The sequence below is a fragment of the Antennarius striatus genome, chromosome 11 (assembly GCF_040054535.1).
Source record: "Antennarius striatus isolate MH-2024 chromosome 11, ASM4005453v1, whole genome shotgun sequence".
Classification (NCBI taxonomy): domain Eukaryota; kingdom Metazoa; phylum Chordata; class Actinopteri; order Lophiiformes; family Antennariidae; genus Antennarius; species Antennarius striatus.
Genome location: NC_090786.1, coordinates 7,370,089 through 7,473,275, shown reverse-complemented (window position 1 = coordinate 7,473,275; position 103,187 = coordinate 7,370,089). Strand labels below are relative to the sequence as shown.

Here is a 103,187-nt window from a genome sequence, read left to right as displayed (position 1 = left end):
ATCTGGTTCTGTTTTCTTCTCATCTAAAACATCAAAAAAGAACCACATAATTTATTGGCATTCTACTATTTCCTGTGCCATTGGGAGGAAACAGTAATAAAAGAGACATATGTTGGGCAGAGGGTTGCTGTGCTGGATGCCTGCAGACGGTGAGCCTTCATCTTCCTGGTCACACAGTTTAGATCACATCCTCATTCAAAGTCAGACAAATACAAGCAAATATGACAAAAATACCCTTTGTGTACATACATACATACACACACACACACACACACACACACATATGATGGGGTGTGATCCAACATTACATTCCAGAGAGAGAGTGAGAGAGAAAACCAACTAGCAGACACCTTCCTCCGCTCCTTCTTTCTCTCACTCAGCTCATTGAATAATTAGTGATGTGTGTCAATATTGCGGCCCATAGTAACCATATGGTGGGTGCAGGCAGACAGGCCATTGTTAGGAGCTGTGAAATATTGTGTATCCCTGCGAGGGCTGGAGCCAGCAGAGGCAGGAAGTGTTGTCGGGACTGACAGGGACATTGTGAGCCTGAATGGGAGAGTCTTCGGTGGCAGGGAGCACCGCGGACCCAGACAGAAAGTCTTGACCCTGTCGAGAAAGGCTGATTAGGCATGGTGCTGCAGGCCTCCCCTTCATCCACCCCCACCACTACCGCAACCCACCCTTCTCATCCACACCCCCCACTGGAAGCCGTTAGAACCTAAGCAGAATACAACAAGGCCACTTAACTCAGCGGCGCCTTTTCACCGCGCACATAAAAACACTCATATATTCATGTCAGGGGTGGAGAGAAGAAGAGAGGGACGGGGTCTCACGACTGCACAGTAGTGTGTGAACTGATTGGAGTGTGTTTGATTTGTGGGAATGACAGTGTACCATAGAGACTGTGAACCCAACAAGTGGTCTAATGCCTCTTAGGTGGAGTAGAGTGGTTATTCAGCAGTCCAGATTCACTGAAGGTACAAAATCATTCAGAAGATTTTGCACCTTCTTTCTCAAGTTAATAAATGTCAGCGCCTTAAATATGTGTTTTCATTGCATTCCATGCTTTGTTTTTTTCAGGAAATTAAGGATGTCCAATAAATACCCCATCCTGCAATGTTAAGAAAGGGAGTGAAAAATGTATTCTGGCCTTTATGTAATTCCACACCAATCCTCCCAAGTTTCATGGAAATCCATCCAGCAGTTTTTGTCCAATCCTGACTGTAACCAACAAATGTACTCGGGTGAAAACAACCTCCTTGGCGGAGGTAAAAGCTAAGTGATGTCATTAGCGTGTTGTGTAAAGGACAGATTGGAAATGATGCTAAGCTTTTGTTTTACAATCCTCATATCACCACAGAGTAATCAGACAAGCGCATTAGTTCAGATGTAATAGAAGGAGGCCAACATTATCCCGTCACATTAACAAGCTGTGGAGTGCAGGGAAAGTGAGCAGCCAGTGAATCCTCACACTACACAAATCCTCAAAATACCATAAAAGAAAACATAAAACCCCAACAAATATCCAACTCTTAACTCTGCAAACATTTAAATTCAGGGAATCCTTCAAAATGTCGAGGAGATACATTTCGCACTGAAACTTACTTGGCAAACATCTGAGCTTCATAACAAACATTTTATTTGATTGACATCCTATTAGACAAGTAAAGTATCTCAACTTTGCGTTGCAGAAAGAAGCTAGTGTTGTAATTAATGATGAATTTTAAATGATTACAGCCAGTGAATTCTGATAGGATTCTGCAACTTTTTATGCTTTTAAAGTTACGCCCTGAATGGTACAATATTTTGTTCACAAATTTGATAGTGTTTGGGATTTTTATGAAACAACCAGGGCTTTTTAGATTTTAAATATGGCAATGGGACCAATTTTCCTTTTTGCTTTCAACAGAGGAGCAATTTCATCTGGTTCTGTTTCCTCTGGGTCTCCTGCTCCTATCCGCCTGATCAAATGCACCTCCATCCACATCCCCTCTCTTCCTTGTCTCTCCTGCTTTCTCCTCTTTCATTCCATCTTCCTTTCCTCTCTCTGCCAATTATTTCTCTGTCAGTCTGTCACACTTTGTAGGTCTAATAAAGGAGTTCTAAATTGATGTCTGTCCCGTCTTTATTCCTCAGATAAAGCACAACAATTAAGGCTCATGTTTCTTTGCTCAGGGCCTTTGATGGGACACAAAGCTGCAACCAGAAAGAGGGAGAGATGTTGGATCTGCTCTCTTGCTCTCCCCCTCTCTCTCTCTCCCTCTCTCTCTCTCTCTCTCTCTCTCTCCTTCCCACTCTCTCTCTCTCTTTCTCTCTCTCTTAGCGTCTATGACAGATACAGGTAAATTCGGGAAGGGCTTTGTTGGTTTTCTGGTTTTTCTGTTACTTTCCTGTTCCTTTCTTTTTTCTGTTCTTTCTTTGAAACAAAGAGCCTCAGTCTCTCCTTGACCCTTAAACATTACCTGTTGTTAAAACTTGAACTACTGCTGCACTTTTGCACTATAATCTATGTACGGTCTGCTTAAAGTTTATTTTTATTACAAATTTATATAATTTTCGATTAAATTTTTAAAAAACCCAGCATGATAAAGACAAAAATCACAATATCAACTGTAAGGCCTTTACGTCATAATCTTTACATCCTACAATCCCTTACGTCATATTTACATTTCAGATATAGATCATTATAGAGAAGCCATTCATTGAAATAAATGTGATTGGTCATTGCGGAAGATCCATCAATCCATCCATTTTTTTGATGACTAATCGCCTCGTCTACTTTTCCGCTTTGCAAGTCACTGGCCTGCTGGAGCCTATTCCAGCTGGCTATGGGCAACAGGGGGGGATTGTGTAAATAAATACTGTATGTCAGATCTTTAGTGCTTAGACTCTTCAGGGAGTTTGTGTCGAAGTAGCATCTACCCTATACATGCCCCCAAGTAGTCTAGACACTGGTGGTGGTGGTGGCGAGTTACTCTGCTGAGTCAGCTGAGCAGGAATGGGGAGGTGGAGGGTGAGCGTAATATCAGCAGGAAGGACCTAGAGGTAACAGGAAAGCAGCAAAAAAATAATGATGAAACTAATAATTAAGGTGTGTCATTGTCCTATTGGACGGTTTTGAACAGCTAATATTTCAATAGTCGGCGCTAATAAATTTGTTCCTCTAAAAATCTTCAGGTAAAACTCCTTTAACTGGGATACATGCTAAAAAAAAACCTGTGAAAAAATATTTTTAAGACAATATGCGTAGATGGTGTTATATCTGTTTCTACTCTGCTGAAAACTTTATTCTGAGAGAAGTTTCTGTTTCTGGGGAAAAGATAAAATTGTTTGGAAGTAATTGATAAGAGCCTTGGAACAGTGAAATTCAGTAAACAATCATATTTCCTCAGGGTATTTTAAATTTGGATGATGAGCATTAAAGCATGGGTAATTACTAATACCAAAACATTTAGAATTAAAAAAAAAAGGCACATTTAAAAAACACAGCATGATTCCCACAAGAATGTTCAACATGTTATCTTTGTGTTTACTGATTTGGAGTTTTAGGTTGTTGTTTTTTTTGCTCTGTGCTGTGACACCAGGGGGTAAGGTGTAAATTTGAATAGTCAGTGGAAGTAAATGGAAACGGAAAGCAGAAGACACATCTTTGTTAAAATCCATTTATGTTCTGTGAAGGATTGTGATATGCAAGAGTAGTCCTGTTGTTATGGTCGACAACTGTTTCTCGAATATGCTCCCTGTTGACGTGACGCATGTTTTCACCACAGTTCTCAACCACAAAGTAATTCAAACAACAGTAATATTTTTCTGAAAGAATTTAAAATTTTACATCAAATTATGAGATTCTGGAAAGTTGATCATCTGTTTCTGCTGCCTATGTGGTATAGAATATGTACTGACAGTATAATGTTCTGATGTGAAGTCAAATTAGACAGAACACAACTAACTTCTGTCTGAGACTGAGGTTTTCCTCTGAAAAATGGAATTTAACCAACAAATTTAGCTGTTTTCACGTTTTTCTTTTTGAATTTAACATTTTCTCTGTGTATTGAGTCCACATATAGACTCTACCTTAATCATAAGGTTATATTTAAAATTGTAATACACTTTACCTAATTTACTGATTTATTTCTTGTTTTTTAACATTTTATTCAGATATTGAGCCAATCTTGAGAAAATATGGCCTCTGATGTTTACAGTGTTTGACAACACAGATGAATTTTCAGTCAGGAAAGAAAAACTGTGTGAGATGACAATAAAAAAAACCTCCTTCAAAATAAAATGTATTGGTTGATTTTATTCATTTACTTTTGAAATGTAAATAAAAAGTTTTGTGTTTTAAAAAATACAGAAAAGAAGTTATGTATCTTAACCACTTACTAACTTGACCTTATTGTCTATCAGTAACATTTGTCCATAACAAATACAATGAATGTGAATAAACTGTCAAATCTTTCAGAGAAATGAGACGTACATTTTCACAGAAGATGCTTTTATGATGCCATCTTCTTCCTGGCTCACTCTGGTTTTATCCACATTATGTGGGGGCTGTGCCGAGTCTGTTCGTCCCCCCAGCAGCAGCAGCTCAGCATTATAGTTACCTGGGAGGCAAGGCCTTGAGAGTGAGTAATGCTGCTGAAACAAAAGCTCTGACAGCAGAAGTGTGGAGAGAATGATGAGACCCCCCTCTGGCATGTTAGCCACCCTGGCCCCGGAGTCTCCTCCTTGGCTTTTCCCTTTCACACTCCTGCCCTGAGGCCTGGGAGCCCTCCAAACACCAGCACCTTTTAGAGACTCCGCCCAGGTTTACCACTTCCGACGCTAACAAACTTAGTTACGGTCAAATTTTAAAAATCCTATGTACTTAGTATTCTCCATATTGCTGATATACACAACGTTTTGAATATTTCACCAGACAATGTATTTATTAATAAAGATTTGTTGTGTGGAAAGAAGCTTCACAGTGATGATTATCATACATTCAGTTGACGGTGTCACCCCAAGAGGTCAATGGGAACAGATTTAACTAAGACATTGTGAGAGTCTGTTAACTGTAACTTCATTCAATGTTTGTTTCACATAGGAGAACTGGTTTCTAGGTTGCCATGGTTGCCTGAATTGATAGGACATGCCCAACTTTTCCTTGTTGCAAAGGCAAAGACACACATTCTGGGACCGTGGGATCCACTGCAGGCTTAATAAAAATAAATATTTAATAAGGAGTTATTTAATAAGGAGTTACACACAATAACCAACTATCATTTACAACTTGAAACACTGCGGTTGATCCAGAAATGGAACACTGTACGACTTTTAGAGAGAGTGCAATCCTATACCCTGAACACACTGAGAGGAGCAAGTAGTTTGTTGTCATGTGGTGAACAGCTTGTGTAGAATTAATATTCCATTAGATGTAATAACAAAGTAACTACAGAAAATACATAGAGAAACAGAGAAGAGAAACTAACAGCCAAACTCTGAGGAGCAATAAATAAATAAATAAATAAATCTTCTTTCGGCTTTTCCCTTCAGGGGTCGCCACAGCGAATCAGTTGCCTCCATTTAACCATGTCTTGTTCATCCTCTTCTCTCACACCAACTACCTTCATGTCCTCTTTCACTACATCCATAAACCTCCTCTTTGGTCTTCCTCTAGGCCTCCTGCCTGGCAGTTCAAAACTCAGCATCCTTCTACCAATATATTCACTATCTCTCCTCTGGACATGTCCAAACCATCTCAGTCTGGCCTCTCTGACTTTATCTCCAAAAATAAAGAAACAAATAATGATGATGATAAATAAAGTCACCTACTACTACTACTACTACTACTACTACTACTACTACTACTACTACTACTACTACTACTACTACTACTATTTATATGACTACTGCTCATAAAAAAAAGTCCATTCAAAGTGACAGGAGTCACCACAAACCTCAGTTAAGCCTATATTGCCACCATGTGGAGAGAAATGGAATTGTCATCAATTCTTTCTTTTTCTCCCAGAGTTACAGACGAGCTGGAGTCAGTTGGACAGGCTGCTGCAGGGTCAACACATCAATACACTGGAGTCAGACTTAATTTATAGTCACCAATTAATCAGTATTGATGAAGGGAGCTCACCCAAACATGGAGAGAACAAAAAAAACCCACACCATATTGTCTTATAAATGATTAACCTTCAAATTAAACAGTACTAATTATGTGAATGCTTAGAAAACACTGAAACAGGAAAGTCACATATTTATTTGGCTGCAATCAACAAATTCTTCTTGAGTATTCTTGAAAAAAATTGTCTCACTCATTACCAGCTGAAAAATCACTTATTTGAAGTATTTTTCCGTAGGTATCTTTTGAATTGTTTAGTCCATGTCAGTAATGGCAGCTGCTGCTTATTTGGCTGCTATATTCTGTAGTGTGAAACAAATCTTCTGCATCTGAGCTCCGTCTCATTACGTCGTTAATAGAACCGTTCTAAGATTCTATAGACGTTCAACCGACTGAATTAATCCACGATTCAGTGACATTCGCATATGGCACAGCACACCTCGGTGCATTTGATGAGATGCCGGAAATGCAAATCAGTATAGAGCACAGCTATGGAAATCCTTTTATATTGTATCATCAAAGGCCAGGACGCAGTTCCAGGGCCGTTTCCACAGCACAGTCTAATTTGGAACCATATATTTCTGTTTCCACTGCAGAAGAACCAGATCTCAGCCCTGAAAACTGGTAATAGTGAAAAGTGTTGGGCTGAGAGTCCAGAATCACAGGATACTGAAGGACACAACAACCCATCATAATTCCAGGATATAGTCAGGACCTGGAAGGCCCACAACAGAAAGAGAGAGGAAGACAAGAGATCCTTAAAGTTCTGTCCAAAGTCCCTTTGCTAAAGAGATCAATGGGAGATTTAAACCACCATAAATGGGCCTGATGGAATCAACCCTCTGGAAGGCATGCTTCTAATCCACATAAGCATGAGGTGAACATAAGAACCTGCACACCGAATAGAGGGATGTACAATTAAATGAGCTGAAATTTAAAAACAAAAACAAAAGAGCAACAATAAGGACCAGTGGCATCAAATATATGCTTTTCTTTTTGGATGGAAAGATGTACATCAAGTGCATTTGTTCTAATCATATTTTACATTCTGAAATTCAAACATGATAGTCTATTCTTAAATTTATATATATTTTTGCATTGACTTGTTCTGTAAAACGTTGCCTTCAAATCATCGATTTAATCTGTTATGCAAATCAAATAAATTATTTCAATAATCATTAGAGCAATTAAGGTATTTCTGATTAAAGCCTCTTTTGGAACTGATTAATGTGAGTAAATGTGTCATAAATATCAAGGCATTTAAAAACCTTTTTGGACAGATTCAAAACTACAAAAAATTTATTTTCAAATTCAATTTTTATTTTTATGTTATTGAAAAAACTAAAATATTATTTTGAAATTACCAGCAGTTGGAAACTGTGGCTGCAGGGATTGTTTCGTATATGATCTAATGTACTGTACTATTGCTGGCCCCTTCACTAGGACATATCTTTCCTGATACAGACACTAGAGGGAGCCCTGTAATCTCTCTATAAAAAAGGAGAGTTCTATGAGTTTTATGAATAGAAGTGACTGGTATTCGATCATGATGGGAGCTTTGATGGGAGATAGTAGAACACTGGTGGGTGGTGGGATGTGGGGGCGGAAGACAGGGCGGGACAGGTCTCTCAAGCCATCCTGACATCGTGTCTCAGTCCAGGACAACACACATTTGGGGTGTTGTCCTGGACTGGTCTTTCACTCCTCTGTGGTCCACTCTCTAAATTTATCAGGGCTCATCAGTACGGGTGTCTCTCATATTTCTGCTGGCGAACAGGACCAGCTAAGAATAGAAAGCCCTGACACACATTAACATCCCCCCCCCCTCTCTCTCTCTCTCTCTCTCTCTCTCTCTCTCTCTCTCTCTCTCTCTCTCTCTCTCTCTCTCTCTCTCTCTCTCTCTCTCTCTCTCTCTCTCTCTCTCTCTCTCTCTCTTTCTCTCTCTCTCTTTCTCTCTCTCTCTTTCTCTCTCTCTCTCTCTCTCTCTCTCTCTCTCTCTCTCCTCTCTCTCTCTCTCTTTCTCTCTCTCTCTCTCTCTCTCTCTCTCTCCTCTCTCTCTCTCTCTCTTTCTCTCTCTCTCTCTCTCTCTCTCTCTCTCTCTCTCTCTATCCACTCTCTCTCCTCACTTTTTCTAAAATGCAATTATTTTCTATCTGTCACCATCATAATTATAAAGCTCTTGACTTATGAACTTTTCTTCTGACCTTGAACAAGGGAGGAAGGAGAGGAGCTTACTGAGGAGCCTGGGGAGGCTGTCTACTAGGGAATCCTGGCAACCAAACAGTTAGGACCACAATAACCAGAGTGCAAGTGATGACCACATATGACCTTTACTAGAATACTACATTAAGGAGGTTGTTGTTGTTGTTGTTGTTGTTGTTGTTGTTGTTGTTGTTGTTGCAGATAACTATTTTTTGTGTTGTTCTCATTCTATGTAAAACTCTGCATGTATGTATACAAGACAACCTGAATGTCTCTTGTTGACCTCTTTAGGGTTTCAAGGTCCAGATGAAGATCTGGAGAATCACCAATATAAGATAATAAAAGATAATTTCCCCAAGAGGAACAATAAAGTGTGTTTCAATCTTTCTTTCTATATGTATTGGACTGTTTGGAGGGCCCTTGTTTTTGAGTTTTCCCTCACTAACAGACAAATAAATAAATGAACTAAAATCCTTGCTGTAGTGAAGGTGGGGTGGCGCACACAGTGCAGTGATACATTTACTGCTTCTGCTGCTGTAGGAACATGTATATACCTGCTAAACCTGAATGGAGAAATCACCATATGCACTAAAACCAAACCTGACAGATAGCTTTGAAAGTATTTGTGAAATCCTACAAAATCTATGAAGTGTTGTAAATGATTTTGATATATGCTGAGATATCTCATTCTAAAACTTTAGCAGATTCGGACAATTTTTAGAAATTCATTACATCAAGATTTCATCTCAACAATTAAAATAAACTTAATAATAATATATTTTTTATTCTGTTTTCATTTTTCCATAAAATGAAACAGAATATTTTATTTATGCTGTTAGCAAACTACAATTAACCTAATAGGTCAAAGGGAACCTGTAGGCTTTTTGTCTGAATAAGTACAGTATATAAATATACTTAATATAGCTGTAAGGCATCATGGGGTTTATTCTAAATATGCATATATATTATACAAACAGTAGCTTTTTTTCATTCTAAATATGCATATATATTATACATGCAGTAGCTTTTTTTCTCTATTTCTAAAAAGAAACATTATACAGTATGAAATACATATTCTCAACTCCTTTACTTAACGTTACATGTTCCCAAATGTTTTTTATACTGTGCAAAGCTTCATCTAGCAAAGGAACAGGAAAGACTGGAATAGCCTCTCTGACTCCTAACTTTCAAATCTAATCCCGGGATGGAGCAGGAGCAATACTCTTATTCCATGTATTTCCTTATATTTGTAGAGCAGTGTAATGAAAACACCACATGGAAATACAGTAAGTTATTATTACTGGACAGTTACTATGACCTCTAATGACATTAATGATCCCCTGGTTTTTCTTCAACCATTAAACTAGCATTGTCAGTTTTTGCCCCTTTAAAGATTGCAATAACTTTTCCATAACCTTTAAATGTTAATCCCATAAAAAAAAGATTATGGTGAAAATTAAATTCTATTGACCTTAGGCAAATCCTTGCACGCTGCCCTTTGCACAGTGAGACAAAGCAGTGCATGGAGGCTTAACTTTAAACACTCCTGTGTCTCAGGATTACAGACCCTCAGCGCAATTACCATGGCTTGCTTTCATCAAATAAGAATGACCACAAACATTGATGTAATTAGTCTACAAATAGTTTTAAACCCAAGTACACACCACCAGCAAACTCAATGCCTGACCCCTACAGATCAGTGGAGTCTGGAGTTGGATTACAAGGATTAAGGAAAAGCTACCTTCCTATTTTTGCATTTCTGTCAGCAGATAGTCTTCCCTCACAATGACAGTATGTATATTGTCAGACATGAACAGGTGGGTAAACATAAGAACCACGTTTATCCACTAAGATGACTTTCAGTACGTAAATCATCAATGAAAACAATTAAAACCGCATATTTTATTCCACTGTAGATATACGGAAACGGATTAAGGACACTTCTGACTTTATTCTGACTTTAATAACTGCGGCAAGTGTTCAGAAGCTTCTTACGTAAAAACGTGTCTGTGACAGGAAAAGTTGTTTGCGTAGCTGATTTACGTAAAAACCCGGACGGAGCTCGGCGGGTGACAAGGGGAAAAAAACAAACATGTGACGTCACGCACGCTTGACTTCAGTCGTCCAAGATGGCGGACGTGAGCGGGTCGAGGAGCAGAAACCACCTCGAACCGAACCACAAAAGACGAGTCGCTGACGGAGGTAAAACCCTTATTGGATTTGTGAGACGGGGTTGTGGTTTTGGAACCGGTTCGGACGGTGATTTTCACGCGTTTATCTCAGTCGTCTTTGTTAGAGGGAGAGTGGTTTTCCCGTTAGCCAGGCGGATCGCTCGTCAGTTGGAAGAACAACCTTCCCAAAGTACGGTTCGCGTCTTCCCCAACGCGGTCCCTCCTCACGTCCAGCTGTACAACCATTGTGTGGCTTTCATGTTTGTTTTTGTGTTTTCACTGTGCCTGGATATTTCCATTATAGTTTCAGCTCAAACGTTGTCGTTTCAAACTGGCTTTGACCCGGATACACAATTCAAATGCGACACCTGTCGTCTTGCTTTGTCCGGATCCGTCACTTGACCCGCGGAGACCCCCGAAGGCTGCCCGCCTCCCTCAGCCTCTGAGCCGGCCTGTAGCGGCCCAGTCCACCCGGATGTTAGCTCTGTCGAACCGGTACATCAGTTTCGTGTGTGGTTTAGCCGCAGGAGTCACGGGACATCAAGCTAATCATCTCATCCCGCTAACAAGGCGGCTATTTTTAAATACTCCAGGGCAGTTGAGTTTACCCCAACACCTATTCCTGTCATTACGGGGGTAATTATTTCACATGAGTCGTGTTAGATTTCAAATATCTACATTTTATTAAGAAATTATTAAACATCGTTATATATATTTTTTTTTTTTTACTGGCAATTTATAAACCATGAAATACAGGAATGAAAAACTATCAACCACCTAACAAATCATTTAAATGATTATTCATTTATTGTAGAATTTGTGGACTAGGAATAAACTAATGTAACATTTGTATTCCCCTTCAAGATGAGCAATAAACAATGTTTGAATTTAATAAATAGAAGTTTTACTCAAATACCAATCTGATATACATTTTTGGGATACTTGTAGTTTAATTGAGCCTCTCCATTTTCTTATTCTATTTTGAAGGATAATAATGTTCAATTTAGTCTAATTCATCTTTGGTTACAAGGCATTTACTAGATCCATTTAATTATAATGAGTAGTAATTGATGATAATCATTTTAAAGTTTTTTTAAAAAAATCCCCATATCACAATGTACTCCACTCTTAAAGATACACATATTCAAAGAAATGTTGAATTTATGACCCACTAATTTTATAGATCAATATTTGGTCCATCCATGAGAAACGTTTTACCGCCCCAAAAGAGACAAACATTCCTGTTCTTCATCTGCCCATATGTCAGTGGAACACAGCTCACAGATTTAATCGTACTTGTAGTGTGAATTTGTTTGTTATTGATAGGGCGGCAGTGGCTCAGTGGTAGAACCGGTTGTCCTATGATCCAAGATCGGCGGTTCGGTTCCCGCTCCCGCCCAAAAAACAACTGGAGCACTGCCGAGGCGCTCATGAGCAAGGTGCCATCCCCTTTACAAGTTGCTCATTTGGGGCGCACCATTTTGGAGCTGCCCTCCACCCTACCTCCCATTGCATACCTACAGGCCCGCCTGTGTGTGTGTGTGCGCGCGCGCGCATGCATGTGTGTCTGTTTGTGCACGCACGCGCATGTGTGCTAGCTACAGGGGCCTGTACTCACTAATATACTGTATATGCATGCGTGTGCTTTCTTAATTTCCCTTCGGGGATCAGATAAGTATATAAAATTTAAAAAACTAAAAATGTAAAGATTCCTCCAAGGCATGTGAAATGGACAGGAGACAGCATACTTTTATATTGATAGCAGTCATGCATATTTTTATACTTTTATATGATGCTATTATCTTCGTTGAAGTCTGCACTTTGTCCTCACAGGTTCCCTTTTGGTCTGTTTGCTGGACACTTGTGCCACCTGATTTTTGTTTGCAGATGTTGCACCAGGCCATTTTTAATGCTAATTTTAATGCTAATTAAAAGTCAATATCACCAATTCCTCAAAGGATGCAGTGAAGTTTTTTTGTGTATCCTCCATGAGCTGTTTGTACAGTCTATTGTATGAAACTTACATGATCAATTAAACAATAATATTCATCAAATTCAAATGAAAAGTCTGGATGAGACACTGCTAGCACAATTTGTGGAAACCATGGTAGAGAAGAACTGATCATTAGTAGTGCAACTTGGAGGAAATATTCTGCACTTTTCCCACAATTTAAATATGCCAGTTTTCTTGAATGTAATTTAAATGAAAATGTTAAAATGTCTTTATCAACAATATATCAGCAACAACTTTTTCAGAATGTTTTTTTCAGAATACTTGTAATTAATTTAAATTAGCGAGACCTTATTTTGCTCAACTTCTCTACCAACGAAACCCCAAAGGCTTTTTTTCTTACATTAATCTCCCTGAAGGCCAGAGTATGAAACGTTCCATTTTTAGACAGCTGGATAATTAACCAGACTACAGCGTTATCAAGGTCTGCCACAGATTTTACACGAGTCCATAAGGGAGAGCTGATTTTGGACACAGAGGCTAGATGTAGGTTAGCTTTTCTTGTCATACATATTTAAAAAAGAAGACCCTCAAAAGAACTGGAAAGATGCAAAACTAAATTTACTTGTGTGATTATTAGTACATGTGAAGTTTTATCATTTAGATGCATTATTTAGTGCATTATTTACCTCAGTGTGAGTGTCGCTTTCATACGAGATGACACACTGTAGCTATTTTTACTTCTGTCCTGATTTTCTGCAAAAGACAGTTTTTAAAAAAAAAACTTTATCAGCTTGTATTTTTAACTCGCACACATTTTGCGAAAACCATTTTCTCAGTTGTTTTTTTCAGTTGTTGCAGAAGCGTATCTTTGTGCCACCTCATCCTGCCGCGCTAAACTTGAGAATTTGTCCTGAACAGATTACTGCTGTTGCTTTGTGCATACAGAAACTCTGCAAACACCAGTACACCATTGCTGCCCTGAATTTTCAACATGTCTAGGTTGATCTTTGAATGCCCCGTGTACAGTTGTCCCCTTGAGCAAGAATGTTGCTAAACATTGTCAAACCTGGCCTACTGCTGCCTTAACTGAGTTTTAACCCATCCGGTGCCATCCAATGCTGGGCCGGGGGGTAAAATTCAAAATCAGTATCTCTGGTTGTCTTGTTGTCAAAACTTTTGTCATCTAAAGTTTGTTTTGTGTGTTCAGTGCTTGACTCTGCTTTGTGTGGAGGTCAAGTTTGTGATATATTTGTTTGTACAGCATAAGCGGCCGTCTCCCTGCTAAGCGTATAGGTGATGTATGTATTTTGTTTGAGAGGTTTTCTCATGTTCAGCGCTGCCGTCACCCTTTGAAACTCACCGCTTTAATTTGTGGCTCCGTACTGGATAATTATTACCATTGGAGCAGAAATTGATCATTTAAAAGGCCAAAAATTCCTTGTGGTGGAGGAGAATTTTAACTATTAGAACAAAACACAAAAATAGTCGAAGTTATCTGTGAGCTATAAGAATGTAATCAAGAAAATAATCAGTGAGTGATTTACTCATTAAAATGAATATAAGATGCTCCTATGGTCACCATTTTTGTGGTTTATTAGTGAGAAGTACATTATTGGTGTCCACTGGCACATACTCATATTGGCCATGTCTGGAGGGTGGTGCAGGGCGAAGATGACACTCCCTGAAGTACCTTGACATAGAGTCCACTGAACAGGTAGAACAGCAAGTACAACGTATTTGTCATTCAATGTTTTGATGGAATCCCTATTTAACTGTACTAAACTGTTTCCTAAAAAAATTGCATCATAGACATACTTTGGATTCAGTACATGTATCCTGTACGTAAAATTGAATAAACTATCAGCAGCAGTGTTGTGTCAGTTAACTTAAACATGCAGATATTTTATGATAGCACACCGAGAGTTTTTAACTGCTACAAATAATAACAAAACAATTCCTCAAGTAATCAATAAATGTGAAAATGATAAAGCCAGAAGGAGATTTGTGTACACTATAATGCTTATTTGTTCTTTGAAAACTGCTTTTGATGTTGTTTTACAAGATTAGTTTTAGCTTTATCTCAAATCCAAACCTTGGAATTTAAATTTCATGAAATTATTAGCGGTCCAATGATTAGCCGATCAATTGATTCAGGAACTAAAAAACAATTATTAAATGCTGAGACTCTTCAGTTCCAGTTTCTCAAATGTTTCTGGTTTACCTGGTTTTTCGTAATAATAACGTGAATGCCTTTGGGTGTTGAATGTGGAAGTTTTTCCAAGTGCCAGTTGTGGAACTGATGCAGGAAGGAAGGCCTCTTGAAATGTTTACGTTATCTGTGTGGGAAAACCTTTGGCAGAAACAACAAAATGACAGCAAAAATGTGAGAATGTTGTCCTCATAAATTCCTTTTCTTGTTTCCTTTTATTCCCCCAGTGTGGGGCTATTTCCAAACTTGACCTAGATTCATATGATAGAGTGGATGGCTGCGTTCAGCTTCAAGAACACTTCCAGTTTAAACAAATTTAAAGACTCCTGTGTGTCATTTTTCAGAGGAATATGCAGCATCTTTTCTGAAAAAGTTTTCAAAGGCTGAGCTTCAGAAAATGTTTTTTGGTTCTCACGACATAACCCTACTCCAACATGTTTGTCCATATTCTCATATTACACCCATTGTCTCCAAGATAACACGCAGCTTGCTGTTATCTAACAGTGTGTTTTCATCTTTTTCTCCATTTGTTTGTTATCTGAAGGTTTGCAAGGTGTGGAAGATGTTCCCATGTTTCAGCATAAGCAGAGTCCTCCATTAGTAAGGCCTGATGATCTTGATAATGATTTACTTCCCACTGCCTCAGCCTCCACCTCATGCAAATATACCAGCCTCACCCCCTCGTCGGAAGAAGAGTTTCGGGAAGAAGAGGTAAAAGTTCTGCTCAAATCTTTTTTTTTTGTCAAGTTTGTTGCCTCCAGGTGACTGTAACGACTTCAGCCCCTTTACAAAGCCCTGACTGCAAACTCCTGTGTTCAGGCTGCAGCTGCGGATGAGGTTGAAAAGGCCAAACCCATCCAGATCGTCATAGCCAACGAAAATGAGCATAGCTTTGAATTAGATGCTGCGGCTCTGGAGAAGATCTTGCTTCAAGATCACGTGAAGGACCTGAACGTGGTGGTTGTGTCTGTGGCCGGGGCCTTCCGCAAGGGCAAGTCCTTCCTGCTGGACTTCATGCTGCGCTACATGCACAATTCGGTGAGATGAAAGGGTGATTTTAATGCTGTTTCTGGGCACAAAAGGCAGATCAGATTACTCTGTGTCTTTACATCTACTGGACTGGGATGAGCATGGACAAGTCTTTTCTGTTCATGTACTCAGTCAGTCTGTTGAAGCTCAGCAAGGTGTGTGAATAAGACAAGGTGTTGGTTCTAGGTCCAAAACCTCACACACGACTGCTCATATTTGAGCACATCCAACAGCTGGGGGTCTCCCACTGGCAGATGTCAACAAGCAGCCTGGCAGCAGCTGGACACAGCAATGACCAGGATCATATTACATTCATTTGCACATGCTAGTGCACAAGACTATATGCACAGAACAAGCACGTTCTAATAATGTCTCAGCTGTTGAGCTGCATAAACATGGGCATTCACGCGCATCTGTAAAGAGCTGCACATGTTCACATTTTTCAAACTGATGCTACTGGTTTAGGCTGTAATAATCAGATGCATACTGAATGTCATGTTATATAATAATGAACAGCAGGTATTTTTTGAATGGCATGCTAGAGCAGCCAGGTGTTCACACATGCTTTGTCTTGCAAATCATTAAGCGCTGGTGAAGATCATACATGTCATGCCTATGGTGGCTTGTCAGCCTGATAGATAAGGTGTCTTAGTGTTGCTTGTGCTGTAGACTGTTTATGTTTGAAATGATAACGGAACACTTTGTGATGAGTGGCTTGTAATAATCAGAGAGAACTTGGGTTTTTAAGTTAATCATTAAACACAAGGCTCTGGCCTGCCTCCCCTCTCCTCGTTTTTTTTTTCTCAAGCTGAAGTCTTGAGTTGCAGCGTAACTAAACTCTCTTTTGTAGGATTGTTTCTACCCGTTTGAGTACACTAAAAGTCTAAAAATTTAAGCACGATAGTCTGAATTTCTGTTGTGCAACACTTGCTGGCAAACAAAACCGAACGTAAGAGTTCAATCATATTGGTTATTGTTTAGCATTCCAGTAAATGTTGTACCGGTAGATGAGAAGTTAGTTAAATGAGACTCTTGTCTCTGGTGAAGAGGAACTGAATACAGTATATCTCTATATCTCATCCTGCAAAAACAAATGATCTTGTAAAACGAATTCCCAAATGTTGGCTCACCTGTAAGCTCTCTTTCTGTTATATCTCCACCTCTGCTACTTCTCACACTTGTCCTTTCTGTTAACCCAGTTCAGGTGGATTCACTTTTTTTTCTTTCATTCTTTATTCTCTACCAAAGAGAGAGTCATGGATGGGCAGCGATGATGATCCCCTGACAGGATTCACCTGGAGAGGAGGCTGTGAGAGGGAGACTACGGGTATTCAGATTTGGAGTGAAGTCTTTGTGGTCGACAAACCTGATGGCAGCAAGGTAGAAATTTGTCAGATGAATAAAACCACAATTTAAAATCTTCAATAGTGTTTAAATTGGTATACCCAGAAAAGGTTTAAGGCAGTTATATATATTTCATCTAATCCCAACAGGTTGCTGTTCTCCTTGTTGACACACAGGGAGCATTTGACAGCCAGTCCACCATAAAAGACTGTGCAACTGTGTTTGCCCTTAGCACAATGACCAGCTCCGTACAGGTGAGAATTGTGAAGAAAAATTTTTTTTTTAAATGTACATAAAGTGTCAGCTTTTGTGTGAGACATGTTTTGTTTTCAGGTGTATAATATTTCCCAGAACATCCAAGAAGACGACCTGCAGCATCTGCAGGTTGGTTCCATACCTTCACCTTGTAGGAAAACAAACAGTCGTGTACACTAATATCTGTTTTCCCATCCATTTTTTCCCCTTTACACATAGCTGTTCACAGAATATGGCCGACTGGCAATGGAGGAGATCTACCTCAAACCTTTCCAGGTACTGCCTGCTGCTGTTTAGTCATCTTTAAATTGTCCTCCCATAGTGTGTCTTTGTGTGTTTAATGTTGGTGGTGTGTTTCAGTCCCTGATGTTCCTGATTCGGGACTGGTGTTATCCTTATGAACACAGCTATGGGTTGGAAGGAGGGAACAACTTCCTGGAGAAAAGACTGCAGGTGATTAAAGTAGTTCTTCACATTTTTCATTACACTCAAGATACTTGTATATTGTGTGCCCATAATGTCATTGTTTATTCACCTGTGTGCACAGGTCTGTCTAAACATGTTTTCACTGTGAGCCCATGTTGTTGTCTTCTGACTCAGGTGAAGCAAAACCAACACGAGGAGCTGCAGAATGTGAGGAAGCACATTCACTCCTGCTTTTCCAACATCAGCTGCTTCCTGTTGCCACACCCTGGCCTCAAGGTGGCCACCAACCCGAACTTTGACGGTCGGCTGAGAGGTGAGAAAGCAGTGAACACACACACACACGTACGCATAATGACGAGTGGTGGCTAAAGCGAGCTGGGCTGAACTTCTTGTGACTTTCAGACATCGATGAGGATTTCAAGAAGGAGTTGGTCCGGCTGGTGCCTCTCCTCCTGGCCCCAGAGCGACTTGTAGAGAAAGAGATCGGAGGCAACAAAGTCACCTGCAGGGATCTCCTGGAGTACTTCAAGGTCCTGCATTTTATTTTAGAAAGACTCGTGGTTTTCACAGTGATAAGTCCCTGTCAATAAACGCAGCATGACGGAATTAATAAAACAATATTGGCAGACTGATGGTGAAGAAAACCTCAGTTCTATACAAACAATAACACAAATTTCCTTCAGTTGGGATTTATAAAAATTTCACCTTTCAGAAACTCTGTTTGAAGTTAGACACATTACACTGTTTCAGAGGCTGGTACTATTTAATGCATGTAAATCCGTCTGCATGTTCTTAAAGTCTTAATATCCCTTGTTGTCAGAAAGTTAACATTGCATTGGACACTGATTTGATAATATGTAATATATTCCTGCAGGCTTACATAAAGATCTACCAAGGTGAGGAACTGCCTCACCCAAAGTCCATGCTGCAGGTGGGTTACATCTGTAGATTTCAGTGTCTCTGCCCATTCCATCCAGCGTGGCTTCAATTCCATCATCTCCTCCTGTTCATTAGGCAACGGCAGAAGCCAACAACCTGACTGCTGTGGCCGGAGCCAAAGACCTGTACAGTAAAAACATGGAGCTGGTAAGGATTTTTTTAACCTTTTTTTTTTTTGCACGTCATCATGAATCGTAATCAGTTTCTAAGCTCAAAGGCTTCCAAAATGTCAAATGCTTTTTGTTGTTTTGTCATTTTGTTTTGAAAAATCTGTCAAGTGAAGTAAACTCAGGGTTCCTTTCATTTCAGATCTGCGGTGGGGACAAGCCATACATCGCTCCGGGCGACTTGGAGCGCTGTCATAAAGAGTTTCGCGAGCACTCGGTGCACTTCTTCTGCTCTATCAAGAAAATGGGCGGCGACGAGTTCTGTCAGCGCTACCAGAACCAGCTGGAGGCGGAGCTAGAAGACGCCTACAGCAAGTTCTCCAAGCACAATGATGGCAAAAACATCTTCTACGCGGCGCGCACGCCCGCCACACTCTTCGCGCTCATGTTTGTCACCTACTTGGTGTCTGGGGTGACTGGCTTCATCGGGCTCAGCACCTTAGCATCGCTGGCTAACTTGGTCATGGGCGTGGCACTGCTGTCCCTCTGCGCCTGGGCGTATGTGAAGTACTCTGGAGAGTTTCGGGAGGTTGGGCTGGTGATAGATCTGGTGGCTGAGACACTCTGGGAACAGGTGGGTAGTTGTGTGAGTGTGTGTGTGTGTTAGAAATGCGTACGTTCAACAAAACAGTGGAGCCCTGAACGTCTCACTGAAGACGTTCTGGGGTGCTGAGGCATTATTTCTCATTTTTGTCTTCAGACATTGTGCAATTTTCATTTAACGTGGGAACCCACTGATGATAACATTTGTTTGCTTTGAGGTTTCAGATTATTTGTTTGCCTTTTTATTTCTATGCTTTCAAAAAGTAAGAACCAAGAATTTTCCCATCGGTTTTTGTTTCTGTTTTCTACATGTTCTTGATGCCTTTTGTTTCCTCACATCCCTTCACTCATCACACTTCCTGAAGAGCTGATTGTTTCACTACTTCCTGATCAGTGATTATTGAAACTCTTTTATCAGCTCACAGTATTTATGAGTCACCAGCCTGCAGACTCACCTCAGTACAAATTTGAATCCGGTTTGTGGTTATCTTTTAATTTCTGTGAATGTTTGGGATTCACTCCAAACACAACCCTCATGCTTCCTCTTCCTCTACCTCTCTTGTCTTCTCTTTCCTCCCTTGCTTCTCAGAAGATAATCAGGAAGGTGAGAGGTGTCTTGTCCCGCTTCTCTGATCTGCTCGCTTCCTTTTCTCGTCATCCTGCCTCATTTGTGGCTTTTGTTTTCTTTCTGTCCCCACCTCCTGATCTGTTACCCATACTCTTTTTGTGTCAGTATCTTCAGTGCTGTTTTCATCTCTCCTCTTTTTTTTTTAACCATTATTTTTCTTTCATTTCCCTCTCCAACTGTTTAAACCATTCTTATTCTTTTTTACCTCCTCCCTCTGTATCTTACCGGTCTTTCAGCTTTGTTCCCTGTTTAACTTCCATTCCTCCCTGCTGTCCTCTCAGGTGTTTTCCAAACTTTTGGAGCCTGTCAGGAGCCGCCTGGCTTGGCCCGTCTCTCTCCTCCCGTCATTCCCATCAGGAACGATGCAAGGACTAAGAGCTCTGTCTCCTCTCAACAACAACTACAAGAAGACTAAATAGCAGCAGAGCGACTTGTGGATTTATAGACTGTTGAATCACTTCTCACTTTGAAACTTCTGGAGTTTGCTGGCTTCTTTGTTAATTTTCAGTCTGGATCCTTACACGGCAGCACGAACGCCACCTGAATTTCACTAAATGAATCTGACCAATGAAGGGCCAGAAACATCTCCCAAACTACTGAAGCCCAATCAAACGGTTGTTAAAAGTCTTACCTGACTTATTTCTTTCTAAATCTTTTTTTCTTTTATGTTGATGAGGTCTGGTTTGGTTGTGTCGTGATCATATTTATCGTATATTATTTGACATTATGTGCTGATTTTGTTCCTTTTTTTTAATTTCCAGTAATCATTTTTCTTCCCTAACCTTTCAGTTTCTTTGTCCCTTCCATAGATCGTCAGACAAGTTAACTTTATCTGTTGTCATGTGACTCATTGTCTCTTTCCTCCTCGCCTGCAGGTTTTGAAGCCATTAAGTGAACACTACATGGAAGACAACGTCCGACAGACGGTGGTTAACTCCATCAGAGCCAGCTTGACAGAACAGGCCTCGCAACACACCAAGTTAAAGACTCACTGACGGTATCCTTCCTCCTCTAGTCCCCACCTCATCATGTTTATGACTCTCCTGCCCACTCTTTCAGCGTGTTCATCCTAGAACTACGGAATTAGTTCAACGCCAAAGCTCTTATCCCCCCTCCAAAATGCCCACCATTACACTGCTGCTCCAGCTATATGCTGTTGTGGACCCACATGTTTGCAATCCGCCTTGATCTTCATCGCCACCCAGTGCCTCAGAGCCAATACTGCGCATTCATGAGCGGACCCAGAAGAGCAGCCAGTGATGTCCAGACCAGGCCAGGTTCTGCTGTGTGCCATATTGTAATCGTGTTATAACACCGACTGTGGGCTCACACGGTGGGGACGTCATCTATTTGCGGACCGCACTTCAGGATAAAGCTGTAATTCAGGGAAACTGACGCTGCTGTTGACAGCTGTTGTCTAAAATAATGCAAACTAAAATTATCTTCTGTGTATTTGCATGTTTGGTATAACAAGGCAGACAAACTCAGAACTCTGTGGACCTTCTCCCCAGACCTTCTCCTCAGACCTTCTCCTCAGCCTGGCTATAAATGTTTCTACTCGCAAACAATTGACAATCTCAAACTAATGTACTTGAATGGGTTACTTTGTTGTCTCAGAAACAGAACGTATTATTCTGCTGACTTTATAGTGTAAAGAGCTGGAGAGGTTATTAGAGCTGTCAAATGTCCAGCTTGTACTGGCTGTACTAAAAATCTGAACTGAAAATAGATGACTATATTCGTCCACATGCTTCATTTTGATTTTTAATGTTTCCCTTTAATATTTTTTACGAGTGTGACCTTGAAGAGAGTTACAGGAAGTCCAGAGTTTGTCAGCTGATGCCAGATCTGTTTTTAATGTAGAACTGATTTATTTGAGCATCTTGTAGCAAACCTGAGAGCGTTTGGCCCTCTACGTGACGCTGAGGGGTATCATGTTGTAGCATTCAGATGGGAAATCGACCTGCTAGCAATCAGAGCCCAGGGCTGTCTGGTAGGGCGAACATCCAGGACTGTTATAGTGAACAGTTTTCCCTACCGCTGCCTTTCATGAAGCTGCATTAACCTGATCCCTTCACCGTTTACACCTAGCATTTTGGTTGTTCCTGGAGAGTTCATCATTTACAATTTTTTAACTTCAGTTCAAACTCAAATCAACATGTCGGATATAAATTATTTACATTCTCTAGTGTTGGATGTGGAAGTTTGTACTACTTATATCTGCAAGATGAACATAAGGCTCCTGCCAGCAGCTTAGCTTGGCTTAGTTTAGCTTAGCTTAGCGTCACATTAAGTGAACACGGGGGAAATGGCTGTTGGCTTTAGAGTTAGCTGGCAGTTTTATCAGTGTTGTCATCTAACGTAAGTGAGAATGTCTCCCAATATCTTTGTAATATTCCTTTAACTGTCAAAAAGTGATTGAACAGCTTTGTCTAGAGTTTGCTGTATCTAAATCACTGGATTCTCCTCCATCTCTGGAATCAGCTCAGTAATCAGCCCCCTGATTTAATATCAATAATAGGACTGAACGTTTTACGTTGTTCCTTCACGTCTGAACTGGTTTAATTGACTCCATCCACATAATTTCTCACCTCATGCACCAACCTTTACTGTGTACACGTAGTACAAACCGGGCATGTACATTATATTGAATATTTAAATAAACTTTATACATTTTATAGTGAATTAGCTGAGAATGGTTGTTTGTTCTGTTGATCTACATTAGTGTCTTGTTTTACGTATATGTTGCTGCTGTAGGAGTTACACTAGTTGTCTTCTCATGAGGTTGAGCGTTAGTAGAATGTGGTGTGAATACTTTAATTCTGAAAATTTGTGAGGAGTGGGTTGGAGACGATGTCAGCCTTTTTAAGATATCTCTGGTAATTTATTTTTGAATAAAATGTTTACCTTAAGAATAAATCAAATCAATAAAAATCTTTTGGCTCCTTTTGTTTTTTCTTCCTGGAGATTTTCTTTTTATCTTATTTCACTCTTTAATCTCAGGCAAAGCAAACTTTTCTTTCCACCATGCTATTTCAAACCTTAACTAGAACCAAGGCAGTCAACATACCGCGACACCCCTGAATTCAAAATTTTACACTGGCCTTCTCCCTCTTCTTTGTCTTACCCAGTTCCTGAATGTACAAAAGTTGAAATTTGATCTTGACCTAGTTTTCTCAAGTCATCTCATTTTCATCCCCTTTGCCGCCCCAGTAATGTGCTTTTTGTTTCGTCTTTCTAACTGCAACGGTTGCGAAGATATATGGATTAACGGATGGACAGACGAACACACAAGCACTGACAATTACATCACCGCTTTGAAGCGGGATGTAATTTTGAAGACGTGTAAGGTATTATAAGGGTAATATTAAATTTTATCTTAGATTTATACAAACCTAAAGTTGAGGACATAGGATTTTTCTTAAAATTGCATTAAGTTCCCCCTTATTACACAAAAGCTAATATTTTAATCGAATAAAAAACATGTTTTGTATGTACATCAAAACGATTTGACACCATGATGTTCCAGAAAACATTCGACAATGGAATGACTGAACATTAGTAAATTACTCTCTATCTGCAGTCAGATCGTGCATCGACACACACATACACATATATATATATGACGTGATATATATATTATATATAATTGATATAATATTTGGGTCTTATCAGCTTAAAGGCAGATGGTCAGGAGGCTCGGTTAATCAATATTACATTTAATAAAGTAAGGCGAGACATTCCCCTTAAGTTTTGAACCTGATGATGTAACAACAGTATTGCATCATCCTTGATTACTTATTATGTACAATAATTATACTTATTATAAATAATACATATAGAGTACTGGTAATAATAAATCTTTTCAAGGTCACAATCTACTCAATCTGCGGGGTGACATTCCAATAATGACCACTAGGGGGAATCCGCTTCTTAAAAATAGTTTTAATGTTCAAACTGCAATATAAGTAACACTGTCAGACTCCGGTACCAGCCAACACCCACAGTATGGACAAACGGGCCACCGTGGTGCCTTTAAACAAGTCTACTACTAAATAGTAATTCTAATGTAAAACATATGTTCAAGACATTTAATAATGGGGTGTGTCTAATCGCCGTGAAGTCTCCTGATGTCACACAGCACATTTCATGTCATCCTCGTCATTTCTTCTTGTAGCACATACAAATACATTATAAAGCAAACCTTTGTGCGTTTTTCAAGGTACAAACTGAAGAAAGCAAAGCGTCACAAAATTGACTAAAAATGTATAAACAATCGGTTTCTTTGGTGAATCATACAAACTAACGTCAAACAAAATAGATAAAACAGATACACAAAATAAATCCAGACTGCTTCCGTCATCTAGAATATCTACGTTGGACTGATGAAAGTTAAAAGCTGCATCAATCCAGAGATCAGCATTTTAAAGAATCATATTAAACTGATGGGTATTCAGAGCTTTTCTTATATATATACAAAAAAGTATTAAGACTTTACTTACAAACCATCATGGCTTGACATTATTTCTAACGAATGTAATTCAGTAACATGTCTCAGTTCATATTGGGATGTTTGGTGAAGACGAGTCTCTGTTATGCTTCAGATCAGTGAGGTTCTCTGGTCTCCAGTCAGCTGTGCCGTCCATCCGCAGCATCAAGGGGGAGGTTACTAGGGGGACTAAATCATAGCCCGAAAGGCAAAAGACACTGCAGCTCCCAGCGCCAAACCGACGGACAGGAAGAAGGCCATGATGGCTCCAGCCGTCTCTGCTTCATGCTGCGGCACCTTCCTGTACGACAACACCAGAGGGACAAAACTCGGTCAGGAACGGAAAGAAAACATCGATACATGTCGGAGGAAGTCCACCGAAGGTGATCAAATGCATGTGTGTGTGTGTGTGTGTGTGTGTGTTGGCAAAACGACGCAACAACTACAGGAGGATTTACAAGCTCATCACTTTATCTGCTGGTTTCCTGGAAACCTCACAGCTAAGTTAAAAAAAAAGGAAGTCAGAGCAGCCAGCTGTTGTCACAAAGATCAATGAACTCACAAGTCCAATACAAGTATGTTGTGTGTCCGTGTGTCCGTGTGTGTGTGTGTGCTGCTTACTTGGGTCCATAGCACATGGTCAGACTGGCCAGGTATCCGTTGGAGAAGGAGAACAAGATCATGATGAAGATGTACCAGGCGTCGTGGGCGAACCAGACGGGCAGGTAGTAGCGCGGCTGAACGTTACACAGCATGAACAGAGGGGCGAAGATGAGCCGCATGGCCACCAGGACGGGAACCCAGAAACTGTCTTTACTGGGCTGGAGGGAAACACACAGACATCATCACATCAATTAAAAAACACTCACAGGCCTGACAGGAGGAAGTGGGTTCACGGGGAACTAAAGTGGAAGCCATTAGGATCCTAAGCGGCTCCGTTTTGTGAAGACAAATGGACTCACATGCTGCAGGAGCAGCTGACTGCAGTTATCTGCACTCCAGTGAGACGCTGCTGAAGGTTTACAAGTTTAGCTTGTAACGAACTCGACAGAATGGAATGCGATTCTACAGAGACAAAGATGCGCTGTGTTTAAAACAACTTCTCTCCGAAAGCAAACCTCTGACCTCAACAGCAGAAAGACTCCCGTTGATTTTCAGGCCGACGTTTTTCCAACGCTCCGCCGATGACCTGTCAGTTTATTCCTCTGTGAACGTTTCCATTAAAGTGCAACGAATGCATCTGTTATAAACGCCTCCATGCGCCTGCTGGACAACACATCGGCGAACACTAAATATTTTGACGGGGCCATTTTAAACATAAACGCACAATCGATTCAATCGCAGCAAAGTCGACCTATTTCACCAAGAGACGCACAGACAGGCATACAGTACAGTATTTTCTGCACTATAAGGCGCACCTTCAATGAAGGGCCTATTTTAAAACTGTTTTCATATATAAGGCGCACTGGATTATGAGGCGCACTGTCAATTTTTGAGAATATTAAAGGGTTTTAGGTGCGTCTTATAGTGCGGAAAGCACTGCAATCCCTCGCTTATTCGCACTTCAAGATGCACGGCTTCACTACAACATGGATTTTTAGTAGGAAGTCACATGACACTGTACGCGCATGCTATTGGCTGACAGCATCCGTGTGTGCGCTGCGTCCCATGACTCACGGAACGCAACAAACTTCCGTGCATTAAAGAAACACTTTTCTTTAAAACAGAAGTGCTTTAAACAGTTGATAAGAATGTGGGAAAAGATACAGTATTTTCCGCACTATAAGGCGCACATAAAAGCCATTAATTTTCTCAAAAACCGACATTGCGCCTTTAATAAATAGTTTGTCGCTATATCGCAAGTGGTCCTGGAACGCATTAACCGCGAGTAACGAGGGATTACTGTATTTTGAAATGAGCAGTTGAAGTCAAACTGTTACTGACCCACAAACAGACGGCGGTCAGACTCCTGCCCACCCAGTCCATCACGTTGAAGAGGAGGAAACAAGCCACCGGGATGAAGTAGACATCTGACGATGAAGCAGAACAGACAAGACGTCTTTAGAGGAGACACGTCACACAGCAAGTCTACAAATAAGCCTTCTGTGAAGGTGATGCTGCAGGTGCTTCGGAGATTGAAATGGATTTTATAACTTTTATGGGCCACTCAGAAATTGAGCTTCATCTGTGGAATTCAAATTTATTTCATTCAATTTTTAAAAAAAATTTTTTTTTAAAGAAAAACCGGTGTGTGTGACTTTGGGAGAATATTCTCAATCTGGACTGGGAATAAATCCAGGTGCTGATGGTGGGAATGAAGACTCACCCCAAGAGCCTCCGTTAGCTATCGTGGACTTGACGTCGACGGTTACGGCTGGGAAGACCCCGATGGTGACGGTGAAGATGAAGCAGACTGACAGAGCCATCACCCAGATCTGATGCAGAGACCACAGGACACACATCTTCAATGCTCACTTTCTGTTACAGCAGCAGTGAAGGAAAAATATGGAGGAAAAAGATTTTACCTTTTTGAAGATTTGAAACACAGACACAGTGGGCGGGGCTTCATCCTCCAGCAGGTTCACTGGAGGCTTCTCCACTTGACTTTCAACTGCAAAAGCAAAAGCTCCGTATCAACAGACTTCATTCATCTGCACGGAATTAAGGATGGAAGCTTATCTGGCAAATGTTGTCATTTCAAGTTACACACAATCAAGTTGTTCACAGATTCCACTTCCATGCTTTTATTTTTTAATTTTTTTTTTTGGAAAACTGGAAAACCTGAACATTCCAGCATCCGTTTGAGCACCGATTGTACCTTTTGTCAGCGCGTCCATCTTGCTTTCATTGGCAGAAGGCCCGGATGCGATGCTCTCCATGTAGTACTGGAAAAACTCCTGTTGACAAAAACTAAACATGAGACGAGGATACGGGGCCAGCGCAAAAAAACTCAAAGGATGCAGGAAAGACACTGAGTTTTCTGACAGTTCTTACAGGTTAGATGTGTTCAAATGAAAACTGAACACTTTGCAACAAGCAGGCTCCTATCAAGCTGATGACAATCTGTCACTAGATCTGTGTAAACCTGTTAACAGATGCTGGCTTTAACCACAACAGGACATTTAACTGGATTCAGCTACTCAATAAGGCGCTTCATGTCATTTATTTGTGACCTTTCACAGTTTGTTATTACCAATACGATTATTATCGTTCCTGGATTGCATTCATTTGTGTTTCTGTGTCACACGATGGGGCCAGGATGAAGAAACAACTAGAAAACCTCTGGAGTCCTTCCAAAACGAACGTCATACATAGTTGGTGTTTTTTGTCCTCTTATATTTAACTTCCTGCGTTTTCTTTATTTCCTGTTGGCTGTGATCGCTAACACGTTGGAATCGTTTCGGCAAATGTTTCATCGGTGGATGCTTTTTGGTCACATTGCGATTTTGTCTGATTTACCTCTGCCTGGTTGTGAGACGTTTGTGTGGATTTTTTTTTGTCAAAATCAAATAAAAAAACTACAAATGTAAATTTATAGCCTCAAGATGTAATCTGGTTCTTACCAGCCTGGGCAGAGCGAGGTAGGACACGATTGCCAAAAGGATTACAACACAGGCTGTGATGAAGTAACCAAAGGCACTGTCCTGCAGGGCTGAGCCACCTGTAGACGACGACACGATAGTTATTATAATAAAAATAAAAATTATTATTATATCACTATTATTATTATTATTATTTAAGTGTTATTGTGAACCACAGCTTCTTCTTTAAGACTAAACCATCACAGCAACCACAGAATTTCAGATCCAACAGAAGAAACCCCATCGGCCTAAAAAAAAAAAGCCTAAACTGATGTAGAAACAATGTCTGAGAAACCATGTGAGTTTCAGACTTTGACTCTGACTCCAGGGATGGATGGGGGGGGGGGGTGTGTCACACATACTGGCCAGGGCACAGATCAAGGAGAATGCAGCGAAGGTGCCAGCCAGTCCCTGTCCACTCATGATGGGGGTGGTGTAGGAGGTGGGTAGAATCCCAGCCAGCCCGAACAGACTGCCCTGAAGAATCGCCCCGAACGCTGGGGAGAGATAAACAGCACGTGTTACCCATAGTTCAACGCTTTTAAGGAGGCACTGAGGTTTTAATCGCCCCTCGGTTTTTGGACTCGCTCCAAAAACAGGGTTAGGAAGGGGAGTGGTGGAAATTATTTATCTAGAAAATGGGACGTCACTCATCTCGTGTAAGTTATGTTAAGGCTGAGGTCAGGTCACTGCCTCTCGGAGCAGTCAGATTACAAGCTTGGTTTCTTGGCCTGTTACAATTCAGTTCAATGTTCACTTGAATCTGCATTAATCAGATAATCCAATAACTTTTTAACATTTATTTCCTGGTCAAGCTTAAATCACACCAAATGATTTTAATTAAAATGTCATTTAACGTCTGTCCTTTATGAGAAATGTGTCAGCGTCAATAGCGAAGCTGTAAGGTCACAGCGACATCTGGTCTGGATCAAACATGAAGGGCTGCCCCTCATGAAAACCTGGGGGGTGGGGGAGTGGCCCAAAGGGGGTGAAGAGCTCATCCCTGCTGGTCAGTGGGACGCTGAGATTAAAGGAAGTGTTCTTAGAACTTTTCCCAGAAGACGTCGAACCAAGAAGAAGACGTCGGGCCTTGAATTTGTGTCAAACTCAAGGCCCGGGGGGCCAAATGTGGCCCGCCACATCATTTTATGTGGCCCATTTCGATTTCACAACCTGACACATTAAAAGGATTCATGTTATAACAGAGCAACTAGCAAACTTTTTCTTTCTCTGCAATTGTAATTCTGTAACTTACATTACATTGAGTTACATTGAGTTACATTTATTAGTTACATCTGGTCTTTTGAGGACAAAAGGAGTTTGACACCCCTGAAGTAGAAGAAGAAGGGGACACAAGAATGAGGTTCACATGGAGCTGACCTGAAGTTGTGTAGTCCTACAAAAGCCCTACGATAAATACTTCAACAAATACCGAGGTTATGACTCACAATTATAGTTGCTGTAAGTCAACTTTCAGACACATTATTGCCCCACGTCTTCTTGGGTAAAATCCTTAACGGGACCCAGTTTGACTGGCGTAAAAATGTAATTGAACACAAGTTGTAATTTATTTAAAGCAGACCTTCCTGGGGTTGAGAGTAAACGGTAAACGACCTCACAACCAATCAGAGACTCTTAGTAACGTCTGTGTTTGTCGAGAAACATCTGACGCGTGACAACTCACAGTTGATGAAGATGATTTTGATCATTGTGAGGGTGAAGAAGGGCATCGGGGCCATGTCCACCTTTACGAAGATGGCTGTCAACAGGAAAACCACCAGGATGGCCACCAGGCTGCCGAAGACCCGCAGCTTCTGAGATATCCTGAGTGGAAACGGCAAAGAACAAATAACTGCCAGTATTCATCTTTATCTTTATTCAGACAATTCTAAAAAGTAAACTCATTTGCGAGTGAAAAACAGGAAGGAAAGTGGCCGACGGGGACGAAGTGAGAATATTGAGGGAGATGAAAAAAGAAGCGAGGGAAGCAGGAAATATAAGCAGCATTCCTGGGAGTGTTTGTGGAGGGGTCGGGGGGTCGAGCCCAGATGTTTCTCAGTCCAATTCTAATTAAAGCAAACACACCGGAGGCATTACAGATAGACATTCACGTAACAGGATGCCGTTGCTATAGTGACAGGGGTGACCAGCGGGCACCAATATCTAGGGTGTGGGACAGGAATGTAAATACATTTTAACTGAATCTGTTGTTTGATTAAATGCATTTCTGTAATGATTAAATCCTCCCAATCCACCTGAGGAGGAGACGATGTGGGCGCATTAAAGACCAGACGGTCGCTACGGTTACCTCTGGTACAGGAAGGAGTTGAGGCAGGTGAAGATGAGCAGAGGCACCATGGAGCACAACGTCATCACGTTGTTGAACTTTGACTCCAGCATGTTGCGACTGTCCCCGCCCTCCAAAGTCAGGTTTGCCGTCTGATTGGCTGAAATATCGACGGATGGGTCCTTCAGCCGATCTGTAAAGTACTGCAGACGAAGACGAAGAAATCAGCAACTGTCCCAAAATACTGACCAACTGGATGTGTGTATATGTATATGTGTCAAAATATATATATATAGGGAATGACAAAAAGTATTTTCCCTTGTGGTTTTAAAAAAGGAAATTTTTTTTATCTACAGTATTTCTTCAAGGAAGTGAAAGTTAAAAAAAAAAAAAATCAAAAAACCACACACTTAACCTCAACTGAACTGCATTTCAAGCTCGTCTCTAAAGTTTTAATATTATCAACTTTTTCCTCTGTGTAGCCGTATATTTCTGGATCATCCCTGTAAAGAGAGGTTAAAGGAGCATTCCAAACTTTCTTTGTCAAATGTACACAGTATATGAGCTGCCCCACAAAAGAAGTTTAAAAATCCCTTCAGGGGTGAATCCGAAACGAACCAAAAACTCCACATTTTGAGAAGTTAGCCCCCTTAAGCTCAAAACAACTGAGGATTAGAGGCTACTACGGAATCCCACCTGGCCGGAGTCGGATCAGCCATCCAGAGTCAAACCAGGTGGTTTCAGGAGGGAAGGTAAACAAACAGCCTCTCCATGGAGGCCAGTGTGTTTATCAGGCCACAGGCCTGACGACCAACACAGCCGCTGTTCTATGGATTAACCACATCTGGATGCTATTCAGACGGTCGCAATCAACCTTAAAACACATCGCTTAACTCACCACTGTTGCTGTCATGAAGAAATTCCATGGCAGGAGGGTTCCCAAGCCCAAGATGAAGAAAATGATCCATACTGCGTGGTATCTGGAAAGAGTTCAGTGAAGACTTTCAGCTTCAAATCCACAATTTATGTACCTGATCTCACGTTCTGAGACTAACAGGGGGGTGTGAGGTCTTACTTGTCCTGGGGTGCGTTCATGACCGTCATGGTTCTTGTCTGAGGCTTCCAAGCACGTGATCAGTCGGGGGGTTAATCAGGAGGCACCAGGTCTGGGAGGCACAGATAAGAATCGAATGTCAGGCACAGCAAACATTCATCAGCAGCCACATGTCTCCATTCTGTGTTTGCATGTCATCACACAGAATATACAGTACATCAGCCAATATAGCAGTTTAAAGAGAAAAACAAAAAATAAGACAACAAATGTCAGTAAAAAGTGTGAAGATCCACTCATGATCATTTCCAAATTCAGCAAGAAGTGGGGGGAAAAAAACACAAGTCACAAGCACTTTTAAAGTACTTAAAACTCACAAAAGGACACCAAAACAAAACATGAGTGAAAGATATATTGATGGAATAATTGATAAAAATGAACAAAACCTGCTTCCCACTGGACAGGAAAACACAAATCACTTCAATTTTAGTAAATTTGCCAAATAAAAGCATCAAATAAGTTACAGCCCGTCGCTCTCCTCTTCCTGTGTGAACAGAAAACGGCTGTGAATAAACTTACAGACGACCGATCAGGGGGACAAAAGGCTCCTCTGTCCTCTGGTGAGACGTAAGCGAGTCAAAGCACACCAGCACCTCATGCTTCACTTTATACCAGCCTTGGGTTCAGTGGGTCGACACCCATTCCAGAGAACCTGCCCTCGAACGCATCTCGCTGTCAATCCCTCCCACTCTTCCTCCCCTCCCCTTCCTTCATTTGTGAACGTCGATCATCATCATCATCATCATCTGCAGCTTCTCCCTGCTCTTTGTGACACCGCTCAGATTTCCTTCCTGCAGCGCTTATCTCCACTCTTTACTCCTCCTTAATCCCTGGACGTGATGTGAGGTGTGAGGACAATCTGACCTCAACATCGACTGAAATTAATGAGGCAAAGGTAGTTAAGAGTAGCTCTACTAACATGAATAACTCCATTAAAAAAATATTATAAACTTCTATTTACTTCAGGTTCAAATAAAGATCTTTTAACGTCAGACACGAGGTTAAAAACAGGTCCGCCTTTATTCCCAGGCCGACCAGCTGAACAGGTTCATGTGACACCGTTCAACGTTCAGTTTTTACATAATGGATCATCCTGACGGACCGTAACTCACCAAAGGCTTTAGACAAGAGTTCCTCAAAAGTTTTTGGATTTTTTTAAAAATTGGATTCAAAACTCATCTTCAATTCTGATGATAGAGAAAGTGAGCCTTTCTCCTGCCAGGACCTAATGGATATGTTTCCAACACGTACACTTACAGTCATCCCTGTGCCTTTATCGGGCTATTATTGCTTTGGTGTCCTTATCAAAGCTTCAAAGCAACAAAGGCCTCAGTTCACAAACATGCAGCCTGTAAATAACAGAGAAAGGAAGCAGGAATAAATGGCAACTGCTAAGACAATGGCTTTTTCTCTGTGTGGGAAGCAATCAATGACATGTGAACTAGTAATTGAGTAACTTGAACGTCACACACATTAAAAAGCCTCCACCTCCTCCATACTCAATTCTTAACAATTCATTCGATGATTCATCCGCCACCCATGTCCTTACCCTGCAGCCAAGTTTCCAGTTAAAGACTATTCTTAGAGTCACTAATAGACACAAAGACACGCAAAATAAAGCTTCCTAAAAAACTAAAATTGAAGCCGTTCAAGGACACGATGTGTATCAGTTCCTGTTTCATTTTTACATTGCTTTCCCTTTGCTCATCTTTCAAAGAAACTAATACGGCCCAGCTCGATTGGTTTTATTTGAAATGTATGATGCATGAATGGTTATCTGCTTTTATTCTGCAAATGTTGATCTTCCGGCAAAAATCTTTGCAGATCAAGTCGTGTTTTGAAGAAGCAGAAATGACTCAGTGGAAACAAACCACAGCTTCATTCTCTACTCTTTTTTACTGTTTGACCACATGTGAAATCTCTCTCTTCGTGCCTTCTGCTTCCAAAAAAAATTTTAAAAAATCAACATGATAGTATAAAACGGCCTCTTATTCTATCGCCTCCCTTTTGGCCCATCCCCTTTAGTGCCCCAATTATTTCCCGCCCCCCGGTGAGGGCAGGAACAAAGCTGTTCTGCAGATGCTTATCCTTTCATTTAGCATGAACAGCCGACTGCGTGAGCATCTCCAGGCCTCCGTTGATTTTACTGATGGGTTTAAATAAGTAACACAATCATGGATCTCAGGCTCCCTTTGATAGGTCTGTTTGGCCTGATCTCATCATCACATGAAGAGTTTCCCCCTTGGGCACACACCATAATTCTTTCTTAATTGCAGGGAAGGAAAACGATAAATAAATCTGTTTCCTTGAGTGTCGACCCCCACAGATGGAGGGGGACAAAAGTTAACTGCTTAACTCCTATAAATCAGATGCTCCCTTTCAGTCAATGGTGAGTCCATGCTGCTGTCAATCAGCCGTTCAGTGGGAAACAAAGTCGCCATTCTAGTGTGCTCCTCTTCCTTCTTCAGGGTCAGCAGAGTCTCAAATAGCACAGACACGTGTGGTATGAACCAGCCCCATGACAAATCTCACGCAAGGGAATTAAAAGAACTCCACAATATCATGTATGTATGCTTTAAAAAAAATGACATCATGTTGTGCCGTTTGCCTCTGTCCTGTCCTAATGTTACACCCCTGTTACTCAAAACGAAAGTGGATGCAAAGACAACTATTTATAAGACTACCAACTATAAATACATCATGTGTGTGTGCTTCTTTAAATGCATTTAAAACAAAACAAAAAAGTTCCAAAAATATTTATTTAATCATATTTAAATAATTCCAAAAGGGATAAATAAAGTGTGTTTCTTCTTCTTCTCTTCTACAGTTTACAGTCAGATCCACAGAGGAATTTAGATCATTTTTCATAGATTGAAAGTTATGATTAATCCTTTTGATTTTAAATCACATTTTAAATCATATCATTTATATCATACAGTAATAGCTTCCCTTTGTCTTTAACATGCGGCATTCATCTCCAAAACTGCACCTCAGAGGTGAGACATCACGATCACACTGCCATCAACGTCCCCGTGACGCAGCGTTTCACCACGTGCCACCGCTGTCCTTTAATCAATGATGCCGGATGCCCGCTTCCCGGTTACCCGCGTGGAATTCACCCACGTGGCGTTCAAAATCGATCTCGAGTGAAGGGCGACCGGGTTAAATTCACGTCGTCCATCATTTGTGGCGAGAATCGATTAAAAACAAAACCCCGTGAGGGTGACAGGAGGGGCCGCGGAATAAAGTTTATAAACGATGCGTTCAGGGTCCGTGTGTTCCTCCGCGGGGCTTTTGGGTCATCGTGTGTCCCGCGCTGCGGTAGGAAGCGCTCGGCTTCACTCAACAAACCGGCGGAACGGCTGACTTGGCGCTAAAATTCAACTCGCGTCAATGGTGAAGTATTTTGCGCGCCCAAGACTTCGCAAACACTGGTGTCATCATCTTTGTCTGCCGAGAGCAGTAAAAACATCAAAACGACTTACAGAATAAAGGAATAAAATTTAAAAAAAAAACTCTCCAGACACAAGGCAGAGGCGCTCATGACAGAGAAGTCGAGCGGTCACGTTATTTTACCAGCAAATACGATTTTCACAATTAGTTTAAAAGCAAAAACTCAAAAACGTTCGCCAACATCTCTCAGACGTAACAGTGATAAAAGTTATCGCCGAAGTGATCTGGGATGTTCGTGTGGTTAGTTCTTACCTTGTCATTACAGTCTGTGAACGCCTCTTATGTCTGATTCGTACTGTTTCCTCTGGCCGCTGGAGAAGCGCTCCAGCTCCAGTTGCCTTCAGGTGCAGCTCGTAAATGTTAAACTCTAGCAACGATGTGAACAGGCATCTCACTTTGCATTAAATTTAGTACACTTTTTGTGGCATTAAATTTAAAAAAAAATTTTTTTTACAAAAAATAACGATAGTTTCTAAAATGTAAAAAAATTCCAGCGATATTTTAAAATGTTGAATTTTAAAACAAATCGGTCTCTGCGCACAAATGTTATTTTTCCCTTCAAAGACGGGAAAGCAACAAATGAAATGCAAACCAATTTCAAATTTAAGTATTTGGCTCATGTATAAATAAAATAAGGTTAAACACAAGTCTCCACGCTCATGTGATGCATTTGTTGAGCTCTTAGTGATTCAGATTCTCTGATGTGTCTGATTGTCCCTGAAGCTATCAAAAAGAGAGGATGGGTCTTGTAGTGTTTTGTGTGGGGCAACATTCAGATGTCACATGGAACTTTTAACTTTTTTTGGCTTTTTTTTTTAGACCGTTTGTACTTATAACTTTTCTTGACACTGTTTGAGTGATCTTGTTAATAAACTTTGGAATCACTCAATATAAAGAGTTTCTGTTTGGTGTTGTGAAAAAGAATTATTATACAAATAGAACCGAGGCATTAAAAACAAGATAATATACATTAACACCATAGCACACAATTTCTCAAGTATTTCACTATATAACAGTGAAGTACAATGAAGAACTTTCCTGTTAATCTGTGACAAGATAAAGGTTAAAAAACACAACAGCCACAAATATTTGTTTAACTGTGTGGAATTCAGACAAGGATAATCAGTGCAAGATAAGAAAAGGCAGTTTGTTTCAGGGGACTTGCAAGATTAGGGTAAATATATGACAGCAATTTTTTCATCAAAAATGCTTTGTTTTATAACGAAACATCTGACTGATTTCACCAGTTAATTGATTCTGCAATGTAACACATTGTCCAGCTGTAAATCTGAGAAGCAACAACGCTGCTTTTAAAACGCAGTCTGTTTTCTAAGGCATCTGTATCTAATTTCATCACAACACTTGACTGTCTGAACTACCATGTCGAGACTTTGTTTACCGCCTGTTTTTGTCCTGCGTGGGACTGATTCCACTGGTTTCTGCTGTTTGCCCATATAGTCATGGTAAGTACACAGTCATCCACACCCTGTCTCCCCTCATTCCAAAAAAAGCTTGCTGTGGTTAAGGACCGGAACCATGTGTGACGGAGTTCTAGTCTGGACGCTTCCTCACCAACACAAACCCATGCAGGAGCGGAGGACTGAGACAGTATTGTCTGTGTCTACTGGTGTGAAGACGCAAATCTAACCTTTAATTCCTTTCTGACTCTGACTCTCATCTCTATGTACTGCTAAAGCTTTTTATAGCCAAAGGAGAAAGCCGGAGAGGAGCTTTCTAGGCATATCCATGGCTGAGTTTTTCCATGGAAAGTGAAAATGGAAGACAAAGAGGCAAAAAGTAAAATAGAGAAAAGTAAAGAGAGACACAATAGTTTCTATGATGTATGTCCTTCATCAGACAAATACTAAATAGGCGCAAAATGTTTTATTTTTTTATTCCTTGCACAGCTGTAGGCATTTCTATCATGAGACGATGATCTTGCGACATACAGTTCCTTCATTTCCCATTAGAGGCTGTTCCTTTTCATGCCACTTTTAGAAAATACACACACAAGCAAACAGCATATATGTCTAATTTAAGACGATCCTGCAAAGTCTAGCATGAAGGCAACCTCGGGGAGGCATGACTTGAACGGACTGGAAGTGGTTTTCTGACTCCATACTGACATTTAAGGGGCAGAGTTAGGAAAAGGAATTTCAGTAGATGGCCTCTTCAGTCCCAAATGGCTCAGGAGACACAAAGGCAGTGAAGTTAATCTCATTTGGAATTAAGAAGTTTGTGACCTGGCCCCATTTTGAAGGATTAAAGTTTGGAATGAAACAGAAAAGACCTGCAAACAAAGAAGAGGTCAGTAAGAGTGAACTCCCTCCCCATCTTTGGATTCATAGCCCACTCCAAATTCCCATTAGTGTGAGTGTTCTGCACTGGTGTGAAATTCCTGTCACCATGGGTGAGCCACAAATCAGCTGCTGCAGTGATCCATTTAAAGACAGGAGCTTGAGACAATGTTTTAAGGGATTTGGGTTTTGAAGACTAACAACCTGAAAGTTGGCCTAAAATTCTGCAGTTTGGAGTTCTAAAAATAGATTGTTTTTGATGACTTCAGTTTCATTAATCAACACTTTGGTAGGTGCTGTATAGAGAAAGGAATAATTTTGGCCACATAGGTATGTTGTTAAGTTTCAGTCGTAAAAGGACATCGCCCATTCTTTTGTCTGTTCACTGACCTACGCCATCAAAGGAGTTGTGCAGACCTGAGACTATGAGTTATAGGACAGTCTTGAGATGATCGTTCAGATGCAAATGTGAAAATCTTGTCTTCATTGTGCAGCATTTTACACATCGTACACATTTCTATGTGTGAATGCAGGAATTTTTCCCAAAACGTGGTTGTTATGAGGGAGTTATCTTTTGAGAATTTTTTTTTATTGAATTAAAGAAATTCAGAAAATGAAATTTTAAAATTAAAACAGCTCTCTTCCAACCTGGAATATCCCATCTCTGCTCAAACATGTTGTCTCTGAACAGCTTTGAATGACAACATGTTCATTACTGATGTACAAACATCAACCCTCATTCTGCTCCTGAGGGTCCCTGTTTATTTTATATTTAAAATATAATTCCAGAAGCTGTGACCGCATCCTTCAGCTGCATACAGATCACATGGTAATGCGACATTCACTTGGTTGAGTGCGATGCAAATGCATGTCCCATAAGCTATGTGTGAAATGGGCCAGGGACCACAAGCCTACGTCAGAGTCACTGGTTTGGAGTGAAAGTCCAACATGCAATATCATTCAACAGTTATAGAGAACAATATTACTAGTAGGGATGTTTAATTATTAAATTCGTTTGAATTTGATGCAAGAAATGTCAGAAGCTGACTTATTTAATGGATTTAATGGTTAATTATTTAATGGTACAAGTACTGTTTTTATGCTGTCCTGCTTCCTGGTTATTATAAAAAACAGAAATATGAAACCTAATTTTTTTAACAAGGAAGTTTGGTTGTAGCTGACCTAAATCATATTGATGATCTAGACCAAGCTGATCAGTTATATGTTTATCTCATATGCAGAAAAACAAGTGCATGCCATGTTTAAAAGGCTTCTCACGAAAGAGAAAATGAATTTAAAATGTATTTAAGGTTGTAAAATTACATAGAGTGAAGTTCAGAACAAACTTTTATTTTAAATTATATTAATCTTCAGAATTTACATTATCACTAAATCAGCCCATCCATCATCCATTCATCCATCTTCTTGTAGACAAGACAATTATAATTTCTTTGTCTACTAGTCACATAATACACAGAAATGTAAACTAAGAGGAAGTGATGAGTAAGAAAACCTCTGCCTCCCCCAGTGGGACCGACAGTCTAGTCCATTCGAATAAAAGCAGAGTCATCAAAACCTCGAACCACAGAAAGTTGAGGGTGCAGCTGTCGTGGGTTTTTTTACAATGCACTGAAAATACAGTTTTAACACTTTAAAAATTGCCTCTGTTATTTACACCACTCAGCCATTACATTATGACTACCAAGACGTAGTAGATCCTTTAAGTCCAGAAGTTGCGCGGTACCAGCACATCCCACAGATGTTAGATTGTATTGAGATCAGGAGACCTAGAAGTTAAGTCAACACTTCAGACTCTCTTTTGTGTTCCTCAAACTGTTCCATTTGTCCTTTGTGGTAGAGTACAATATCCCGCAGAAAGCAGTCACTGCCATTATGAAGTACCATGAAGTACCATTTCCATACCATTACCATTTCATTTCGCATGTGCATCAATGAGCCTCGGTCACCCTTGACCCTAGTTGGTTTTCCTTCCTTCATTTGTCATAATCTTGTGGCAAAGTGTTGTTTCCTCAATGCCAGAGCAACCCACTGTTTTGCATTTATAGATGAGATTAAAAGAACACTAGGATTCTGCTCAGCACTGTAGCCTGGCTAACAGAGTCTGGAGCACTGAGTCCAGTATTTCAATGGATGGGGACACCAAGACCAATCACTTACAGAGGGTGAAAGAAATTTTACCAAATCTTGTGACTTGACTTTTGCCAAAATTGTGTCACTGGTTCAACTCTGGTTAACTTCAGTGATTCATGCCCTCACTGATGGCTGGGGTTCGTTTAGGAAATAGTGTGGACTTTGTGGGAAGGAGCAGTGTAAGGGTGGATGTCTGGGATGGTCGTCGCAAAGCCATCCAGCCTGAATGCTGACTGCAGGATGGAACTGCTATAGAATAATAATTAGATGCACTTCCTCTGCCACCGAGCATCAAAAACAGAAGTGATTGTTTTCTTTCCTGACTGGGAAACAGTACAGGGATACTTGAAAACAGAGTTTGTTTTCAAGTATCTAGGCACCTAACACTGACTCTGAAAGAAACTTAAACCAACATTTTGCAGAATAGTCTGCCAGTATTGCAATCTCCCAATAGGATTAACAAACACATACTCCCACTTGACAGATAGCAGAAACACCCTTGTAGGCCTCCTACTAGATGCAAACAGAATTGAGAGACCTCATTGTGGGGAATTTAAAACAATTCCTCATGAAATGCATGTTCAACTATCAGTGAGAAACACATCAGCATTATGTCACTCATGAATGGCGCTGCCAAGCCACAAGCAAAGACGACAATTTTCCAATACAATTTGAAAGTTAAAAATTCCAAACGCGTTTGAGAACGATCCAAGAAATTAGTTGGAACCAACGCTTGGATGTTACGTAATTGTATGTCGAATGAATAGCATCCAATGAATAACATTCAATGAATAACATCTTTATGACACTTTCAGCGTTCATGCAGACTTGTTAAGTCATAATCACATTTGTGTATTGTGAAACCAGTGGAATGAATATTAGAATCTGCTGTTTGCCTCCTTTACATGCAATTTCATACTGTGTGTGTGTGTGTGTGTGTGTGTGTGTGTGTGTGTGTGTGTGTGTGTGTGTGTGTGTGTGTGTGTGTGTGTGTGTGTGTGTGTCAACATCAGAGGGATTGAAAAAACAAAGGCTATGATTATTTACGCATGGGAAGTTATTGAGACCACATTCCAGCGTGTTTACACTAGACTGGCCTGCAGGAGGAACTATTTTCTAAAAAAAAATGCTTTACTGTAGGAATTTTTTTTTTTTTTTTATTCTACCGTCTCTCTCTTTTCCTCACAATCACACATCTGGATATCTGACACAGTCTTGCAAGAAATACAAATTACAGTATGAGATTTAATAATAGTTTATCAAATTTGCTACTTGTGGACAGCAGTGCTTTGAGTGAAATGATTAAATCCATGCTAACTGGTGATCATCTACATCTTCTGTGCCAAACGGAATGTATTTATTAATATTACCTTGTACATCCTTATGCTCTATTATCCTTTGTGGTTCATAGATAGACATTTCAAATTATATTCCTTTAGGTGCCATGTAGTTGCACAAGGCCCTTATTGACTGTGTAAAAGGGGACAGTGCAACTCTTGAAGAGAGAGCTAATTACAAGGCTAGTAATGGATTTTGTCACATTCTGTGATGTCACCAAAGTTCTATATGTGCTGTCCTCTTGTAACCCGACTTTATTTTGTTAGAACACTAAAACAGTGATTCTGCCACAGAAGGTTCTACTTAACACTTGACAAAATATCCCCTAAAGGTGTGACTTTATCATGCCTATACCTTGAAATGTAACAATCGTCACCAAGGAGAGGCAGTCTAAATAAGAGATGCTCTTATGAAATGCACGATGGGAAATACAGGCCATTCATTACATACAGTTAGTTTATGTACATGTCCAACAATTGTGACAGATATACATCAGCTCCACTTGGATTCATTTCATGATGACACAAGACAAGCTGCAAATCAACACACTTCAGACAATGGCATGCAATTGTTTTGACATTCTCATGATTATCCAGCAATGATTGTCATTGATTAATGGTTTGCACACGTTCCACCTAAAGCTGCTCACATTGTGTGAAAACTGGTTTCTACAGCATATCACTGTGGGAATAGCAGCTTTCTCAGGACTTACTACTGTTAAACATGGACTTTCAGATGTTATGAATCCTTCCAACAACATTGTGTGAAGCACACTGAGGAGAAAGGCTTTAAAACGTGCGTCTGTGAAAACATAGCAGTGCAAAGAGTTTAAATGATACAAACAGAGTGGTTTGTGGCCCAGTGGGACCTATTCTCAGGGCTCTTTCCTGCTGTTCCCTGCTGCGTGAGTGTGTGCGTGCGTGCGTGTGTGTGTGTGTGTGTGTGTGTGTGTGTGTGTGTGTGTGAGGAGGATTTGTATTCTCACACTGTCACCTGCTGTGATGCTTCAACTAAGACTGTGTACAAGTCTCAACCTCTGGCCCATCAACTCCAGTCCAGAACGCTTTCAACTTCTGCTGCAGCTATAACAACATGCACGAGGAATTATTAACAGAAATAGATATTCCAAGTCTTAATATAGACCAAAGGAGCAGCAGCATGCATACATATCTGATATCACAAGCACAGCCATAAGCCCTAAGTCACACGGTGACACTGTCAACGCTATGAGACACACTCTGACATTGTGACCATTTGACCTTGTCACCGTCCACCAGGTCTACCAACATCAGCTTTAAAATAAACATTTGCATTGGTTTATACCCACTCATCCATTTATTCGTTGACTGATTTTTCTGTTTCCAATTATTCCTGAACTTTTGCCTTTTTAAATTATGTAGAGAGGGGTTACATATGGCTTGTATCTCCTTTTTGCCCTTCATTGTAATATTACCTAAACTTGACACAAATGTACTGATGGCACATCCACACACTTAAACATCTGCAGAACAATTGCATTTGTTTACCAATTAAAGCAAGATAGCATACAATACACTAGGAGGCATGTGTTGATCCCCTGTGCATGCACCACATAAGCTTAAGGCATGCTGAACAAAAGCAGCACAGATCATGATGAGGAAATGGGAATGTAATTTTAGACAGCAATGCCTTTCACCTTCAATCACCAACATGGGGGAGAAGCACAGACTTACCCTCCTGCGATGCCATCACATCTGAGCAGTGTGTCGGCTGGTTCACACACTCACCAGTCTGTTTTCCTCCTATCACTGAGCAGCACCGCTCCGCTCCGCATTCATGCAGCTGCCACAGAGAGATGGACTGCATGGGGGGGAGGCAGGGGGGTCTGCGACTGACCCAGCTCCAGACAAATAGCAGGCTGTGGGCTTTTATACTTAAACCACCGGATTCCTTTCCTTTCAAAACACGTGGCAGAGTCCCAGAGAGAGAAGGTACGGAGGGACTTCATATAATGGACCACTCACTGGCTCTGGATCAGCACTGCTGCAACACACCAGATGTAACACACCAGGAGCGTATCCTGATGCAGCAGAGGGGACTCTGGGGACCATGCACCACCTCCTTCTACAAGCACCCATTTTACACAGAGGTTTCACTGACATCACACATTTGAATAAACGCTACAGAGCTGTAACTTGGAGTCTACATATATGGAACTAATAAAGGAATATCTTATTTTATCTTGTTTTATCCTGATATTGTTGTTCCACCTCTGACCTGGAGGCAGTAGTCATTTCACTGTAGATGTAGCCTCTTTGTAACTGGAGTGAGTGGCAAGGGACAGGACAAGGATGATGATTCAACCAGATGTCATTTATGCAACCCACACATAAGGTCTTAATAGCAGCTACTAGCAATTAATAGCAAACAGAGGTCTGGTATCAGTGTTACACTTCATGTCTCCTGTTTGCAGAGCATTATGCTAACTATATCCCACACTGGAGCAGTGTTCACAGCCACTGGTCTGTTCAGCATGAAGAATCAAAAGCACCGTTGTCTGTTGACATTTGAATTGATGACAGATGGACTTTTGGCTCCATTTTGGCATCTGGGCCGAAGCGTTGTGTTATCTTTTGCATTGGAAAGAGTTCAGGGTTGATCAAGAGTGTACAGAGCTCAGCACTTAAAAATAGGAAAGCAAACACTTGGGTCTTATGTGCAGTGAAGTTAATGGGAAAACATACTTTTATGTAGTTTATCTAGTTATTTTATTTAGTTACAGATTTACAGATTTTAATGAAGGCAATTTTTAGTGTATTTCATGGCTGATAACTGTATCAGTGCAAATCCAGTAATGTAATATTTCCCTTAATTTACCCGACTGCTGACTCAATACTGTATAGCCAAAAAAAGAAAAAAAGCTGGATTATTTCCTAAATGAAAATGTTGTAAATAAAAAAATTGTGACATGATAGATAAATTAACTACAAGCATTCCTTGACATCAAGGTATCCCCTCATCAATGTCCAGTGTCCATGTTGTCCACCTTTCCAGTGGGTTTACTGTGATTCTTTGGACTTTTCTCCACAGAGCGTAAAAGAATCCATGAATCCCATCAACATGTCTCTTTTTTTCACTCCTTGTTTCATTTCCTGTGCTTTTGATTTTAATTTGAGGGAAATGAATGGTTTATTTCTAAACTCCAATACAATCCAGGGATTTTTAAAAATGTGCAGGATATATTTCAGCATATTTACTTGTGAAAATAATATTTTTTATAATAATTGAGTTCCTCAGTAATTATAAGTACGTTTCAAGTTTGTCTCCTTTGTGTTTTTACCTCATGTTTGTCTAATGTTGTAAAACCGATAATTGTTTTTGTCAATATTTTTCTACTTTTTATTTTGTCTCATTAAGAACTTTGCAGCTCTATCTTGAATTACTGCATAATAAAGTTCATTACTATTTATCTGTGTGTTCACAATGCAGTGACAGGTAAACAAAACCTGAAAATCTGTTGAGGTCAAAAGGGAAATGAATGCCTGATAAGTGATCACATTAGTGCAGCGGGGCCGAAAATGTTAGCACTAACATCCAATTGATCAGTCTAGTGTGATCGCTGTGGATGTTTTAGCTTCTCTTTATAATGTGGGGCTGGATGCAATTAAAAGTTGAAGACAATTCAATGAAAGCAGTCTAACCAGGGTCTGTGTTGGTAAGATCACCACGGCAACAACAACTGCTGCATCATTCTTTCTCTTTGCTTCCAATAACAGTCCCCTAAACTCATGAAGGCCACCGTGTGATTAATACATAGAGGGATTAGCGAAATAAACCTAACAATGAGGCAACTGTATCATCTGGACTTCATCAAGATTTTTCCACAAAACAAATTGTGTTTGAGCTTTCACTGCAGGAATGTGGTTAAATGAACAGCTATCTGCATCAGTATCTGTGCATCCAGCCAATAAACCCCATAAATCTGAGGGGTTTCGGCACTTTCTCTGCAAGAGAGGCGCTGACCGATGTTTCCCCACTCCCCCACTTTGTGCCAGAAACTCCCTTGTACCACCTCCATTTACATCTGGCTGCATATCTGGATTCTCCCTAAATACTTTAGGCTCATTCGGTACCACACAGAGGCTTCTCTTAAAGCATTGGAGAGTAGTTCATTGACCCAGTTATGCAACTGGGAGTCGATGGAATTCCTGACAATTGTTTGGGGCTGGTAAAACATAACAGTAACAGCTTAAACCACTAACCCCCTCTACTCTGGTCACGTATTAGAGAAAGCATGTTCCACATTAAGAAAATCCCACCCTGTTCCCTGGAGCAATTCTCACATAATTTAACTTCACAGAAGATTAACCTCTTACCCCCGCTTTTTGCTTATAGAAAAGTACTGGGTCATTCTCTGAAGCAGCCGTAGTCTAGGACAAATACTGCCACATGCATATCCTCGACAATCCATCGAAAAGTCTAACAGCTGGTTTGGGCTATGAACAGACCAGGCCAGTTGATGTTGGATGCTTGTGGGAAACTGTTCCCAAGGATCCAGGAGCTATTTGTTGGTGATGGAGCATCTTTGGGGGCTTGCATAACCAGATTAAGCTTGTCATTTTCAGTGTAGAGGGTCGCTGAGTAATGATAATGATTTGGATTTGTCATCCAAGATCTCAATGGCCTGAAGCGGCCTCCCAAAGACAAAGATTCCTAAATGAGCTCTTAATCTGTGTGAGATTTTCAGGCCACCTGGGAGCAATCTAAGACGACCTTTCTAGACCTTTATTGAACTTTATTTAGAGTAAAGTCAAGGACATATAGCTCACAAACTGGTGAATGCAATAGGAGAATTTTGCATTGATTATTGATAAAATTGGGAAATAAATGTCATGTGAAATGAAATGTTTGGACAACAAAGTAAAATCAGGGATGGTATAAATGCTTCTTCCAAATTCACTGAGATTAATGAAATTATTTTGACGTGAAACAATCTTCATTTGCATGTCTTTGGGCTGAATGTGCCAAACAACGTAACAGCGTTGGGCAGTCATGAATGTTTTAAAATGTAATGTAAGAGAGAGAAAGGACATGAAGCAAAGATTGTGTTCAATTCAAAAACTTAAGCCTGAGTAAGAGAATCTACGGTATATATTTATTTCTGCTTAATTGACGGTAAACTAATAAAGAAATCTGTGCTGCCACCTAGTGGTGTACAATGTTCATCTCAGCTGCAATTGAACAATTCCTCCTGAGGGAGCTCACAAGAAAAAACCACTCCATAAACATGTGATGAGCAGAGTGAAACAGTCCTAAAGATGTCCAGTCACTGAATGTGAGGAAAGATCCCCTCAGATTGTAGGGGACTTAATGAGATGTGTTTGGATGCATTTCCTTTATAATGAGCCAACATATCAGGTTATGGGTTTGTCATCTGTATAAATGTAACTTTAATAATAATCTTTAAGCTGAAATACAATTCAGCTGATGACTAAAAAAATAATTCTAATAGAGTCTTCAAGTCACAACAGAGCAGCTCACCTGAAAAAGCAAAAATGTCACATTTCCATCAATCTATTTTCTTGTAGACACGATCGTAATCTTCTCTACAGTCCCTTACCCGCCTTGCAGCTCACGGGTCTATCCCAGCAGGTAGGGTACACCCCAGATAAGACGCCAGCTCATTGCAAGGACACAAAAAGACAAACACACGTTCAACAACTGTGTGAACAACTGTTTTTACTTAGTGACTATGTACTGGAAGAAAGCCCTTTCTTTACCAACCATAAGGGTGAACCTCACAATCAACATTCATCAGACTGTTAAGGAAAGTAATTATTTTATGATTCTTTTTTAAGTGATGAGAATCCAGTTTGGTTCAGACATTCGATGGGTTTATTTTAAATTTCAACAATAAACAAATCAACTTCACTGAAGGAAATACATGTTGTTGGTCTGTCGCCGATCAGTTGTTCCTGCTCTGAAAATACGTATGATACGTCACAAAACCACTTAGTTAAGTTCATGGATCGTCTCGTCTTCAGCCGCATAGGCAGGTACATAGCCAGGTTTCAATTCCAGGTGGGGTACACTTTGGACAAAACTCTAGCTCATCACAAGCAAAAAAAACCCCTTAACACTCACATTCACACCCAAGTACAATTTAGCTTGTCCAATCCACCTAAATTGCATGTTTTTGCAGGTAGGAGGAAGCCAAAAACACAGATAGAACCCACACAGATATGGGGAGAACATACAAAGTCCACACAGAAAGGCCTAAAGTGGAATCAACGCTACCCACTGCACCAATGTGCTGCCCTGAGAGTTAAATTAGTCCTTAAAAACACGTTCTCAGAGGTTGAATGGAAACAGTCAGTATTTCTGAGTGTGAGTCCCGAGGTGGTATTTGAGGTGTGTGCTCTGCAGGAACCCTCTGCCGCAGACACCACACTGGTGCGGTCGCTCTCCGGTGTGGCTCCTCATGTGCTTCTTTAAATGTCCACTGTGGGTGAAGCGTTTACAACAAAAAGAGCAAGAAAACGGTTTCTCTCCCGTGTGAATCCTCATGTGGATCTTTAAATCTCCTTTCCGGCTACACTCTTTCCCACAAACTTGACAGCGATGAAGTTTCACTCCAGCGTGGCTGGCCATGTGTTCGGTCAGGGAGGTCTTACTGTTGTAGCGTTTACCACACACGTGACAACAATTGGAGCCCTTGTGCGACTGAAGATGCACACAGAGACTCTCCTTGGACTCTAAAGTCTTTCCACATACGGCACAGAGGATATCTGCATCCTTTGAATGCATTCGAAAAGCATGATTTATCAAGTGTTGATTGGAGGAAAAATATTTATCGCACAAATGGCAACGATACTCGGTACGGGAACTCAACCTAAATAACTCAACGGATTCTCCAGATGTGATGAACGAGCTCTGATTGTCCTCCGACTGTGTCTGATTTGCAGGACGACTGCCAGATCTTTCACTTTCGGTTCCATTTTGGATTAGAATTTGAGAGGCTGAGGTCAGAGGCAGAATGAACTGTAAAGTTTTAGTTTCCTGGTGACTCTGGAAATCCTTCTCACTTTCACCGTTTTGTGCAGGAGGCTGTAAATGTGGTTTTATGTCGTCCTGATCATCATTATCCCAGCAGACAGATGACCGAGGCAGACACGATTCATCAAACTCCTCCACTTGCTGCGTCTCTTCTTCATTTTGCTGACTGGCCCAGACTTCATGATCTTCCTCTTTAATGTGTTTCGGCTGTGGGTCCATCTGACAGTCAGTAACATCCCCAGACTCCTGCTCAACCAAAGAGTCGTCTTTGCATATCGCCTGAGAGAAATCTGGAAATAAAAAGAGTAAAGAATTTACACCACACTGACTTTAAATATAATATTATGCATGTGCATAATATAAATAATTTATGCATATATAAAAAATATTACCCCATTCTGTAAATCAACAAATGATGTACTTCCTTTGTGATTTTTTTTTTTTTGCCAACAATTGATAAACTGTTTATTTTACAAAAAAAACTCCACTATGTAATTGGTTGACGTGTTCATAGAGGCATGTTTGCGGACGACAAATTGATCTTCACAGACCTGTTTTGTGGTTAGACTCTAGAAGACTTCGGAGCCGATCAATCTCCTGTTTGGAGCTAAAAGCCTCTTCCTCGTATTTGGAAATTGTTCTTTCAAACACCAGAAATATTTCCTCCGCGGCAGCTTGAAGGCGCTCATTCACGGCAGCTCTAAGGAGAAGCCGAGCAGACATTTTAACACGACTCTTTTTAAGGGGAATGCCCCAAAACAGAGGGTTTTATGGGGTCGCTTCGGCGTGTTGTTGCTAGCTTAGAGGCTACGGAAGTAGCGAAGTGATGACGTAGAGCTGTCGTTGGATTCTCTAAAATACATTAGTCCTTTTGAAAAATGTTTTTTTTAAAAATGTAAACGACTATTAAAAAAATTATATTCTCAAATTTTTTAAAGTTTTACTTAAATTTTCTTTAAAAAAAATCATCACTTTTGCTTTTTTTTAAAAACAATATAGAACGATTCATCAACTCTCATTATTTTGCTAAAAACGAAAAAAGCTTTTGAAACAGTGGATTCATGCACCCATCTCAATGTCTTTATTTTAAATGTCTTCCTTTCAATTCCATGATTCCCTGGTTTAAACAGATCTTCTCTTTTATTAAATTTTCCTTCGTTCATGTAGTTGATTCGTGTATCTACTGAGTCCACTGATTATTTATTTTTCCAACTTGTATTTGTCTTGTCTTTTTCCTATGATAATATTTCAATTTTGTTGATCAATGTGACATGTACCAAATATTGTCCAAAGAATAAATAAAAACTAGAACCAAGGCAGTCAGAGACTGCAACGTCCAACGACTTAACCTGACCTACATTCAGGGTAGGTCAGCGTACCCTGAAAGTAGTACTGTACTTGTCAAGTACTACTCAAGTACTTGACAAGTACTACTTTCAGGTGTTACATACCTACAGTCCATTTGGGAGCGGCCAAGTAACCTGAAGCACGTGTTTTTGGAGGTGGGAGGAAGGCAGAGAACCCACAGAGAACCCACAGAGAACCCACAGAGAACCCACAGAGAACCCACAGAGAACCCACAGAGAACCCACAGAGAACCCACAGAGAACCCACAGAGAACCCACAGAGAACCCACGCAGTCATGGAGAGAACATGCAAACTCCTGTGACGACTAGCGTCGCGTGTGTTGGGTTTGTTCCCTTGTTCCCTGTTTTCTGTATGCTCATTTCTTATGCAGATATGCAGATTAGCTTTTGCCATCGCCCGACGATGATTGGGGGAGCACACCTGTTCGCTCTTTTGATTGGCTGCGCCAAGGCCTTCCCGTGTTTATGCCGATCGAAGACGACACTCGTTCGCTGGCAGCAGGGTGTCAAAGCAGCGGATTCTCAACCTCTCCATGTTCCAAACTGTCACATGTTGTTTTGTATGAACTACTTAGTCATACAAAACGGCAGTAGGGTTGGACTGCCGGTTTATTTGCTGATTCTTTTCTCCTCCTTAATTTAGTTAGGAAGGTTAGAGCCATTTAAAAGTAAAACATTCCAGATTTTTATCTGAGTGGGAGTAGGCAAGGTGGTTAAACCCCGATAAATCATTAAAAACCTGCCATGTCGGTTTCACCGCTTGGCTGGAGGCTCCCACCCCCGCACTGCCGCGGCGACGCAGCCACCGGTGGTTGAGTCGTTCGCTTACCACAGGTGTGTTTACTTCCTGGTGTCAAAACGTTGCCCTGGAGCGAATTTACTGCTACTACTACGGCGACGCCACAACCCGCCTTGGTTAGCCTCTGATTGGCGTAGCCTGATCATGTGATGTCTTTTGTAGATGAAAGGATTCATAGTTATTGCTCAGTTAGCATTACCTCCAGCCAATCAGAGGTAGAGTAAGGCGGGTACTTGGTGTCGCCATAGTAGGATTAATATATTCGCTTCCGTGGAAGGAAGTCTGTTCCTCAGCTATCTTTGGTGCAGCGGCGCAACACGGCGCGAAAGAGCGCGTAAGCGTACCGTAGTTAAACAGACTCACCAGAAATGTCGGAAAGTGGGAGCCAGGAAGCAGCAAATGAAAGCGGTAGCTCCACGAAGCAGGCATCCATTCCACCCGTGGGTAACAAAGTGACCGTGGTGTTGGGCTCTCAATGGGGCGACGAGGGGAAAGGAAAAGTTGTGGATCTTCTGGCTCAAGACGCGGATATGGTGTGCAGATGTCAGGTTGGTTAGCCCCCTTCTGCTTTCACTACTTACTATAATCTCGCAGTTATCTGACGCCAACAGGTGAAGTTATAAAATGTACGGTCGGTCCAACAAGCCTCGTAACGTGTGCGAGCTAACAAACGTCCCTATCAGTATGTACGGTAGTCTGTGTTTTGCTAATGTCACCTTGAATTCCTGCTAGCTGCTTAGCAGTATGATGCGTTCATGGACCATCTCCCGTCCGGCGCACATGACAAGATGGTAACTTTGTGTAATGTATAGGATCAGGAGTATCAAACCAGACCAGGTATTGATCACCATTGTTGAGTTAAGGCTACACAGGTTAGCACACCTATCTTCATGGATCTGAGCAAGGTGTTGTTGAAACTTTGATTATAGAGCCGAGGTGTTTATTTCTCTTCTCATCTGTTCTCGGAAGATGCATTCAAGTTACAAAATTAATGTAGCCGAATATAAAATGGTTTAATAAGATCAAGTTTCAAAACACAGTCACACCACAATATTCTTTAAAATGTCTGGGGGAGCACTGCAAGTTTATCAGTTAGTTAGGACGATTTTTTTGTGAATAAATCTCTTGTTGGCTGCACTTGAAATGAAAACGCTCCATATGAACACCTCACATGGGGGTGGGGGGGGCTGTTATTAGGCTTAGGGTGGACAGTAAGTACTTGTTCCTTTGCATCATGGAGCCTTGCTTTTAGAGATGTCTATATGTCTATGATCCATAGTCATGTCTGACTATGACTTTATAGCCTTGATGACATCCAGTAGGTTAAATGTATGGAACGCCCCCCACCACCCACCCATTCAGAATTGAAGAAGCCTCTTGAATGAGAGTCGAAACATCTTTTCCTGCAAGTCCAGTTGACTTTGTTCAACACAGAGATCTTTCTTTCAGAGGCGCTGGAGAAAAAAAACCAACCTGAACTCAAAAGCATTAAAAAAAAAATAGTTTGGTGTAAATTCCAGTCCAGCAGCTACATAGCTCACAGTCTTTACAAAGTTTGTCACACATGTTTACTAGCACAGCTACTTATTTAAATAAAAAACAAGCAGGAGCTTTAAATGAAGAGATGTGTCTATTTATAGGGGAATCAACATTGAACCTGTTTTCACCCACATAGACCGATTAATGAAGATAAAGGAAATTGATCGATTAAAAAAAATGATTAGTTGCAGGTTCACAAATCTTCTGACTGCTTGTATTATGTCTGTTGCATTCAGAGGACGGTTAGTTGGAAGTGTTGATAACAAGTTGACATAACAAGGATTCTTGAGCTTCTCTGTACCTGCCATCCTGTCAGGGCAAAGGACACGTAAAAATAAACCAGTTTCTGGCCGTAGTCCTGCACGCCGTCTCCTCTATACATTGTTGTGCGTCTGAATCTTTCCCCTGGGACTTAATAGCACGAGTTAAGTGTTGATCTTTTTTTAAAATCAGCTTCGCCAGCAGTCTTGCTCGGTATTCCTTACAGTCCAGACGTCCAGCATCCTAGAAATCTTATTTGGGATTTCAAGGAAAGGCGGGTGTGTATCTGGAAGGGCATGCCACAAGCCAAACACATGTTAGCAGACTGTTGTAGGATAGTCAATATGTTGAATTATCATATTTCAGTATTAAGCATCACTAATAAATAGTGCGAATGCTTCCTTGTTAGCCTCCATTGTATTCAGTTCATGTTAGTGTTTAGCTGCAGTCATGAAATAAACCGAAGTCTTTCGACTTCCAGTTGACCAGCAGGGAAGCTAATTTCAGAGACACGTGTTGTGAACGTTCGACGTCTCTGCAGAGACGGATCGTTTTACATGTAGTTTGGATGGATTTTGCCACCACACACACACACACCACACACACTCCACACCTGTGTCAATAAGTTAGAATTCTGCAAGTCAAAGAAGTCATCGTTCATCAGACGTTTTGATGCGACAAAGTCTTGATAATAACAGCTGTTTCCCACAAGAGAGAACGCTTATCACTGATGCATCAGGATTATTTTAATGATCACTTGCTGCATGCCCATTCATGGGTTCAATGAGAGCAGTTGCTGTTTTGAGTGTGACAAGTGTAAAACCTGGTATGCCATTTTAGTCAGGCGCTTTGCAGGTGAGTCATAAACCAAACGGAATAATTCACTTCTGTGTTTTTCCAGTTTGAATGTCAAATCCTTTTAAGTTATGAACTTGGAATATTTTAAGTTTCATTCAAGAGTAGAAATACATTCTGTACCCTCTGGATTCAGAGAAATATCATCACCCCACCCAAAAGAGGAAATTATCCCAGTAAAGATCTCTAGACGTGATTAACACATGTGCTCACAGGACAGACCTACAAAGTAAAAAAATAATTACAGTACAAACAGATTGCAAACATATGTGAGGAGCCCAGTGCATCATGGGAAGTCCTCCATTTTTAATGTGTTTCAATTCACTGAGATCAATGCGTGCCAGATGAGCACCATCAAATAAACTTTCCAAAAAGGGGCTGGGGAGGAGGAGGAGGAAAATTCCATAACGGCTACAAGGTTTTTAGCCTGTGTAGCCACAGTGGCGTTCTTATTTTTAGGTAGACTCACACTAACCCAGCTCTACGTCTTAAATTCAGGGCTCTTTTTGACATAAGTGGCGTCTTTCAAGCTCTGAAGATGAGACTGCTTCTATCAAATGATTTAATGCTCAGTATCGTTAGTTTAGACACAGACTTAATGTTGTCCTTCTTTATTTAAATCAGGTCTGTGGGGTTGGTGTTTCCCCAGGTTGAGTTATTTCTGTGACATTCTTACTAGAGTGACTTGTATGAACAGGTTTGGAGCATTTTTGAAAAAAAATTTGTGAGCCTGAACTATTTGCCCTTGGTTCAAAGTGAAATTCAGAAGGAGTTCTGATCTGTTGGACGGGACATTTTCAGATAGGCTGACTTTCTTAGAGAACACTTAAATCCTGAAGCGTGAATATAATTATAAATATCATGATGAAATAAAATAATACATAAAAAAGAGATAAATGTTTCACATTGGTACCCTCTATCTTGGATGTTCACCTGTTGAGTGTCTGCTGATTGCCTTTGCAGATTGTGTTTGCATATCCTCTACAAATGGTCAATGAATACTTCCTTTAAATGCTTTTCTTCACTCTGAGTCTGGACACACATTGACGTGTGTGTATGTAGGAGTACGACCTGACCGGAGGTTTTAGTTTAATCCATGAACCAACCACCCACAGCGTATTTTTGTTAGATTGCTTACACTGGAGTGAGACCTGTTACTTGACGACAAACACACACGCCTCTATGCATCAGCACAGTGTCCAATACGCAAACACACAGCGGCTTGTAGTTTATGTGTAACGCTTGTCGCCACTCGCCAAACCGTTGCTTTCTGACTCATCTCTGCAGGGGGGAAACAACGCAGGACACACGGTCGTGGTTGACTCGGTGGAGTACGACTTTCACCTCCTCCCCAGCGGCATCATCAACCCCAAGGCCACCGCTTTTATTGGTGCGTAACGCAGACACACACGCCATTTAAACCAACACAATGGGATCATAACTTTGAGTAATATGGGTGTACTTTGCACACAAGTTTTTATAAAAACTGTAAATGTCAATGTCTACCTCCTTCTTCAGGGAATGGTGTAGTGATCCACCTTCCAGGCCTGTTTGAAGAGGCAGAAAAGAACGCACATAAAGGAAAAGGTGTGTGTCGCATGTACCAGAAAAAAAAAACGAGAGCGCTGTGTGTTTAATGTGTGGAATTATAAAGTGTGTTTGTGTGCGAAGGTCTGACAGACTGGGAGAAAAGGTTGATCATCTCGGACAGAGCGCACATCGGTAAGTCCTGCCGGGTCCACCCCAGACCTTTTTGTGTATGTGAGAATGAACGCATGCAAAACGTGTTGGTGGGGGTGTGTGTGTGCGTGTGTGTGTGTGTGTGTGAGCCCTGCTTTCTCTGAGGTGTGTGAGAGTGTGTGTTTCCCCTCTCTCCCTCCTCCGCAGTGTTTGACTTCCACCAAGCGGTCGATGGTGTTCAGGAACAGCAGAGACAAGAGCAAGCAGGCAAGAAGTAAGAAACCTGTTGCTTCAACAACAACAAAAAAAGGCTGCTGCACACACAAGCACACGTAGGTCAGGGCGTGGGATTCCACACCAGTGAAGCAACCGGGAACATTCACACACTACTTATTCTGAACAACTCTGGCCTTTGTGTGTGAGAGTACCTAGAAATGACAGGGTTTCAGAAGGTGAAAACCCTTGACTTACAGTGGTCTGTGCGTGTGTGTGTGTTTGTCCATGTGCGTGTGCATGCGTGAGTATGTTGGCCAGAGTACCTTAATGGAACAACCATTATAAGCTTCCAGGATGTTGCATGAGAGCTGGTGAATTCCCAGCATCTCCAGGAAGCCTGCGAGCTCTGCGACTGGAAATGGAACAGATCCCGGACATGGGGTCGGATTCCAAACGCTTCGCTTTGGGTTTCTCAAAGCTGAAGACGGGGAGAAGAAACTTTCTGTCCCGCTAATCTTCTAAAAGCCCAACAACAAATGTGAAAAAAGAACCAGACAGTGTGGGTACTGAAGCCACATTGCAGTCATTTGATCTTTACAAGTCTTCCAAGAGTAGCCATGACAACGTACACACAAACAAGATCTGGTCGTTTCCAGTGATTAGTTATCCTAACCCTGTGCTCAGCGCCGTATCTCGTAGAACCTGCTTGTGTGTTTGTGGAATTTTGCACGCATGTTGACCTTTTCTGGACAAGGTGTCATTTTATCTGTTGTTTGGAATTTGTAATGCATCACACGTACTTTACCTTTGAAACTTTTATTGTATTTGAATGATCCACGTCTGCTCAAGTAAACTCTGGAACACAGGGCTTTACGTCTAATTTTATCCAGTACTTCTTGTTCTCGTCACTCTTGTACTAAATGTAGTTGTTGGTTAAATTTGGGTTGTTTCACATTGGTCTGTGCTTAGAATGGAACTCCTTGGATCTTTGGCTGTTCAGTAGTTTATTTTGACAAGCCCTCCTTTTGATTGACTTTTAATGGGCAGATTGAATGTTTCATTCTGTCTTCTGTCTGCTGTAACCATCTATTGAGTTTCCATCAGTCTGATCAATTCTACATAGGTACAACATTGTTTAGGCTGAGGTCATACTTTAATGGTGTGTCTACCTCAATCCTCTACTCCACTTCCTCTACATCCAGCCTCGGGACAACAAAGAAGGGGATCGGGCCAGTCTACTCCGCCAAAGCAGCACGAAGCGGTCTGAGGATATGTGACCTGCTGGCTGATTTCACTCAATTCTCTGAAAGGTGTGTGTCAGTCCTGCAGGAGTAACTGTCCAAGACCGTTTTTAATTTTAAGAATCAACACTTCTGACAACATTAAATAGTGTTGTAGCAGCCGAGTGATCACCTTTGGTTGTTCTAGGTATAAAGCACTGGCCAATCAGTACAAATCTATGTACCCGACGCTAGAAATCGACATCGAAGGAGAGCTGGCCAAGTTAAAGGTAAAAGGATTATTTTTGAAACATCTAATCCTCCCGGTTTTTTTTTCATGGAATACACACTGAGGACCACTGTGAGCAACATCAGATGTGTGCTGTGACCACACACACACACACACCAGTATTACACCTATTCACAATCTGGGATTTGATTCTTATTAAAAGAATCAAATTACAGCAGCAATAATATGACTTTTTATTTGTCACACACACGAATGTGCATCAGCAGTGAAATGTGATTGCAACAACTGGGCAAGCAAAAACAGACATAAACCAAATAGACCAGAATAAAAATAGAATGTGAAAAAAAAAAAAAGAATGTAAGGATATACACTCCTAAATTGTAGAATATACATTCTGTTCACGATCTATACATGTTATGTTGGATTTTATGTGCTGTGTAGGTTTTCTTGTGAGCTGAGCAGTGAGTGATTTCTCAAGCGTGCAGCTTAGACGGATCATTGGTTTGCAGTAAAACAAATTTTTTGGATTTTAGGAGTGTATGGAGAAGATCAAACCCATGGTGCGAGACGGGGTGCACTTCATGTACGAGGCTCTTCACGGCCCCCCTAAGAAGATCCTGGTGGAAGGAGCCAACGCAGCACTACTGGACATTGACTTTGGTTGGTATTTCACTGCGTGTGTGTCAGCATGCATTTCCAGGCCGTACATTGAACTCGTTGTGATTCTTTATATTTTCTATTCATGCCTGCGCTCTTAAAGTAAACACCTATTCTATGTACCAAGAACGTCTGAGTGACTTTACAGCAGCTTTGTTGTTGTGTTGTTGTTGATTACTTTTGTCATACCGCAAATCAATTTTCACTCATGTATTTAAAAAGTTCTTAGTGACACAATGCATGCCTCCTGACATCGGACCTGTTCACTGTTTACACGACAGTCAAACCCAATCAATCGACCTGTCTTATCACTTTTGATATCGTTTACTTTTCGCGAGTGCCATAATCGCATGATAATCTGGTCATAAAAAACATTTATGCAATACGTCCAGTAGCTCCAGACATGAATTAATTACCCACTAAACTTTGGGAATTCAGAATAAATACTATGGGTCATCCGAAAATGATCTTCAAATCTCTTTCAAGATCATCCGGGGTGAAGTGCTCATGGCAGATTCTTCTTTCCAGAAGGTATTTTGAAGAAAGTTAGGTTCTCATCTTTGTGTCTAACTCCTGTGTTGTTGGAACATCCGTTCACCTCACAGGTAACCATGATTTTATCAGATGTATCGCTTCATTGATCGTATTGTGCTGTAACGACCCCATGTGATGGATCTGCTGCAGCGCAGATTTTAAGGTGTCCTGACACCAGGGATGATGTCAGACATCTGGAAAAACTTCTTTTTTTTTTCATGACGAAAAACAAAATATATATATTACTTTACAATGAGCTTCCTGTTCCTTTAAGTTCATTTTATTTACATTTGATACTATGGAATCAGAAGGAAGACAAACCTGCGACGCCCTCCGAGCAGTCTAGAGTATATTTACAAACCTGTGATCAGTGTTTGATCCTCCTGTGATTCCAGGTACGTACCCGTTTGTGACCTCCTCCAACTGCACCGTGGGCGGGGTCTGCACGGGGCTGGGCATGCCGCCTCAGAACGTGGGTGACGTCTACGGCGTGGTCAAGGCGTACACCACCAGAGTCGGCATCGGAGCGTTCCCATCAGAGCAGAACAACGTAAGTCGTTGCAGTCAGCTTCATCTGAGGTCAATACATCTGTCAGAGACACCTGCTCTACAGAACAGTCTAGACCTGCTGTTTGGGAAAGGACCTCGGATTAATTCTGTTGTGATTCGGTGCTGTGTGAATAAATGAATCCCAGGCGCAGGGCCTTACTTATTTCTGGTGTCAAACATCTTTCAAGGCAAACTTTTAGAAAGGAACGTTCTGTGTTGGTTGCTAAAGGCTTCAGAGTCGTCACATGTCTGTCTCCACATCTCATCAGGACATCGGAGAGCTGCTTCAGTCTCGGGGGAAGGAAGTAGGGGTGACGACGGGCAGGAAGAGGCGATGTGGTTGGCTGGATCTGGTGCTCATCAAATACGCACATATGATTAACGGCTTCACTGCGTGAGTTCACAGAGCACTAAGGACTGACCACCAGCTGTCCTGTCTTTGTCGACAGACTTTTAACTCTCCTATCTTTCTCGTCCTTCTAGTGTAGCCCTCACCAAACTGGATATACTTGACGTATTGCCAGAAATCAAAGTGGGCGTCGCTTACAAAGTCAACAAACAAGAGATACCTCACTTTCCAGGTGAGCTGGCGCATCCTGTGCTGGACTCTGTTAATCTGATTGAAGAATCGCATCTATCTGTGTGATTTCAGCATCCCATAAAGACATAGGTGTGATATCATTTCCCTCAACGCTTCTCTCGTTGATTCTCCTCCAGCAAATCAGGAGGTGCTGCAGCTGGTGGAGGTCCAGTATGTGACGCTGCCGGGCTGGGAGAGCGACACCTCGGCTGCAAGGAGCTTCGACGAGCTGCCGGAGAACGCTCAGAAATACGTTCGCTTCATCGAAGAACATTTGGGAGTGCCTGGTATGACCCCCCCCCACCCCACCCCCACCCCACCGCTGTTACCAGCAGGACAGACGCAGAGACATTAACGCCGTCCTTTTGCTTCTGTTTCTTTCAGTCAAGTGGATCGGAGTGGGACAGTCGCGGGAGTCGATGATCCAGCTGTTCTAGATGTAAGGGAGGGGTGGGGAGAGCAAAGAGGATGCACAGCAGCGAACCAGCTGCACCCTTTTCTTCCCCTCCCCCTCCCCACACACACAGAGAGAACCTACCTGTCTTAACATTCTGGGAGAGATGCGACCATCACGTCTGTTCTTAATCACCACTGTATCGTCACACTGTCCTGAGTTGCAGACCGACCCTCTCTGGACCAGACTTCCATCAGGCAGACCCCCCCCCAAAAAAAAAAAAATCAACAGTCCTTCTGTCTCCCTCTGGACTTGAACCGGTTCATATTGTAGCTATTGACACAAAACACTGAGCAGCACCAGCAGGTCTAAGAGACGAGGACGACGGGACGCAGACACGGGATCGCCGTCCGGAGGAGCTGTCCACAGACGTCGGTCGAACTTTGTTCAGATGCGTTTTTGTTATTTTATGCTGTGTTTTAAATGCGCTGTACCCCTCTGGTTCAAATCACTTTAAAAAGTTTTAACCTCAGCACTTGCTCTGGACTCATTGTGACATGATAAAAGGGATCCTTTTAATATCTGTACCCTGTCTTTTTTTGTATTTATTCCTAATCTGCCTTATCCTTCAACCAAAGGCTTTTGCTGTTGTGTAGGGTTTCAGGTGTGTGTGTGTGAGATGGAATAATCCACACAATCAAAAACTAATTACAGGAGAGAATTCCACAAAATGTCACGCTTCCTGAGCATGTGCCGTTGCTTCATTTTTTGGGGTAACTTTTCTAATGTGTTTTTGAACAGAACCACAAAAAAAACAAACTTAAATGAGGTTTACCTTGAGTGACATTTTGCCCACTGGAAGTCTCATTAATGCCACCATCCAAAAATGGTCAGTCGGAGCTCATTGCTCCTGAACAAATGCTGCAGTCGAAACAAAAAAAAAACAGTCCCACTTCACTTTTATTCCAACTTTTTTCATGATAGCAGGCCTCACTGCTTGTCTCATGTCAATGGCCTCAGGTTTATCAACTCCCTGCATCAAATTAGTAATGCATGCGGCTACTTTTCTACGTTCACTCTCAGTATTTTCTGGAGCTGGGATCTGCTGCTCCAGCCATCAACTCTAGCAACACCGTAGATTCGACTTTCCACATCTGTTACTCCAGGCCCGCTTTCTTCACACTCACTGCAGGTCCCGCTTGTGACTGAGGAAAATTATATTACAAATCTAGATTTCCTTTCTGTGTCCATCCTGTCACCACATTTCAGTTTGTTTTAAATAATCCTGCTTAAAAACCAAATCAGCCAAACATTGAACACTGATAGAAACGCATCCTCTGGGTCAGACGAGCTGATCAATCATCAATGGGGGGTGCATTTCTCCCTGTGGACACTAGAGGGAAGTATTTCTCTGTCAATGAATGCTTAACACCACAAACACTTTCAAAAAGTCACATCTACAGATTCTTCCAAATGTTCTAATCCACAGAAAACAAGCAGACTGAACTATACTCACTTTCACCTTCGCTCAAGCTCAGTATTTAAATGTGGAGTTTAATTTTCTGCTCCTTTGTGTAAACACGTTCCATGGCAAATAGCAATGTATGCTTTCTACATTTATTTAACAACTTAAATTACAGTTCAGAGTAATTAAATTAAACAAGACGTAAACTATTGTTTTAAAGGTTTGTCAATGGTATGTCTACTTTTACAAAAGAAAAACATGTAAATCCTTGACTTTCGCTGAAGCATCCATCGCTCTCCTCTGTCAGCGTTTCCTGTTGATCGTCTCTGTAACCCCAGCATCTCACCTGCAGCTCATTTCCCTGCCTCCTCCAAGCTTCCTGTCCCTTTTTGCCTACATCTGAATAAACCAACCACCTCTAAACAAAAACCCCCACAAACGCAGCATCCACCTAAATACGTCCAGCTTTCAAAATCAGTTTCAAACTTCACCGTCTTCCCTGATTTTTGGTATGCTGGACATTTGCTGCCTGCTGCACCAAACTGCATACCTGAACCACAGTGAGGTCATCCTATTGAAGCAGGTGTGTCACCTTCAGGTATGCACAAAAACACACAGTGGTGTTTGGCATGAAGCCTGGTCTGCGTAGTTTCTGTATGACTACGTTGATGAGAGGCTGGACGGCATCGCGGCGGGCTGAAGGGCACCGCCGCCCCTCCACTTAGGCCGCGTTAATTTAGCAAACGTCCGCCCTCCTTCTCCTCCTCACCCCTCGTCATCCGTCACCTCCTACCCCATTTCTCCTACGACTCATTCACTCCTCTCTAACCTCCTAACTCAACCTGTGTGACCGACCACCAGCCCCATCGTCCTTTCTGTTCACCGTTCCCCTCCTCCCTCTTGTATTTGAATCCCACAGCGAGGCCTCATTGTCCACAGGCCATTGTGCTGCCAAAGGGAAGTTCAGTAAATCAACAAGCAAATGAGTTTTCTCCTTCATCCAACTGTGGTGTGAGGAGACACACACACACACACACACACATTCTCATCCAATCGCCTTCAGATACTCATTCAGAAAGGGATCCTCTTCATTATCCTTTATTTTTATTTATTTATTTTTTGCATCCTTGACCTTTGAACTGGAATCAATGGTCTCTTTTTTAATGCTGAATGCCAAAACCTACATCTTGATTCCGTTAACAGACATCCATTTATCAGTTTATTCAAAGTCATGTTTGTGACCATCTGTAGAATGACGGCCTGCTGGTGTCTTCAAGGTGAGAGCTTAGGTAGAAATACGGGCTAAAACAAATCAGGTGCTGTTATCTCAAACTATGGGCAGCTTTCATAGCAGTATCTGCACCAGTTATTTATATTCACAGACTCATTCCTGACATTTCCAATCCAGTTGCTTCATTATCAGCTGTGGAAATAAATCATTCACTTTCTTTCTGGCTCTTGAAGATAGAGAAGCATCGGAATCCTTACCCAGCCCGAATGAAAACCAAAACTGCTCCTTTTAGCGGCTGTATTTCATGCCGCCTATGGGGCAAAGGTCTTCCCATAACGTAACGTTTGATGAGTCGACACCCAGCTCCTGCTATCTTCTCCCGGAATCTCCGGTCAGTTTATCTGACTTATTGTGAGCAAAGGTCAACAAGCTGGTAGCTTTCAGGTCACAAAGTGTTGTTTTTTTTTGTGTATCTACGTATTCATGAGGATCATTTAAGGATGTTTGACTCCACAAGACCTCTACGGGGATGTTAGGAACCTTACCTGATCTGCTTCACCGCTGACCTTGGACCCTAAGCTCCCTGTGGAATGCACGGTCATAAAGCACCTATAAAGCTGTTTTTACTCGCTCTCTCTCTTGAAGCTCCTTCACCTGCTGCAGTTCTTCTCTCCACCTCCACTGCACCCGTCCCCACCCACATCAACCCCCACCCCCCCCATCTGAACTGGGGTCGCCCTGTAAGGGATCCCAAACACAACAGATGTGTGACAGCCGACACTGAACAGCTGTCAGCTCCTATATCAGCTCCTGCTAAGGCTGGAGCCTCACACCAACCTACCACATACGGGGTAGGTTGATGATGATGATGATGATGATGATGATGATCAGCATCATCATCATAATAAGTAATAAGTAATTGTACTTTAAAGGAGAAGAAAAATAAAATATGATTTTAGTCCAGCTTTGAAAAAAAAGAAAGAACAATAATCAATCTTTATTTTTTTTATAATCAGTTCTTGCGATTTGTACTATGGCAGTGATGTCCTGTAGGTCCAAATCAACAAACACAAAATGTCAATAAATACTTCAACGATTAAATGTGAAACTCACATTAATGCCATTACCTATTGCAAAACATAATTCTACCCGGCGCTTTAAAGCAGTGTGCATATAAGTTAATTAATCCATTATCATTTAGAAATGAGTTCAATGAATGAACACAACGCTGGACCATGGGAATTCCAAATATGAACTTTTCCATGTTCATACCTTCCTTATTATTATTATTATTATTATTATTATCGATAATAATAATTATAATTATAATTATAATGAACTTAGCCTCTGCATGGCTACACCCTGCTCCCATCTTGTAGTGTGCTTATTAACACCTATGACTTTGGGCTTGTCCAGCTAACCAGCTGATTGCACCCCGGTTTGTCCTCTTCTTCACCCAACCTCATTGTCTCTTCCTGGCATCCTTCCCTGTTCAGCATCTGGCTTCTGTCCAGGGCCTCCGTGCCCGTCTCTGGCAGCTTCCTCCTCAGCCTGTTGCTCCTACAGCTTCCTTTCCAGTACCTGAGATCTCACTCATGTCAGGGAGCCAATCTGAAGCTGACACCCCCGACCTCAGCTCCGACCACAGGTCCAGCCTCTGGCCCCCGAGTTCCTACCTTCTCGGCGGCCCAGCTGCTGCGGCCCTCCCAGCCGTCCGGCTCAGCATGAGAAGCCCAGCAGCTGTTGATCAATGGGCAGCCGGGGCCAACGCCTGCCCCATCCCCTCCCGTGACCTCCCACCCTCACACACACTCACACACACACACGCACACACACACACACACACACACAGATGCACGCACACTCCCAGGGGAGGCAACAGATGGGGGTCAGCCAGAGGAAAGGCGTGTGCAGGGCTACAAAGAGCTGGGTTAGGTGTGTGTTTGCATGAGTGTGTGTGTCTGTCGTTATTTGTCGTTATTTGTCCCTCTTTCTGTCCGATAGATTCCGGCATGTTCTTCGCCGCCGCGTGACGTTTGACGGCTGCAGCTTGACACTTGTCCAGGATGGACAGGTGTCGGCGTCAGCAGTGTCCAGACTCGTTTCGGCAGCTGCTGTCACCCCTGTTCCCCCCCAGTTCTTCTCTCATCTCTCCCTGTCTCCCTCCCTGACAGATGCAGCCCACACACCCCCACACACACTATTACCACCGCCACCTCTCAGCTTTTTATGGCCCAGCCTGTTTTGACTTTAAATATTTGCCCAGGAGGCCATTGATCAGTTTGGGGTTGGGGTTTGTGGGGGTGGTGGGGTGTAAAGAATAGTAGTTTTAGCTTGAAACACACACACACACACACACACACACACACACACACACACACACACACACACACACACACACACACACACACACACACACACACACACACACACACACACACCTATACAGGGTGAGTTTGAATGCCAGTTTGACCTGATTTTATCTCGCTGTATGAAAGGAAACACTTTACCGACTGATCTGTGGCCCTGAAGGTGAAGATCAATTTTTTTGGTGGGGGGGTGGGGCATTAGAATTGACACCTGTAGACATGAACCAGCACAATGTTTCTTCTGCGTGTTTGTTTTTCTTTAAATTCTCATTTTATGTCAGCTTTATGCTGGTCTCTGGCACCATTGAAATTTAACTGAATTAGACGTATCCTTCAATCACCTGATAGCTAGAAGGGGGGTGGGGGGGTCTTACCTGGAGGGGGAGGCTTTGGCAGTACACTGTGGGAGATTTAAAGTTGATTAAGGCTACTTTAGAGAATTTTCTTCAAACTAGACAAACATTAAATTTCACCTTATTTCAAGAGAGAAGGTTTTTCTGTGTTGACTCAATTAAATGAACTTCAGATGGTGAAAAGTTCCTGGGACAGTCTGTGTGCTGAGTAACTTCTTATTTCTTTATTGGACCGAGAAAAAAAAAGAAAAGTGTGAGAATACTTGGCGGTATCTCATCCTATGTGCACATAATGAAAAGGAATTTATGATTTCCTTTGATTCTACGCGGTAATTCACTTTAAGTAGTTCCACAGAGTTCCTGCACAGCAGGTGGAGCAAACCGTTAAACAAAAGAAGAAACACTTAATGGCTATAGCTTTAAAATATTTTCATATTTAGAACAACAACAACAACAATGCACCAAAAGGCTAAAAACCATATCAACAAACACTAATCTCAAGGTGACTCTTTCCCTATGAAGTGTCTGTTTATCCAAAAAAAAAACCCTCCAAGGAGCGACTGAAGCTTGTGATCCGACAGAGTGAGGAAGAGAGAGAGAGAGAGAGAGAGAGGGAGAATGTACATATAAAAGAATGATGTACAGTTGGGGTTTGGACTTGAAAGATAATTAGAGGAGCAGTGAAGGATTCTGCTGCTGATCCCAGAAAACCACCCCCCAAAAAAACACCTCTGCCAGCTGGGTTCAAAGTCCATGAGGAAGAACAGAGAAGAAGAAAAGACCGAGAGGTAGAGAGAAAGGGGGAGAGAAGGGGTGAGGGAGAGATCTAGCAGAAGAGTGGTGGAGTGCACCTTGTTGTGCCATCTGGGCCACTTAGGATGGGGGTGTAGGTGGAGGGGGGGGGGGTGAAGGTGATGGAAGTTAGGTAACACAGCCGACAGGAGGGTACCTGGAAATGTATTTAACCATCCAGAGGAGAGAGGAGGGAAAGAGGGAGGGAGGAAATGTGGAGATAGAGGGGAGGATAAAAAAAGAGGGAGACGTATGGGTGAGACAGATGATTAAAAAAAAAAAACCCCCACACATCAGGATTGTTGTGACAGCAGCAAAAAAAGAAAGTTTCTTCATCGCCAGTTCAGCCGACTCATCTTCAAAAATGGCCGAGTGTGCAAGTCAGTGCCAAACAGATGCTGGCACAATCACTGCTCTCACCCCAACACCACCAACCCCTACCCCTCACCCCCTCCACCCCACCCACCCGACCAGCCGAGGGATGTGGGGGGGGGGTGGGGGGTGGGGGGGGCAACAGCTATGGATGGCGCCCATATGGCCGCAGCTGATGGGGGTGATTGTCGGTATTGTTCACTTTGTCAGCGATCCTGGGGATGTGGGAGAGAGCTAATGATAATGTAGAGTGCAGATGTGCTCCGGAGCAGCCCAGTCGTTAAGAAACAACAGCTTGTGTTGTGAGTGTGTGGCTGAGAGAAAGTGTGTGTGTGTGTGTGTGTGTGTGTGTGTGTGTGTGTGTGAGAGAGAGAGAAAGAAAGAGAGAGAAAGAGAGAAACGGAGTTACAGCCACAGCTGCTTGCCAGTCTGTCTGCCTTCTTGAGGAGACCTTCTGGAAGACCTACAACATCCACACACACACACGGTCACAACCATATATGTCTCTGCCACACATGAACACTCACACACGCACACACACAGACACACACACATTGATCTGTGTGTTTATACATCAGCTATGCCAAAAATCTCTGCACACAGAGTAGTGATTCTGATCTTTAGCCCGCGATCTATCAGCATACGAAGTTGTGACTCATCCTTGATTTTGGTAAAGATGTTCTTATTCTCACTTTCATGCCAGCGACACAACTCAGATGTTGGGACAGGGGCGACAAAGACTACTGGAAAAGTTGTTAAATGTTCAGAAATGTCTGATTGGATCATTCCACAGGTAAAGAATCCACAGGTGAGGTCAACACAGAGGCGTCTGTGAAAGACCCATTCACTCACAGGCTAAGATGAGTTAGGGTTTGGGTTAGGGTATGGGTTTAGTTTTGGGTTTGGGTTAGGGTTAGGGTTAGAGCAAGGATTAAGGTTATGTTCAAGGTTAAGGTTTAAATTTGAGTTAGTTTTAGGATTTGGGGTAGATTTAGGGTAAGGGTTAGAGTTGGGGTTTGGGTTAACATTAGAGTTTGAGTTAGGGTTAAGGTTAGGGTTAGAGTTAGGCTTAGGGTTAGGGTATGACATAGGGATGGGGTTAGAGTTAGGCTTAGGGTTAGGGCTGAGGCTAGGTTTAAAGGCTTAAAGTTATGGTTTGGGTATGGGTTAGAGTTATAGTTTGGCTTAGGGTTATAGTTAGGATTTGGGTTAGGCTTAGGGTTAGGGTTTGGGTTAGGTTTATGGTATGACATAGAGATGGGGTTAGGGTTACAGTTAGGCTTAGGGTTAGGGTTGAAGCTAGGTTTAGGGCATGTCTTAGAGTTATGGTTTGGGTTAGGGTTAGAGTTAGAGCTACGGTTAGGTTTGTAGTTTGGGTTCGGGTTATAGTTAGGATTTGGGTTAGAGTTAGGGTTAGGATTAGGTTTATAGTTTGGCTTAGGTTATAGTTAGGGTTTGGGTTTGGGTTAGGGTTAGGTTAGGCTTAAGGTATGGCTTGGAGTTAGGGTTTGGGTTAGGGTTAGAGTTAGGGTTAGGGTTAGAGTTAGGGTTAGGGTTAGAGTTAGGGTTAGGGTTAGAGTTAGGGTTAGGGTATGCAAATAGCATTATAGGAATCAGAGGATCTGGAGTAATATCTGTAGGTGAAATGTGAGGATAAACCACCACTGAATGCTTTTCGTCTGATGAGATGTCGTTGAGTTTCCGTCAGTTCCACCAAACTCAGATTCCCCTCAAGAGGGCAAAGTATCCAATGATCACAAGAGATGAGGCGATCTTTAGCACCAGCTTTCACCAATTAGCACCAAGCAGAAGGTACAGCTGCGACTCACTGGAAAGATGTTGGTTTCACAAATAATCATTCATCAGCTGAAGTTTGAAACATGTGAAGTTTGATCTTATGATCTCGTCATGTAACCCATCAACACTTCAATGTGTGACATGTAGGGAATGAAATTCAATAAATTATCCATAGTTGTCCCACAAAAAATTCCACAAGCAGTTCCTTTATAGAGTTAGCAGATTACAATACATCCTGTGAAGGTCGTGAGAAAGATGTTTGTTGTAAAACTGTGTGTGATCAAACTCACTGACATGTAGCATCTGTCACAAACAATGCACCCATCCATCATGTAAATCAAGTGGAGATTTTTCACCAGACAGGTGAAGGTTTTTCCTGATGGTGGAGGAACACAGGCTCACCAGAGTCAGGAGGATTTATCTTAGATATCGGTGCACAATGTCACGGCAATCCATCTGATAGCTGTTCGGCTATCTGTGCCTGGATCAAAGCGCTGGACAGGTCTGAGGTGTCAGCACTGCCTTCCCGAGAGTCACACGAGCGGAAAGACAAAAAAGAGGACTGTCCAATGGAAAAGAAAGTTTATTTGCAGCAGAACAATCTTTTCCTCTGCATCATTAGAAAAGAAATCCCTCCCTCCTCTTTGGGGACCACTGTTCTCCATGACATACAGTATATTCGTGGTGATGGGATTGTGGTTATTAAATGTAATTGTTAAAAATTTGGTTGCAGAGACTCAAAGAAAAAAGAACTTCTTTTTTATTTATCCTTCTCTCCTTCGTTACATTCTCCCCACCAACATACAGATGGTCCTAAGCTGCCTTCAATAATCCAAAGCACAGCCATGCCAGTACACCCCAGGCTACACCGCTGATGCTGCACTACATATACTGGGAGACAGTGCCAGTTCCCTAGGCAGGACCCCTGTCTCTCTGGCCCAGATTGGATCAGTTTGGTTCAGCATGGAGCAGGAACAGCGAGCCTCAGGGCTCTACATGGGTCTGCAGGGTCCCACATTGGCCTCGAGTCGCTCGGGGTACAAGAGAAAAAGCTTTTGGGCTTGATTTTGTTATCGTTTGATGATGTCTGTTGTCATTAGTGCACAAGCTGGAGTGACCACATGATTTCAGTTCCGTAAGTGCGATTGTTAGAGGCACAAACACCAACACACAAGATGAAAACCGGGAGAAATGCAGAGAACAACTTCTTTAGAGGAAAAAAAAGATGGATAACAGGAAAAAAAAGAGAAGTTACAGGAGGATGAGGGGAGAGAAGAAGGAGCAGAGGGAGTATGACTGAGGGCTGATGGTGGGTGTTAGAAGATGGAGGGATGGGGCAGATAGACAAACAGGAGGAAAAGAAGGATGGGTACACAGGGGGAGGGATGGACACCACGGATGGGGGAGGGATGGATGGATGGAAGGAGGAATCTGACAGATGGGTCGTGCCTGGCCAGAGCTGGGAGGGAGCAGAGAGGTTGGCATCACAGGGTGAGAGAATACACACACACACACACACACACAATAACTACATGCATAGGTCCAGTGCGCCAGTTAACTCCCCTCATGCACATTTTCTGCTGCCGGGAGTGTTTTCGATGTCTTTCCTCGTGTCAAGAAAACGTCGACCATATGATAAATAGACAAATGGATGGTGGAGCAGAAATATTCAGACATACTGTTTGCACAAATGTATTTTCTGCACTTGCAATCAATCTCTGTGTTGGCGGGATGAGGCAACTGTTGGAGTTACTGAGTCCAATTCATGCTTTCACATCAGAATTCTCTCAAAACTTGTGTCGGAACTCCTGAAGATCATGTCTGCATGATCTTCAGTCAGTGGGAGGAAACGATCAGAGGTGTGAGAGTTCACACTGTGGAAAAGTAAACCTGCATAAAGCATATGCTGATTTATACAACATTACTGACTTTATAGAATACGGTACGCAACTCTGAGGTCTATTACCGCCACCGCTGAGGTTGTGTTTTCACCGACGTCTGTTGGATAGTTTGTCTGTTGGTAGTAAACAACATGGATCATTTTCATGGAACTTGGTAGGAGGGTGGAATAATAATAAGTGGTGAATAAGAATCCATCATATTTTGGAATGGATATGCATGAAGGGGCGGATCTGTATTCGATTTTAATTTCATTACAGGGGCTTTTGGGCCTTGGTGGAGGTTTACGCTCGACTGAGTCACCTTGCTTCACATTGGTTGGTATTAGACAAAATTTACAGTCAGTTTCATATTTGTCATTCTCAGTATCAGGAAAGGCTTTCATCATCCGATATGTTAAAATCTTCTGAAACCACTCAGAGTTGAGATGAAATGATGACTGCTGGTCCCCAACTGCTGAGAAACACAAGATGATAATGTGGAGAAAAATAATGTTTCATATTTTAAATATTTTCTACATTTAAATGCATGTTAGACATGAATGGCTGCTTTCCACTGACTTAAAGACCTATTGCATATTGGCAGGTATTAAGAATTACCCAGAATGCTCTGTTTTGTGTGTGTGTGTGTGTGTGTGTGTGTGTGTGTGTGTGTGTGTGTGTGTGTGTGTGTGTGTGTGTGTGTGTGTGTGTGTGTGTTTGACTTGTCCCTACTGTGTTGCAGTGAGAGGAGAGATATGAGAGGAAGAGCGAACTTGAATCTTTCACAACACCACAGCTGGCTGGCTGTTCACATGTCCTGTGTGTGTGTGTGTGTGTGTGTGTGTGTGTGTGTGTGTGTGTGTGTGTGTGTGTGTGTGTGTGTGTGTGTGTGTGTGTGTGTGTGTGCGTGTAAATTAGCAGGCAGGTGCAGCAGATGTCTGGTGCACACACACACACACACACACACACACACACACACACACACACACACACACACACACACACACACACACACACACACACACACACACACACACACACACACACACACACACAGGTACACAATACAATTCTAGTAAAGTCTGCACAGCAGCAAGCTAGCAGGTTTGGTTAGCAACACTAGAGAACCCATCCCTGCGTGACCCCACCATTAGGTCACCACGGCGACGATAAAGTGCTGAGTTGTACACATTTGTCGGGATGCCAGCAGTTTCCAACAACACCCCAAACACACCCTGGTCATCGCACTTATCGGGCAGACACACACAGCTGGGAGAGGATGCAGGAGTTGGTCAGAATAAAGAGAGGAGGTTTCATCTAGTTTTATTTAAACCCAGCTCTAATGAATGGGTGTGTTTATCCCAGATGTGGCCTCGTCAGGTTAGTCATCTGGTTTGAAAGACGACGTGTCGCCTTTCTTTCTCCTCCATGTCTGCTCTCCTTCCCTACAAGAACCACACAAAGGACATGAACTGTTTAATCCCATCCTAGACCAGCCCTAAAGACAGGCCAGCTGGAGGCCTTTGTGTGTGTGTGTGTGTGTGTGTGTGTGTGTGTGTGTGTGTGTGTGTGTGTGTGTGCGCACGCGTGTGTGTTCACTTCTTGACAGGTTCTATGAATATAAACATACATATTTTCTGTATGCGTGTGCATGAGTCTTATATTTCCACATATACCAATGTGTGTGTGTGTGTGTGTGTGTGCGTGTGTGTGCGTGTGTGTGTGTGTGTGTGTGTGTGTGTGTGTGTGTGTGCATGTTAAAGGGTGTGTAAGAGATTGGTGGGATGTGTTTTGGGGGGGGGGTCAGAGGGAAGTAGTGTATGGGGGCCCTCCTCTCACAAAGACAGACAGATATTCAAGTTCGAGTTGCGTCCCCTTTTGTTTGCAGGAAAAGGGGAGGGGGCGTGGATGGATGGAGGTTTGCTGGGGCACTGTGCCCCCTGATTTCCCCCAAAAATAACCCCCCTTTTGCCACCCCCCTCCCTCCCTATCCAACACCCCCTTCTGCAGCGCTCCCCCCCTCCTCAGCCAGTGTAGTGCCACTGTATTGTCTGCTTCCAGGCGGGCCGCTTGTTGCTTGCCTTCTGTCCTGCTGTGCTGAGTGCCTGACAAAGAGGCTCTTTTAAATATGCAGACAATCCCCAATCTCACACACACACGCACACACACTCACACACACACACCCACACACACACACACACACGTTTGTCCCTCCTTTCCTTGTTCTCTATCGGTTCTCCCACCGTTCGGTCTCCGAGTGTTTTTTCTTTTGCATAAAGAATCAACAAGTCTCAGAAAATGTCTCCTAAAACGGTTTAAGGATGCTGTCAATGAATGATCCTGGTCATCGTCTGAAATCTAAATATGGATCTAAATCTCAATTTCTATTTTTTATTGTTGTTTCTTTTGCAGCAGCAGCTCTTTCTACTTACTGTATATTCAACCAGATTCATTTTCAAGCGGTGGGGAATCAGAATAAAAGTGTTTGTTCAGGAAGTTTTGGTAATTTTTTCCCCCTGTACATCATACACAAACACACGCCGTATTCATAGATGCACGTCTGGCGTTCTTCCCCTCACATGCAAACAGCTGTCTTGAGCCGATTTTTGGAAGTTTCAACAAAGTTATAGCGGCTGTGTTCTCTGCCAAACCTGCAGATGTCAGTTTAGAGACAAGCTGGAAAACTGGACTGAAAAACAGTCAAACATCAGGACGCTTTGAATACACAAAACTCTCTTTCCTTTATCTCCTCATCCTACCCTCTTCCCTCTCTTCCCTCCCTCTGTTTCCTGGTATGGGAGCCCTTCCTTGGCAGCTTGGCAGAGGCCGTTCCCTCACGCAAAGCAGCAGAGTGCAGGGGCCCGGGCCCCAGATAGGAGCCCAAGCTGGTCTCAGCCTCCCAACATGTTGAGCTGGCCTGCCTTGGGCACAGCCAAATGGTTCTGCAGCTGCCCCTTTGTCCCCCTTCCTTAAGTAAACAAAGGACAGAAACAAATTAATGACCTACATTCACAGCAAACCTCGCGTAGCCTCCTCGCACAGAGACGGAGCAGTTGTCTATAAGCAGATGTTCACTCACAACGCTGCAGATTGCAATTAATGATCAGCGAACAGCGCACGTCCAAAGGATGAGGTTGTTGTATTTTCTACAGCAGTTATCATCAAGTCTGCTGTCTGTCGGGAGCCAAAGCTGAGATCATCTCAAAAAAACACCTCCTTTATGAAAATTATTTCAGTTTCGCAAACTAAAATTCTAAACAAGAAGCATTTTCACATTTAAGATGTTCTATAAATTTTATCCCCCCCATGCATACAGTTTGCAGATTATTATTATGTTTTGCTAATTAACGCTTCTAACTTCCTCGACCAATATTCTTCGGGACAATGTCGTCGGAGATTAAGAGTGAGCTTATGGCGTGTGTTGGGGGCTTACTGAGGAGACCATCTGTGGCCAATGAACGCTGATCCTTGGCCTTGGAGTGGAGGGGCTTTTAATGCAGCTGTAAGAGGAGGTTTACTGAGCAGCAATACATTAGCTAAAGCTGATTTCTTTACTGAAAAACTGTACTTGAGGAGCTTTGGATCGAGGGTGTGTGTGTGTGTGTGTGTGTGTGTGTGTGTGTGTGTGTGTGTGTGTGTGTGTGTGTGTGTGTGTTGCAGGGGGTTGGATCTCAACAAGCTGCTGCACATTTTCTTCTCAGCCTACACTTTAACCAGTGCAGCAGATATAACAGGAGAGGTACACACACACACACACACACACACATGTACACGCAAAGCAAGGCACTCATGCCGTGTCCAACCACAACCCACTGTAGAGCATCACACACACAAACACACACACACACACACATGCACACACACAAAACCTTCACCCATATGGCATGTCAGTGAGGAACAGGATGCCAAAAACTCCTGCAACCTGTAACTGTGTGCGAGCTTTAAACATGTTTCTAATTTTTAAAAATGTATGTAGTTTGATTTGAATATTTTTAATCATTTTAAACAAATATATATATTGTAATAAATATGCATATTAATAATAAACAAAACAAAGCATGATTATTTAAAAAAATTTCAAGAGAAGAGAAAAACAAACCAGATCTCCAAACGTTGGCTGAATTTCAAGATTCTTATAATTTATTGCAGTTTGCACACAATTTAAAAATGTCAACAACGGCACACCAAAATATTACAAAACTAAACACAATTAGAATTTACTCCCTTTGAGAAACAAAATTAACCCAACTATGATTGTCAAAGCTAAAAATGACTAAATCTGAAAAGAGAACATAAAAGAAAAGCAAACAAAAAAAAAAAATCTCAAAAGGGAGCAAATACATCTGAATCAAAATCTTCTTGTTTTTCCCAGACAGTGATTGTCCTCTTTAAAAAACCAGACTAATTTCACACACCCCAGCCTCCATCTGCCTTTTCATAAACTGTCTATGACATTTGAACATTTTTATACCTTGCTTTAAAAAACAAAACAAATTTCACCCCTTAGTTTTCAAGTAAGTACAGCAAAAAGATGGAGATGTCTCATCGTAGTGGTTGTTTCACAGCGTCTAGAGTGGCTAACATTGCACCCACAACTCCACCACATACTCATGATTTAAAAAAAATAGTAATAAAAATCAAAAACAGCCCAGACTACAGCAGTTTAAGGCGGTCAAGTACAACCAGAGGAACAGAAGAAAAGAAACAGCAGTGATCCATACGTAGACATTGTCAAAGAAATACTGTTTTCTAGGAGAAAACAAGACGATGTGGTGCAAACTGCCGACGCCATCTACACTGACGCGCTAGCAACGCCTGTAGGTGCCACCAGATGACAGGGCGGCACATACAAACACCCCACCCACCCACTACATGCACGTATACATATCCACACACAGATATATCTGAATGTGTGTGTGTGTGTGTGTGTGTGTGGGGAGAAATGTGGAGCGGTATCTCTATTACGACAAATGTTTTTGGATTGTATAAACGCTCGACCGTTATTTTGAAATTACAGCAAAAAATTTTGAGAAATTGTGATGCGGAGGTCAAAGAAAGTAAAAAATCTAACTGATATAGCCCCAGCCCAAACACAACATTCACTTACAAAAAAAAAAAAAAATCCAATCACATGTTCAAAATATAAGACATCATTTTCTGATAAATTCAATAAATTCCATGAATTTATACATGATTTTAAACAATTTCCCAATGCTCTCCAGTATCAAATACTTCGACAGCATCAAAAATGTTTTGTTTTTTTAAATAAAGGCATCTTTTCAGCAAAAAAAAATCCTGATTTTATGTCTTTAAGCTTAAAAGGTGCTTTCAGGCAGGCCAATTCTCCTCCATCTAACTCAAAGCGAGGACTGTGTTTTGAGAGGGAAACACAAATAGAGATACGCTCTTGCGTTCACGCCACTGCGTCTGATGCGAAATGCACTGCGCCGAGTTAGGTGGGCTATTATAATGAATCAGCATGGCCCCATTCAGCTCAGAGCAGCACAGCTCAACATGACGCAACAACGTGACAGAGATATCTGACCCTTCAACTTCAGCAGGGGCAGCTCAGTTTCAGCCCCTCTGCTTTGTCCTTGTCTGTTATTCTTTAGCAGAGTCAGGGCCATAAAACGGCGCTCCAAAGAGCAGACGTCACCAAGAAATGACTCGACCACATCTAGAGCGGCGGGAAAGAACGGCCAGACGAGGATGAGGGATGGAACACAAACATACAGCAGTGGAGAATTGAACGCCTGAGGAGCAGGAGCAGGAAGTGCTGGGTTGGACAGAGATCTTCAGTAGGTTAAGTTCTGACTGGTAACAACCAAGCCACACGCTCATAAACACACAAACACACACACAGCAGAGAAATCAGTGCATATAGACACAGGCTTAAAATGCTTCATCGTATCGCTTCAACATCTGACGGAAACACATTCAAGAACATTCTTCTAGGAGCCCAGCGACAGACTTCTGTTAAGAAGGAAAACAAAAAACCCAACTTTTCACTGTCAAAAGTCTTAATTCACACATTTACCCCCTGATGCAAAAACTAAAACCAAAAGGTTTAAGACAAAATCAAATTTTCATGCATTTTTTTCCATAGTTGTGAGAATAGTATTCAGTTTTTCAACAGACCGCACCCTGGAGTAGTATTCACAAATAAAAGGAAAGGAAAGCCCATTATCAAATATTTGATCAATTACAATGTGTACAGTAATACAGCAAATTCACATTTTTATTTTAAAATGTACAGGTTTAGACCTCATGCAACAACAGCAGGTCCCATTACAAAAAAAGTAACAAAATAATAATTAAAATAATAATAATAATAATAATAATAATAATAAATTTAAAAAAGTAGCAGATTAAAATTCTAAAACTATAGCAGAACAATATACAACCATCTTAAATTAAATACCTTTTCAACAAGAGATGTTTAAAGAATGACAGCTACATTTAAGAAATAATTCTATTAATGACAATAATAATTATTATAATTTGTAAAGGTCTTTTCTGTTTGTTTTTTTTCTTTTTCCTCTTTTTTTTTTTTTAGAAAATACTTCAAATTGATTGGAAGTGAAAAAAGGAGGCTGTGCATTGCATGAGTGCCATCAGTTTGTCTGTCAGTCAGTCAGCTTTACCCTGAACACACAAAACCCAAGAGCTCGACAAGAAGCAGGGAGCGCTTTATAAACGACACCTCTGTGCCAGTACAAAACAAAATTAATACACACAAAGCACACCCACACACACATACACACACACACACATCAGGTGAAATTTTTGCCGGAGTAGTGCAGCATCGCACACACACACACACACACACACACGTCTTCAATCTGTGTGTGTGTGCGTGTGGTATCAACTTGTGGTGATCACAGTACCCGTTTAGTGTAATACTATTTTCACTTCAGTGGGTTCGACCTGAACTCCTGCAGTGGCGTCTGCTGTTCTGTGGAACCGGGACCGACACGCCGGCCAGCATCGGAGTAGTTGTGTCTGAGATGATACGGAGTGACAACTCTTCAAAACAAAAAAAACAAAAAAAAATAATTAAATAAAATAAAAGGCAAGTCGTTCTCACTGGGATCCACGTCTTCAGACGCAACCAAATCCACCATAACAAGAACTTAAGTCAAATAAAATTAGACTTCAGAGTAAAATAAAATAAAACAACAAAAAAACTCAGTAGTAACATTTTCATGTGCTATTAAAGTGCAATTGAATGAGATCTTGCGACACACAAAAACTTGACTCACTTAAACCCCAAACATCAAGCTTTCCTCACCCCCCCCCCCTCGTTCTTCTCCACCCTCCTCTCCCTTTCTGCTCTCTCTCCCTTTATCCACCCCCAGCAGTCTGTGTTTACTTCCACAGTTCCTGGGAACTGTCCTCAATGGCCCAATCCCTGACATTGGGCAGCGCCAGCGGTTCGCTCTTCACTGACAGAGAGTTGACCAGTTCGCAGTGGAACTTACGAATGTGTCGGTAGAGGTCCCCGGACTGCGTGAAGCGCCGCTCGCACCACTTGCACGCGTGCGGCTTCTCGCGCGTGTGCACCACCGCGTGGCGGCTGAGGTTGTGTGAGTACTGGAAGCTCTTGCCGCAGGTGGTGCAGGTGTAGGGTTTCTCGCCGGAGTGTGTCCGCTCGTGGCGCTTCAGCGTGTACATGCAGGAGAAGGTCTTGCTGCAGATGGTGCACGTGGGGACGTTGACGTCCCCGGCGGGCTTGGAGCGGATGCCCTCCTGCTCCCTGAAGTGGGAGCTGAGGTGGAGCTGGAGAATGTGCGGGGAGGGGAACACTTTGTTACACAGCGGGCACATGAAGATCTGGGTGTGTGGCGCCGACAGCATGTTGGAGACGTAGGGCAGCAGGGAGCTGTCGATGCTGGCCGCCTCCACCTGGGCGCGCTCGTTCTCGCCCCCCAGGATGTCCTCGTCGTCCGCTGTGGCCGAAGGCTTCTCCTCCCGCTCCAGCTCCGAGGCCAGGGAGGCCTCTCGCAGAGCGGACAGATGCGCTTCCAGGCCCAGCCTCCTCTGGGCCGACAGCGGCCCTCCGACCCCGTGGTGGAGGCCCCCGTTGGCGCTGGGAACCACCGTCGTCTTGGCGATGCCGCTGTGTTCCATGTTGTACTCCCCGCCTCCTAGCTCCTCTTCCTCGTCCGAAGCCACGCCCTTCTCCACCTTCACCCTCACAGCCAGAGGGCTCTGGAGGCTGTCGGGCGTCGCCGCCCCGCTGAAGTAGGACTGGTGGTGGTTGGCGTGGCTGTTCCCGGCAACCGGCTTCACCGACAGATCCAGGACGCAGTCGGCCGCGTCGTTGGACACCCTCCTGCCTCGGTGTCCTCCGCGAGAATTCATGGAGCACTGGGACCTTTGGGAGAGGGATCCAGTGGAGCTGGTGGGGCTGCCGGCTGGGGAAGGCAGCTTCCCTCGTTCGCCCAAGCCATCCCCGGCCTGCATCTCCACCTCGCCGTGCCTGGGGCTGGTTCTCGCGATGGCTGGCGTCCCTGGTCTGTCAGCGGAGGGCAACCTGAGCCACAGCGGTCCTCCCTCGGCCTTCCCCTCCTCCTCATCGTCACTGTGTAGCAGGTCAGCGGTAGCAGGCCGGCCTGTGGAACCATCTGACATGCTATCAGCCTTATCGGAGCAGCTGGAGCCTCCGTCTTCTTCCCTGCGAGTGCTGTCCGCCTCCGCCGTGGCCTTCTGCTTCAAACGTTTCTTACACACCTTGACAATGTCATACATGTGCAAGTAGCTGGCTGCTGCCAGCACGTCCTCCACGGGAAGGTCCTGGAACTGCAGCTTGCCCTCGTACATGAATTCTAGGAGCAGGGAAAATGCCGGCGCCGTGACGATGTCGCTGTTGAGGTGCACCACGTCTCTCTTGTCCAGCTGGTCCTTGTAGAAGAGGTGGAAGTACATGCTGCAGGACGCCAACACAGCACGGTGGGCCCGGAACTGGGCATCGCCCACCAGCACCGTGGAGTCACACAGGAAGCCCTGGTGCCGCTGCTCACTCAGACACTGGAGTAAATGTCTGCTGTGGTCTGGGAACTCCATCCTGCCGTCCTCATAACCTGGAGCCACGGAGACACAGAGGAAAAAAAAATCTAAGTCACAATTATCTGATAAAAAGGAATTCAATTTGTTTATCACCATGTGTTTCTAATTAGGTTTGGTTTTAATGAAGCGTTTGCATTTTAAATACCGTGTTTGTTTCAGGTTAATTAAATTAACAAAACTGAAGGAAATAAATAACAGGAGGGAAACAGCAAAACCAAACAAAAACATTCATGTTAAAAAGAAAACAGAAGAAGAGAGATTCTACAAAAAGGTGGATTTAGTTTTTTAAATTAAATACGTAACACAGTCTTAATAAAGTTAAAATACAGTTCAAATTAGAGTGTTGTTCACATCATCACGAAAGGTTTTGAAATGATCTGCGGCTAAGACACACGAGACAAATAATGAGAAGAGAAGTAAAAAATACATAGTATTTAAAATTATACATACATATATATTTAACATCCGATTTTTGAAAATTTAAATGTGTTCTATGTTATGTTTTTTTGCACGGCCAAGACAAAATTTTTTTAAGATTAAATTCGGGTCACATTTAAGTCACGCATTCGTTGCTTCAATCAACGATTCAAGTTGCGGAATTATTTCCTTCATTATCTTTCAATTTAAAATAGAAGCAAAAAACAAAGAAACCTTAAAGTAATTTCAATTAAACTGAATACCACTGATTCGACTTTGAACCGATTGATAAATGAGCGGTTCTGATCTCAGGTGAGGCACCAGCGACAGATTCTCTCCGTTCTCACTCTTCATCTCTCACTCCTCTGCCTGCACTCCTGGATTGTCGCTGCTCCTACGCTGGTTATTTTTATTAACCCACTTTGGCCTGGCCTGGCACAGCCCTTTTAGGTAACCGGCTTTCAGCTGCACACACTGTCCTTACGTACACAACGCATGCACTCAGCAGCAGCCTACCTACCAAACACCTCCACAGGCTAAAGCGAGCAGCAAAACCGGCCAATTGAAATAGCAGCGTTGAAAACAAAACAGCTTCTCTCTTGTTGAGGCGTAAAAGATCAAACAAGAAGGAGAGAAGAACAAGAAAGCTCACACAATACTCTTCAAGTCCTTAAAAACGGAATTATTGAATTGATAAATACCTATAAAAAAAAAAGAAAAGAAAAGAAAAATGAACTAATCTGGCAAAATATCAGTGGACAGAAGGAGATAATGAGGATAAAATCTTTAAAATCATTAAGTCCCACCTGTTAACCAAGTAGATTTGTCCTGCCTGAGAAAATACATGGGTCCCGCTCTGCACTGCGTTAACCACAGCAGTTAAATCGCCTCATTTGAATGACGCTAAACCAAGAATGTCAGTGTGTGTGTCTGTGTGTGCATGTTGTGTGTGTGTGAGTGTTTGTGTGCTCGCTCCCTGGCTCGTTCAGACTGCTTTTAATGAGGGGGCTTACGGGGACAAGGGTGTACCACCTCCTAGCCCCCCCACCCACCCACCCATCCACCACCCCCTCCTCTGTCCAGCCAAACCCCCACCACCACCACCATCTCCTCCTTCCACACACACCAACACGCCATCCATCGCTCACACACACTTCTTTCCATCTGAATCTTAGAAGACACAACACACACACACACATCCGCCCCATAGTAGAAACTGCCCTCTGTCTCAACCCCCCCAAACCCTCCGCCCACAACCCAGAAGAGAAGATTTACAGTACAATCACTGTAAGTGCCCTGCTCGTCACAGCATCAATCCTAATCCTTAAAGATGGCTAAAAATAAAGACGACGTCGGCGGCTGTGGGGAGGGAGCCGTCAGCGGGGGCTCAGGAGTGCAGCAGCCCGTCACCCGGCCCGGCCAGTCAGCCCAGGAAGGGGTCTGAGGGAGACACAGAGGGGGGAGAGAGACAGAGAGAGAGAGAGAGAGAGGGAGGCTGGGACGGCCGGGGAGGGAGGCTTACCCACATCTGATCCAGCTGACGGGGGCCATATGGCAGCTGCTAGCCAGATAAAGAGATTAAGACTAGGAGGGAGTGCGATTACAGCTGTCTAGCCAATTCAGGCAGCTCAAATCTGCAACTTCTAAATTAGTCTCCTCCACTCCAGCCGACAGGAGGAGGAAAACGAGGCTCGATCGGACCGCACCGGCTTTCCAGTCATTTCACACTAAATTCCATTCAAACGAAAAGAGAGAACCTGATTGGATGATTTTAAATTTCACTTCCCAGTTTGACTTGTCTCAACATATAGAAAAAAACAACAAGTTTTTCTTTGTAATTAACATCAGTCAAAAGAAGCTTGACTTCGAATTGTTAATTCTCGTATTCTGACAGGGAAAAACGGAAAGAACGACTCATCTTAACTTAAAAAAAACAAAAACAAAAACAACACTTTTTAATCTGTGAGCATCTGATTATGATGCCTAAGAATACATTTAAAAATAAAGGGATTAGCTCAGTGTTAAATGCAAGTCTCCAAACTATAACTGTAAACACAGCGGAGAGGTCCCGGACTACTATCAGCCCCCCAACACAAGTTTAGCACCGACGCTCTCAGCAGCAGTTTGAACAGCGCTCAGCCCGGTTTGACACACCTGAGATCCCCACAACAAAACAAAATAACTACCCCACTCCCCCACTCACTCAGACACACACACATGTACACACACAAATACGCACACAAGACAATACCTGCAGCGGTACGCATCAACTTGATTAACTCCACTGTAGCAGAATATCTGGGCTCTCTGGCTGGTAATGGCCGTGAATGTCTCTCTCTCTCTCTCTCTCTCTCTCTTGCTCTTTCCCTTCCTCGCTCTCTCTGAATCAATGAGTGGGTAGAAGAAGCAGAGAGAAGAAGAAGAAGAAGCAGGCAGGCAAAAAAAAAAAAAAGCCACGCTGTTCAAACTGCGAGGGACAGATGCAAAGTGAAGGAGATGTTGGAGGGGGAACGAGATACCACCTCCCTCCTCATCCTCCTCCTCCTCCTTCTAACTGGCGCTGATCGGCAGCCACACACACACACACACGCACACACACACACATACAGAGAGCACTAACTCTCCAAGGCTGCCGCTGAGACTCACAATAAAGGACTGGGGAGGGGTGGAGGCGGCGGAGGAGGAGGTGGGGTGGATGGCAGCCTGTCAGCTGCTCTGACATCATCCTCAGATGGAGATGCTACCTCCAGCTGTGCTCTTTCTACAGCCATATGCTGCCTCCTCTACACTCCTGCCACCAGACTCCTCTTTCATTCTACCAACACCACGCAACTTTGTCTATCTGTCTCTCTTTCTATCCCCTTTTCTCTTCTCTCTCTCTCTCTCTGGGAAAAGAAACCCTGCTTCTGCTAAATGGGATGCTGAGTTGGTTTTTGGAACAGTTTGTTAAAGCAGACAATTTAACTAAAACCGACCTGCTACTTTCAAAACTAATAAGAAAACAGAACGTGTACAGTATGTGTGTTGGATTTAAACTTTACTCTAACCTTTTTGAGGTGTTACAAATTTTTTAAACGCTGGACCGTCTTTCTCTTTCTCTCTACATCGCTGTAATGAACAAAGGCCAGCACAGCAAATTTGCAACTAACAGACGCATGCAGATGATATTGTTTCCCACTTCTTTACGGTTCAGCGCTGCTGCCTTGTCTTGCATTCATTCATTCATTCATTCATTCATTCATCTATCTGTCCATCCATCCCCAGCCCCCTCCTCTGCAGAGACACCCGACAACTGACAGGAATGAAAATGAAATGAGGAAACAATGGGAACAAGTCATAAAGAAAGAGCCTAATGAGAGCACCTCCTAAACAAAAGGCATACAAGCCTTTAATAAACCAGAGACAAACTTATTACAACAGCCTAGATTCACTTTCCCTTTAGTGCGAGAAGAAACTTTCAATTTTACTTACATTTAATTTACCTGAATCCCGTATATCACACACACACACACACACACACACACACACACACACACACACACACACACACACACACACACATTACATCATGACAATAATGATTCCTATTTATGTCCTGAGGTAAAAAATAAATATCACAGATATGCTAAAATGTGGTGGTTGGTTATAAAATTATTACTTATTTTTCCTTTCTTACAATCTGTCTTTTTTTTTTTTTTTTTTTTTACAAATTCATAATATTCCTCTCATGATGGAAGTAACTTTTAATCAAACTTTAGCGGGAGTGCAAATCACCTGAAATAGGTTGAGAAATTCCAATTCCAACTTTCACAATCATTTATAAGCTTAAGTAAAATAAATAAATAAATAAATCAGCCACGGTCTTAGATTAGTCCCACTTAAACTTTAATTAACTTCTGCTTTACTTTAACGCATTTTAATATCGTGGCAACACTCCCAGAGCTGTGATCGATAAGTTTGTAATGAATTAAAATGAACACACTTCCAACTCGGATCAGCCATAAGTGACTGCACGCCTTTTGTGGGGCGAAAAGGAAAATTTGCACAAAAAGTCCAAATGTTTTAGTTGTGTGATTGTCGACAGGAGAAGATTTTAAAAATTTTTTTTTAAATTCCTCAGTAAATATCTAAAGAGAATAAAGAGAGAGGGGACAGGCTGACCCCCGCAGCTAGCTATAGCCCGACCACGGCTAACAAAAGTAAAGACGGAGAGCCGACAATATTAAGCTATTTACAGTTGTGGTAAGGCCCGGGTGCTATGACAACAGCTGCTAAAACACCACGGAGCTAACATAGCAACTATTAGTGCGTGGAGACAACACAGTCATGCTAAGGAAGGTTTAGCTACTTTTTCCTCTCCATAACCCACCCTCCGCTCTCCTCCTCCAGTCGGACTCCGGTAATAGAAGCAGCACTTACAGACAACACGGTCCAGCGTTCTCCCTGCGTCCACCGTCAAACCCCCTGTTTTTTCCCCCTGAAAACTAGATTGACTTTGGACTAATTTCCATAACAGGCTGCCGAGGCGAGCAGGCGGAGGGGACGGGGAGTCTTAGCACTCTGCGGCGGCCAGATGTTTCCGAAGCTGTTGCTGCTCAACTCGGGCTGGGGGAAAAAGGAGACGACTTGACTGGCACGGCGCACAAGCCAATGGTTCCGACGAGAGGGAAGTGAAGGCAAATTGGAAGCGGTCCTCTGACTGAACAGAGGGAGGGATATGTCTTCTTCTCTTGTCGGCGTAGGTTGACACCAGGCAACAAAAACAGCAGCACGCACAGTGAGAAGGCAGGAAAGAAGGAGCTGGGCCAAACCAACTGGTTCTGTGGCGGAGCGAGGCGGACGAGCGCAGCGGAGAGCGAGAGCGGAGCGCGCGGTGCGGCCTGGGAAGTGTAGTCAAGCTGGGGTACGGAGGGGGGCGGAGCCGATATGAGCAGGTGCACCACCTTGACAGGAAAATACCTTGTTGGTTTCCAGCGGTTTTGGTTGCCAAACATTTCACTGGAAACAAGCACGAAATTATCGCCTGCCACAATAAAATAATAAAATTAGCCTTTCAAATTGACTGTTTTATTTGTCATAACTTTTAAAAATACTAATTCTTAACGATACGGAAATGATGGACTACTTCCAGGAGTGAAAGAAAAATAAAGACATTGTCCCCAAAGAGCTGCTGGGTAATCTACAGTCATTTTTGACTGACCTAATTGTTTTATAATTTATTTGTTTATTTGCAGGATAAACATAACTCCTGACCCCGTTTTTCCACTTGATTCAACAAGAAGTAATAATGTAATAGTAACCGTCTGTAACCAGCCAGAAATAGATGCAACCAATCTGTGGCATTTAACTGCATTAAAAAGCATCGCAGTCCTAATGAGACGAATCTCTATTTCTGTTCCTTTATCCAGTCCCATGAGTGTCTGTCCAGCGCTTTTGGTGTTGATTACATTTGCATACATGGATTCCTTACGTTTGTGATGTCATAGGCATAAGTGAAGAGAACAAATCGTCAGCATCAATTTCTTTTTGTCAAAATCCCATGTGAGTGTTGGTTTTGTTGAGTGTTGGGGTGGCAGTGGCTCAGCGGTAGAGCGGACGTCTTGGGACCAGACAGCGCCCAGCCATCGGGAGTTCGATTCCCGCTCCAGTCAGACATCTTCGGAGTGTGAGCTGACAGTGGGAGGCGTCAGCTCACCCAGCCACTGCCCTTGAGCAAGGCGCCGTCCCCCCACAAGCTGCTCATTGGGGCGCACCCCCAAAGTCGTGACCCTTCCTTCAACCCCTCTTGTACTGGTTGTCATTAACTGCATGCCTACAGGCTCTTGTGTGTGTTGTGTTCAGGGGCCTGTATACAATGTTTGTGTATGTCTAGTCTGACTAACACATACAGTATATATATATATGCATGTACAAAAAAAAACTGGAGTGGAAAACATAATTTCCCCATTGTGTGGACAAATAAAAGTGGATTTGATTTTGATTTGATTTGATGCATGCTAATGCTGATAATAGTCAGAATTTAATAAAGAATAAACAAAACATATTAAATTTCCTCTCCCTATTGGAACATTTAGAAGAACAAATGAACAAAAGAAGAAACACTGAAAGTAACAGAAGTCTTCCATATGTGAATATTGTAGACTGAGCATTCTCACTATCTCCATGAACATTTCTGGCATGCTTAAAGAAAAATAAGAATAGATTTCTTTCTTGAAGAAATAGACAGTTTTCATTAGCTAAGGACTCTGTTAACAATAACAAGTTCTTTCATTTGCACAAAGGACTGCTCTGAGAGTTTTCAATGTGTATTTTTTAAACATGAGATTGTCTGATTTGCATATACCTGTATCAGGTTGATTTTACACCATTTAAGAAGAATGTCATTGGTGCAGTGTGATGTGCTGCAAATCAGGAGACGTTTTAGCTGATCATCCATATCATCCAAGAGTAGAGAAGAACAAATCTAGGGCACAGAGTAACGCCAAACTCCTTCTCCTTGTCCAGAAAAAAGACAAACTGTAAGTTTGTAATAAATGGATAATGAAATACTCAAACCAGAGCACCACACAAACACGCTTCAATGAGAAATGAATCAGAGAATAGATTGGAATATTAAATTATTTCACTAAAAAAAACTCTGCTGATCACTTTGTTGCTGTAAAATCACATCTAACAAATTACAAAAATCCTCCGTCATGGATCACTGGGACAAAATCTTCTATCTTTTAAGCAAAGTCTACATAAAAAACTTTGAGCATCTTTGGTTGCTTGTGTTTGTCTGCCTATTTGCATCGTCTAAACCTGTCCCAGTAAACTAATTGGCGTTACTAATAGATGGCAGGATGAACTGTAGCCCTGCGTGGTAATGAATTCACACGATCCGGTGTCATCGCAGAAAGAATTGTTAAAATGCTAATGAATGATGACCCTGTTGTGTGTCCATCAATCTGGGGAGCCACGATACCAGGGCATGACAATGAACCCCTTGTTCTTGCACAAAAATACATCTAGGACCACAGGCAAGAACTGTTCAGCATGAGGCCTGAATAGAAAACTTGTCTCTAACAGCTATTAGTGAAGTTGAACAAAAATAGTCTGACCCTTTTCTGGGTATAATTTTGGATTTCCCTGCCTTTTCTTTTTTTTTTGCATAATTTTCTCTCAATGTAAAGGTGCGACTTTCCCAACTGTCAGACAGTGTCTTTTAACTCTGTGTAAATTATATTGGAGACAGAAAGGTACTTAGATAGCCTTGTGCACATTGAAATCTGCTCTGCATGCATCTGTATCTGGATGCCTCAAGAGATTCCTGCACAATTTTATAACGTTCCACGTTCCCCTCTTTGATCCGCGTATTGTTTTGCCACTGACAGATGCCAGAATAGCCCAATGCGCGTGTGAGCCGGGAAAAGCAGAGCCAGCCTGATGTTAGAAATTATCTGTACGACTATTCTATCCTCCCTCCAGCTGAAATCTATAAACGAAGCAGATGAAGGCAGAAAAAAAAAAACCTTAGAAAGATCAATATTCAAAGCAGAGTTTGTGTTCACATGTGCAGCGCAGAAGTTTATGGGTTTCTTTATCTACTAAAAAAAAAAAAAAAAGGAAAGGAAATTAAAATGCACTCATCCGCAAAAAGTCTCGTATATTTTGATGGAAAAAGTAACAGTTTTAACAAATCTTGTTCTCCACGTGATTTGTTTAGCAGTTCACAGTAAAGGAGAGCTTTTATTCGTATCCCGATGTAAACACTGAACTGCTTTCATATGATTTTCCACTTCCTACCTCTGGAGGTCGCTGTAGATCCCATGTTTTACACTCATTCTCTGTAATCAATTTTGCCATGAGCTTTTTCAAATTAAATACGTTGTCCAAACATGAACATAGAAGAAATTAAATAATATATATATACGATGATCATATTAAAAAGTAGTTAGCTATGCATGTAGTGAAACAAGAAGTAACAGAGTGCCAACAGAGTGGCTCCATATAAATGTGAAAACATCATGAAATTTTAAAAAATCCTCTTAACCGAGCATAAAATGATGCCTTTTGTGTTTTCTGTGTCTATTTACAGTGTTTGTTGTGTCTATTTCACATAAAAAGTGTATTGATATTCGGCTTTTAATTTGAGTCCCCCTGAAGAAAACAGCCCTGAATGCAGGTTGAGGCTCAAGTAAAGCAAAGAAAGTCTGAAGCAAAGAAAAAACCTTTTATGAATCTGGCAGAGGAAGCAATTCAGTGAAAACCTCTGGCCATCCCTGAGACATTATGACTGTATGCTTCACAGATTCTGCCTTTCTTTGCCAGCATTAATTATATTTTGCGTGTCGACGGGTTTTTAATATTCAAAGGTTTTCAACACAGACAGCTGTTTGAAAGCAACTCTGAAAAGGGATTCTGATGATGATGCTTATTTTTCTCACCAAAATGCAGCTGGTGTCTCAGAATGTTTTATAGGACTCCATTGAAAACACATGTAGTGAAACATTCTTTCACAAATACTATACATGGAATACACAGATATAATATTATATACAAATCTATACCACACAATTATGGGGATAGAAATATTGTGTGTTGTATAAAAATATTAGATATTAGAAAATATTAGATTAATAGTAAATTTACAGGTCAGGATCAGGATATTTTCATTCCTTTTCAATTGTTTAGCATCTTAAAAGTAAGGGACTGAAGATTTTACAAACTTATAAAGAGCAACATAGAAAAAGCATATCATTATTGTGACATCTGATTTTGATTTGAGCATGAAATTCAACTTACTTTGATTTATGATTAGTTGGAGTTGTTAGATTTAATGATATTATTAAAAGTATTGATATTAAGCTTTTATCTATCCAAAATAGTAGAAAAACAGGGACAACTGAAAGCAGATTAGGAGTTAGACATTAAAACATTAAACCAAATGAGCTGAAATTAGATGTATAACAAAACTATAGTAAAAACCATGTAATATGATTAATACACTGAGTTCTAGAGGAATATTTTATATTAAATAAGGGACATACAGAAACATGTTTTCTCAGACTAGAAACATTTTATAAACACAGTCATGGAAACTTTTCAGAGGGATTAAAAGAGATTGAGAAATCCTCCAGAGAATGAGGGATTGACAGAAAAGGTTTGGTCGCCTCGGATTTTTAAGACTGAAGAATGACTAGCAAAGCCTTGAGGACCTAATATTGGATCCGGAGACCTATAGCGTCAAAACATCTTTGGAATTTTGACTCCATTATACAAAATTCTTTATATAAACTGTGCTTCATCTAAAACTCCCAGCACAACACCAAGTCAACCCAACTCTGCAGGACTTCCACGAAACATGAATTTTTTTCATCTGACGGTGGGCGGACGTCTGTCCACACAGTTTAATGATCTGATCATTTGGTCCGGCGTGGCTGCTGTTTGGGGTCTGGAATGCAGCCATTTTGACTTAGTGTAAAATATTCATGAACTATCAATGATACCCCATCTGACTGACTGGGGAACAGCTGTTGGGTCTCTGTGCCTCTAGAGGTGCAGCATCTGTCCATTTGAGGAAAGTGAATATGTGTTTGTAAGTGCGTGGTGAAGTTCATGCATCTGAGGGTGCATACATGTCTGTCTAGACATGCCTTTTGTGTTTGAGACAACAAACGCCGATGGATGTATGTATGTGTGTTTGTATCTTATGGGGAATAGACATCAAGAGGAACAACTGTGTGTTTCAATGATTTTCTCCAGATGGTCGATGATCATTTTAGAAATGATCAGAAAAGCGAGTCTCATCTATCAGGCTATGTGCTTGTCAATCAAATATCACCTCACTGTGCTCAGATACACAAATACACACACACACACACACATACACACACGCAAAAGGAGAGCAGTGCTAGTGTAGTTGTTGTCGCTGTGATGTGTTAAAGTGAACCTTGTAGTATCTCTACCATTGTACGTATATGTATCTGTTTCTCAACATCAGCTCATCACAGCTTAGCAGTGTGTGTGTGTGTGTGTGTGTGTGTGTGTGTGGGCTGTTCACACCCATGTGTGTGAAGCTCACAGAGGATGTGTGGCTTTGGCTATGGTTGTATGATGGACATCTGGAAGCTAAATTGGTTAATGGCGCCTCCAAGCCAACAGCCAGCCGGCCATCCCCTCGCTGTGCTGAGAGACGGCTTGTAATGTGGGTGTATGTGTGTTTGAGTGCAGCGGGGGTTGTGCATCTGGTCATTCATCCTACTACAATAGACAAACACCCCTGCTGGACATTAAGGGGCTTTCCCCATTCCAAATCATTTATTTCGTGTGTTACATTCCAAACAAAATCGAATTTGTTGCGCTCACACGGACAAAGTGATGAATTTCAGACCATAAAAAGAAGCAACAGATTTGGCGTTGGTTGCATGACTGACTTCTAGTAATAGTTTTAGTGCATCTTGATGTTAAATGTCTTGTTTGGAGGAACATCAAACCTGATTTGACTTCAGAGAAGACTTTTATGTATTAATTGTCTTATTTTGTACACATATAAGCAAACACAATCAAATATCATAACTCTAAAACAAATGAAGAAATGAACAAAACTTATGGAGTAAGGACATGTCCGATGTCCTGTGATGATGCACCTTTGACCTAAAGGTGGACATCACAGTGGTAACTTGGTCAAATTGAAAAAGGTCAGGTTTTTATTCATCAAGTTAGCTCATCATCATATGCTAGAAAGCACCGTGTAAAAAAGCTCAACTAATGCAGTTGTGAACATTAAATTATAAAGTTAAGATGTTGGCTGACAATGAGAGTTCAATGACATCAGAGTCGTCCTTGTGATTTAAATTTATACAGAGCAAAACATGAACTATAGCAAATGTAATGCTAATCCGTTAGGGACATGTTGAGGTTATTCAATGGAAAAGTGTGATGTTTGAGCATGTTAAATCGCTACTACAGTATCAGATAACAAATAGAACTGCTGGGAAATGGGTTTTTGATGGATGTGAACCCTGTCGCCCAAACACACTGACAGAGAGTGTGTTGTGTGTTATTGTTGTATCTCCATACTTATGATAGGAAATGTTTGGTAGTAATCATAAAAAATATAAAGCATCACAGAAGAAAAGCTCTGTAGGTATCTGAATACCACATGAGTTGTCATAGCAACCGGTGAAACATGACTAGCAGTGCTTTATGGGAGCAGGAAATTACCTTCAAACTGAATTGCTCCACAGCCCAATGAGGAGGACCTTGATGATTGCAGAACCAAACTGCTGCTGTTCCGTCTTATAATAACGTCCATGTCTCAGAAGGAATAAAATAAGATCTGTTGTTTATTTGTTTTTTGAAAAATGCATGACATGCTGATTTTTCTTGCATTGCTTCTAAAAGTCAGAGATGAAAATCCTTGGGCTTGTTGCAGCTGTTAGATCTGTCCAGGCTGAGGACACACAAACAATAAGCCAGCCAGACAGTAGGAAACACCACGATGGACAAATCTTTAAATAAATACAGCCACTGCAATGCTTAATTACAGATTCCTGGCCAAGAATTCCCAAACAGTGCTGTGATCTCCTCAGATTTTTTTTTATTGTGAGATCCTGGAGATCAGTTTGAAAGTACCACTGTTCTGTCTGCCTGCCTGTCTGTCTCTGCTCAGTCCAGATGTCAGAGGAACTAGCCAACAGCTGCGGCAGGAAACGAGCCCCAAGGCACTGAAAAGGCTAATACCCCTCCACACATACAAGAGAGACCAAAACAAAACACACAGGCAACACACACACACATACACACACACACACACACACACACACACACACACACATGCACACAGTAGAAAAGAAGCAGATGATGGGGAGGCTAAATCAAATTCTTTTCTTTTTGTAACTGAGCATCTCCATGACCATGTCGCTCCGTCATGCTGTGTTTGCGCGTGCGGACTTGGAACTATAAACTTACCCCTGTAATTTAATATTTCTGAATATCTGTGACATTATAAAACATGTTTTTTTTCCCTCTGAATTAATCCGTTTTGTACAAAGCGAACCAGCAGCAGTCTACCATCCTGCCAGACACAGCGCCAGCCTTTGAGCCAGCAGGAACATTTGCCTCGTGGCTCCAATTCCCTGGAATGCCTAACCTGCGCCAGCTGTTGGGAACATGTTACCTGTGCCAACAATGCGCCAGCTCTGACCACTACATCAGCTGCCGCTCTGTCTCCATCTGGGCGCTAGATAGGACGTGTGTGTGTGTTTGTTTGTCTGGAGCTTACTGCAACTCTTACCACATCTGTATTTGTGCTCGCATCAGTATGCATGAAAACACAGCCATTTGTCAAATATGTTGTGTACACAGTGCTGATTCATGTATGGATGTTCCTGATGTTGTGTGTGCTATATATGTGTGGGTGTATGTGTGTGTATTAGTTCCATCTGTGTGTGCCGGGCCTTCCTTGCCTGCATCTGGAGCAGCACTGACGCGGCTCTCCACCAAGCCTGCCAAACAGCCCAGATGTTAGATCTGTGAGCCTCAGGCTAAATGGAGGGAGGTGCACTCGAATTTTTCAGGAGCAGAAAATTGCGTTTCGTTTTTTTAGTGGAAGTTATGAAGGTGAAAGAAAGTAAGATAAGGAAAGAGAGACAACAATAATATGTTAAAGTCTCATATCATTCACAGAAAAAGGAGACTTTTCAAAATTAATCAAAAATTAATCTGAAATTTTATGACTTGCTTTGGACTTTCAGTCATTGTAATATGCACGTTCATTGTGATGTAAATCTTACGAATGTATTTACCAATGTATAAAAAATTGCAAAAGCAAACAATAAAAACCTGATAATCCTGTTCAACTTGATTTTATATACTAAACTTATATAAATGTTTCATTATCGACATTTCAGGAGCGCTCCCTTGTGTTTCTTCTTTGGTTGAAGTGGTTCACACAGGGGCTTGAGCTAGAAATCAAGAGTCAAATTTTTGACAGAGGTGGAAAGTATAAGTCCAACATACAGCACATAAAAGAGTGGTTTTTTTATGTTGTTGTTTTTTTCAAATGTTTTTAATAAGGTTCAGGCCTGAAAAGATTTGCTCACCCTAAGCACTCCTGACAGGTATTCCAATAGCAATCCAAGCTAGCCTAATAGCTCATAAAATATTGTAATACTGTAGTTGAAAAGCGAATCATGATCTTCCTTCTGAAAATTTTTGCCTTCATCAGCAATTATGTATTAAAAATAGTATGTTGAAATTCATTCCTCCATGATAGAGTGATTTGCATTAGTATGTCATTATCATAATAGTTCATAGGGTGTTTCAAAATGAAAATAGCATCTGGGTATTTTTCTGGGGCAATATATCATTCCGCTGGAGTAGTTATTAAGACAAGTCCCTTCATACATAAATATAAGTGAAACTATGCAACATTTATTAACTTTCCATGAACACAACTGGAAACATAGAGATGTTTGGGGAAAGTGAATGGAACGCTTATTGAAATGTAAATACCTGTCTCAACTGAAACATGAGTCAACAGTGTTTGTAAGAACACTACTCTATATTCAGAGGGAGGAGGAACCAAACTTTTTTTTCACATGTTAACATAAACTAATGGTTGGGATCATAGCTCAACATGAAGCTCATGTGATGAATGGAAACACTGCAATTTCATGCCACGTTCAAGTCATATCAGATTTAACAGCATCCCACCTCTGCTGTGTTCCTGTGACAATGATATTACTATTTCATATATACGTAGTATGTACATCAGATCCTCATTGGCATCCAAATCACAAAGATGGAAATACTTGGGTAGCCCAATGGGTTTGCAGGGCTGAAAACAGTCACTGATGGGTTTAGGGTTAGGGTCATTACATTACACCAATATGGCCCAACCAAAATAATGAGCTGAAGGGTGCTAAAACAGTTTACAGAGACAGCGGGAGCTCTCTCTCTCTCTCTCTTTCTCTTTCTCTTTCCGTGTGTGTGTGTGTGTGTGTGTGTGTGTGTGTGTGTGCGTGTATACTATGGCAACCATGGAGGTGGCATCTGCCATGGCGCTTTAGCTCTGTTTGTGAGGTCCATGTGTGTGGACCTCCACAGGGCTTAAAGAATGCGTGCTCCCCCATATGCTGAGCTGTCATTGGGGCAATGTGACGCAGCCCTCCCCTGTGTGGGACCTCCAGCCGGCCATCAGATTGACTAAGTAAACAACAACTGGACATGGGGTGATAGTACTGAGCTTTTATCTCCTAAACCTGTGAAAACAAATCACAGATGACATAAGAATAATCTACATATGATCTGTTTCTCACGAGAATTATTAGTCATATGTTGGTATTTATGCCTCAGAAATATACTAATATCTGTTGATCTCATTTTGGGAAACACCATGAATACAAATTTCACTACTTAATGATTTTCCTGAGGTTAGAAGTTCCAAATATGACTGAACTGGTTAAAATCTGATTATAAAGACAATGATTATGTTCTATTTTGAATTTGGCAGAAAAGAAATCAAAGAACAAACATCATTCTAATCAGGTGTGAACGAGTATTAGATGCTCGACGTAAGTCTGCACTGACAGCTTTCTATCAAGTGTGGCATATTGCAGAGGGAAACACATGACAGAGACACGTCTCCCCCGATGACAGCCATCTTACATCGTCCCTTCTCTCTTCCTGCACACAGATGTTACACAGCAGCTTATTTGAAGATGACAAGAACTCCTCTTGCGCCTCCCAAGGGATGGAGTTGCCTTGGGAAAATGACATTTACACATAAAGTGCTAATGTGTCTCTCTGAGCAAGTTTGTGTGAAGACAAAGGAGAAAGAGAACAGAGAGAGGAGATGTGTGTTCCAGAGAAGTGAAGAAGGCACAGACCAGAAATAGGAAATGATAGAACTGGAAACTGGGGACCCTCGGGGGGCATCAGAGTCTTTAGAAGTATTTGTGATAATGTGTGTGTGTGTGTGTGTGTGTGTGTGTGTGTGTGTGTGTGTGTGTGTGTGTGTGTGTGTGTGTGTGTGTGTGTGTGTGTGTGTGTGTGTGTGTGGTTGCTGCTGCTATTTCCTCTAAACTGTGTGTGTTTTTGTTGTTGATCTCACCCAGTTGTTGGAAAATCAAACACAGGCTGTACGCCCAGATGTTGACAGATGTGATTTGTACAACACAACTTCCTCTGGAAGTCAAATACACAATAGCACAAATGCACAAGCAGGATAGAAGCACATGTTGTCCCCCTACCCCTCCAGAGACAGTCTTCTTGGCTTGCACCAACACTCCTCTGTTCCCTCAAACCAATCTCATCTTTTGCTTGGAGTTGCTACGCAGCGGTTCACTGTTCTGTTCCAGCTGTTCCATGTATAACTAAAACACACTGAAATCATGGCTCGTTTGCTTCAGAAGATGTAATCACAGGTAGATGGAGAATAACAGACAGACAAACAGCTGGAGCCCTCAGTAGAAGGAGAAAAAAATGCAGCTCTCCCTTGTGGCCTGGCATGGTTGTTACACAAATGCAGCTGGGCGCCGGAAGCTGGAGGCGGTGGGATTTTTAGTTGGGAAAGACAAGCTGAATTTATTTTAAAGTTATATCCTGTTAATTATCTTGATCAGTCTCTTCCCATTCCATCCTTTCTGATCAATTCATGTTTTCCTATCCTGTCCTATTGATTCATATTCCTCACACATTCTATCCTAGCTGTCATTCTGTCCTATCCTCTATCATTTATCTCTTCCCACCTTCTCTTTCTTTCTTATCATCTCCTCTAGCATCCCATCAAATGGTTTTTCCATCCTCTCCTATGGTACCACATCAAATCCTTTCCAATCATCTTCCCGTTCAATCCTATTCCTATTAAATCCCCATCCCAGTTGATCCTTTTCACCTGAAACCCATCTTTTTCTTTTGTTTAGGTTTCTATCTTATCCTATTAACTTGTTCCTGTTATTATATGTGTCTTAGCAATGGCAGACCTCTGCTGGAATAAAAATGGATCACAGTCCTCCCCTCTGTGTCATCCTCCCACGGCTTCATTGATTCTACCACTGAACAGAATTTACACTGATGGCATTCGACGTAACATCAGTACCTGGAAGAGCAGCGGCGGAGGAATTAAAGCTGTGGTTTATATTCAGAAAATGTACATTCATGTTAAAATCACACAGTCCAGAGTTTCTGTTGGGGTCTCTGTTCCCCTCTGCCTCATACAGGTAACAAGGGCCCACATACCCGATAAAACATCTCCCACAACATGAGTCAATAATGTAACACAAGTGGATTTAAAATATGTAAACAATGTAGGAAAGAGGACAAATCACCTAAACAGACTCCTCTCACTTCATCCATCCACCTTGTAGACAAATACTACCTCAGCCTACAAACTGCAGTCTCATTCTTACAGTCACTGCCAAGAGCAGCAATGTTAGAACTCAACAGAACAAATCCGAGCAGTAAATCAAGAGCCTTTGCTTTGTGGCTCAGCTCTCTTTATCACCACAGTACAAAATGACTCTTACATTACTGCAGCAGCTGCTGCTAAGCAGCGGTCAATCACATAATTGCTTTTACCCTCACTCGTAAATAATCCTGCAGCCTCATGTCATCACAGATATTGGAAATAGTACTTGCCATTGGAGACAAAGGATATGAACATCTGTTTGGGCCGCTACTGCAAGTCAGGGCTTCAAATATAATTTTGATGAACATATATTGAAGCTGAGATGGTTGATTGCACACGGTGGACTTTATCATCAACATATAATGTGAAGAAAAGCTGTAGTTAACTCTATTACTTATGGGACGTGCTTAATTTTCTCTGATTTTTTTGTCTTTGAGTTTATGTTGCAATTGCTGTTAATGGGAAGAATTATAAATGATGAATTAAATTGTAAATCAGTAGAAAAGAAGGTTTAAAACGTGATGATGAAACTTTTAGCCATATTTACAAACTGGAACCTACATATTGAACACGGACTTATATAAAGCTGAAACATCATTAAGTGTGTGTGTGTGTGTGTGTGTGTGTGTGTGTGTGTGTGTGTGTGTGTGTGTGTGTGTGTGTGTGTGTGTGTGTGTGTGCGTGCGTGCGTGCGTGCGTGCGTGTGTTTGTGTGTGTGTGTGTGAGACTTATGGAGGGTCAGGGGACAGGGTTATTTTTGGGGCAGTACAACCTGGATACACATGAGCAGAAGGTATCCATGTACACGCAGGTGCAGGCACACACATAACATATGTGAATATATGAACATATGCATGAATACAAGCAAATAAACAGGCTGGCAAACAGACACATGTAGACATGTATCCACAGATAAACACACACATTTTCTCTAAAACTACAGCTTAGAAAATAACCCTCATCCTCCCACTTCACCATCATGTGCACACACAGCACACAAAAAGTGTTTTATTGAAATGATATAATGTGAAAGGACAACACAGCTCAAATACTTTACAGTGTGGTGCAATTGATTACAAAAGCCCTATAAATAATAGACACTTTGGAAGCCACTGATGAAGTGTGGAGTAGCTGTAATATTCAGTTTGTTGAAATGGGTCTAAGAGGCATCAATGAATCACAGAGAGGTTTTTTCTGACTTCTTTTACTCTTAATATATAAAATTGAAGGCAATACATAAACGTATTAAAAAAGGGTTGAAAATTTAAGTTTATTGGCTAGAGGCTTATACTTGGTCATCTGGTACTCCGCAGACTACATTTCACACCTGAATGGAAAATAGGTGACCCAGAACAGAACATGGTGGACCGTTCTGACTCCCAAGCTGTACTGCAGAACAGCACATCTTAAACACCACGGCTGCAGCTGCTCTATCCCGTGCATGTGTGTGTGTATGCTTGTTATTGTGTGTAAGCATGTTCTGCACAGGGTCTGTCTGACCGCAGCTGTCCCTACCTCCATGTGGGTCTCCTGGGCAGGGCTGACCTCTCTCTCCTGAAGCCACTTCAAAGAGACCAGGGATGGGCCGAAGAGGTACGGGCCGCAAAGCTGGCCAACGTGGCTGCTGCTTCCATGGGCTTTGGGAGATGGGGAGCAGGGTCTGGGTTTAACACGGGAAGGTGGAGGGGTGGAGCAGGGTTGGGAGTGATGCCGTTGGGTGTGATGCTGGACGTGAAGGGAGGCACAGAGGTATGTGTTTGTGACAGGAGGACAGAGACAGAAGGTGTAGAAGTGGGGGTAGAGATACTGCTGAAGTCAAAAGCAGCGTGCAATTGTGTGTGTATGTGTGTGTGTGTGTGTGTGTGTGTACTCACAGTCCAACCTGGACAGACCTCCTGTGCAGTGGTGTTACAGCAGCATGTCATAGTGTATGCATGTGTTTGTGATTCACTCAGAGGCAGCTTGGTGAGAACTGATTCCACTGGAGCCCCGGAGGAAAAATACTTAAGAGTCTCGGTGGAAAAAATGGATTAGTACTGGCCACAGACATAAAAATGAGAGGTAAATATTGAATAAATATCATACAAGCAAGTTTTATAATCCTTAACTAGATGCAGATAATGGATTACGAAGGTAATTTTAAAAAATAAATTTGTAAAAGTCAGAAAAATAGGACAGACATATAAGAAGAGGGAAAGGAAAGAATGTGATTGTAAAACTAAAACGGAAAACGAAAAATTAAAAAATTATTGGATGGATTACTATGAATTTACTGTATATGAACATTCATACATGAACATACATCAATGCATGTATCCATGCCCCCCCCACCCATTTTAAATATATTTGGTAAACACATAACTTTTCATGTGGGCCATCTTCTACAGTTGATCTGATTTGCTCATGCTCTGATAAAACATAAGATTATGTTTGTTCCCTTTAAAACAGACTTCAACTTTCTAGAGTGGAAAAATTCTGGTTGACATTTTTGATTTGGACTGAAATTGAGTGAATATTTTCAGATCATACTTTCTTGAATACATTCTTTATGACAAATGGCAGAACTAATGGCTCCCTATCCATCAATCCATTTTTTTAGTAGCCCTTTATCAGCTACAGGCTAGAGACGGGGTAGACCCGCGTTGCCAGCGCATCACCACACCTACTGACAATTTGATGTGATCGATTCGCCTAAAAAGCATATTTTTGGAGATGGGAGGAATCTAGAGAACCCACACAGACACAAGGAGAACATACATACATACTCCACACAGAAAAGAATCAAACCCAGAACCTTCTTGCTCTGAAGCAACAGTGCTACCCACTGCATCCCCATGCTGCCTTAATAGTATCCCATTAATCTCATTTACTTATCTTTATTCACCATATCGTAGCATTTTATTATGCCAAAGTAAGAGTGTCAAAATCGCTCTTATGTGTCACCTTATCTGAACACATTTTTTCCTCAATTTTCTTTCCTTACATTACCTTATTTATCACTGTCATGCAAATAATTAGTAATACAAAACGTTTAAAGATAAATTTTTGTTGCTTTCTTTTATAGCAGTTTAGTCCTTATATTTTTGAGGCGACAGAAGTTGCCGACTGGCTCTCAAAGTTGTTTCTACGGTCATGTGTGTATTTGTGTCATCGGGACTCGTCTGGCCTCAACAGCGGCAACAGAAGGACTCCCCTGTGCTGCCTTTTCCTTTTCAAGCTGTCTGCTTACCCCCACCTATGTGACCCCAAACCTACACACATGCACACACACACACACACACACACACACACACACACACACACACACACACACACACACACACACACACACACACACACACACACACACACACACACACACACACACACAGACACACACACCTTCCCTGGTAGCTGGTTTTTGCCCATGCCCCTCTGCACATAGGGCTATGGATAAAAGGCCAGCTGATGACAATATGTGTGTTCAGAGAGGCCAGAACAGCACACACATATATAATCTGACTCACACACACCTGTGTCTGCATTCTGTGCCCAGTCAGGGGCCCATACCTATACCCTGTGCTACTGCTATCCAGCTCCACACACATGCCATCTGGGGAGGCTGACAGAGAGGAGGGAAGAGTCCAGAACAGAGAAATGAAGTGTTGTTGTGTCAGAGTGTCATGAAATTAGGATTCTCATTTTAGAGAATTTTAGAGAGAATGAATGAGAATACATTTGATAGGATGCCCACATTCACCGATGCCCTTAAATAAAAAAAAGAAAAGTGCATTAATTGGGCAGCTGACCCTGAACCTGCACACGAATTCCATCTGAGACTTAAATGTTCACTGATTGTTCAGTTTGCATCAAGCTGATCAGTTGTTAGGCAGGAAATTCAGCATTCTGTGCAGCTGTGTCAACCTTCTGGTCCTGAACAGCTTTTAAGATGCTGCACTGTACTAAATTTAAGAGGCTGCAGGGATTGCTGACCCAGCTGACTCACACTTAACTGTCTGCTCGCCTGCTTGGAAGTGACAATATATCTGGGAGAAATAGACTTATAATATGTCAGCAACACAGACTGAATTGACAATACAGTAACAGTTTTGTGCACCCCTCATAAACCCCTCATTTAATATTTGTAGCTTAAGTTAATTGCATCGTATGCAAATGTTTTGGAAATTGGGTTGGATTTTACATGGCGGAGGAATATAATTTTGCAATATTATATGATGACGCATTAACTCACACGCAGAATGTTTGAGAATATTGAGAATGGTCATGATATATATTTTTTTTAAAAGTATTCTATAAGAATTACGACCTTGTATGTCCACAACTATTTAAAGTAAACTAACTTAACAGTTTCACGGCTCATAATGAACGCACTGAGGATGCAGTGCAGCTGTCTTCTCGTTCGGATCACGCAGAGCACCTCCAACTCTCGCGAGATTTGGCTTATTCGCCGGCAAAGACACACGAGACTTTGGGATGGGATGATGAGAGCTTCACAGTGGAGGAGAACCAGACACCAGGCTGAAACATTTAACACCGTAAACAGGAGGACGAGGTGAGACAGTAGAATACGTGTGTGTGTGTGTGTGTGTGTGTGTGTTGGGGCGGAGTGGTGTGTGTGTGTGTGTGTGGGAATAATGGGGTTACCGTATATTTGGGTGACGTCACGAGTAATCCTGAAAGTCAAAGCTGCGGTAATGTTAGCTCTCGGAAATCCGTTTAATTTAGCCAGAATCGCCCTTTCCTACCCCCGGCTTGAAGCGTGGTGAGCACCCGCTGACTGCTGATTTAGCTTAGCTTTCTGTTTATAGCATAGCTTTATGTTTCTCCTCACAGGCGAGGGAGGGAAACACCCGGGCAGCAGGTGCACCGGGGGTTCCACAGCACCTGCCGCGACAGGTAATGTTGTCTGGTGTTAGCACGATGAAGGTAGACGTGACATGAACCCGGCTGAAGCTAAAGCTAGCCGGATAACGTGTTTATGTTATGGTACCCTCGGCTGGATGGGGGCGGTGCCGTGTGTCGCAGGTCACGGTGGAACGATGCTCTGTGCTACAGGATCGTGTCGAGGTTAACGTTATAATATCTGAATCTTTGGGGGGGAAAAAAACACATCTTGTGTCAGTTTTTAATGTCCGCACGAAGTGATGTTGTATTAGTGCAGAACGCGCTTAAACGCTGGTTGTGTTTTCTGCCATGCGGCATGCAACATGCGTCAGTCTGACACGCACTTGGAATCGTGACGTAAATGACGCAGTACTGGAAAATGTGCTCCAGTCATTCATGTTCTATTCAGCAGCAGGTTAGCACGTTCACAAACGTGACGCTCGTTCCCCGCGGCAATGCAACAGGGTGGAGTCGAACGGTGGCTCTTGTTTGTGTTGGTGGCAGCAAAGTGGCCTCATGTGTAAATAGAACCAATAACCTCAGGATCGACAGGGTGTTGCTTCTCATGACGGATGGGGATGAGAATGGATGATATGCTGCAAAAAAAAAAGAAATCATTTTTGAACTATCAGTTATATTTGATAATACTCCCAGTTAACAATCAAGAATGACAAGCGCATGGGATTCTTGAAGTTTAATATCTCCAAAGGGGAATTATTTGCCCACTCTAAAGTTGGTATAGGATTCTCATGCATTGTATATATGTATACAGGCCTTTGACACACACACACACACACACACACACACATGCAGATGAGAGGTAGAGCGGCAGGCACCTCCTTCATGGTGCGCCCTCAATGAGCAACTTATAAAGGGCATTGTGCCTTGGTCAAGGGCACCTCGGCAGTGCTCGGGAGGTGAACTGGCTCCTCTCCTCCGCCGAAATGTTTTGGCCGACATGGGTCTTGAACCGGTCACCCTCCGGTCCCCAGCCCAAAACTTAGTGGACTGAGCTACTGCCCCCACTTAGAAACTATAAGACAGATTTCCATTAAACGTGGTGGAGGGGTGTGGCACACACATACCAATTTAATGTTGGAATAAACCAATAATAACATAGAGAGGATAGAGGATTTTCTGTTTTCTTTTTGCTCCATTTTTGTTATGCATAAACTATCCTTTGGGTTCTGATTGAAATGAGCTGTTCACTTCTGTTATATTATTATCAGGAGTTGATGAAGGAGTGGATATTTCCTCTTTGAAGAACCATTGGTACTCCCCTGAACTCTCCACCTATTTCACTAAAGTTTAAGTGCGAGATGGAAACAGATAATTAAGTGGAGACAACCTGCCCAACAGAACAGGAATACTGTACAGATTTTTTTATTTTATCATAACTGAACAATGGTCATTTCACTGTTCTTACTGTGATGTGAATAACACACCCATTTATGAATTTTTTAAATCATTTCTCTCAACTTATAAAGAAATGTCAAATGCAACACAAATTAGTGATATAGAATGAAAAAACAGCACATATTCAAATTTTAGACTCTAGTTACAGGATAGTTTTCTTCTATTTTTCCATAGTATATACATTTTTTGTGCGTTTGCAGCCTTTATGCTGCCCGTCAGAGCAGTAAAGCAAAGCAGCAGCCTCTGTCCTCCATCCCTGTGCAGTTCTCACACTGTTATAGTTATGATATGCACTGGTGAGGTAAAAACATCAAAATCACTGACAAGTGATGTGTATGATGCTGATCATCTTTTTACAATGCGATGCCCTACAGGGACATCCTGACACCTTGCATTCGCCCATCACCCATCCAAACGCTTCTGCAAAACAACTCACCATTCCCTGTGTATGAACCTTGCTGATATGAATGCTAATCTCCAGCTACACGGCTAACACAGCTAGCCTAGTTACCGTAGTGCTGATCCCCATTCAGGCTGAGCAGCGTAGTGTTGTTGCGCGTTGTGTAACACAGTGTAGTAGAGTGCATTTGAGGTGAACACAGCAGCTATGCAGAAAGAGAGAGGGGAGGGAGAGCGGGAGTGAGAAGATGGAGAGGTGCAGAGATTTGGGCAGAGAAAAAGAGAGTGTGGGAGCATCCCTAACTGCTGTTGTTGCTATTTATAGCCGAGCCGTACTCCATAGTCCTGAGATGCTCTACCACCTCCCACATATAGACCGACAAATCAGCCTACACATACTCGCACATTGACGAAATAATTTGACATGCAGGAATACAATGGAGTACAGGAAGATTTTGCACACAGCAAAGCTTCGTCTCCCTGAACAAAAAGAGCCATGAATGAATGAGAGGTAGAGCTCAGGGATGTTTCTTTGACAGGCAAGGTCAGTTTTTGCTTCATTTGGAGCTTTGCTATAATTAATCCTTTTTGTCAAGTGAGTGTTAGCAGTACAAGGTGGAATTGGGAAAGGGGGGGTGGCAGAGGATGCATTTGTCCTCACAATATCTCATTGTTTGTCTTGACAGAGTGTATGAAAGGACCTTTGAGGGGAATAGGGGAGAAAGGGAGAAGCAGACGAGGAGGAAAAATAAATCCAGGCCCTTCTATTTCTTTATTTTTTTCTCCTTTCACTTCCTTCCAGGCTGAGTCACTGCTGGTGAGGAGGAAGGTCTGGAGAGAGAACGAGAGAGGAGGAGGAGGAGGAGGTGGAGGAGGAGGGGGAGAAGAAGACGAAGAAGGGAGTGAGTCTGGGAGATAAGCCACAACAGGAAGCAAAACGACACACACACACACGTACGCAGACGGCGTGGGTTTCTGTGTGCGTGTGTCTGAGAGGGAGACTGCGTGAACGAGAGGGTGAACAGGAAAGGAAGGGTGGGAGAGTGACGCAGAGGCTGGGAGAGCCGACCCCCCCTCCTCTCCCTCTCTTTCTCTCCTCTCCTCCTTTCTCCCCTCCTCCCTCCCTCTCTCTCTGTGAAGCAGGCGTGTAGCGGCATCAGACTCGGCGTGAAGAAACCATGAGCGATGTCACCATCGTTAGAGAGGGATGGCTCCAGAAACGGGGTAAGTACATCCAGTACCTCACTTCTTCCCCACCTCTCTGCCTCCTCTTCAGCCTCCTCTTCTTCTCGTCTAGACTGAGGGCCTGGCCATGGCTGTCCACATGTGCAGGTGGTAGGATATGAGTGTTTGCAAATGTGTGTGTGTGTGTGTGTGTGTGTGTGTGTGTGTGTGTGTGTGTGTGTGTGTGTGTGTGTGTGTGTGTGTGTGTGTGTGTGTGTGTGTGTGTGTGTGTGTGTGTGTGTGTGTGTGATCGCATGGATGTCTGATAATCTAGAGTATGAGTGTCCCCATCTTACACACTCAGACACACACACACACACACACACACACACACACACACACACACACACATACTTAGTGTTGTGTATTTTTATTATAAGCTTGGCTGGCTGCTTGTTTGCTCAGCCTGTTTTTGCTTCAATCAAGTTATGTCTGAGAATGACTGCATGTGCTTCTGTGTGTGTGTGTGTGTGTGTGTGTGTGTGTGTGTGTGTGTGTGTG

The 103,187-nt window shown here is 42.1% G+C and overlaps 6 protein-coding genes across 14 annotated transcripts in view; 3 read left to right on the top strand and 3 right to left on the bottom strand.

Moving 5' to 3' along the window:
- The first annotated feature begins 10,437 nt into the window (after positions 1-10,437).
- On the top strand, positions 10,438-22,927 carry LOC137603730 (atlastin-2-like). 2 transcript variants are annotated; one of them, XR_011037314.1, is made up of 15 exons: positions 10,438-10,519; positions 15,196-15,362; positions 15,471-15,689; positions 16,929-17,060; positions 17,174-17,278; positions 17,358-17,408; positions 17,499-17,555; positions 17,640-17,732; positions 17,880-18,018; positions 18,108-18,235; positions 18,580-18,636; positions 18,720-18,791; positions 18,954-19,385; positions 20,264-20,596; positions 20,858-22,927. XR_011037314.1 is itself a non-coding variant. In XM_068327464.1 (14 exons), exons 1-14 carry the CDS (start codon positions 10,447-10,449, stop codon positions 20,975-20,977), a joined length of 1,845 nt encoding a protein of 614 aa, XP_068183565.1. In that variant the 5' UTR covers positions 10,438-10,446; the 3' UTR covers positions 20,978-22,927. The 2 variants fall into 2 exon arrangements, 1 of the variants encoding a protein (XP_068183565.1); XM_068327464.1 differs by lacking the exon at positions 20,264-20,596.
- A 985-nt stretch (positions 22,928-23,912) lies between these two features.
- Positions 23,913-42,504, bottom strand: LOC137603875 (equilibrative nucleoside transporter 1-like). Of its 3 annotated transcripts, none has more exons than XM_068327703.1 (13): positions 42,402-42,504; positions 31,415-31,505; positions 31,238-31,319; positions 30,361-30,542; positions 29,737-29,876; positions 28,415-28,549; positions 28,035-28,132; positions 27,290-27,368; positions 26,997-27,082; positions 26,798-26,906; positions 26,416-26,501; positions 25,093-25,292; positions 23,913-24,772 (listed from the first exon to the last, which is right to left on the bottom strand). In XM_068327703.1, the coding sequence occupies exons 2-13, from the start codon at positions 31,441-31,443 to the stop codon at positions 24,661-24,663; spliced, it is 1,338 nt and encodes a 445-aa protein (XP_068183804.1). In that variant the 5' UTR covers positions 31,444-31,505; positions 42,402-42,504; the 3' UTR covers positions 23,913-24,660. The 3 variants fall into 3 exon arrangements, with proteins under 3 accessions (XP_068183804.1, XP_068183803.1, XP_068183802.1); XM_068327702.1 differs by lacking the exon at positions 42,402-42,504 and adding an exon at positions 35,156-35,215; XM_068327701.1 differs by lacking the exon at positions 42,402-42,504 and adding an exon at positions 31,970-32,106.
- A 4,069-nt stretch (positions 42,505-46,573) lies between these two features.
- On the bottom strand, positions 46,574-49,601 carry LOC137603964 (zinc finger protein 664-like). The gene is made up of 3 exons (XM_068327851.1): positions 49,513-49,601; positions 48,276-48,424; positions 46,574-48,014 (listed from the first exon to the last, which is right to left on the bottom strand). Exon 3 carries the CDS (start codon positions 47,941-47,943, stop codon positions 47,041-47,043), a length of 903 nt encoding a protein of 300 aa, XP_068183952.1. The 5' UTR covers positions 47,944-48,014; positions 48,276-48,424; positions 49,513-49,601; the 3' UTR covers positions 46,574-47,040.
- A 572-nt stretch (positions 49,602-50,173) lies between these two features.
- Positions 50,174-59,208, top strand: adss2 (adenylosuccinate synthase 2). Its single transcript, XM_068328074.1, has 13 exons — positions 50,174-50,438; positions 53,833-53,935; positions 54,064-54,132; positions 54,217-54,267; positions 54,433-54,499; positions 55,644-55,751; positions 55,870-55,951; positions 56,445-56,571; positions 57,498-57,652; positions 57,921-58,045; positions 58,135-58,232; positions 58,369-58,518; positions 58,616-59,208. The coding sequence occupies exons 1-13, from the start codon at positions 50,259-50,261 to the stop codon at positions 58,666-58,668; spliced, it is 1,368 nt and encodes a 455-aa protein (XP_068184175.1). The 5' UTR covers positions 50,174-50,258; the 3' UTR covers positions 58,669-59,208.
- A 13,818-nt stretch (positions 59,209-73,026) lies between these two features.
- On the bottom strand, positions 73,027-82,920 carry zbtb18 (zinc finger and BTB domain containing 18). Of its 5 annotated transcripts, none has more exons than XM_068328123.1 (3): positions 79,177-79,312; positions 76,366-77,967; positions 73,027-75,910 (listed from the first exon to the last, which is right to left on the bottom strand). In XM_068328123.1, the coding sequence occupies exons 1-3, from the start codon at positions 79,214-79,216 to the stop codon at positions 75,798-75,800; spliced, it is 1,755 nt and encodes a 584-aa protein (XP_068184224.1). In that variant the 5' UTR covers positions 79,217-79,312; the 3' UTR covers positions 73,027-75,797. The 5 variants fall into 5 exon arrangements, with proteins under 5 accessions (XP_068184224.1, XP_068184225.1, XP_068184227.1 ...); XM_068328124.1 differs by lacking the exons at positions 73,027-75,910; positions 79,177-79,312 and adding exons at positions 80,622-80,751; positions 82,790-82,888 and having other exon boundaries at positions 75,961-77,967; XM_068328126.1 differs by lacking the exons at positions 73,027-75,910; positions 79,177-79,312 and adding an exon at positions 82,790-82,920 and having other exon boundaries at positions 75,961-77,967.
- Positions 82,921-99,224: 16,304 nt separating this feature from the next.
- akt3a (v-akt murine thymoma viral oncogene homolog 3a) overlaps positions 99,225-103,187 on the top strand; it is a 40,833-nt gene continuing 36,870 nt past the window's right edge. The window contains exons 1-2 of one of the 2 annotated variants that reach the window (XM_068328138.1): positions 99,225-99,315; positions 102,265-102,686. In XM_068328138.1, the coding sequence (XP_068184239.1) occupies positions 102,641-102,686 (46 nt within the window). In that variant the 5' untranslated portion in view covers positions 99,225-99,315; positions 102,265-102,640. Of the gene's footprint in view, positions 99,316-99,519; positions 99,660-102,264; positions 102,687-103,187 lie in introns of those variants that run through there. The other variant, XM_068328139.1, reaches the window with a different exon arrangement.

What these genes read in the sequence shown, in the direction of transcription:
- zbtb18 (XM_068328123.1), bottom strand. Translation starts at nt 79,216, where the DNA reads ATGTATTTTCTCAGGCAGGACAAATCTACTTGGTTAACAG. An exon ending in CAAATCTACTTGGTTAACAG is followed by an intron (nt 77,968 to 79,176) that starts GTGGGACTTAAT and finishes CCGTGGCTCCAG; the next exon opens with GTTATGAGGACGGCAGGATG. An exon ending in GGACCTCTACCGACACATTC is followed by an intron (nt 75,911 to 76,365) that starts GTAAGTTCCACT and finishes TTTGTTTTGAAG; the next exon opens with AGTTGTCACTCCGTATCATC.
- LOC137603875 (XM_068327703.1), bottom strand. Translation starts at nt 31,443, where the DNA reads ATGACGGTCATGAACGCACCCCAGGACAA. An exon ending in CTTGATCTGTGCCCTGGCCA is followed by an intron (nt 28,133 to 28,414) that starts GTATGTGTGACA and finishes CGTCGTCTACAG; the next exon opens with GTGGCTCAGCCCTGCAGGAC. An exon ending in AGCTAACGGAGGCTCTTGGG is followed by an intron (nt 26,502 to 26,797) that starts GTGAGTCTTCAT and finishes CTTCATCGTCAG; the next exon opens with ATGTCTACTTCATCCCGGTG.
- adss2 (XM_068328074.1), top strand. Translation starts at nt 50,259, where the DNA reads ATGTCGGAAAGTGGGAGCCAGGAAGCAGCAAATGAAAGCGGTAGCTCC. An exon ending in CAAGAGCAAGCAGGCAAGAA is followed by an intron (nt 54,500 to 55,643) that starts GTAAGAAACCTG and finishes CTCTACATCCAG; the next exon opens with CCTCGGGACAACAAAGAAGG. An exon ending in ACTACTGGACATTGACTTTG is followed by an intron (nt 56,572 to 57,497) that starts GTTGGTATTTCA and finishes CTGTGATTCCAG; the next exon opens with GTACGTACCCGTTTGTGACC.
- LOC137603730 (XM_068327464.1), top strand. Translation starts at nt 10,447, where the DNA reads ATGGCGGACGTGAGCGGGTCGAGGAGCAGAAACCACCTCGAACCGAAC. An exon ending in AAGAGTTTCGGGAAGAAGAG is followed by an intron (nt 15,363 to 15,470) that starts GTAAAAGTTCTG and finishes TCCTGTGTTCAG; the next exon opens with GCTGCAGCTGCGGATGAGGT. An exon ending in ACAGTAAAAACATGGAGCTG is followed by an intron (nt 18,792 to 18,953) that starts GTAAGGATTTTT and finishes CTTTCATTTCAG; the next exon opens with ATCTGCGGTGGGGACAAGCC.
- LOC137603964 (XM_068327851.1), bottom strand. Translation starts at nt 47,943, where the DNA reads ATGGACCCACAGCCGAAACACATTAAAGAGGAAGATCATGAAGTCTGG.